The sequence below is a fragment of the Oryx dammah genome, unplaced genomic scaffold (genome assembly GCF_014754425.2).
Source record: "Oryx dammah isolate SB20612 unplaced genomic scaffold, SCBI_Odam_1.1 HiC_scaffold_16, whole genome shotgun sequence".
Lineage (NCBI taxonomy): Eukaryota > Metazoa > Chordata > Mammalia > Artiodactyla > Bovidae > Oryx > Oryx dammah.
In genome coordinates, this window is record NW_024070200.1 from 37595711 (window position 1) to 37738558 (window position 142848).

A 142848-nucleotide genomic window follows, 5' to 3' on the forward strand; every position below is an offset into this window, starting at 1 on the left:
TTCCTTCCGTCAATGTGTGAGGTTTCCTTCCGTCAATGTGTGAGGTTTCCAACTTCCCCACAACCTCATCAGCACTAGTTCTTATCTGTCTTTTTTATTATAGTCAATCTAGTGTGGTTGAAGTGGAATCTCATTGTTGTTTGGGTTTGCATTTCCTTGATGACCAATACTGAGTGTTTTTTCACGTGCTTATTGGCACTTGAAGACATTTGTATACATTCTTTGAGAAAAAGTTTATTCAGATCCTTTGCCTGTTTTAAAAATTGGGTTGCCTTTTTGAGTTGGAAGAATTCTTTATATATTCTGGGTCCAAATACTTTATCAGATATATGACTTGCAAATATTTCTCCCATTCTCTGGGATGTCTTTTCAGTTCCTTGGTGGTATCCTTTGAAGCACAAAACTTTTAAGTATTGATGAAGTCCAATTTATCAATGTTTTCTTTTGTTGCTTATGCTTTTGATGTCATATCTAAGAAAGCTTTACCTAACCCAGGATCATGAAGATTTATTTTTTATTTTTTTCCAAGAGTATCATTGTTTCAACTATTACATTTAGGTTGATGGTCCATTTCTTTAAAATTTTGAGCAAAATGAAATGATGAGATTAAAAAAAATTTTTATTGGAGTATAGTCATTCTACAATGTTGTGTTAGTTTCTGCCGTATGAATATAACAGGTTTTAATTTAATATAATACGTAATCATTTGCTGTTTTAAAAACCTCTTATCATATTGGGATAAGCAGTTGACCCAAAATAAAATTGCACATTATCTAGAAAAATACCAATATTAAAAACACATAAGAACCACTGGCAGACAACCAAAGCACAGTCAAAGTTTACATTAGGATATTAATTCTAATGTAATTTATTAACAAATAAAGTATTGATTTTAAATGTGTTCAAATTAAGCCTGTTTTTCACAAAATTAGAAAAATACCAAAGCAACTCCAAGAAAAGAAGGATTAATGTGGAAAAATGAAATATTAATTCTTAGGAAATACAAAAATGTTAGAGCTATTTTAATATTCAAAGAATTTATATTTTTTGTGAGTGGAATTAAAGACATAAAAGAGAGTTTGCTGAAATCCAAGAATATAAAGTAGAAAAATGGATGAAATGTTTATCTTTCAAGGATAATATAATTTAACAAAATAGGCTTTATAAGAGCTGACAATTAACAATAAGAATTGAAAATATTAGTGAAAGTCCCTTAAAATGCCTTACATTAATATGATGTCAGAGACCAATCCTCCAAAATGTTTGAGGAACTAATAAGTCAGGTACCATTTAAGTATTCCATGTATGGAGAAGAGAAGAAATGCTTGCATCTTGCCTCTAGTCCAGAGTAAAAATAAGATCTGAGATTCAACTAAATCTTTCCAAAATGGCTTACGAGATGGCTTTTGTACTCCTTACTCATATACTTAGAGGTGAATATCTTGCCATGCTGTTCATACGTTGGTGCTCCTTTGATTTATTTGTCATTGGTGTTGTTCAGTCTCTAAGTCTTGCCTGAGTCTTTGCGACCCCATGGACTGCAGCACACCAGGATTCCCTGTCCATCACCACCTCCTGAAGCCTGCTCAAACTCATGTCTGTTGAATCGGTGATGTTGTCCAACCATCTCATCCTCTGCCGCCCATTTTTCCTCCTGTCCTCAATCTCTCCCAGCATCAGCTTTTTTTCCAATAAGTCAGCTCTTCGCATCAGATGGCCAAAACTATTTGCGTTTCAGCTTCAGCATCAGTCCTTCCAAAGAATATTCAGGGTTGATTTCATTTAGGATTGACGGTTTGATTTGCTTGCTATCCAAGGGACTCTTGAGAGCTTTTAAAGCCTTTGATTTATAAGGGCTAACAAAAAAAAAAAGATGATGCTGCACTCAATATGCCAGCAAATTTGGAAAACTCAGCAGTGGCCACAGCACTGGAAAAGGTCAGTTTTCATTCCAATCCCAAAGAAAGGCAATGCCAAAGAATGCTCAAACTACCACATAGTTGCACTCATCACACACGCTAGTAAAGTAATGCTCAACATTATCCAAGCCAGGCATCAGCAATACGTGAACCATGAACTTCCAGATGTTCAAGCTGGTTTTAGAAAAGGCAGAGGAACCAGAAATCAAATTGCCCACATCCACTGGATCATGGAAAAAGCAATAGAGTTCTAGAAAAACATCTATTTCTGCTTTATTGACTATGCCAAAGCCTTTGACTATGTGGATCACAATAAACTGTGGAAAATTCTGCAAGAGATGGGCATACCAGACCACCTGACCTGCCTCTTGAGAAGCTTGTATGCAGGTCAGGAAGCAACAGTTAGAACTGGACATGGAACAACAGACTGGTTCCAAATAGGAAAAGGAGTACGTCAAGGCTGTATATTGTCACCCTGCTTATTTAACTTATATGCAGAGTACATCATGAGAAATGCTGGGCTGGAGGAAGCACAAGAAGGAATCAAGATTGTTGGGAGAAATATCATAACCTCAGATATGCAGATGACACCACCCTTATGGCAGAAAGTGAAGAACTAAAAAACCTCTTGATGAAGGTGAAAGAGGTGAGTGAAAAAGTTGGCTTAAAGCTCAACATTCAGAAAACGAAGATCATGGCATCCGGTCCCATCACTCCATGGCAAATAGATGGGGAAACAGTGGGAACAGTGAGTGACTTTGTTTTTCTGGGCTCCAAAATCACTGCAGATGGTGACTGCACACATGAAATTAAAAGACGCTTACTCCTTGGAAGGAAAGTTATGACCAACCTAGACAGCATATTCAAAATCAGAGACATTACTTTGCCAACAAAGGTCCGTCTAGTCAACGCTATGGTTTTTCCAGCGGTCATGTGTGGATATGAGAGTTGGACTATAAAGAAAGCTGAGCGCCAAAGAATTGATGCTTTTGAACTGTGGTGTTGGAGAAGACTATTGAGAGTTTCTTGGACTGCAAGGAAATCCAACCAGTCCATCCTGAAGGAGATCAGTCCTGGGTGTTCATTGGAAGGACCAATGCTGAAGCTGAAACTCCAATACTTTGGCCACCTGATGCAAAGAGCTGACTCATTTGAAAAGACCCTGATGCTGGGAAAGGTTGAGGGCAGGAGGAGAAGGGGACGAAAGAGGATGAGATGGTTGGATGGCATCACTGACTCGATAGACTTGGGTTTGGGTGGACTCTGGGAGTTGGTGATGGACCAGGAGGTCTGGTGTGCTGCGATTCATGGGATCACAAAGAGTCGGACACGACTGAGTGACTGAACTGAAAAAAAAAATCTGTCCAGTTGACAGCTATATCATCTAGCTAAAGACCACCTCACCCCAGTCACCGCTCCCTACAAACTACTCTAGGTGGACTGGCCACCGTTTGACTCTTCAGTTACAGGGCCTAGTCAGGGTCTTCCAGAAGCCCTAGGACCTTATTCACACCATCTCTCCATGGCCCATTTTGAGTTAATATTTGCATATGGTGTGAGGAAGGGCTCTAACTTCATTCTTTTGCATGTGGAAACCTCACAACAAGAAAGTTGCTTTTTCAAGGAGAAGCAAAAGAATGAACTTTTTGATGCCTGAAATTTCAGTATAACATTTAAAATTCAAATGATTTGGTTCTAACTTTCCCTGTCACCCCAAACTCCTTCCTTCCTTTTATCTCCTTGACTTTTTTCCTTTCCTTCTTCTTTCTCTCTATTTCATTAATTTTCTCCTTTCATGATGGCTGCCAACTTCTTGTTATTTCTTTAGACAATCAATGTGTATTTAATGAGCACCTGTTGCATGCCTAGCATTTCATCATAGGATAGAGGAGAAATGAATATGACAAAACTTGGAATCTACCTTAAAGGAGTATATAGTTCATGTGGGGTGGTGAGTGTCTCATGTATTACACACTAAACAATAACGTAAGGTCAATAACAACCTATGGCTCAAACTGGACCCAGGAGCATGGTGCAATTTTTCTATTGTGGCAACACAACAAAGGCCACAAATAATGGAATGTAACAGAGATGTGGAAATCAGAGTGCAATAACACACGGCTGCTGCTGCTGCTGCTAAGTCACGTCAGTTGTGTCCGACTGTGTGTGACCCCATAGACGGCAGCCCACTAGGCTCCCCTGTCCCTGGGATTCTCCAGGCTGGTGGGAACATAAAATGAGGTAGTCACTTTGGAAAATAGCCTGGCAGTTTCTTAAATGGATAAACAAAGTTACAAATTCGAATCCGAAGTATATACCAAGTCACAAAAGGCAGCAGATTTTATGATTACATTTATACAAAGTGTCCATAATAGGCAAGTTCTGTTCAGTTCAGTCATTTAGTCATGTCCGACTCTTTGTGACCCCATGAACCGCAGCACACCAGGCTTCCCTGTCCATCACCAACTCCCGAGTCCACCCAAGCCCATGTCCATTGAGTCAGTGATGCCATCCAACCATCTCATCCTCTTTCGTCCCCTTCTCCTCCTGCCCTCAACCTTTCCCAGCATCAGGGTCTTTTCAAATGAGTCAGCTCTTCGCATCAAGTGGCCAAAGTATTGGAGTTTCAGCTTCAGCATCGGTCCTTCCAATGAACACCCAAGACTGATCTCCTTTAGGATAGACTGGTTGGATTTCCTTGCAGTCCAAGGGACTCTCAATAGTCTCCAACACCACAGTTCAAAAGCATCAATTCTTTGGCACTCAGCTTTCTTTATAGTTCAACTCTCACATCCATATATGACCACTGGAAAAACCATAGCCTTGACTAGACGGACCTTTGTTGGCAAAGTAATGTCTCTGCTTTTGAATATGCTATCTAGGTTGGTCATAACTTTCCTTCCAAGGAGTAAGTGTCTTTTAATTTCATGTGTGCAGTCACCATCTGCAGTGATTTTGGAGCCCAGAAAAATAAAGTCACCCACTGTTTCCCCATCTATTTGCCATGAATTGATGGGACCAGATGCCATGATCTTAGTTTTCTGAATGTTGAGCTTTAAGCCAACTTTTTCACTCTCCTCTTTCACTTTCATCAAGAGGCTCTTTAGTTCTTCTTCACTTTCTGCCATAAGGGTGGTGTTATCTGCATATCTGAGGTTATTGATATTTCTCCTGGCAATCCTGATTCCAGCTTGTGCTTCATCCAGCCCAGCATTTCTCATGATGTACTCTGCATATAAGTTAAATAAGCAGGGTGACAATATACAGCCTTGATGTACTCCTTTTCCTATTTGGAACCAGTCTGTTGTTCCATGTCCAGTTCTAACTGTTGCTTCCTGACCTCCTGACCTGCATACAGGTTTCTCAAGAGGCAGGTCAGGTGGTCTGGTAGTCCCTTCTCTTTCAGAATTTTCCACAGTTTATTGTGATCCACATAGTCAAAGGCTTTGGCATAGTCAATAAAGCAGAAATAGATGTTTTTCTGGAACTCTCTTGCTTTTTCAATGCAAGACATTGAAATAATAGGCAAATTCATAGACAAAAAGTGGATCAGTCATTTCTCAGTGCTGGTGGTATGGGGTAATTAAGATTTGATAGCCTAAGAGTATGAGGTTTCTTTTGGAAGTGACGAAAATATTCTAAATTTAACTGTGGCTTGTACAACTCTGTGAATATGCTAAAAATTTTATATACATGAAATGGTATATAATTATATCTTAAGAAAGCTGTTGTTAAAATCAAACCAAAAGAGCAGCAATAAAGACCCAGCATAGACAAAATAAATAATTAAAATTATTTTTAAAAATATCCAAATCAAGCATTGACAATCATGTGCACCAGCTTGGTTATGTTAATCACTTTGATGTTTGTCTTCCACGTAAGTTAAGCAAAAAAAACCTTCTTGATGATGTTTCTGCATGCAGTTCTGTACTTAAACATAACAAAACATTCTGTTTTTAAAAACAAATTGTGATGGGTGATGAAAAGTAGATACTGCCCAGGAATGTGGAGCAGAAGGGTCATGGGGCAAGTGAAATGAACCACCATCAACTACACCAAGGCCAGTCTTCAGCCAAAGAATGTGATGTGGTATATATGGTGGGACTGGAAGGGAGTCCTCTGTTATGAGCTCCTTCTGGAAAACCAAAAGGTTACTTCCAACAAGTACTGCACCCTATTAAATCAGCTGAAGGCATCACTTGACAAAAAGTGCCCAAAATTAGTCAGCAGAAAATGCACAGTCTTCCCTTAGGATAAGCAAGACCGCATGTTTGATGACCAGGGAAAAACCGTTACAACTTGGCTGGGAAGTTCTGACTCATCAACCATATTCACCAGACATTGCCCCTTCAGATGTCCATTTATTTCAGTCTTTAAAAAATTCTCTTAATGGAAAAAATTCCAATTCCCTGAAAGACTGTTAAAGGCACAGAACAATTCTTTGCTCAAAAAGATAAAAAGCTTTGGGAAGATGGAATTATGAAGTTGCCTGAAAAATGACAGAGGACAGTGGAAAAAAGGGCTTCCCAGATGGCACAGTGGTGAAGCATCTTCAGGAGACATAACAGATGGAGGTTTGATCCCTGGGTTGGAAAGATCCCCTGGAGGAGGAAATGGCAACCCCACTTCAGTATTCTTGCCTGGAATACCATGGGCAGAGGCGCCTGGGCGTCTCCTCTGTCCATGGGGTCACAGAGAGCCAGACACAACTGAATGACTGAGCACACACATGCGGAGTAGAACAAAATGGTGAATATGTTGTTCAATAAAGTTCCTGATGACAATGAAAAACGTGTCTTTGACTTGTACTAAAAAACACAAAGGAACTTTTTGGCCAATCCAATAAATTGGAGAGCCAAGCAGACTCCAGATCAAGGAGGGCTCTGCAGAGCTTTGGAGTGTTTCCCCAGCATGATGGAAGCAATTGAACAGGGGTGATGAAATGTGCTTTATGTTTTAAGAGGATCACTGTTCTGAGAATTGCCTTTGAAGGCAAGGGCAGAGACCCAGAGACTAGTTAGGAGGCTGCTTCAGTAACCCCAGGATGAGATGACAGTGGCTTAGACTAGAGTGGAAGCAGAAGGCTAAAGCCTAAGAATTTACTGATGGATTGAATGTAGGTTGTAAGTCAGATTACAAAAAGAAATGTTACAATTTACATTGGCATCAACATCCTGATTGTAAATTGTATAAGCAGAGGGTTCAATCTGGTGACCTGCCGTATGTGTGATAGATGAATTTTAATCAGCTTTGTTGTTGTTTAGCCTCTGAGTCATGTCCAGATCTTTCCACTACCTCCTGGAGTTTGCTCAGGTTCATGTCGGCTGAGTCAGTGATGCCATCCAACCATCTTATCCTCTGCCACCCTCTTCTCCTCCTGCCTTCAATCTTTCCCAGCATCAGGGTCTTTTCTAATGAGTTGGTTCTTCACAGCAGGTGGCCAAAGTAATGGAACTTCAGCTTAAGCATCAGTCCTTTCAATGAATATCCAAGGTTGATCTCCTTTAGGATTGACTGGTTTGATCTCTTGCAGTACAAGAGACTCTCAAGAGTCTTCTCCAGCACCACAAATTGAAAGCATCAATTCTTTGGCATTCAACCTTCTTTATGGTCCAACTTGGAGAAGGCAATGGTAACCTGCTACAGTACTCTTGCCTGGAAAATCCCATGGACGGAGGAGCCTGGTGGGCTGCAGTCCATGGAGTCTCGAAGAGTGGGACACGACTGAGTGACTTCACTTTCACTGTTCACTTTCATGCATTGGAGAAGGAAATGGCAACCCACTCCAGTGTTCTTGCCTGGAGAATCCCAGGGACGGGGGAGCCTGGTGGGCTGCCGTCTATGGGGTCACACAGAGTCAGAAATGACTGCAGCGATTTAGCAGCAGCAGCAGCATGGTCCAACTCTCACATCCATACGTGACTACTGGAAGAACCATAGGTTTCATTATATGGACCTTTGTTGGCAAAGCTATGTCTCTGCTTTTTAGCATGCTGTCTAGGTTTGTCATAATTTATCTTCCAAGAAGCAAGCATTTTCAAATTTCATGGCTTCTGTCACCATGCACAGTGATTTCAGAGCCCAAGAAAATAAAATCTGTCACCGCTTCCACTTTTTCTCCTACTTGCCATGAAGTGATGGGACTGGTTGCTATGATCATGGTTTTGAATGTTGAGTTTTAAGTCAAATTTTTTCACTGTCCTCTTTCACTTTGAAGAAAGCAGGGAAAACCATTAGACCATTCAGGTATGACCTAAATCAAATCCCTTATGATTATACAGTGGAAGTGAGAAATAGATTTAAGGGACTAGATCTGATAGACAGAGTGCCTGATGAACTATGGACAGAGGTTTGTGACATTGTACAGGAGACAGGGATCAAGACCATCCCCATGGAAAAGAAATGCAAAAAAGCAAAATGGCTGTCTGAGGAGCCCTTACAAATAGCTGTGAAAAGAAGCGAAGCGAAAAGCAAAGGAGAAAAGGAAAGATATTCCCATTTGAATGCAGGGTTCCAAAGAATAGCAAGAAGAGATAAGAAAGCCTTCCTCAGCGATCAATGCAAAGAAATAGAGGAAAAGAACAGAATGGGAAAGACTAGAGATCTCTTCAAGAAAATTAGAGATACCAAGGGAACATTTCATCCAAAGATGGGCTTGATAAAGGACAGAAATGCTATCGACATAACAGAAGCAGAAGATATTAAGAAGAGGTGGCAAAAATACACAGAAGAACTGTACAAAATAGAGTTTCATGATCCAGATAATCACGATGGTGTGATCACTCACCTAGAGCCAGACATCCTGGAATGTGAAGTCAAGTGGGCCTTAGAAAGAATCACTACGAACAAAGCTAGTGGAAGTGATGGAATTCCAGTTGAGCTGTTTCAAATCCTGAAAGGTGATGCTGTGAAAATGCTGCACTCAATATGCCAGCAAGTTTGGAAAACTCAGCAGTGGCCACAGGACTGGAAAAGGTCAGTTTTCATTCCAATCCCAAAGAAAGGCAATGCAAAGAATGCTCAAACTACCACACAAATGCACTCATCTCACACGCCAGTAAAGCAATGCTCAACATTCTTGAAGCCAGGCTTCAGCAATACGTGAACTGTGAACTTTCAGATGTTCAAGCTGGTTTTAGAAAAGGCAGAGGAACCAGAGATCAAATTGCCCACATCCACTGGATCATGGAAAAAGCAAGAGAGTTCTAGAAAAACATCTATTTCTGCTTTATTGACTATGCCAAAGCCTTTGACTGCGTGGATTACAGTAAGCTGTGGAAAATTCTGCAAGAGATGGGCATACCAGACCACCTGATCTGCCTCTTGAGAAACCTGTATGCAGGTCAGGAAGCAACCGTTAGAACTGGACATGGAACAACAGACAGATTCCAAATAGGAAAAGGAGTACGTCAAGGCTGTATATTGTCACCCTGCTTATTTCACTTATATGCAGAGTGCATCATGACAAATGCTGGGCTGGAAGAAGCACAAGCTGGAATCAAGATTGCTGGGAGAAATATCAATAACCTCATATATGCAGATGACACCACCCTTATGGCAGAAAGTGAAGAGGAACTAAAGAGCCTCTTGATGAAAGTGAAAGAGGAGACTGAAAAAGTTGGCTTAAAGCTCAACATTCAGAAAACGAAGATCATGGCATCTGGTCCCATCACTTCATGGGAATTAGATGGGGAAACAGTGGAAACAGTGTCAGACTTTATTTTTCTGGGCTCCAAAATCACTGCAGATGGTGACTGCAGCCATGAAATTAAAAAACACTAACTCCTTGGAAGGAAAGTTATGACCAACCTAGATAGCATATTCAAAAGGAGAGACATTACTTTGCCAACAAATTCTGTCTAGTTAAGGCTATGGTTTTTCCAGTGGTCATGTATGAATGTGAGAGTTGGACTGTGAAGAAAGCTGAGCGCCGAAGAATTGATGCTTTTAAACTGTGGTGTTGGAAAAGACTCTTGAGAGTCCCTCAGACTGCAAGGAAATCCAACCAGTCTATCCTAAAGGAGATCAGTCCTGGGTGTTCTTTGGAAGGACTGATGCTGAAGGTGAAACTCCAAATACTTTGGCCACCTCATGCAAGAGGTTTCCAAAGAGTTGACTCATTGGAAAAGACTCTGATGCTGGGAGGAATTGGGGGCATGAGGTGAAGGGGACGACAGAGGATGAGATGGCTGGATCTCATCACCGACCTGATGGACATGAGTTTGAATGAGCTCCGGGAGTTGGTGATGGATAGGGAGCCCTGGCTGCTGCAATTCATGGGGTTGCAAAGAGTCGGACACGACTGTGCGACTGAACTGAACTGAACTGATGGGACCGGTTGCTATGATCCTGGTTTTTTGAATGTTGAGTTTTAAGTCAAATTTTTTCACTGTCCTCTTTCACTTTCATCATGAGACTCTAGTTCCTCTTTCCTTTCTGCCATTGTTGTTGTTGTTCAGTAGCCCAGTCGTTTCCAACTCTTTGCAAACTCATGGACTGTAGCACACCAGGCCTCTCTGTCCCTCAGCAACTTCTGAAGTTTGCCCAAGTTCACGTCTATTGCATCAGTGATGCCATCCAGGCATCTCATCCTCTGCCACCCTCTTCTCCTTCTGCCCTCAGTCTTTCCCAGCATCAGGGAATTTTCCCTTGTGTCAGCTATTCACATCAGATGACCAGAATACTGGAGTTTCAGCTTCAGCCTCAGTCCTGCCATTAGAGTGGTGTCATCTGCATATCTGAGATTGTTGATATATCTCCTGGCAAACTAGATTCCAGCCTGTGAGTCATCCAGCCTGGCATTTCACATAATATACTCTGCATATAAGTTAAATGAACAGGGTGACAATATATACTGTCTTGTCCTACTCCTTTCTCTTTGGAACCAGTCCGTTGTTCCATGTTCAGTTCTAACAGTTGCTTCTTGACCTGAATACAGGTTTCTCAGGAGACTGGAAGATAGTCTAATATTCCCATCTTTTGAAGAATTTTCGGTTTGTCGTGATCTACAGTCACAGTCAAAGGATTTCTTGTAGTCAGTGAAGCAGAAGTAGATGTTTTTCTAGAATTCTTTTGTTTTCTCTATGATCCAACAAATGTTGGCAATTTGCTTGCTGGTCCCTCTGCCTTTTCTAAATCCAGCTTGTAAATCTGGAAGTTCTTAGTTCATGTACTGCTGAAGCCTAGCTTGAAGGATTTTGAGCATAACCTTGCTAGCATGGGAAATGAGCACAAATGTCCAGTAGTTTGAGCATTCTTTTGCACTGCCCTTCTTTGGGATTGGAATGAAAACTGACCTTTTCCAGTCCTGTGGCCACTGCTGAGTTTTCCAGATTTGCTGACATATTGAGTGCAACACTTTAACAGAATCATCTTTTAGTATTTTAAATAGCTCAGCTGGAATTCCATCACCTCCATCAGCTTTGTTAGCAATAATGCTTCCTAAGGTCCACTTGACTTCACACTCCAGGATGTCTGACTCTAAATGAGTGACCATACCACCGTGGTTGTAAATTGTATGAGCAGAGGATTCAATCTGGTGACCTGCTTGTATGTGTGTGTGGATGGGTTTTAATCAGCTTTATTGAGGTGAAATTAACATACAATGAATTCACCAATTTGAAATGTTCTGTTTTTTGAGTTTTGATAAATGTAGACAGACATTATATATAGACAGATACTATATATACACCACAGTCAAAATACAGATCACTTTCATCTCACTGATAAGTTCCCTCATGCCCATTTGCCTTTAGTCTCCACCCTCTATTCCAGCTCTTGGAAACCACTTATCTGCTTTTTGTCCCTTTAGTTTTGCCTTTTACAGACTGCCATATAAATGGAATCATATGTCTTTTGTGTCTGACTTTTGTCACTTAGCGTAATGTTTTTGATATTCACTCATGTTGCTGTGTGTGTCAATAGTATGTCTTTTTTATTGTGTTACAACGGAATCTAATAGATCATACTTAGCTTGAGTTCGGAGAAGGCAATGGCACCCACTGCAGTACTCTTGCCTGGAAAATCCCATGGACGGAGGAGCCTGGTGGGCTGCAGTCCATGGGGTCGCTGAGTCGGACACGACTGAGCGACTTCACCTTCACTTTTCACTTTCATGCACTGGAGAAGGAAATGGCAACCCACTCCAGTGTTCTTGCCTGGAGAATCCCACGGATGGGGGCGCCTGGTGGGCTGGCGTCTATGGGGTCGCACAGAGTCGGACACGACTGAAGCGACTTAGCAGCAGCAGCAGCAGCTTGGGTTACCATAAAACACCACAGACTAGGGGCTTAAACAATAGAAATATATTTTCTCACAGTTTTGGAAGCCCAAGATCAAGGTGCCATTGTGGTAGTGTTCTGCAAATCCTGGCTGGCAGACAGCTGCCTTCTCTCTCTGTCCTCAAATGGGGGAGAAAGGAGGGATGCAGTAATCTCACAACCAGTTCCCCACCTCCATGACCGCCTCTGATCCATATTATCTTTCAAAGGTCCTATCTTCAAATCTATCAAACTGGGCTTCAATATATAAATTTGGGGTGAACACAATTCAGTCCATAGCAGAGTGGAATACAATAGACCATGATTTGTTAATTTATTCACCAGTTAATAGGCATTTAACGGGTTATTTCCCATTTGGGGATGTGATAATAAGCTGTTATAAACATTTGAGTACAATTTCAATCTAGTTCCTGAGTTAAAAATCACAATAAATCCTTACCACTTCTAAACTGTCAAAATGCTATGTAGTACAACAAGTTGGAATATTCAGCTTCTATTTCAGACCAAAAAATTAAAAAATAAAAAAATTCACAGAACTGATGTTCCAGTGTCTCCAAGTTTATAATCTATGGGAACTTGAATAGAATTTGTATCCTACTGTTGTGTGAAAATTGTATAAATCTTAATTATGTTGAATTGGTTCATAGTGCTTTTCAGGTCTACTATATCCTCTTACTTTTCTAACTATTCATTCTATTAATTTTTGACAGCTGATATTGAAATGCCAACTAAAAACCTTAATTTATCTACTTAAAAATTGTAATATACAGTGGAACTAGATGCAACTTAGTTCTGTATTTTCCAAGTCTCCTGTAATTGTGTTATCACACTTACATAACTTAAAAAATAAAAAAAAAAGAATAAACAATCACAGAATTGATAAGAGTCCATGAGAGTGAATGAATTTCACCATTGACATGGAGACAATGACAAATGATAGATTCAAAATATTTTCAGTGAAATATCTGCTGACAAATAATACAGTGAATAACTACAGGAACACCTTATATTTTCATAAATTTTTAAATTTGTCTAAGCCTTTTTCTGCTTCACATGAGTTTTTGCCACCATAAGCTGTAACGCATCATAGCAGATTCCACTTCAGCTTGTTCTGATTTGTTTACTCAGCTTCTTAGGAACCAGTCTGTTCATTCAAATGATTCACAGAGGCCTTCGGCAGTCATTTCACACTTGGCTCTGACTCCTTGAATAAATAAGACAAACTGAACATTATCATTAATAATACCTGTTTACTCATCCAAAGCTAAGGAAGACTACTTGAAATAATTTACCTTGGTTTTTAATTGATTATTGAAGTTGTTTTTCATGCCCTCATTTCTTCTACCCCCAAATCTAACTGTAGTAAGCAAGCTAATTTTCTTAGGACACATTTTGTCAGCTGCTACAATCAAGCCAAATTTAATTAACTCAGTATCAGTAAAACAGTTTTCTGTGGTTGGTTAACAAATGAGCCACTCAGAAATTTACTTTGGTTGCAGGTTTGTTTTCATTCTTTACACTTGTGAAGAAATTCAGATGTAATGAGCTATTCAGTTTTAAATACTGCAGATGATGCATTCCGTTTTCAATTTTCTATTTTTTCTGATGATTGTTCTCCTGTGGGTTGACAGCAGTTAGTCTGTTAATGTTGATATATACTGTATTCTTTTAGCATGGCAATAGTGTTATTGCATAATAAACAATGCTTTACCATCTAATTCAATAACAGAATAATTCACATTCCACTGGATTGTTGTTCAGGTTGCATGTCTGCCCAGTTTTTCCCTCTGTCCCATTCTTTCTGGTTCATCCTTTACACAGATGTGGATCTTAAGGGCACCCCCTCCCAACAGTCGTCAGGTACTTAACTTGTCTCAGAGCCTGCTTCCAAAAGAAACAGGAATGTGTTTCTATTGCAAGTGGAGTGGTCTGAGAAAGCAGGAGATGAGATGCAGTTTTGGAGCTCTATTACTCTTTGCTAGACCAGTTCTGAGGCCCCTCTCACTGCCAGTAGCTGGGATGCAGATAACCCTTTGCATAAAGTAGTGGTGCAATTGTTACAGCTTTCACTGGTGGTGAATTGGGCTGCTTTGCTTGTGGAAGGGAATATGCTAGGCGCTTGAGAGAAACCGGGGAAATAGCTACTATGAGACAATGGCATTGGGTGGCAATTGCTAAGCTCTACTGATGCCCTAGAAAAAAATATAAAAAACTAGGAGTGATTAACAGGCAATTTAAAACCTGTGTAAAAGTTGGAGGGCTTCCTTGGCAGCATACAATGAAGCAACCTTTAAGACTCTAAAGGATTCTCATCATTTTTCCAATCAATTCATCAGTATTATCCCTGAAGACACCAGACTAAACCCAGCGGGTGACAGTGGACCACCCCAAACCCACCCGAGGAGTAGTCCTCCTGCAGCCACCACACCAGTTTGGGTATCTTAGCTGAAGCAAAAGAACATAGCCTCAGGTGCACTTTATGTGGACATTGCTTTGGTGAATAAGTTCTTTTCTATGCATCTGAGGAGAGTAGATCAGAAACGGTATGCATTCACATGGAACATCAATGTTATACATTTATAACTTTACTCCAGAGCTATGTTAATTTTCAGCTTCTATAGTAAGACAGCCTAAGAAATCAAGACCATTTAGACACCCTGCAAAACATCACACTGCTCTGTTACATCAATGACATCTCACTAACTCAGTCAGATGGACAAAAGGTGGCTAGCTCAGGGAAGAAACAGACTTTATATCAGATCCAGGCTGTAGTCCCAGCAGTGCTGCTATTTGGCCCTTTATGCTTCCATAGCTGGTATTCATGTTGCACCTGCATCTTGAATCACAGACCTTTATATGGTGCTGTGCCCCCTGTAAGAAGAACATGTAAGTCCAGGAAACGAGGGGTGGAAGCAGGAGGGACCTACTTTACCATCGCTCTTATGAGCTCTTGAGGAGCTTCAGCTTCCAGGCCTCACAGCCCAGAGTATTTATTTATTTCCCGGAGTATTTACTTCCATTGAAGTATTTAGCTACAGACGCCACTTGGGCATTCTGAGCACTTGTATGCAAGGACCAGCAGGCTAGAAGCCAAGAGTGACCCATGTGGGTGCTTCTCAGTACTCTCTTGCCCAGTCGTTATAATAAATGGACAAATGCAACTACCCTGGGCTAAGAAGGGCCAGTGGTCAGGGGCTTGGATCAGCAGGCAGACCACTGAGCCCAGAGGAGGTGCCAGCTGAGGGTAGAGGAACTTCACATGGCTGATGAGGAAGGAGACAGTGAGTACCAGGTGTGGCCCCCAGAGAGCTCCATGAGCAGCTCTGGTCAGTCATCACAGACCTGGGCAGTTTTCTGCCTTTTCCCTGGTTTTGGTTCTGCTCTGCCAGGAACCACCTTGTCCCCGTGGACATTGCGCGCCTCTGCTGGGCACAGCTGCTGCTGATTCACTGGAGCCTGGGTGGTGCCAAAACTGCCCCAGCAAGGGTGGAGGTGGGATGGGGGTGGGGAAGCCTCTCTTCTCTTTTGTGTTTTGCTTTGTCATGGGTGTGAAGGCAGGGAAGGAGGTTGGTTTGTGTACCAATTTTTCCACATCATTTTTAGTAAAATACTCCTTTCAGTTTTTACTTAAAGCACCCTGCCCTCTTCTTTCCATTTCCACAGGACTGTCCGATTGTGAAACTGAGTTGGGAGGCAATGCAGTGATACAAGGAGTACTAAACGGCAGCTCCTACATGTGGACTCCCAGAGGGAGTCCACAGCTCCAGCCCACCATGTGAGTGCAGACGTGTTCTAAGTAGATGTAACTGATGTTCAAGTTATGGTCATAGAACCAGGAGAGTAAAGAAGAGGAAAGGGTTCATTCACCCTGGAGGGTTAGGGAAGGCTTTACAGAAGAAATGCCTATTTAAGGTGGCATAGGAATCTGCCAGTTGGAGAAGTCTTGCCAGGTCTAGACAGAGGCAAGAACAAGCAAAGTATAGGGCCTGAGAATGTTTGTTGGCTCAAAGTTCTTGCTCCAGGGAATTATATTCCCATGCAAGGAGATTAGCAAGAAACACAAAATAATAGAAAGGTGTATGCTGTTAGGCGGTGATAAATGCCAACAAGGAAAGAAAAGGAGATGGCAGAGAGTGCAGAGGGAGGGGGACTGTTTTCTGTAGGGTGGCCAAGGTCAATCTTTTGGAAAATGTGGCTGTTGAACAGAGACCTGAATGAAGTGAGAAACAGAGCCACGTGAGGAGCATTTCAGTCAGAGAGAACAATGTGAGTGCAAAGGCCAGAGATGGGAGCTGCTTGGGGTGTTCAAGGAGCAGCAGAGTGTGGGGGGCGGTGGGCATAGTGACAGGGGGCAGTGGAGAGGAGGGCTTTGAGCAGAGGACATGGAGAGGAGACTTCAGGAGGCATAGGTATAAACAGAAACACCAGTCAGGGGGTTCCTGCCATGATCCAGGGGAGAGATGATAGGCGCCTGAGGGAAGGCAGCCATGGTGGAGGAATGAAGACATGTTGGTGGAACTTGTTGGAATTTGTACATCTTTTGAAGGTAGAGCCAGTGGGATTTGTTGGTAGTCTTGACAAGGCTGGAAAGGCAGTTTATTACAAAACTGGGGACTAAGAATTTCTGAATGTATCACTCACCTGCTTAAAGTTTAGACTCTTTAGCAAGCCACTCATTGATTTGCTGATTCATCCAACAAATAGTGATTGAATACCTCCTATAAGACAGGCTCTGTGCAATGTGTGAAGACACATTAATAAAAACAAGTAGGACAGACTCTGCCTTTACAAGTCTTACAGACAGATGGGTGAGACAGACAGGTAACCAGGCTGTTACAACCCTTGTGACAACTGCCTCCATATACAGGGGAAGTAGTATGGGTGAAAATAGGGGCACATGGAAGAGACATTTAATTCAGAGTTACTCGTGGTGTTGGGCGGGGGGAGAGGAAAGTCCAAGTTGAAATATCAAGAATGAATAGGTATTAATATTAAACAGTTGAAGGAATAAATGGGAGAAGAAGGAGGAAGAGAGTAGGGAGGTGAAGGAAATAGGGTATTGGAGGATGTAAAGGAAGTTCTGTATGGCCATGCAAGATGGAAAGGGGGTAAAGAAGAAGGGATCAGCTCACACAAGGCTTATACCTCACATTTAAGGGGGTTGCATTTTATTCTAAAAGCAATGGGGAGCCACTGAAGTGTATTCAGCAGGGGAATCCAACACCTGTTTATCCTTTTGAAAGAGCCCTTTGATTGCTGTGTGAGATGGACTGAAAGGTGGAGAAGCCTGGAAACAGGGAGAACAGTAAAGAAGCAACTGAAACAGTGTAAACACAGACTGGGGTAGAAGAGAGTCCTGGGTGGATTTGGGAGCTGTTTGGGGAGTGGAATCGCTAGAATTTAGTGACTGATAGGATAGAAAACGAAGGAAGGAACAATCAAGTGTGATCCTCAGGTTCTGGCGTGAGCCGTTGGGTGGAGATGGAAAGCTTTGCCTGAGAAACAGAATACAGGCAGACAATGAAGTCTGGATGGGAATGCCCAGTCAGTTGTGAATGTGTGGGTCTGAGGTGTTGAGAAACATGCTGAGGAGCTGCCCAGTAGCCAAGTGGATAAATGGATCCAAAGGTCAGGAGAGATTTAGTAGTCATGGGCACTGAAGCCAAGGTGTGGTTGGGCCTGACTAGGGAGAGAAGAGGGCTTGGGTGGGGACGCATGTTACACCCCAATCCAAGACATTTCCCAATCTGCCTCCTTCTATAGGCAGCACACAGCAGCCTGCCCTTTGTTCTGGGATCTTCCTGTCCTGCTCCTTCCTCGTTTGGGCTCCCTGTTTGTTCTCCTTCTAGAATCCAGCTCAAACATCACCAATTCCAGGAATCATTCCTTCCGTAATAGTAATGATACGTTTTCCTTCAGAGTCTGGTGAAGTCAACCTTTCACGCATCCTTTTATTATATTGCCCTGACCTGAAAACTGTGTTTAGCATACTGCAGGTCTTCGCACTAATATCTGTAAAGAAATGAACAGGCAGACGAATAATTGGAGCTTGAGCGGAGGACTTAGTCGAGAGGACCGGGAAGCCAGGACAGTGACGTCATCAGTCCAGTGTAACTGGACACTGCACCCTGAGACCGGCAGGCAGTCTGAGCTACTGCCGCCCGTTCTTCCCCAGCTTTGCCCCAGCCTTTCCTTATTTTACGCACCTCCACTTTTGTCCTACTCCCAAGGCCAGCCCCTAACTTTCCGCCCTCCCCATTGGTTGCGCGACCGCCCAATCGGCGGGCAGAAACCTTAAGCTCGCGCTCTCTCCGCTCGCCTTGGGGGTGGGGTGGGGTGCCTGCTCTCGTTCCCGCGTCTCGCGAGCGTTACAGTGACTCGCGGAGGGTTTGCAGTTCGGTCTGCTCTCGGCTGCCGTGAGGCGAACTGGTGCAGGGACTATGTTCCGAGCCGCGGCTCCTGGGCAGCTACGGCGGGCGGTGAGTCCGGGCGGGGAGGGCCGAGCCCGGTGACGGCCCGGCCTTAATCTGCTGTTCCTGTGAAGATCTGGGCGAAGGTCACCGCCATCCCCAGACCTAGCTGGCCCTCGCGCTGGCAGGCCCAGGTTGAACTGGGGCTCGGGTTCAGTTTTGAGGCCTGCCCTTGGCTCCTTCCGGGCCGCCAGCTGGGGGTCGAGGTCAGAGCTCAGAGTACCGAACCTACCTCCCGCTGCCCCTCCGCGTCCTCTTCGCAGCCCTTCTCCAGCCCTCCAGCTTTCCTCTTTGCACTGCTGGGCCGCCAGGTTTTCCACCTTTGGCGGAGAGCGAGCATTTGCGTCCCCAGCGAATCTTTACCCGAGGGAGGAAAATGTCGCCGCTGGGATGCCTTCTTGTAAAAAATAAAAAACTTGAGTTCAATTTCGAAGGTGTCGTTTCTGAAAGAATTAAACATTTTCCCTGGGCGCATTATGGCTGCTCGAATCCACTCACTGTCAAGTACCGTGGGCGAGGGGCGATGTGGTTTTGGAAACTTGGTCTGCTCTCTGGTGAATGGGACAGTGGTGAGTTTAGGTGATTGCATTGACAACTTTGGCCAATTTGCTTTTTTTTTTAATCCAGCAGATTGTTGGTTAAGTAGCTGGGGAACTATTGGTAGCGCTAAGTTTTTGATGCTTTTATGAGTTACAACTCATGAGTTTACCACATTTTCTATTATGAGAAAGACTGATAGAAAATATGTTTTTGTCTAACGCTCTGGGACACTAGTATTTGGAAATTGACCAGTTACAAGTCAAGTAACAATTTATATTGTAGATTCTGAAGGTTTTCTAATTTACAGTTAGGTTAACTGACAAGATTGCTAAACTTGGGTCAGAAACTTTCCGGTCGTTTTGTACTTTTTCTACACTTTTTCTTGTGCACGCATATTTTCTTATATCCTGCTGGGACTTTCTCCATAGTTAGCAATCTTTCTAGATATCTGTAGGTCCTTTTCTTGTGTATTCTTTGTTTCATTAAAAAAAAAAAAAACAACTACCAATCCTCTGTTCCCCCTCCCCCTCATACACACAGAGTTCAAACCCATATCCTTCAGATCAGCCTTCAGTCTTTCTTCCAGACATTTTCCTCAGCTGATCCAGACATAAACAAGTTAAAGTCATCGATTTGGAAAAAGTTCCAGGTATCAGAGTGCATCTCTTATTGTATACAGTAATGAGAAGGTAGTTTTGTGGACAGGTTAGAAGTCTGGCCTAAGAGAAATAGTTGTGAAGGGGGCATTTGGGAGTCAGTTATTTTATAGTTATTGACTCAGTTATTTGACTTCCCTGGTAGTTCAGATGGTAAGGAGTCTGCCTGGAATGCAGGAGACCTGGGTTCTATCCCTGGATCAGTGAGATCCCCTGGAGAAGGAAATGGCAACCCACTCCAGTATTCTTGCCTGGAGGATCTCATGGAGGGAGCTGGCGGGCTACAGTCCACAGGGTCACAAAGAGCCGGACATGACTGAGCAACTTCACTTCAACAGAAAAAATGGAACGACTAAGTAATCACTATAAACACAGTTTGCCAATATACATGGACAGTATTTTCAAATCTTTACTGTGGTTTGCCAAAGACTTTGACCTTTATGATTTATTTTCAGAATTTGAAGTCATGCTAAGTAAAGTAACTCCTCGAAAGTCATTGGAAACACCTGAGAGATTTGAATTTCAAGGATATAGGAAAATAGCGGGAACACTTCTAGAATGAATACATAAATACACATACATATTTAGCTTTAAAAATTTAGAAATTTCAGAAAAGTTTCAAGAACAGCACAAAGAAATCTCAAAACCCTTTGTTGAATTTCACCAGCTGTTAACAGTTTGGCACATTGGCTTTATTTTTCTTCATATATACAGCCTGTTATTTTTCTGAACCATTTGAGATTATATTGCAGACATGCCCTTTACTCCTAAAACTTTTAGTGTATTTTCTATGAACAAGGAATATGCACCTTTCATAACCACAGTTCAGTTCAGTTCAGTTGCTCAGTGGTGTCCCACTCTTTGCAACCCCATGGACTGCAGCACACCAGGCCTCCCTCTCAACTCCCAGAGTTTACTCAAACTCATGTCGGATGCCATTCAACCATCTCATCCTCTGTCGTCCTCTTCTCCTCACGCCTTCAATCTTTCCCAGCATCAGGGTCTTTTCCAGTGAGTCAGTTCTTTGGATCAGGTGGCCAAATTGGAGTTTCAGCTTCAGCATCAGTCCTTCCAATGAATATTCAGGACTGATTTCCTTTAGGATGGACTGGTGAGATCTCCTTGCTGTTCAAAGGATTCTCAAAAGAGTCTTCTCCAACACCACAGTTCAAAAGCATCAATTCTTTGGCACAGTATAATTGGCAAAATCAGCAAGTTTAACAATGATAACAGTACTATGCATTATCTGGTCTACAGATATTATTCACATATTACCAGTTGTCTTGTTAATCATTTGTAGCAGTATTTTTTGTATTGTTTTTTAAATTGAAGTATAATTGATTTACAGTGTTAATTTCTGCTATATAGCAAAGTGATTCAGTTATACATACATATACATTCTTTTTTATATTATTTTCCATTATGGTTTATCTTAGGATATTAACTATAGTTCCCTGATGCTCAGCAGTGGGACCTTGGGGTTTACTCATTTCTGTATGTACCAGTTTGCTTCTGTAGCGTATTTCTTACTCTGGTCTAGGATCGTCCAGGATCAGGCCTTGCATTTAGTTCTCATGTCTCTTCAGTCTTTGTTAGAAAGCTCCTCAGCCTTTCTTTGGCTTTGACGACAATGGCATTTTTGAAGGCTCCAGGCCTTCTATTTTGTTGACTGGCCCCCATTTACGTTTGTCTGATGTTTCCTCTGATCAGTTTCACGTTATGTATTTTTGGCAGGAGTTTTACAGAAGTGGTATTGTGTTCTCAGTGGATCATACTGGGAGGCTCATAATGTTGGTTTATTCCATTGGTGGTGGTGTTAATTACTTGGCTAAAGTGTTATTCAGCAGCTGTCAAATTACTACTCCTCCCTTTGTGATTTTTAACTAATTTATGGGGATATACATTGAGACTATAACTCTTCGGTTTCTCATCCACCTTTCACTCACTAGTCTTATCTGGTGATGCTTCTTGCCTGAGAAATGATTACTGTGATGTAAAATGGTGATTTTTCTAATTCTGTCGTTCCTTCTACATTTGTTAGCCTTGTATTATTACTTATGAACTCATGGAACCATGCTTCATTCAGTAAGTTATAATCCATTCAGTTCAGTTCAGTCGTTCAGTCGTGTCCAACTCTTTGCGACCCCGTGAATTGCAGCACGCCAGGCCTCCCTGTCCATTACCATCTCCCAGAGTTCACTCAGACTCACGTCCATCGAGTCCGTGATGCCATCCAGTCATCTCATCCTCTGTCGTCCCCTTCTCCTCCTGGCCTCAATCTTTCCCAGCATCAGGGTCTTTTCCAATGAGTCAACTCTTTGCATGAGGTGGCCAAAATACTGGAGTTTCAGCTTTAGCATCATTCCTTCCAAAGAACACCCAGGACTGATCTCCTTTAGAATGGACTGGGTGGATCTCCTTGCACTCCAAGGGACTCTAAAGAGTCTTTTCCAACACCACAGTTCAAAAGCATCAATTCTTCAGCGCTCAGCCTTCTTCTCAGTCCATCTCTCGCATCCATACATGACCACTGGCAAAACCATAGCCTTGACTAGACGGACCTTTGTTGACAAAGTAATGTCTCTGCTTTTAAATATGCTATGGTCATAACTTTCCTTCCAAGGAGTAAGCGTCTTTTAATTTCATGGCTGCAATCACCATCTGCAGTGATTTTGGAGCCCCCAAAATAAAGCCTGACACTGTTTCCACTGTTTCCCCATCTATTTCCCATAATCCGTTACCACTGTTAAATGTTTTGGTGGTCAAGTTGTGCCAGATTTCTGAAGTGCAAGTCCCTTCAGTCTGACTTGTTTACTGTCACTTATGATACTCTAAAGTCAAAATGGCTTTTCTGACTCTGTACTCTAGAAATTTAAAAAATTGTCTTTAGTTAACTGAATAAATTTAGAAAGATACATTTCTACAAAGTCTTATTTTTAATAATGGATTAATCTACTAAAAGATTTAAAAGATTAAGCTGTTAACATGACAAGGTGAACATAGCTAACACTACTAAACTATATATTTAAAATTGGCTGAGATGGTAAATTTTATATTTGTTTTTCATTGCAGTCAGTGAAAAAAGAAAAGAGATACCTTAAGCTGTTAGAATGTAAGTTAAATGACTCACATTTGGTATCTAAGTTACATTTCCATTTTGGCTTATCTGTGGCCTTGAGCAAAATCCTTCATCTTTGGAGGGGGCTCCTCAGTGTTACCTGTTAATGAAAGTGTTTTCCAGCCAAAACAAAGAGCTGAGGAGCACACTAAGAGGAAAATAGGTAGTTAATATTCTTGCAAGAATATTAATCTGAATTATTAGTATTATTTTATTCGTTTGCATATAAGATTGATTTGTTGACTAGTAAGATACCAAAGGGACTGCCCTGGTGGCTCATTTGGTAAAGAATCTGCCCACAGTGCAGATCTGGGTTCCATCCCTGGGTTGGAAAGATTCCCCTGGAGAAAGGAATGGCTACCTGCTCCAGTATTCTTGTCTGGGAAACTCCATGAACAGAGGAGCCTGGTGGGCTATAGTCCATAGGGGTTGCAAAGAGTTGGACATGACTGAACGGGTTATACTTTCAAGATACCAAAGAGATATTTTACACAGAGAGTACAGCAACACTTTCAAGTTTATTTGAATCTGCCTATTACTATATTCATTCCCAGACAGGGAGGCATATCTATTATGATTCAGAAGCTATGAAACTGGTATGAAGGAACAAGACAATTTTCAGAGTCCATGGTTTATCATTGATGAATGAGCTTGAACTCTGTAATTCACATGCAGATTTTAATTTCTTTTGAAAGAAGAGAGAAAGCCAACTTTGATGTACTGAAAGATTTATTGCATGAGGTGAATTAAATAAAATTATGCTGCTGCCAATGTGTCTACTTTAAGCGTCTTGTCTGTTTTTAAAGAGAAGTAAATTGACTGTGTTTTTAATAATATAGTCAATGTCATATGACATTTCTAGTCATGATTAAAAGCTACTGTATTTTATTACTAAAGAGGTTAAAGTAATTTAAAGTTCAGAAATGTAATATACATGTTTAAATTACAAAAGTTACATTAAAATAGGGATGAGTAACTAATTATATATTATTTGTCTTTTTCAGTAGAAGTTGAAAGATTTTATAGTTTGTACCTGCTTTTTAATTTTTGAGTTAAACAAAAAGACCTCTGCCCATTTACCATAACCCCATTTAGTTTTCAAAGGTGGTGGGGGAGGTAGATTATGTTTATTCTTACTACTTTATGTTTTGAGTAGGTTTGTAAGGGTAAAATAGGGAGTTAGGGTCCCAACTTTTTTCCTTCCAACTCCTGTTGTAGTTCACTACAAGAACATACAGTTAAAGGGGCTTCCCAGGCTCAACAGTAAAAAATCTGGCCGAAATGCGGGAGACGTGAGTTTGATCCCTGGGTCGGGAAAATTCCCTGGAGAAGGAAATGGCAACCCACTCCAGCATTCTTGCTGGGATAATCACGTGGACAGAGGAGCCTGGCAGGTTAGAGTCCATGGGCTTGCAAAAGAGTTGTATATGACTTTTTGTCAGCAACAGCAATCCTTGGTTGCTCTTGAAAGAACAGAAAAACAAGCAGGATCAAAACTGTTAAGGCTGAATAAGAGGACAGAAATGTGTTGATTGAACTTTAGCTATTCAGGGTTGATGGTGACGTTGAAGAGATTGGATTCAGTGTTGAGTGGAAGTGAAAGCCAGTTTGCTGTGAGTAAAGGTTGAGAAGGAGTGAGGTGAGGCAGCAGAGTTTGTGTGTAAGGACTTTGTTTTCGAGAAGTCTAGCCTTGAAAGGGTGGGGAGATGATAACCTCTTTAAGCCCTATCCTTGAAAAGAATACTGTCTCATAAAGGCCAGTCAACTTAATAAGGGAATGCAGCTGGTATGTAAAAGAAAACTTCACTTTACTACTTGGAACTAAGTCTAGTCAGTAAGTTCAGATAAGTTCCCTAAAAATATGATGGAGTGGGAAGACTTCCCTGGTGGTTCAGTGGCTAACAGTCCACCTGCCAATGCAAGGGACCCTGGTTTGGTCCCTGGTCTGGGAGGATCCCATATGCCTTAGGGCAGCTGAGCCTGTACACTCTAGAGCCTGTGCTGCTGGAGAGAAGCCACTGCAATGAGAAGCCTGCACACTGCAACAAACTTTCCCCTGCTGTTGGAGAAAGCTGGCCGCAGCAGTGAAGACCCAGCGCAGCCAAAAATCAGTGGGAAAAAAAAGTATGATAGGGTATCTCTAGTGATTTAGCACCTTTGCGTACTGTTCTTGGTAGACACACATATTAAAGTACTTAGATAATTAAGTTATCAATGACAAGAAAATGGTTGCTTTTTAGGTTTTGATCATTTTAGGGGAAACCTCTCTTAGTTACTAACATTCACAGAATGCCCACTATGTATCAAACTCAAAGATAGATACTGAGTTTACAATGGAGAGTGAGACAGACCTGCTGCTGCTGCTGCTGCTAAGTCACTTCAGTCGTGTCCGACTCTCTGCGACCCCATAGACGGCAGCCCACCAGGCTCCCCCGTCCTTGGGATTCTCCAGGCAAGAACACTGGAGTGGGTTGCCATTTCCTTCTCCAGTGCGTGAAAGTGAAAGTAAAGTTGTTTAGTCGTGTCCGACTCATTGACACCCCATGGACTGCAGCCCACCAGGCTCCTCCATCCATGGGATTTTCTAGGCAAGAGTACTGGAGTGGGTCGCCATTGCCTTCTCCTGAGACAGACCTAGTCCCTGCCCAGTGCCTTGCAAACAGACTGGGGAAGACAGACATTTACACATTATCTTAAGCGTGATCATGAAAGGTATATAGGGTCTTCGGGGAATATGTATTGGGGGAGAGAATTAACCTAGTTAGGGAGCTGGAGAAACCTGTGAAAGTACTTTGTGAACTAAGGTGAACTACAACTGTTAGTGGGTAATGAAGTAATAGTAAGGGTAAGGATTTTCTTTGGGTAACAAGGTCACTTCATTTTTTAGTTTTGTCTGTCTTAACTCACCTGTTTACCTTTGTCTTAATTTACTACGTACTGTATGTGCTCTTTTTTTTTTTAAGAAAAATTTAAAAGTATTTTAAAGTCTTTATTGAATTTGTTACAATACTGCTTCTGTTTTATGTTATGTGTTTTGGCCTCAATGCATGTGGAATCTTAGTCCTCTACCAGGGATCCAGTCTGCACCCGCTGAATCTTAACCACTGAACCACCAGGGAGCTCTCTTATATGATACATATATTGCCTTTTAAACATGGTATTGTTTCCAGGATTGAATTTGAAACAGAAATAAAAGTGCATTAGTCATGTTAGTTTGATTATTTTTTTAAAAAGCCCCAAATAAAAGCGCCTCTAAAGTCTGCTGCCCCCTTGCTTCAATTCTGGGCAAGTTTGATGGGCCATCCCAGTTCCAGGGTTCGCTTGTGAGATCAGCTGAGAGCTTTTTAGTGGCTGCATTGCAGTATTGCAGTTCAGCTTCTTCCACTGCCCGGTTGTGTTTCCTTGATGCCTCATGGGGAGCCAAGAGTGCTCCCCAGTAAACTTCTTTCACACACACACACACACACACACACAAAGGTTGATGACCAAGAGTGCTCCCCAGTAAACTTCCTTCACACACACACACACACACAGTGGTTGATGACCAAAAATGGATGGTGGCACCAGTCTGCATTAATTAATTTAAGTAGCAGTGTTTTGAAGAGATTGAGATTCTTTTCTGAGCAGCTACCTTATTGCGTATTTCAACAGTTATCTTTAAATGTTGAAGATTTGGCTTCTTTTTTTTTCCTCATTAAAAAAGAGGGCCCTAACGTCTACAGATGCAGTGGATCACAGGGTAATACAACAACTTGCATTTAAAAACCTTTCAGTAATGGGACCTGTACTTTTGGAATCTTTTTGTGATATGCTACACCACTTGTATTTAAAATAGAATTTTAGCGTTGTAGGATTTTTACAGCTGGAAAAGAGGCCTTTGAAGTCATCTTTTTGACCAGTTCTATTATTTTTAGCAGGAGAATATTTGCTAGGTGAAATATTACAGGAATGACCCATATATAAAACAGCTAAAAATGGTAATGCTTTGCAAACTGTTAATTACAAACCTCAGATCTGAGTCCAGCTACCTGGACTTTAACCTGGTTCTTTTCTTAGGTCTGTAGCCATTAAGTTCCAGTTCCTCCATATGTAAACTCAAGGTAGTAATAGTACCACATCATAAAGGATTTTTGAGTTTTAAATACAATTTAATCTTAGTAGAGGGCTTTGATCCCTGAGTTGGGAAGATCCCCTGGAGAAGGGAACAGCTACCCACTCTGGTATTCTTGCCTGGAGAATTCTTTGGACAGAGAAGCCTGGCTGGCTGTATCCCACGGGGTTGCAGAGTCAGACACACTGAGCAACTTTCGCTTTCCTTTCTTTTTCAGGGGGCTCAATAATATTAGTTTGGTTAATTTGGTTAAAGAGAAGTGAGGGACCATTCTGGCAGCCCTGCTTGCCTGGTGCTCACTTTATTCTATGTGTTGGTTCCAGCGGTGCCTTCCTGGATGGAGTATAGCTTGAAAACCTTTGGTTTAGTTTGTCTCCCTCAATTTGAAGATGAAGAAACTGGGCTCTGGTTTAAGGAATAACATTTTAAAGGCCACAGACCAATTTCTTCTGCTGCAGGCTACACACAGCTTATTATTGCTGAATTAAGCTACATAACCATGTTTAGGTTCTACGGCTTCTCTTGAGGTGGTATGTGAGAATAGAAGGTAGAATATTGAATTAGAAAAAACAGTGAATTAAAGAAACCTTAATATTAAACTATAAAGGAGTCAGTTGGTAAAATAGTGTGAAGTGTCTTAGGATATATGTAGTGTTCAATCAAGACTGGTCAGATAGATGGACTGAGTAGTTTCTTATATATTCTTTTGTTGTTGTTTATTCTTTAAAATTTTTTTGAATAGCCTTTTAAGAAGAATATGCAGTGTTCCCTTGGAAGTTCTGAAAAGCTTGACAATTCCATAGGAAACTACCCAATTTATCTTATTATAGAACTATAATTTATAGCAAATATGGGCCTTCTGCCACCAAATCCTGGATTTATTCTTTAAATGGTGATGAAAAGCTCATAAATTTTATGGTAAATGATATGTGAAGCATAATCAAAAATATGGTGTCTAATATATATTGGTAATAAATAGTTTGTTACTGGCAATTCTTGTTAAATGTGATTTGAAGCATAAATTATGCCATTGGATCCTAATTACACAGTTCTTTACTATGTGCCCTTCTGATTAAAATAGAAGTACCGCATAATTCTACAGGTGTATATCGGAAAAAACATTGTTCTAGACAACAGGGATACAAAAATGAACAGGCATGGTTTTTGCCTTCTAAGAACTTTCATGCCATCGCAGGAATTGTGAATTGCTACAACTTTTCTGGAAAACATTTTGCATCAGTCAGTGTTAAAAGCCCTTGAAAGCGTGTCTATCTCTTGATCTAACATTCCTGGATTTTGTCATAAGAAGTGAATCTTAAGATGTGCATAAAGATTTCTAACCTTAACCATAAAAATTCTCACCTCCTGTGAGTTTTTTTTTTAATTATAAAAACGTAAAAGCTATACGAACAAAGACTTGATTCAGCAAAAACAGAAGTCTCCTTTTCTCCCCCTTTGAATCCCAGGGACGGGGGAGTCTGGTGGGCTTCCGTCTATGGGGTCGCACAGAGTCGGACATGACTGAAGCGACTTAGCAGCAGCAGCAGCAGCAGCAGCTTGCTCCCTTTAAGGAAAAAGATAAATGTCATTCACTAATAAACAATGTAGCAATTATGTCCTCTGGCAAATTCTTCCCATCCTCATCTTGTGGCTTTGGAAGCATTTCTACCGCTGAATGCTTGCCCTGGAATCTATGGCCCTCAGCTCTGGGATTGGTTCATCAAGGATCGAGGAGGCTTAGAGGGCTGAGGAGAAGGAATGGGTTGCAGTTGTAGAGGTAGGAAGCTTAGGGGAAAAGGGGCCCCTATCTTGTTGAAGGTTGTACAGAATCTGGCTTAGTCATCTATGAAAGCAGAGCAGCTGAAGTAACCTGGCCAAGTTCCAATCTGAACTTTTAGTCTTACTGGACTAAAAGGGTATCTCATCTGTTGAGGAAGATTGCAGAGAGCTATGAGAAGGGTCATCTCTGCATTGTTTATAATCATAAAAAATGTCTCGTAACCTAAATGATTATGGAAACTGGTTGAACTGGTATGCCTAAGTATTAATAAAAAGATAAAAGTGAAGGTGTTAGTTGCTCAGTAGTGCCCAACTCTTTATGATCCCATGGTCCATGGAATTCTCCAGGCAAGAATACTAGAGTGGGTTGCCATTCCCTTCTCAAGGGGATTTTCCTGACCCAGGAATTGAACCCAGGTCTCCTGCATTGCAGGCATATTCTTTACCATCTGAGCTACCAGGATATGTGCAAAATAGTAAACAAAAAATATGTATTCTGTTGATTTAGTTGCATGACCAGCATTGTAGTCCTGTGCCTGGCTTCCCTTCATTTATAACCTCCTTATAAAATTCAAGCTCTGGGTACATTTTATATTAGGCTTTCTTCATTCCCACTCCAGATCAGAAGATTATTGCTGAATTCAAACCACTGAACCATGACATGTGATCATCAGTGCCTCTTTTTCTCATTGCCATTTTCCACAAGGACAGTTCTCAGATTTTCTCCTTTCCTCAGGCCTGTAGTGTGCTTCCTTATTCTTTCACATGTCAGAACACCTAAGCTTCCTTCCATTCTTCCTCTTGATCATCTATGTTCTGCAGCTGCCAACATTTTGGCTTGGAAACTATCATGAATTGGAAACTATTCTGTCTTGTAATTGTGTGTGAACAAGTCTTATTTCCCTTGAAAACTCTGAGTGCAGGGACCATTCTTGTTCATCTTTGTGTTTCTGGTGTTCGAAATTATTTCACATGACCATGAACTACATGTTGGTTTCTCGATAGCCCATAGTACCTCTGGGAGGATTTTAACTGGTTCCAGGATACAGCCCCAAAGCTTTTTTTGAATTTGAAAGCATATTTAAACAATTGAAACTTTAGAAAAATTGCTGTAGTGTTGTATTGTAAAGACAGATTTCCGTTATCAGTTATTTTGGTATTAAATTCATTTTACCTGAAGCGATAGAACTTTAGTAGTTGATTACATTATCGTTATTCCTGGATATACTCTGCTCTTTAGTAGTATTGACTGCAAGTGAATGTAACTGGTAGTTGATACCTAGTTTGAGACTGTGTTCTAAGGATTTTAAATTCAGATACATATATCAGTTTCTTGTTGAACATAGATTAGTGGGAAAGTTGTTTGGAAATAATAAAAAGATTTTTTTCTAACAGTAGAATACTAATTTGTATTTTCTATCTTTATTAGGCAGGAGTATCAGTAATAGAGTGATAGATAAAAATAGCCCAATTTTGCTATTGAGCAAGTATTTATAAATACATTTATAGAACTGAGTATTGCATACACTTCTCTTTAAACCACACCTGCTTACCAATTAGAGCAAAACAAAAATTATACCGCAACATTATTTTCCTTTTTTTTTTCTCTTTTTAGACCTCATTGCTACGATTTCAGAGTACCCTGGTGATAGCTGAGCATGCAAATGATACCCTTGCACCCATTACATTAAATACCATCACTGCAGCCAAACATCTTGGAGGTGAAGTGTCCTGTTTAGTAGCTGGAACCAAATGTGACAAGGTGAGACATCTTTAAGGTCAACCATAGCAAATAAAATTGCCATTAAGAGACAGGGAATGATGGCAACAGAGTTGTAATGAGGACTGTAACCCAAACTGGGCCCTAAACCTCATTAAATGGTCAGTTTCACAACCATTACTGTATGTGAAAAGGAAACTAAAAGGTTTGCTCACTAGGTGTTTTTATCTTATGAAATGAGGTGGAATACTTGACTTAGTTTCACCGGCACCGTCTTGTGCCATCAGGTGCCAAGCAGAGAGGTAATATTTGAGTCCCCTTAGAGGTTAATTGGAAAAGGTGATGGCACCCCACTCCAGTACTCTAGCCTGGAAAATCCTATGGACGGAGGAGCCTGGTGGACTGCAGTCCATGGGGTCGCGAAGAGTCGGACATGACTGAGTGACTTCACTTTCACTGTTCACTTTCATGCATTGGAGAAGGAAATGGCAACCCACTCCAGTGTTCTTGCCTGGAGAATCCCAGGGACGGGGGAGCCTGGTGGGCTGCTGTCTATGGGGTCGCACAGAGTTGGATACGACTGATGCGACTTAGCAGCAGCAGCAGCAGCAGCAGAGGTTAATAGCCAATCCCTTTTTAGTATTGATGAATATACTTGCTGCTACTGCTACTGCTAAGTCAGTTCAGTCGTGTCTGACTCTGTGCGACCCCATAGACGGCATCCCAGCAGGCTCCCCCGTCCCTGGGATTCTCCAGGCAAGAACACTGGAGTGGGTTGCCATTTCCTTCTCCAATGTATGAAAATGAAAAGTGAAAGTGAAGTCTCTCAGTTGTGTCTGACTCTTAGTGACCCCATGGATTGCAGCCTACCAGGCTCCTCCATCCATGGGATTTTCCAGGCAAGAGCACTGGAGTGGGGTGCCATTGCCTTCTCTGGAATATACTTGCTGATTGCTTTTAATTCCTGAAAGTGGTAAATCTGGAAAAAGTATCATGGGTGTTCATTTTTACTTGGTGTAAGAATTCAAATGCAAGGACTTTCCCAAAACTACAACTGGTACTAGAAGATGTTCTTTGTTTGGTTGTTGACATAAGACAATGACAGCTTTGTAAACTAACCCCCTGAAAAGGAACTCTAATGAGGTTTGCAGAGTCTGTACTTTGGACTTTAGTGTAGTTGAAATCGTGCTGTCATTAAGCTTAACCTTGAGCCACCAGTTGCCTCTCTCACCATACAGGATCTGCCAGTTGTATAGTTGGGAGCTTGGACCTCAGAGGAAAAAACCCAGAAGAGAGCTTGTTACTTTTTAGACAATTTAATTTATTTTTTACTACATGGCATTGATGCAGAGCATGTGATATAACGCAGGTTCAGTTAGTGTTGTTTTGGCCAATTTCTTACATGAAATTGGTATCTTAAAATAATGTATTCAGCCAGGTGTATGCTTATGTGGATTTCTTTACCTAAATCCTGCTAACAACTGTTGACTCTTGCATAGTTATAAAAGATAGCTAAGCCATCTTTTTGGTTGCCCTACTTTCAGCTATACAAGTTCTGGATTTGATTTTTTTTACTGTGATTTTAATTAATCTAATATAACTTGGAAGATTATCATAGACAGCAAGTAACTTTTCTGTGTAGTGCCTGAAATAAGAGATGAATTTGATAGTACAATATCCCCTGCCAGTGAATACCTGATTCAGAAGAGTTGCTTTTGCACCGCCTTCTTTCTTGAGTGAATATTGTTGGAACCTTGCCCTCCTTTGAGGGAGGGCAGAAGACATGGCCTTTTATGCTTACTCATCAGTGAATCAGCAAGAGGTAAAGAAGAAGATGGTAGACCAGAATATGATTGCCATGTTTCTGCTACGACAGAAACCGGTCATGCTGTACTTAGAGATTTAAAAGAAGGAGTTCTAATGGCTTTCTGTATACAGAAAATCTGACTGGTCAAAGAGCTTTCCCAGAACCCCATCCTGATTCTAAACAAGAGAAAAGAGGAATTAAGATAGAAAATATTTTGCTTCATTATAGATAAATCCATGGGGATGAGCAGGAACTCAGGGGTTGACTGTGGACTGTTTTCTCTATAGTTTTCTAAGGTTCTCTATGGTTTTCTCTATGGCCCAGAATCACTGATTTTAATATCAGCAGAAATCATTATTGTCAGATAAAGTGCAGTGGCTTGCATACCAGAGTGGTTAAGTCTTGCTCTTTAGTTCTCGGAACCTTAAGTCTGAAATGTCTGAAAGGTATTGGTTGTGTCATTATTATGAGCAGAAGAACCTAACTGTTTCTAAAATGATGGACTTACATTTGTATTGAGCAAAAGGGAAGAGCACGATATACAATTACATTTGAGTGGAGAGCTAAGTTGATTTTGATTTATCAATTTGTACTTTTTTCAAGGCAAGAATTTTTGCTTAGGGTCAGTAAACCGTAAGATCAATTGGCTTAAGATTTTCTTTGTTAAATAATTTTCTTTTATTCCTAAGAAGCCCTTTTTCTCATAAGAACAGTTCTTACAGTGGCCACTAAGATTTTATAGTCTGTTGAATCTGTAATGGTGGCTCTATTAGTATTTTTCTGTTAGATGGATAATTAAAAACTTTTATTCATAGGTGGCACAAGATCTCTGCAAAGTAGCAGGTGTAGCGAAAGTTCTGGTGGCTCAGCATGACGCGTACAAAGGCCTCCTTCCAGGTGAGCTTTTCCACTGGAAAAAATTAATGCCTAAATTATGCTTGAAAACTGAATATGTGGAGAAGGAAATGGCAACCCCTCCAGTATCCTTGCCTGGAAAATCCCATGGATAGAAGAGTCTGGTGGGCTACAGTCCATGGGGTCGTAAAGAATCAGACATAACTGAGTATCTGAGCATGTTAGGTGAGGACCCCTAAACTTCCCTCTCTCATTACTGGGTGGGTGTTCACCTGTTTCTGCACATTTCAGCATGAACCTGGCACAAGAGAGATTGCTTCAGACTGAGAGTGCCCGTCTGCTCCCCTGCAGGTGTGTGGGAGCCTGGGGCTTCTTGGTGGGGGGTGTGATGCTCTTGGTTATGGGAGTTGGACTCCTTTGGTGCTGCCTTGAGCCAAGGATGGTTAGAGAGGGGAAGTACAGCATCAAATTAAGGGTGCAGTGGCTGGCTAATAGCTTTCTTATAGATCAGTAATCAATTAGAATTAAAAACCGAGAAACAAAAAGAAGAAAAAATAATAATAACATTAAAAACCCAGTACCATTTACATTAGCACCAAGAAAGAAGAAGAAAGGAAACAAAATATTTAGGTATAAATCTAACAAAATATGTACAAGATCTCTGAGGGAAAACTACAAAGCTCTAGGTCTGCACATACAATGGAACATTATTTAGCCTTAAAAAAAAATTCTGAAACATGCTACAATGTAAGTGAATCTTGAAGACACTAGTTCAGTTCAGTCGCTCAGTCGTGTCCAACTCTTTGGGACCCCATGATTCGCAGCACGCCAGGCCTCCCTGTCCATCACCATCTCCCGGAGTTCATTCAGACTCACGTCCATCGAGTCCGTGATGCCATCCAGCCATCTCATCCTCGGTTGTCCCCTTCTCCTCCTGCCCCCAACCCCTCCCAGCATTAGAGTCTTTTCCAATGAGTCAACTCTTCGCATGAGGTGGCCAAAGTACTGGAGCTCTTCAGCTTTAGCATCATTCCTTCCAAAGAAATCCCAGGGTTGATCTCCTTTAGAATGGACTGGTTGGATCTCCTTGCAGTCCAAGGGACTCTCAAGAGTCTTCTCCAACACCACAGTTCAAAAGCATCAATTCTTCGGCACTCAGCCTTCTTCACAGTCCAACTCTCACATCCATACATGACCACTGGAAAAACCACAGCCTTGACTAGACAGACCTTTGTTGGCAAAGTAATATCTCTGCTTTTGAATATGCTATCTAGGTTGGTCATAACTTTTCTTCCAAGGAGTAAGTGTCTTTTAATTTCATGGCTGCAGTCACCATCTGCAGTGATTTTGGAGCCCAGAAAAATAAAGTCTGACACTGTTTCCACTGCTTCCCCATCTATTTCCCATGAAGTGATGGGACCAGATGCCATGATCTTCGTTTTCTGAATGTTGAGCTTTAAGCCAACTTTTTCACTCTCCTCTTTCACTTTCATCAAGAGGCTTTTTAGCTCCTCTTCACTTTCTGCCGTAAGGATGGTGTCATCTGCATATCTAAGGTTATTGATATTTCTCCCGGCAATCTTGATTCCAGCTTGTGCTTCTTCCAGCCCAGCGTTTCTCATGATGTACTCTGCACAGAAGTGAAATAAGCAGGGTGACAATATACAGCCTTGACGTACTCCTTTTCCTATTTGGAACCAGTCTGTTGTTCCATGTCCAGTTCTAACTGTTGCTTCCTGACCTGCATACAGATTTCTCAAGAGGCAGGTCGGGTGGTCTGGTATGCCCATCTCTTTCAGAATTTTCCACAGTTTATTGTGATCCACACAGTCAAAGGCTTTGGCATAGTCAATAAAGCAGAAATAGATGTTTTTCTGGAACTCTCTTGCTTTTTCCATGATCCAGCGGATGTTGGCAATTTGATCTCTGGTTCCTCTGCCTTTTCTAAAACCAGCTTGAACATCAGGGAGTTCATGGTTCACGTATTGCTGAAGTCTGGCTTGGAGAATTTTGAGCATTAATTTACTAGCATGTGAGATGAGTGCAATTGTGCGATAGTTTGAGCATTCTTTGGCATTGCCTTTCTTTGGAACTGGAATGAAAACTGACCTTTTCCAGTCCTGTGGCCACTGCTGAGTTTTCCAAACTTGCTGGCATATTGAGTGCAGCATTTTCACAGCATCACCTTTCAGGATTTGAAACAGCTCAACTGGAATTCCATCACTTCCACTAGCTTTGTTCGTAGTGATGCTTTCTAAGGCCCACTTGACTTCACATTCCAAGATGCCTGGCTCTAGATTAGTGATCACGCCATCATGATTATCTGGGTCGTGAAGCTCTTTTTTGTATAGTTCTTCTGTGTATTCTTGCCACCTCTTCTTAATATCTTCTGCTTCTTTTAGGTCCAGACCATTTCTTTCCTTTATCGAGCCCATCTTTGCATGAAATATTCCCTTGGTATCTCTAATTTTCTTGAAGAGATCTCTAGTCTTTCCCATTCTGTTCTTTTCCTCTATTTCTTTGCATTGATCGCTGAAGAAGGCTTTCTTATCTCTTCTTGCTATTCTTTGGAACTCTGCATTTAGATGCTTATATCTTTCCTTTTCTCCTTTGCTTTTCACCTCTCTTCTTTTCACAGCTATTTGTAAGGCCTCCCCAGACAGCCATTTTTGTTTTTTTTGCATTTCTTTTCCATGGGGATGGTCTTGATCCCTGTCTCCTGTACAATGTCACAAACCTCCGTCCATAGTTCATCAGGCACTCTATCTATCAGATCTAGACCCTTAAATCTATTTCTCACTTCCACTGTATGATCATAAGGGATTTGATTTAGGTCATACCTGAATGGTCTAGTGGTTTTCCCTACTTTCTTCAATTTAAGTCTCAATTTGGTAATAAGGAGTTCATGATCTGAGCCACAGTCAGCTCCTGGTCTTGTTTTTGTTGACTGTATAGAGCTTCTCCATCTTTGGCTGCAAAGAATATAGTCGATCTGATTTCAGTGTTGACCATCTGGTGATGTCCATGTGTAGAGTCTTCTCTTGTGTTGTTGGAAGAGGGTGTTTGCTATGACCAGTGCATTTTCTTGGCAAAACTCTATTAGTCTTTGCCCTGCTTCATTCCGCATTGCAAGGCCAAATTTGTCTGTTACTCCAGGTGTTTCTTGACTTCCTACTTTTGCATTCCAGTCCCCTATAATGAAAAGGACATCTTTTTTGGGTGTTAGTTCTAAAAGGTCTTGTACGTCTTCATAAAACCGTTCAACTTCAGTTTCTTCAGCGTTATTGGTTGGGGCATAGACTTGGATAACTGTGATATTGAATGGTTTGCCTTGGAGACGAACAGAAATCATTCTGTCGTTTTTGAGATTGCATCCAAGTACTGCATTTCGAACTCTTTTGTTGACCATGATGGCTACTCCATTTCTTCTGAGGGATTCCTGCCCGCAGTAGTAGATGTAATGGTCATCTGAGTTAAATTCACCCATTCCAGTCCATTTCAGTTCTCTGATTCCTAGAATGTTGACGTTCACCCTTGCCATCTCTTGTTTGACCACATCCAATTTGCCTTGATTCATGGACCTGACATTCCAGGTTCCTATGCAATATTGCTCTTTACAGCATCGGACCTTGCTTCTATCACCAGTCACATCCACAGCTGGGTATTGTTTTTGCTTTGGCTCCATCCCTTCATTCTTTCTGGAGTTATTTCTCCATTGATCTCCAGTAGCATATTGGGCACCTACTGACCTGGGGAGTTCCTCTTTTGGTATCCTATCATTTTGCCTTTTCCTACTGTTCATGGGGTTCTCAAGGCAAGAATACTGAAGTGGTTTGCTATTCCCTTCTCCAGTGGACCACATTCTGTCAGGCCTCTCCACCATGACCTGCCCATCTTGGGTTGCCCCCCAGGCATGGCTTAGTTTCATTGAGTTAGACAAGGCTGTGGTCCTAGTGTGATTAGATTTAGTTTTCTGTGAGTATGGTTTCAGTGTGTCTGCCCTCTGATGCCCTCTTGCAACACTCACCATCTTACTTGGGTTTCTCTTACCTTGGCGTGGGGTATCTCTTCACGGCTGCTCCAGCAAAGCACAGCCGCTGTTCCTTACCTTGGACGAGGGGTATCTCCTTACCGCCATCGTTCCTGACCTTCAACGTGGGATGGCTCCTCTAAGCTATCTGCAATAATCCAGGGGCAAAGGACAAAAATTGCTGTAGGATTCCATGTATATGAGATACCAAGAGTAGACAGATTCACAGAGACAGAAGGAAGAATGGTTATTGCCAAGGATGTGAGGGAGGGAATGGAAAGTTACTGTCTAATGGGTTGCGAGTTCAGTTTGAGAAGTTGAAATTCTGGACATGAATGGTGGTGTTGGTACAACGTGCATGTCTGTAATGCTACTGAACTGTATATTTGAAAACATTAAATTTCATCTTATGTATATTTTCTCACAATAAAAACAGAAGGACCAAAAAAACCCAACTGAATATGAAAATATTATGAAATGTGTTTATCAAATGTGTTTAATTCTCAGAGGAACTGACACCATTGATTTTGGCAACTCAGAAACAGTTTAATCACACACACATCTGTGCTGGAGCATCTGCCTTTGGAAAGGTAAGAAGATTGAGAACGTGGAATCTGATGTCACTAGTTGGAAGGGTTAGCTTTCATGGTGCTGAAAATGTACAACAGACTTTGTTTAGATAGCTAATTCTGGCTTTCAGAATTAATGTAATAGTTTTGATAAAATTTATTCTTTCAAGATTTTGATATAATTTCTGTTAAAATGCTATCTCCAGGCTTTCAGCTATGGTCATAGAGACAACTTTGTTCTTTTGAGACTTTGTCATAATTTTTTACAATGCCACTTCCAGATTTTCAGATTTTGTCATGGGGAAAGCTCTATTTTTAAACGTATTTTTCTTAAATAACAATGTGGAACTGTCTCATTGTCTGAACGCCATTTGAATTAGTAACCCATTCTAAGAAATGGATTTGCTTTGGTGACTGGTGGATATTTAGAAAGCCCAAGTTTATCTATTTGAGAGATTTGGCAAGGGCTGTGTTGTGGTTGAAGACATCCTTAGGGGAGAGAGAAGTGTGATCTGATCACATGCATTGTGATATGTGTGAATGTGCTGTGAGATGGGTAGTGGCCTGCATGAGTTATTTTCCATCCTGAAGTTTGTTTTCTGATACGTAACATGATGCAGTTTGGCCAGGTGATGTCTACAGTCTACCAGTTAGAACTATTGAAAGATGGAATGGGTTTTCTCTGTAGCAGTTTTCACTTTCCTTGGAAATGGTTACGTCAGAGGCTTGCCATCCAGCTACTATATTTTGGGATGTTGCAGACCAGCATTGACTAAAAGATCACTGGGGACCATTTCATCTATGAGGGTTTTGTTTCTGTGTTAGATGATTCAAACAATTTCGTAAGTCTCGAGTTTCTGTGATGGCATTTCACCTAAAAAATTGTTAAACCAAGAAAGGGTATTTGTTGTAGCTGATTCCCTAGATTTTAATACTCTGGCTTTGATTGCTCTATGGGTGTTTTGAGAACAAAGGTCACATAACAGTATTATAGCTGGGACTGCAGCTTCTGAATGGATTTGGAATGAGGAAGAGTCCATCAGGTGAAGCTAAACAATTTGCTCTATAGTAGTTCTTCACCGATTGTCTTTTTAAGATACCACAGCTTTATACTGGTAATCTAGAATTTTAAACTTGTCATCTTTTTGTACATCAAAAGAACACTGTTAGTTATTACCTGTCCTTCCGTGAAACCGTGTGGTGTAGCCTGTTGGGCAGTGTCGAGAGGTATCTGTTTCCCATCCATCCTTTCAGGACATTGAGACGTGTGCCTTGAAGTGCTGGGCTAACTTTCGTTTTCAAGATGCGCTAGAGTGAAACAAGGAAGAGCAGAAGTACAAAAAGTATTAAATTTCAAGGAATTAAAAAAACCCTCTAAAGCTTTAGAAAGAAATACAGTCTGAACATCATAAAATTTGTGTGAGAATCTGCTCAGCCAGGTACTAATATTCCAGTCGTATTTCCTGAACAGTTAAAGAAGGTGCCTCAAGGAAAGAGTTACTTACTGAAGCAGGCTTTAAATGCTGACAAATTTGGTTTGTTTTAAAAGCAGGTATCTTCTAAACCTCTTATTTACCAAGTCAGAACTATGTTTAATGGCATTTTAATTATTTTCCCAAGTGCTTTATTTCCTATAAAATCTTAATTTTTTTTTTCTGATTGTGGATTTATAAACTATGGTACTTTTCAGTAGCTCTGTTATTATGGTTGAAAGGAAATTGCTATATAATATAGGTAACAATAGACTGAATATTAGAAAATCTTTACAGTTGGAGGATGTAGCAGGAAGAAATTTGACTCCAGCTTTCAGTACTTGTTGGCATCAATTTATATAGAACTGCTTATTAGATACAGGGTAGAGAGATGAGAAGTGGAGACACACAGCCTCTGCTCTCAGGGTGCTTATAAACTTAGTTGAAGGTTATATAACATGTCTATTAAAACTTTTAAAACAAAATACATGTTAGTGCCAATAATTGTACACGCATGTGAGAGGATGCGGAATAAAGGAGTGATTAGAGGATGGTCCTGAGAGAATTCTTAGAGGAACAGAGAGGATTTGGGGATGGAATGAGGAGAGGAATTTGAGTGCTGTTACAATGAAAGTTCACCTGCTGGAGTTGGTTTCATGCACTGAGTTTAGGGGATGCCATAGAGTAAGCTCTGTGTAGAAAGCAGTGGGGAATTTACCCTTTCTATTTGTGTGATGAAAGCAACACTTCACTTTTTAAGTCACACTTAGATGATGTCATCATCTAAGAGAACCTTTGCACCTAGAAAGTACGTATAGTCATTCTTCACTAACTGATTCTGTTTTAGAGCCCAAGAAATTTAGAAGAAAAGCACAGAGATTCTCTTCCTCTTACTGTGAGGTGAAGTGACTAAGCCCTAGGGTTATTGAGGCTTGCCCAGTGATCCCTGCTAGTGGGAGCAAAGTTACCACATACATGTATCTATTCCGGAGATTTATATGCATATACAGAAAAAGCATATACACGTGTGTGTGTGTGTGTGTATATATATATATATATATATATATATATATATATATAGAGAGAGAGAGAGAGAGAGAGGCTGTGCTTTACTTTTCTCATTTTTTAAATTATATGGATTTACTATAATTTGTAAACCTATGCCCTATTGATGGACACTTCGGTTAGTTTTTATTTTTTTAAATGCAACATCACTTTTTAAAAAGGTGAACATGTGTGATTTGGAATTTTTTCTTTCATGTACATTAAGTAAACATATAAGGATGTTCTTTTTTAGTATTTGAGAGTTTTACTACTCTAATTATTTTTCTATCTTATCTAAATTCAGTAATCTATAACTGTCACACTTTGTAAATGATGATCATTAAAGCAAATATCATATCTCATAATTCAGCATACTGAGTTAAGGTAGTTTATTGCTATAAACTCATAAAACTCTTAATGTAGTTAGAGTAATGATCGACTCGTACTTATGTTCAAAGACTATCCAAAAAGTTGTGCGTGAAGTTGTCATGTGTCTAAAGATGCATGTGAAATATAAAATATTCAAAATAAAGTTTCTATAGAATTTGCTTTTAGAGAATGTTATTGCTAATATTTTATAGCCACCTATCAGCATGTATGTATGTAACTCACTACTTATTTTGCTTTTAGAACCTTTTGCCCAGAATAGCAGCCAAACTTGATGTTGCCCCTATTTCTGACATCATTGCAATCAAATCACCTGACACATTTGTGAGAACCATTTATGCAGGTGAGTACCCAAGGAAAACAGTTAATCAGTATGTTAAATTTTTGAAAATTCTAAAAGCAGAAATTAATCTTGAAGATAAGATTTTGAAGCATGGATCATCCTAAAGCTTCCAGAAGAAAATCTTAAGTGTTAGATCTATCTCAGTGTTAGAATTGCTGCTGGACCGTGATATGACATTATCTCTGATAGATTTAAAACACACTTTTTCCCTTCCTGGTCATTCTATGTACAGAGTGAGATTTTTCCAGTGATCAATAAAAATTAGGTTTCTTTTTAGTATATTTTGTAAGTGGCTCTTGGAAAAGAAGACTTTCTGTTTTTTTAAAAATAATTTCAGTCTTCTTTGCTGCTTCTATTTCATTTCTATCTGCATTAAGAAATTCAGTGAAGTAAGCCAGAAAGAAAAACACCAATACAGTATACTAACACATATATATGGAATTTAGAAAGATGGTAATGATAACCCTGTATTCAAGACAGCAAAAGGGACACGGATATATAGAACAGGCTTTTGGACTCTGTGGGAGAGGGAGAGGGTGGGATGATTTGGGAGAATGGCATTGAAACATGTATAATATCATATATAAAACGAGTCACCAGCCCAGGTTCAGTGCAGGATACTGGATGCTTGGGGCTGGTGCACTGGGACGACCCAGAGGGATGGTATGGGGAGGGAGGTGGGAGGGGGGTTCGGGATGGGGAACACGTGTATACCTGTGGTGGATTCATGTTGATGTATGGCAAAACCAATACAATATTGTAAAGTAATTAACCTCCAATTAAAATTAAAAAAAAAAAAAGAAATTCAGTTCAGTGTCTTTTTAGTCAATTGATCTTTTGCTAAGCACACTGGTCTCTGGTGGGGCTGGAGAAGGCAATGAACTCTTTGATCTTTCTGATTGAACTCAAATCAAACCTCTCATCTTTAGTAGTGTTTAAAGGGAAGTATTTGGTTATAGTTTAGGTCACTCTTAATGTAATTGCTAATCCATAAAAAATGTCTCAAATCCTTTAAAAATCTGGGTGCACACACTTCCCGTCCTTTATGCCCCTACCGTGTTTTCACTTATTTTCTTCCCTTAGCAGGCATAGTAGATTTGTCTTTATTAAGTTATTGCAGCTCATGTTGTTAAGTTACTGATCATGTTGTTTTGGAGAAGAAAGCTTTTGTTTATATTCCTTTTAGGAACAATGTACCTGATTAGTGTGACAGCCTTTTCCAGTTTGTCTCTTCCATGCAGGTCAGCACTTGTTCTATTTTTAAAGACATCCAAAGTTACATAGAGTGCCACTGATACGTTTCTTCAATGTTATAGTCCTTTTCCTATATTTAGTAAAGGTAGAAAAAAACTAACTGGTCTACGGTTATTTTTTCCTTATCTTTGTGGAATAAATTCTGAACCTCAAAGGAATACTTGGGGGATTTTTTTGCCTTTCATGGTTGTTTTTAAAAATAAATGTGTATTTCAGGAAATGCTATATGTACAGTGAAGTGTGATGAGAAAGTGAAGGTATTTTCTGTCCGAGGAACGTCTTTTGAAGCTGCAGCAACAAGTGGAGGTAGTGCCAGTTCAGAAAAGGGTGAGTGTTCATTTGTATTTGTTTTAGTTTCTTATTTTTGGTTCAGACATTATATTAGAATAAGAGATTGCTTCTAGTTAAATCTCTAATGCAGGGTGTTTGAGAGCTCCATCTAAATAAATGATATTCCCAAGTTTATCCAAAAGTAAGAAATATTTATATTATTTTTTTGTACTGTGATAGTTTGGTATATATCAAAGGGGTAGGGGTGGGGTGTATTAAGATTAATTTGTTATATTGATGTAAGGATTTTTTACTCTCCTCTCATTGTTTATTATAAAAGAGCTTCAATATAATGAAAGACTGTAATAATAGTAAACTTATGGAAGGTGTTAACACTTTAATATATATAGTATCTTATTAAACCCCATAAAGAAAGAGTTATTCAGTCTTATAGGTAGACTCAGAGAATTAAATGACTTCTCAAAAGTCATATAGCTAATACGGTGAAGGCTGGAATCCAGTCCCTTTAAGTCTTTCCAAAAATCAGAGAGAATGAAATTAGTAGCGAAAAATAAGAAATCACACTAACAAAATTAAATTTCCTGTGATTAATTCTTTGTGTATTTCTCTTAAAAAATTATTTTCACTATAGTACTTGAATTCATAGTTTGTTTTGTTATATATCAATATACACAGCATCAAGTACTTCCCCAGTGGGAATATCAGAATGGCTTGACCAGAAATTAACAAAAAGCGATCGACCAGAGCTCACAGGTGCCAAAGTGGTGGTGTCTGGTGGTAAGTCAAATATTGTAATTTTAAAAAATGATGTAAACTTAAAATACTTTGCTTTTATTAATACTTAATTTTAATGGAGCACAGATGTTTTTTCAAATGTAAGAACTAAGTTGTGAGTATTAGTCCCATTTTACCTATTAGGAAAATGAAATCTTTAGTTTAATAGTTTGGATTTCTGTTGCAAATCTGTTTTATTGGCACCAGGGGGAGCATGGTACAAATCTCAACTCCATAGCTTTGCAACTTGGTATCTGTCATTTTGACTGACTCCTGTGTTATTCTGAAGAGTATGGTTAACTTCTGAAGCAAAGAAAGGACTGGTTGGAATCTCAAGGCTGTGTTGTGTGACCCTTTGCTCTGTTTTAAAAGTCTTGCAGCACAGTCCAAGTCTCTATGGATAATTCTTTCGAAGTTTTTTTCACATTTAATATGAAAACTGTTAATATTGCATAGGACTTGCTTCTTTTTGTATATCATCCTTCTTATTTAAAAACAAAACAAACAAAAAACCCCAAGAAACAAACAAAAAGACCCATATTTCATAGCCTGCTGACTTTTTAAAACAGTGACTGCTATGATTGAAAAATCTTTCCAAACTAAACATCAGATGAAATAATTAAGCTTCCAAACAACCTCTTATTGCAAGTGGCATTGAGAGGAAATAATTTATGTTTCAGAAAGGCATATCTGACTAGTTTATTCACTTATTTTTTTCAATAAATGTTTATTAGGTATATGTTCTCTGCCAGGCCCATTGCAAAGTGCTGGAGAAATAAAGAGGAAAAAATGGATTATTCTTGCTCTTAAGGAGTTTAGACTAGTGGAATATCTTCTTTCAGTTGTTCAGTTAAGTATTGCTAAATATAGCAGTGACCAAGATAGGTATGAATCTTGTATTTAAAGAGTTTTTGTTCTAGTGGGGAAGACTGATTTTAAAGACTAATTGTACTAGTAGTTAACCAGTTAGTTAATTACAGAATTATACTAGTGTTGAATGTTTTATTGGAAAAGTACAAGAGTATCACTGGAGAACTTAGGAAAGGCTTTATAGAGAGGATGGCAGTTGTATAATATGAAGATTCACTCATGTATATGAATTTCATAATTTTTACAGAATGGAGTTTATATTTGGTTAATTCTTTTTTTTTTTTTTTTTAATCTTCTTAAATGAGGTCGGGGTTTGAAGAGTGGAGAGAACTTTAAGTTGTTGTATGATCTGGCAGATCAACTACATGCTGCAGGTAAGTTTATTTTCCTTACTAGAAAAATATTCCCATTTCATTGGAAATATTTTTGTTTCATTATTTCATTTGTATATAAGTCACTCAAAGCTGCAGATTCTTTGCTTTCTCTGGTTTTCAACTTTTCTGTCTGAAACAGTTTTTCTTAATCTCCATGTAAATGGTGTTGCCTTCAGTGAGGAAAAGTTGTCCTTGTTTTTTATTATTTATATGGTACTCTTACCATTTGCCAAATTTTAGTAGTTTTTTCCATTATAAAAAAATTAAATGTCCACTTCATTGCCTACTTCAGATTCAGGAATGCCCTTGTTTTTCTCTTTATTGCTGGTCCAACGTAAATCTCTCATACAAATAGAAATTAACATTTAAAAAATTTATAGGAAAGATAGATCTTGTTATTAAAAGTATATTAAGAATGGAATGATGGTTTTTGAAAAAAATCGGAACATTAAAAATATTTTAGTTTTTAATTATACAGCTATTAATGAGTGTATTTTTAATGTCTAGTTTGTTCTCCCCTTTTTGAGAGTTTCATGTATAACTTTCTGGCTTTTATGCTTTATATTACCTAATATATGTACCCATAGAAATAGTTATGGCTTTGTCTGAATAAAGACGTAATCTTGACTCTTTATAATCAGATGATGGTATTTGACTGAGGATATTTCATTTATTCATTCACTGAATAAATATTTATTGAGTGTCTGCTATATGGCAGGCACTATTTAAAGGAGCTAGGCAAAAAACGATGAATAAAATGAGCAAAATGATTCAAAGTTCTAGAGGCCAGAAGCACGTTGAAATCAAGGTGTTGGCAGAGCCACGCTCCTACTGGGGAGTGAATACGTTTCCAGTTACCAGAGGCTGCCTTGGCATTCCTGGGCTTGCAGCCACGTCACTCCAGGTTCTGCCACTGTCTTCGTATCACCTTCTCCTCTTTATCTGTATCATGTCTTCCTCTACATCCCTCTTATCAGGGATATATGTGATGACATTTAAAAATCACCTAGATAATCCAGGATAAGTGCCTTCTCCCAAGATCCTTAACTTTATATCATATCTGCTGCCACACAGGTAATATTCACAAGTTCTGGGAACTAGGACGTGAATATATCTTTGGAGGGGCCATTTTGCTGCTTACCACAGACAGTAAACATAGTAAATTACTAAATAATAAAATAGTATGTTAGGGGCTTCCCAGGTGACTCAGTGGTAGAAGAGTCCACCTGCCAGTGCAGGAGATGCAGATGTGGGTTTGTTCCCTGGGTCAGGAAGATCCCCTGAGGAGATAATGGCAACCCACTCCAGTACTCTTGCCTGGAGAATCCCATGGACAGAGGAGCCTGGCAGGCTATAGTCCATGGGGTCGCAAAAAGAGTCAGACATGACTTAGTGACTAAACAACAATGAATGCACTGGGAAACCAAAAAATAATCCACATAACTTGCTTTATTGTGGTGGTTTGAAACTGAACCACCAGTATCTCTGAGGTATGCCTGCACACAGAAGGGTGTGTGTAGGTTGTATGCAAATACTGTTCCATTTTATGAGGGATTTGAGCATCCTTGGATTTTGGTGTCCTTGGAAGGGTTCTGAAACTAATCCCTTGTGGATAGCAAGGAATGATACTAAGTTTTGAGATGTCTAATAACAGACACTGTAATAGAGTTGTCAGTTAAGCAGTTGGTATAGGAATGTGGAGTTTGAAAGTTTGGACTGGAGATAGAAATTTGGGAATCAATTGCAAATTTAGATGGTATTTGACACTGTGAGACTGGATGAATTCACCAAGAGTGTAGATGTAAAAGAAGTCTCCTAGGACTAAGCCCTTAGATGCTGCAAGATTAAGAAGTAGGGGAGAAGAGGAGAATGAAGACCAAAGACAAACGGAAAAGTAAGGCAGGAAAACCAGGATGGAGAGTGTGGTGTTCTGGAATCTAAGTGAAGTGGCTCAGTAAGGGAAAGCATGATCACCTGTGTCAAATGCTGCCCATGGGTCAGGGAAGATGAGGACTGAAAAGTGCCTCATTGATCAGCCACGTAAAGGTCATTAGTGACTTTGAGCAGTTTTAGTAGTGGTGCTAGTGGGGGCAAAAACCTGATTGGAGTGTTTAAAAGTAGTTACATGGTTGTAGTCACTGCATGATCAGCCCTCGAAGCTGATCATGAGCTGAGTTCAATTGTGATTTGTGTGCATTTCTTGTATGCGTGTCATATTTTAATTAAAAAGTTTTTAGAAGTAGAATGGGAGGCCTGGCAATGGAGACATGAATGCAAATGACTCTTTAGAGGCTTCTAACCATATGGTAGAGCAGAGAAATAGACAGTAGCTAGAGGGGAAGCAGGACCAATAGAGAAACTTTTTAAAGATTAGAAGATAATAGCATGCTTTATATGCCGATGGGAATGCTCCAGTTAAGAGGGAAAGGTTAATCATACATGAGAGGAGAGTTATTGGAGTGATGTTCTTGAGTCGGTGGGAGAGAATATGAACACAATTGATGAGTGAACATGTTAGTTGGAGCAGGTTTCAGTTTTATAGTGAAATTGGAAGCGGAATATTAAAAGAATATTGAAAGTTTGAAGAGAGAGGAAAGATACAAAATTACAATGTAGGACAGTCTGAGAGAAGTAAGGCCTATTTATTTAAAGTACAAAACAGTTAACATGGCTGAATATTGGGGTTTTTCTCCAGTCATGCTGAACAGGACAGGTATGCAAAGGGGAGAAAGATTGCTTAGTCAGTAACCAGAGATGGAGGTTTTCCACCATCTGGAAATCAGATGATATAAGAGGAGGGCAAGGAAATTGAAGGCATATGCAAAGGAGTGCTTAGAGCCATTGATAATAGAAACTGAACTGGGTAAAGAAAGAAGAGAGAACATAAGGGGAAGAGAGGGACAGTGGAAAGAATTACAGACCTCAGGGGGGTCAGAGGGTTGTTGGAGTAAGGGACTAAAAGGGTCAGCTGGAATGGGGAAGTCACAGAGAGATTTTGGAAATCGAGATTGTTGATGATATTGGCAGTGGACAGATTGAGGATATGACCATGGGTGTGGCTGAGGTAGCATGAAAGGTAAGATGACTGAAGAATTGCTCAAAGAATTGAGTAGACAGGATGTCAAAGTCTTCAAGAATTAAGATAAGACTAGTATTGGAGAGAGTAACAAAGACCTAGAAGCTAAAAATCCTAGAGAGATGAAGGGAATTGACCTGCTGGTTAATAGATGACACAAGCAATATACGAGTGACATTATCTGATGACATGAGATTCAAAATTGAAGGCTTTAAGGAGAAAAGAGGGAAAACTTTTTGAGAGTGGCAGTGAGGGCCGAGTACCACCTTGAGGCCCCAGTGGTATGCGGATGGTGGCAAACAAAGCAGCATCTGCTGGAGAGGATTGGAGAGGGTAAAAAAAATGTCTTTTTTTTTTTAATTTTTAAAAACCATTAAAAAGAATACATTTGAATCAGTTCTAATGAGGCGGATGAAACTAGAGCCGATTATACAGAGTGAAGTAAGCCAGAAAGAAAAACACCAATACAGTATACTAACACATATATATGGAATTTAGAAAGATGGTAATGATGACCCCGTATGCGAGACAGCAAAAGAGACACAGATATGTAGAGCGGACTTTTGGACTCTGAGGGAGAGGGAGAGGGTGGGATGATTTGGGAGAATGGCATTGAAACATGTATACTAGCATGTAAGAAACGAATCGCCAGTCTGTGTTTGATGCAGGATACAGGATGCTTGGGCCTGGTGCACGGGGATGATCCAGAGAGATGATATGGGGTGGGAGGTGGGAGGGGGTGGGAACTCATGTACACCCATGGTGGATTCATGTCAATGTATGGCAAAACCAATACAGTATTGTAAAGTATAATAAAGCAAAAATAAAAATTAAAAAAAAAACCATTAGCAGTGAATGCCTCCAACAAATTGAATAATAGAGCTTTAAAAATGACAATTATTTTTTTTCTTAGTTGGTGCTTCTCGTGCTGCTGTTGATGCTGGCTTTGTTCCCAATGACTTGCAAGTTGGACAGACAGGAAAAATAGTGGCACCAGTAAGTATTGCAGTAAAATATGCCATGCAAAATTCTGTGGTGATAAGAACTATATATATTTGTGGAACAATCATCTCATTGAAGTGATGACCTATTCAGTGTACCTAAGCAGTTATCCTTTATCCTGGTGAATGTGTCCTCACAGGCCTATGGATTTCTTGGCCTCAGTAAAAAGTATAGCAGGTATTAAATCCAGCAGTGTTTTTCAAAGTTTTTAAAGCAATAGAATACTTTGTCAAATTTATGTCACAACACTAAATATGAAATTGAGAGAAGCATCATTTTATTATATAGATTTTATAAGTTCATCTTAGCATTTATTTACCATAGTGCGTATGTATTATAAAATCTGTACATAAAACTGATGAATCTCTATTAATGAACACAGACTTTCAAAATCAGGAGCTGTGAATTGACAGCTGTAGTCTGACATCTTCCTGAACACCTAGTTTACTTCTATATTATGTCTAGTTGCATGAAATTCAGTAAATTCTGTAAATTCAGGAATTCTGATTCCATTCTGATCCATATTAGATTATTCTTCAATTAAAACTATTCAAAACTTAGGAATATATTGGTTTCAAAGTTGAAGTACTAACAATATCGAATGATTGTTCACGTTTCTTAGATGATACAAGTTTTCAGTGGGTAGAATTCTTAGCCAGCTTAAATCTTTATTGTGTGGAGGAAAATGAGTTTTTAAATATATTTCAAAATGTACTTTTAATGTATTTCAAAACAAGATATTAAGTCATATCTATTAAAAAATCTCATATCTCATCAGATGTTTGTTTAAAATTTCAAAATAATAAAAAAATTTAAGTCTTGTCTTTGAAGTTTGTTTTGAAGAGAGTTCAATCTTTTGCCCATTTTAAAATTGGGTTCTTTGTCTTTTTATTGCTTCTTTATTCATTTTCTTTTGAAGAGCAGAAATTTTTATTTTTATAAGATCTAATTATTGATGGTTGTTAATGCTTTTTGTGTTATTCAGCTTATTTGAACTCAGATAAGATCTCAGAATCTAAAATGTGTACTAGAACTGTAAACAAAGTTAGAAAAACCATGTGACCTGTTTGCTTGTGATTCCACATTTGTCAGGCTGTGAGAACATTTATTGAGCAGATAAATTCAAACCTTCCCTGACGTTTAATGAGGAATGGCAAATAGGTATTTTTTGGAAATCTTGTTTGTCCTAGTTTACATGAATAAACATCTTTAGATTTGAATTTATTTACCAAAGATGAAGCCCACAACCTTTCTAATCAATAATCTTCTACAGCAAAGTATGGTGGGAGACAGGCTTTCATTTACATTGACTTTTCAGGAACAATACACTTGTTATTAAGCAGCATGGCAGAATGAAAGAAAAGGACAGTGGCATCCTTCCTTGTATTGCAGATGAATGTCATGCAGTCAGCTTTCTTCAACATCACTGTCATGACTGTAGGATTACTAAAAGTTTTTCATAAGGCATTTAAAACATATTAAAGTCTTTAATATGCAGATATGAAGTCTCAGATATGCAGATGACACCACCCTTGTGGCAGAAAAGTGAAGAGGAACTAAAAAGCCTCTTGATGAAAGTGAAAGAGGAGAGTGAAAAAGTTGGCTTAAAGCTCAACATTCAGAAAACGAAGATCATGGCATCCGGTCTCATCACTTCATGGGAAATAGATGGGGAAACAGTGGAAACAGTGTCAGACTTTATTTTGGGGGGCTCCAAAATCACTGCAGATGGTGACTGCAGCCATGAAATTAAAAGACGCTTACTCCTTGAAGAAAAGTTATGACCAACCTAGATAGCATATTCAAAATCAGAGACATTACTTTGCCAACAAAGGTCCGTCTAGTTAAGGCTGTGGTTTTCCCAGTGGTCATGTATGGATGTGAGAGTTGGACTGTGAAGAAGGCTGAGCGCCGAAGAATTGATGCTTTTGAACTGTAGTGTTGGAGAAGACTCTTGAGAGTCCCTTGGACTGCAAGGAGATCCAACCAGTCCATTCTGAAGGAGATCAACCCTGGGATTTCTTTGGAAGGAATGATGCTAAAGCTGAAACTCCAGTACTTTGGCCACCTCATGTGAAGAGTTGACTCATTGGAAAAGATTCTGATGCTGGGAGGGATTGGGGGCAGGAAGAGAAGGGGATGACAGAGGATGAGATGGCTGGATGGCATCACTGACTCGATGGACATGAATCTGAGTGAACTCCGGGAGATGGTGATGGACAGGGAGGCCTGGTGTGCTGTGATTCATGGGGTCGCAAAGAGTCAGACACGACTGAGCAACTGAACTGAACTGAACTGAAAGTCTTTGATGGGCTTCCCTGGTGGCTCAGATGGCAAAGCATCTGCCTGCAATGTGGGAGACCTGGGTTCTATCCCTGGGTCAGGAAGATCCCCTGGAGAAAGAAATGGCAACCCACTCTAGTACTCTTGCCTGGAAAAGTCCATGGATGGAGGAGCCTGGTAGGCTACAGCCCATGGGGTCGCAAAGAGTCGGACATGACTGAACAACTTCACTTCACTTCACTTCAAAGTCTTTGAAGACTTTCTTTAACATGAATCCTGTATTCCCTGGAGATTCTGGCTCATTAACTCTGAGTTAGACTTCAGTGTGTGTGTGTGTGTGTGTCTGTCTCTGTGTGTATTATTTGTCTGTGTGTATTTGTGTATATTTTTCTTTTAAGACTCTAAATCTTTTCTGAGCTGATTTCAAGTTTACAGAAAACTTTCAAGTACAAAGTAAAAACCTTTATTTTTGTGGACTGTTTGAGAGTAAGTTGCTGATATGATTCTCCATCATTTCCAAATATGTGGGACATTCTCCTATAAAACCACAATACAACTTTTAAAATCAGGACATTGGCACCCGTACATTAACACCCGGTGATCATCAGGCCCTGTTCAGGTTTTGCCTGGTGTCCCACTAATGTCCTATATGTATAGCAAAGGGTTGTAATTTGCAATCAAATGTTGCATATGGTTGTCGTGTGTCCTTCCATCTCAAACAGTTCCTGTCTTATTTTGACTTTCATAAACCTTGACGCTTTTGAAAATTATAGGACAGCTATTTTGTAGAGTAGAATGTCCCTTATTTTGGGTTTGTCTGTTGTCTCCTCACCGTTCAGTTTAGATTATATATGCGTCTTTGACAGGAACATCCCAAAAGTAATATTTCATCCTATCAAGTGGTACACAGTTTCATTGTGTCTTATTAGGTTTTCACTTTGACTGTTTGATTAAGGTGATATTTGTCAAACTTCTCCATTGTAAAGCTGTTTTTCCCTTTGTAATGAATAAATCTTTTATAAGGAGGCACTTTGAAATGATGTGAATATTCCAGTTCTCAAACTTTGAATTTATTCATTTACATTTATTTTCTTATAAGCGAACATTGAATATTTATTTATAATAGGACTTATTGTCCCTATTATGTTCAATGGGTGAAAATCTGTTGTTATTATTTTTGTTGATGTACAAATTGTTCCGCATTTGGCCAGTGAGAAGCCCTTCTGGGGGCTTTTGTGTCTTAACATGTTCCCATCATTCTTTGGGGCCTTACTTACTGATAGAATAAGATGTTCTAGGCTTTTTGTACCTTTGCTATCCCAGCCCTGGCATCAACCTTTTCTCCAGGGAGTCCTGGTTCCTTTTAGTGAAAGAATAGTATGAAGCTGACATCTGAATATTAATTGTGCCTGTTGCTGTTCGGATATTGCTGTTCTCAGGACACCTCAGTGAAAAAAGTTAGGGAGTGTGTGTAGGTATGTATGTGTAGGCAGATACACAGACTTACGTATTCATAATAATACATTGCTTTGTTTTTAAATGTTAAACCACCTTGAGTTGTTGTGATAAATCCTACTTGATCATGATATACAACCCTTTTAATATATTGCTGGCTTTCATTGACTGATGCTTTGTTAAGGAGTCTGGGGTCTGTCTTTATCAAAATAATCTGTAATTTTCCTCCTCATCCCCAATATCTTTGTCTAATTTTGGTATTGGCATTATGCTGCCTTCATGAAATAAGTTTAAAGATATTCTCTTCTGGTGTATTTTTTGAATGAGTTTGTGTAAGATTGGTTTGTGTTTATGTCTTTCTTAAATGTTTGATAGAACTCACCGCTGAAGCCATCTGAGCTTTGAGTTTTCTTTGTTGGAGCATTTGACAGTTAACTCAGTTACTTTAATAGATTTAGGGCTATTCAGATTTTCTATTTTGTTTCGGGTCTGTTTTGCTAAGTGATATATTTAAAGGAATTGGTTCAGTTCTCTTAAGTTATCAAATATATTGGATAAAGTTGTTTATAATCTTGCCCTGTTTCCTTTCATTGTTTGTAAAATCTGGTGTGACAGCTCCTTCTAAATTTTGCTGTTTGTGTCTTCTGTTTTTTTTTTTTTTTTGTTTCCCTTTCCTACATCAGTCCAGTGAGGAATTTATAATATTAAACATTTCTAATGATTTATCTTTCTAAAATAACAAGTTTATTGAGTTACAACTCATTTACCATACAGTTTATCTAGTTAACTATTTAATTCAGTGACTTTTAGTTTATTTACAGAATTGTATAAACATCACCTGTCAGTTTTACTACATTTTCATCACCTCCAGAAGAGACTGCACACCTATTTTCTTTCCAGCTCCCCAATCCTAGGCAATCGATTGTGTTTGATTCTTTGTGACTCTGTGGACTGTAGCCCACCAGGCTCCTCTGTTCATGGGATTTCCCAGGCAAGAATACTGGAGTGGGTTGCCATTTCCCTCTCCAGGGGATCTGCCCAACTCAGGGATAGAACCTGGGTCTCCTGCGGTGCAGGTGGATTCTTTACCTGTCTGAGCCACCAGGGAAGCTCTTTCTGTCTATATAGATTTACCTATTCTGGACATTTATGTAAGGGGAATCATAAAATATATGGTCTTTTATGGCTTAAAAAAATAGCATAATGTTTTCATTTATTCATATTATAATATTCCTTTTTATTGCCATATAGTATTCCATTATATGGATATGCCACATTTTATGTATTCATTCATCATCTGATAGAAATTTGGGCTGTTTACTTTTTGGCTGTTATGAATAATCCAGATAGAGATATTCATATACAGGTTTTTGTGTGGATATATGCTTTCATTTCTCTTGTGTGGCCGTATGCTTTCATTTCTCTTTGATACACAGGAGTAGACTTGCTGGTTCATATGATAACTTTATGTTTAACCTTTTGAGGAACTGTTTTCTGGAGCAGCTACACCAAAAATGAACCAATTCTTAACTTTGTTAATTTTTCTCATTGTTTTCTTTTTATTGATTTTTGTTCTTAATTTCCTTCCTTCTGCTTACTTTGGATTTACCTTGCATTTAAGATAGAACTTTACTTCATTAATTTTGTATTTTGCTTTATAAAATGTAAATGTTAAAGATATAAATTTTTCAGTATTAAAATTCATTGAATCTTATTTCATGACCTGACAGATGCTGTGTTGTGGTGAATATACCTTGTACACCTGAAGAGAATGTATATCCTGCTATTAGACACTGCAGGAATACTTAAAAATATGGCAGCAGAGATATGTCCCAGATGAAACAGAAAAGTTTGAAAACAGGAAAAAATGGACAAAGCTTTGATGAACTGTGGGACAACTTTAGGAGGTCTATTGTGTGTGTAATTGGAGGAGAAAAACTCAGATCTCAGATGCTCAGCAAACACCAAGAATAGGAAACAGGAAGAAAATTACAGGGCATGTTACAGTCAGATTGCTTAAAGAATGATTAAAAGAAAAAATCTTTTTTTTTTTTCAAAAAAGAAGTCATTTTATTTTTAGGACATTTGCTTTGGAGGGAGAGCCAATTAATTGGAAAGAGTGCATAATTTAACCAACATCAGATCTCTCTGCTGCATTCCCTGTTGAAACTTTTCTTTTTCAAAGTCTTTTCTTATTAAGGTTCTTACAGAGTATTGAGCAGAGTTCCCTGTGCTTTACAGTAGATCCCTGGGTAATCTGTTTTAAATATATCAGTGTATATATGTCACTTCTAATCTGTCCCTCCCCACCACCCTCTCCCCCTGATAACAATAAGTTTGCTCCCTTAAGTCCATGAGTCTTTCTGTTTTATAAATAAGTACATTTGTACCTTTTTTTTTCTAAGGTTCTGAATGTATGTAACATCCTATGATATTTGTCTTTCTCTGTCTGCCTTACTTTACTCTTTCATATTCTTTTGCATCATAGGTTATCACAGGATGTTGAGTATAGTTGCCTGTGCTATAGAACAGGCCTTTGTTGCTTATCCATCCTATGACAGTTTGCATCTGCTAACCCCGGACTCTCAGTCTTTCCCTCCCTCGGACCCCTTGTCCCTTGGCACCACGAATCTGTTCTCTATGTCTGTGAGTCCATTTTTGTTTCATAGATATGTTCATTTGTATGATTTTTCAGATTCCACATATAAGAAATATCACACCATAATTGTCTTTCTCTTTCTGACTTAACTTTGCTTAGTATGATAATCTATCCACGTTGCAAATGGTATTGTTTCATTCCTTTTAATGACCTGAGTAATACTCCACTGTAGGGCTTCCCAGGTGGTCAGTGAGAGATGCAGGAGACCCGGGTCCAATCCTTGGATTGGGAAGATTCGCTGGAGTAGCAAATGCCAACCCACTGCAGTATTCTTGCCTGGAAAATTTCACGGATAGAGGCCTGGCGGGCTACAGTCTGTGGGGTTCCAAGGGTATTGGACATGACTGAGCATGCACGCAATATTCCATTCCTTATGTGTACCACATCTTCTTTATCCGTTCCTCTGCTGTTGGACGTTAGGTTGCTCCCATGTCTTGACTATTATAAATAGGGCTGCAGTGAACATTGGGAGGCCTGTATCTTTCAGAATATTGGTTTCCTCCAGATATATGCTCAGGAGTGTGCTTGCTGGATCATGTGGTAGATCTAGTTTTATTTTTTAAAGAATGTGTAGTGGCTGTTCCAATTTATATTCCCATCAATAGTGTAGGAGGGTTCCCTTTTTTTTATACCCTCTCCACCATTTATTGTTTGTAGAATTTTTAATGATGGCTATTCTGACTGGTGTGAGGTGATACCTCATTATAGTTTCGATATGCATTTCCCTAATAATTAATGATGTTGAGCATTTTTTCCTGTGCCTCTTGGCCTTCTTTGTGTCATAAATTTTAGTTTCCAGATTCACTGACTTTATAGCTTTTTCCAGTTAATGATCAGCAAGCACCTTTTATTACTTTAAGTGAAGACAAAATGAAGACCTGAAATCTTATAATCAAGAATTGTTTTCTGGCAGACAAGCCAAGTTGTTTCATCTGTGTTTATGGTTGATATAATTATATTCAAAACCCATAAATAAGGTATATCCACTTCAGTACTGATAAAAAGAAATTCTTAAAAGCAGTGAGAGAAAAGTATAAATGAACTCAATATTCCAGTCAAAAAGCAGAGATCGCCAGATGTATAAAAAGCAAGACTCAACTGTATGCTGCCCATAAGAAATACATTTAGACAGAAAAAGATACCCCATACCAATAGTAAACATAAGGAATCTGAGGTGTCTTTATTAATATCAGATAAAGCAAACTTCAAGACAGTGAGTACTGCCAAACATAAAGAGAGCCATAAATTGAAGAAAGAATCAATTTTATCAGTAAGACAGAACAGTCATGAATGTGTAAGTACCCAGTAACAGAAATTCAAAATACATCAAGCAAAATCTGACAACTAAAGTGAAGAATAAACAAATTTATTATCCTAGTTGGAGGTTTTGGTACTATGCCTAATATATGCCAAATACTATAGTATTTGGTACTATACCAATAATTGATGGAGTACTAGACCAAAAAATCCAGTTAGGATATAAAAGATCTACATCAGGAAGAACAAGCTGTCTGTCAATCACACAGCAAGTATTTTTGGTTTTTTTGGCCATAGCGTGTCTGTCATAACTACTTACCTCTGCTGTTGCAGGGCAGGAGCAGCCATAGACTTGTAAATAAACTAATGAGTTGTATTCCATTAAAACTTTATATGCAGAAACAGGTGGCAGTCTAGGTTTGGCCTATTGACTTAGCATTTATAGAACACTGAGCCACCTTTTTTTCCTCTACTTTTATTCTAGGACTCCGGTTGCTCATATTTTAGATATCTTTATATTCTTCTGTAGATTGTTTAAGTTTTGTTCATTCCTTTTCATCTTTTTTTCCCTCTGTTCTTGAGACTGAATAATTTTCATTGACTTACCTTCAAGATTACTGCTGCTGCTACTAAGTCACTTCAGTCACGTCCGACTCTGTGCGACCCCATAGACAGCAGCCCACCACGCTACCCTGTCCCTGGGCTCTTCTATAATTTCTAATATGCTATTAAACCTAGCTAGGAAATTTCTTATTTTGTATTTTTTTAGTTCTAGATTTTCATTTGGGTCTTTTTATAGTTTCATTTCTCTGCTGAGGTTTCTTATCTGTTCAAACATTATAGGTATCTTTCTTTACATCTTTGACCATACTTGTGATAGCTGTTTTTAAATCCTTGTGTACTAATTCCAAGTTCTTGGTTATTTCAGGGTTGATATCCTTTGATTGTAGTTTTCACATTTTCCTGTTTCATTATGTGTGTAGTACAATGGTTCTCAACTTTTTTTGTCTTGGGACTCCTTTTAAAATTTGTTGAGGGCCCTCAAAGAGCTTTTGTTTATTTGGTTTATAGACAGTGATGTTTATTGTATTAGAGATACAAACTTAGAAATTTTTAAAATGTTTATTCATTTGAGAAATTTTTTAAATGTTTATTCATTTGAAATTAAGTTATTTTATTAATTAATTAATTATTAATTTTTATTAGAGTGTAGTTACTTTGCAGTGTTGTATTAATTTCTACTGGACAGCAAAGTGAATCAGCAATATGCACACATATTCCCCTCCTTTTTGGGTTTCTTTCCCATTTTGGTAACCACAGAGCATCAAGTAGAGTTCCCCATGCTATATATGGTAGGTTCTCATTAGTCATTTATTTTAGACGTACTTTCAATAGTGTATATATGTCAATATCAGTCTCCCAACCCCTCCCACTACCACCACTTTCCTGCCTGATATCCGTATATTTATTTTCCACGTCTGTGTCTCTACTTCTGCTTTGCAAATGTGGTCATCTATATTTTTCTAGATTCCACATATATGTGTTAATATATGATACTTTTTTTTCTTTCCAACTTACTTCACTGTGTGTGACAGTCGTTAAGTCCATCCACATTTCTACAAATGACCCAAGTTCATTCCTTTTTATGGCTGAGTAACATTCCATCGTATATATGTATGACATCTTCTGTATCTATTCCTCTGTTGATGGGCATATAGGTTGCTACCATGTCCTGGTTATTGGAAATAGTACTGCAGAGAACATCAGAGTGCATGTGTGTTGAATTTTGGTTTACTCTGGATATATGCCCAGTAATGAGATTGCAGGTCATATGGTAGGTCTATTTTTATTATTAAAAAATTTTTTTTCTATTTAATTGTATATCTACATGAGATGATAGATGTTCACTAAAGTATTGTGATAATCATTTCATGGTGTATGTAAGTCAAATCATTATACTGTACAACTTAAACTTATATAGTCAATTATATTTGGATATAACTTAATGCAAACGCCAGTAAAGTAATGATAAAAATTCTCCAAGCCAGGCTTCAGCAATATGTGAACTGCGAACTTCCAGATGTTCAAGCTGGTTTTGGAAAAGGCAGAGGAACCAGAGATCAAATTGCCAACATCTGCTGGATCATGGAAAAAACAAGAGAGTTCCAGAAAAACATCTATTTCTGCTTTATTGACTATGCCAAAGCCTTTGACTGTGTGGATCACAATAAACTGTGGAAAATTCTGAAAGATATAGGCATACCAGACCACCTGACCTGCCTCTTGAGAAACCTGTATGCAGGTCAGGAAGCAACAGTTAGAACTGAACATGGAACAACAGACTGGTTCCAAATAGAAAAAGGAGTATGTCAAGGCTGTATATTGTCACCCTGCTTATTTCACTTCTGTGCAGAGTACATCATGAGAAACGCTGGGCTGGAAGAAGCACAAGCTGGAATCAAGATTGCCGGGAGAAATATCAATAACCTCAGATATGCAGATGACACCACCCTTATGGCAGAAAGTGAAGAGGAACTAAAGCCCCTTGATGAAAGAGAAAGAGGAGAGTGAAGAAGTTGGCTGAAAGCTCAACATTCAGAAAACGAAGATCATGGCATCTGGCCCCATCACTTCATGGGAAATAGTTGGGGAAACAGTGGAAACAGTGTCAGACTTTATTTTTGGGGGCTCCAAAATCACTGCAGATGGTGATTGTAGCTATGAAATTAAAAGACACTTACTCCTTGGAAGGAAAGTTATGACCAACCTAGACAGCATATTCAAAATCAGAGACATTACTTTGCCAACAAATGTCTGTCTAGTCAAGGCTATGGTTTTTCCAGTGGTCATGTATGGATGTGAGAGTTGGACTGTGAAGAAGGCTGAGCACCGAAGAATTGATGCTTTTGAACTGTGGTGTTGGAGAAGACTCTTGAGAGTCCCTTGGACTGCAAGGAGATCCAACCAGTCCGTTCTGAAGAAGATCAGTCCTGGGTGTTCTTTGGAAAGAATGATGCTAAAGCTAAAGCTCCAGTACTTTGGCCACCTCATGTGAAGAGTTGACTCATTGGAAAAGATGCTGATGTTGGGACGGATTGGGGGCAGGAGGAGAAGGGGATGACAGAGGATGAGATGGCTGGATGGCATCACAGACTCGATGGACGTGAGTCTGAATGAACTCCAGGAGTTGGTGATGGACAGGGAGGCCTGGCGTGCTGCAATTCATGGGGTCGCAAAGAGTTGGACATGACTGAGCGACTGAACTGTACTAAACTGAATCAAAACAAAGACAGCTAGATTTAAGAAAAAAATTAATATAGTTACTAAATGACCCAGATAACCAAGATGGTGTGGTCACTCATCTAGGGCCAGATATCCTGGAGTGTGAAGTCAAGTGTATCTTAGGAAGTATTACTATGAACAAAGCTAGCACAGGTAATAGAATTCCAGTTGAACTATTTCAGATCCTAAAAGGTGATGCTGTGAAAGTGCTGTACTGAATATGTCAGCAAATTTGGAAAACTCAGCAGTGAGCACAGGATTAGAAAAGGTCAGTTTTCATTCTATTCCCAAAGAAGGGCAATGCTAGAGACCATTCAGTTGTGCTCATTTCACATCATAGTAAAAAAATAAAAAGTGTGTGCTCAGTTGCGTCCAACTTTTGCAACCCCAGGGACTGTAGCCCACTGAGCTTCTCTGTCCATAGGATTTTCCAGGCAAGAATACTGGAGTGGGTTGCCATTTCCTTCTCCTTACTTGCTAGTAAGGTTATGCTTAAAATCTTTAAGCTAGGCTTCAGCAGCTCGTGAACTGAGAACTTCCAGATGTACAACCTGGGTTTAGAAAAGGCAGAGAAACCAGAGATCAAATTACCAACATTCACTGGACCATGGAGAAAAGTAAACAAGTTCCAGAAAAACATCTACTTCTCTTTCATTGGCTATGCTAAAGCCTTTGACTGTGTGGATCACAACAAACTGTGGAAAATTCTTAAAGAGATGGGAGTACCAGACTGCCTTATCCATCTCCTGAGAAACCTGTATGCAGGTGAAAAAGCAACAGGTAGAACTGGACTGGTTCAAAATTGGCAAAGGAGTACATCAAGGCTATATATTGTCACCCTGTTTATTTAACTTTAAGCAGAGTACATCATGCGAAATATCAGGCTGGATGAATCACAGGCTGGAATCAAGATTGCTGGGGAAAATATCAACCACCTCAGATATGCCAATGATACCTCTGTGATGGCATAAAGTGAAGAGGAACTAAAGAGCCTTGTAATAAGGGTGAAAGAGAAGAGTGAAAAGGCTGGTTTGAAACTCAACATTCAAAAAACTAAGATCATAGCATCTGGTCCCATCACTTCGTGGCAAATAGGATGGAAAAAAGTGGAAGCAGTTACAAATTTTATTTTCTTGGACTTCAAAATCCCTGTGGATGGGAAGTGCAGCCATGAAATTAGAAGACCCTTGCTCCTTTTTGCTTTTTGAAGAAAAGCCATGACAGGCCTAGACAGCATGTTAAAAAACAGAAACATCACTTTTCCAGCAAAGGTCTGTATAGTCAAAGCTATGGTTTTTCCAGTAGTCATGTACAGATGTGAGAGTTGGACCATAAAGTCTGAGCGCCAAAGAAATGATGCTTTCAAACTGTGGTGCTGGAGAAGACTCTTGAGAGTTCCTTGGACTGCAAGAAGAGCAAACCAGTGAATCCTAAAGAAAATCAACCCGCAATGTTCATTGGAAGGACTGATGCTGAAGCTGAAGCTCAAGATCCAATACTTTGGCCACCTGATGTGAAGAGCCGACTCGTAGGAAAAGTCCCTACTGCTGGGAAAGATGGAAGGCAGGAGGAGAAGGGGATGACAGAGGTTGAGGTGATGACATCGCCAACTCAATGGACATGAAATTGAGTAAACTCCAGGACATAGTGGAGGATTGAGGATCCTGGAGTGCTGTAGTCCATGGGGTCTCAAAGAGTTGGACACAGCTCAGTGACAGAACAACAGCAAGTCCAGTCTTCCACGCACCATTTATTGAAGAGATTGTCCTTTCCATGTTGTATATTCTTGGCTCCTTTGTCATATATTAATGGACCATGTGTGAATGGGTATGTTTCTTGGTTCTCTTGTATTTTTATGTCAGTACCATACTATTTTGATTACTGTAGCTTTGTTCAGTCCAATCTCTCAGTCGTGTCCGACTCTTTGTGACCCCATGAATTGCAGCATGCCAGGCCTCCCTGTCCATCACCATCTCCCGGAGTTCACTCAGACTCATATCCATCGAGTCTGTGATGCCATCCAGCCATCTCATCCTCGGTCGTCCCCTTCTCCTCCTGCCCCCAATCCCTCCCAGCATCAGAGTCTTTTCCAATGAGTCAACTCTTCGCATGAAGTAGCCAGAGTACTGGAGCTTCAGCTTTAGCATCATTCCTTCCAAAGAAATCCCAGGGTTGATCTCCTTCAGAATGGACTGGTTGGATCTCCTTGCAGTCCAAGGGACTCTCAAGAGTCTTCTCCAACACCATAGTTCAAAAGCATCAATTCTTCAGCACTCAGCCTTCTTCACAGTCCAACTCTCACATCCATATATGACCACTGGAAAAACCATAGCCTTGACTAGACAGACCTTTGTTGGCAAAGTAATATCTCTGCTTTTGAATATGCTATCTAGGTTGGTCATAACTTTCCTTCCAAGGAGTAAGCACCTTTTAATTTCATGGCTGCAGTCACCATCTGCAGTGATTTTGGAGCCCCCAAAAATAAATTCTGACACTGTTTCCACTGTTTCCCCATCTATTTCTCATGAAGTGATGGGGCCAGATGCCATGATCTTAGTTTTCTGAATGTTGAGCCTTAAGCCAACTTTTTCACTCTCCTCTTTGACTTTCATCAAGAGGCTTTTTAGTTCCTCTTCACTTTCTGCCATAAGAGTGGTATCATCTGCATATCTGAAGTTATTGATATTTCTCCTGGCAATCTTGATTCCAGCCTGTGCTTCTTCCAGCCCAGCGTTTCTCACGATGTACTCTGCATATAAGTTAAATAAGTAGGGTGACAATAAGTAGCCTTGACGTACTCCTTTTCCTATTTGGAACCAGTCTGTTCCGTGTCCAGTTCTAACGGTTGCTCCCTGACCTGCATACAGGTTTCTCAAGAGGCAGGTCAGGTGGTCTGGTATGCCCATCTCTTTCAGAATTTTCCAGTTTATTGTGATCCACACAGTCAAAGGCTTTGGCATAGTCAATAAAGCAGAAATAGATGTTTTTCTGGAACTCTCTTGCTTTTTCCATGATCCAGCGGATGTTGGCAATTTGATCTCTGGTTCCTCTGCCTTTTCTAAAACCAGCTTGAACATCTGGAAGTTCGCGCTTCATATTGCTGAAGACTGGCTTTGAGAATCTTGCGCATTACTTTACTAGCGTGTGAGATGAGTGCAATTGTGCAGTAGTTTGAGCATTCTTTGGCATTGCCTTTCTTTGGGATTGGAATGAAAACTGACCTTTTCCAGTCCTGTGGCCACTGCTGAGTTTTCCAAATTTGCTGGCATATTGAGTGCAACACTTTCACAGCATTATCTCTCAGGATTTGAAATAGCTCAACTGGAATTCCATCACTTCCACCAGCTTTGTTCGTAGTGATGCTTTCTAAGGCCCACTTGACTTCACATTCCAGGGTGTCTGGCTCTAGGTGAGTGATCACACCATCGTGATTATCTGGGTCGTGAAGCTCTTTTTTGTACAGTTCTTCTGTGTATTCTTGCCACCTCTTCTTAATATCTTCTGCTTCTGTTAGGTCCATACCATTTCTGTCCTTTATCAAGCCCATCTTTGCATGAAATGTTCTCTTGGTATCTCTAATTTTCTTGAAGAGATTTCTAGTCTTTCCCATTCTGTTCTTTTCCTCTATTTCTTTGCATTGATCACTGAGGAAGGCTTTCTTATCTCTCCTTGCTATTCTTTGGAACTCTGCATTCACATGCTTATATCTCTCCTTTTCTCCTTTGCTTTTCGCTTCTCTTCTTTGCACAGCTATTTGTAAGGCCTCCTCAGACAGCCATTTTGCTTTTTTGCATTTCTTTTCCATGGGGATGGTCTTGATCCCTGTCTCCTGTGCAATGTCATGAACCTTCATCCATAGTTCATCAGGCACTCTGTCTATCAGATCTAGTCCCTTAAATCTATTTCTCACTTCTACTGTATGATCATAAGGGATTTGATTTAGGTCATACCTGAATGGTCTAGTGGTTTTCCCCACTTTCTTCAATTTAAGTCTCAATTTGGCAATAAGGCGTTCATGATCTGAGCCATAGTCAGCTCCTGGTCTTGTTTTTCCTGACTGTATAGAGCTTTTCCATCTTTGGCTGCAAAAAATATAATCAGTCTGATTTCGGTGTTGACCATCTGGTGATGTCCATGTGTAGAGTCTTCTCTCGTGTTGTTGGAAGAGGGTGTTTGCTATGACCAGTACGTTTTCTTGGCAAAACTCTATTAGCTTTTGCCCTGCTTCATTCCGTATTCCAAGGCCAAATTTACCTGTTACTCTAGGTGTTTCTTGACTTCCTACTTTTGCATTCCAGTCCCCTATAATGAACAGGACATCTTTTTTGGGTGTTAGTTCTAAAAGGTCTTGTAGGTCTTCAGAGAACAGTTTAACTTCAGCTTCTTCAGTGTTACTGGTTGGGGCATAGGCTTGGATTACCATGATATTGAATGGTTTGCCTTGGAAATGAACAGAGATCATTCTGTCGTTTTTGAGATTGCATCCAAGTACTGCATTTTGGACTCTGTTGTTGACCATGATGGCTACCCCATTTCTTCTAAGGGATTCCTGCACACAGTAGTAGATATAATGGTCATCTGAGTTATATTCACCCATTCCAGTCCGTTTTAGTTCGCTAGAATGTCGACGTTCACTCTTGCCATCTCCTGTTTGACCACTTCCAATTTGCTTTGATTCATGGACCTGACATTCCAGGTTCCTATGCAATATTGCTCTTTACAGCATCAGACCTTGCTTCTATCACCAGTCACATCCACAACTGGGTATTGTTTTTGCTTTGGCTCCATCCCTTCATTCTTTCTGGAGTTATTCCTCCACTGATCTCCAGTAGCATATTGGGCACCTACCAACCCGGGGAATTCCCTTTGAGTATCCTATCATTTTGCCTTTTCATACTGTTCATGGGGTTCTCAAGGCAAGAATATTGAAGTGGTTTGCCATTCCCTTTTCCAGTGGACCACATTCTGTCAGGCCTCTCCACCATGACCTGTCCATCTTGGGTGGCCCCACATGGCATGGCTTAGTCATTGAGTTAGACAAGGCTGTGGTCCTTGTGATCAGATTGGCTAGTTTTCTCTGATTATGGTTTCAGTATGTCTGCCCTCTGATTCACTCTCACAACACCTACGTTCTTACTTGGCTTTCTCTTACCTTGGACATGGGGTATCTCTTCACAGCTGCTCCAGCAAAGCGCAGCTGGTGCTCCTTACCTTGGATGAGGAGTATCTCCTTCGGCCACCCCTCCTGATCTTGAGCGTGGAGTAGCTCCTCTCAGCCCTCCTGCCCCTGCGCAGCTGCAGCTCCTTGGAGGTGGGGTTGCTCCTCTCGGCCCCCTCTCCTGACCTCGGGCGCTCCTCTCGGCCACCGCCCTGATCTTGGGCCTGTGGTAGGTCGTCTTAGCCACTGCCCCTGACCTCGGATGTGGGGTAGCTCCTCTCGGCCACTGCCCCTGACCTCGGACGTGGGGTAGCCCGTCTCAGCCACTGCCCTTGACCTCGGACGTGGGGTAGCCCGTCTCAGCCACCGCCCTTGACCTCAGACGTGGGGTAGCTCTTCTTGGCCACTGCCTCTGATCTCGGACTTGGGGTTCAGTTCCGTTTAGTTGTGTTGAACTCTTTGCGACCCCGTGAACTGCAGCACACCAGGCCTCCCTGTCCATCACCAACCTCTGGAGTCCACTCAAACTCACGTCCATCGAGTCAGTGATGCCATCCAGCCATCTCATCCTCTGTCGCCCCCTTCTCCTTCTGCCCCCAGTCCCTCCCAGCATCAGAGTCTTTTCCAATGAGTCAGCTCTTTGCATGAGGTGGCCGAAGTACTGGAATTTCAGCTTTAGCATCATTCCTTCCAAAGAAATCCCAGGGCTGATCTCGTTTAGAATGGACTGGTTGGATCTCCTTGCAGTCCAACGGACTCTCAAAATGAGTCTTCTCCAACACCACAGTTCAAAAGCATCAATTCTTCAGCACTCAGCCTTCTTCACAGTCCAACTCTCACATCCATACATGACCACTGTAGCTCCTCTTTAAATTCTATTATGTATTTCTGATATGGTGCCTCCAGGTTTTTTAATCTTTCAAGAAAACCTTAATTATTCAAGGTCTTTTTTGATTCCATATACATTTTAGGATTGTTTGCTTTATTTCTGTGAAAAATGCTGTTGGAGTTTTGTTAGGAATTGCATTGTATGTGTACATTGCTTTGGGCAGTATGGATGTTTTAACAATATTAATTCTTTTAATCCATGAGCACAGAGTATCTTTCCATTTATTTGTATCTTCATCATTTTCTTTCATCAGTGTCATAGATTTCCATGTACAAGTCTTTTACTTCCTTATGTTAAATACATCCCTAGGTATTTTATTCTTTTTGATGCAATTGTAAATGAGGTAGTTTTCTTAATTTTACTTTCTGATAGTTTGTTGTTGTGTATAGAAACACAATGTTTGTGTGTGTTGATTTTGTATCTTGGAACTTTACTGAATTCACTTATTAGTACTAACAATTTTTTGGTGGTATTTTTATGGTTTTCTCTATATAATACCATATTGCTTGCAATTAGAGACAGTTTTCCTTCTTCCATTCCAAGGAATGCCTTTGGATGCCTTTTATTTCTTTTTCTTGCCTAATTGCTCTGGTGTGGACTTTTAATACTATGTCAAATGAGAGTGATGAGAGTGTACATCCTTGTCTTGTCCCTAATCTTAGAAGAAAAACTTTCAACTTTTCATGGTTGAGTATGACGTTACCTGTGGGGTTGTCATATGTAACCTTTATTATAAAGGTGAAGTGAAGTGAAAGTCACTCAGTCGTGTCTGACTGTTTGCAACCCCATGGACTTTACAGTCTGTGGAATTCTGGAAGGAGTGGATTGCCTATCCCTTCTCCAGGGGATCTTCCCAATCCAGGGATCAAACCCAGGTCTTCCTCATTGCAGGCGGATTCTTTATGAGCTGAGCCACAGGGGAGGCCCTATTATAAAGGTATATTCCCTCTATATCCACTTTGTTGACTGTGTGTTCTTTATTCTATTTTTAGTCAATTTTGTTTGTGAGATTCATTCATTTAATGAAGGTAGCAGTTTTCATTTGTGTTTCATTAATGTATGGCATTCTATTTTATAAATATATCATACTTCCACCACTTTTCCATTAATGGATGTTTATTTAGGTGGTCTATAATTTCTTGCTATTACAAGTAGTGTTGCTGTGAAAATTCTTTAAAAATGTTTCCTTGTATGTTCGTGTTTCCCTACAGAAGTATGCATAAGAGTGAAATTGCTTAATTACATATAGTAAATGTCTAGCTTTATCAGATACTGACATACTGTTTTCCAAAGTGGTTATTTACACTTATCAGCTGTTTATAAAATTTACCTTTGTTCTCATCCTTGCTATATTTTGGTATTTTCAAATTTTGTTTTTAACATCTTTTGCAGTTGTAGAGGTAGATGATAGCTCCAAAGATAGGTAATGGTGGTGATTACACAACAAGGCAAACATACTTAATGCCGCAGAACACTTACCAATGATTAAAGTGGTGAATTTTATGTTGATATATTTTACTACAACTTTTTAAAAGTTCTGCTAGTCTGATGGGCATGAAATCTCACTGTGCTTTTTAATTTGCTTTTCCCTGATTACGAGTAAGGAATCTTTCATTCATGTTTCCCCTCCCCCCCCCCCCGAATTTCTTGTTCATATCTTTTTGGCCTATTTTTTGCCTATCTTGTTAACAATTTTGGAAGTTCTTTTATATATTCTGAATATGAATCTTTTGTTGGTTATGTGTATTACATATATTCTCTCTCAGTTATGACTGTCTTCTTCATTTTTTGAATCTTTTTTTTTTAAATAAACAGAAGCTTTTAATTTTAATGTGGTTGAACATTTTTTCCTTTTTGATAAATACTTTTTTTGGTCTTTTATTTAAAAGGATCTCTGCTAAGAGAGGGTCTTAACAATATTAACCTGTATTTTTTTTCTTAAAAGTTTTATTAAAGTTTTGCTTTTCATATTTCACACTCAGTTAATCTACTTGATTTAATTGTTTGTTTGGTATGAAGTAACTATTTAATTTTTCCTCATGTAGCTAATCATTTATTACTCATTTTCTTCTGCCCCAGACCTTTTACATATCAAGTTTATATATATGCAGAAGTCTCTTTCTGGATTCTGTGTTTTGTCTGTCAGTTGTTTATGATTGTACCAAAACTGCTCCTTGAGCTTTGTAATAAAATTACCTACTTAGGCAATACCCATCTCCCCCATTCTTCTCCAGAATTGTCTCAGCTATTCTTGACTCTCTGTCATTTCCCACAATTTTAGAATTAATTTGTCAAGCTCCATATTTGGAATGTTGATTGATAAACGTCCCTGTCTCTTATTTTCAAGGGAATGCTAGTGTTTCACCACTAAGAAATGCTGCTAAAGCAGTTTCCTACAATAGACAGTGTCATATCGTGGTTAAGAATGGTTAGCAGTCCAGACTTTGTAGCCAGGTTGCCTTGCCGCTGGCTTGCTGCGTGACCTTGGACAGGTCATTTAGCTTCTCTGTACCCCCGTGGTTTCAGCTGTGTAATGGCCGTGGTAACAGTCTGTACTTCATATGGTAGTTCTGAAGATCTAACGCATTAGTCTGTGTCAAACACTTAAAACTGTGCCTGGCATATAGTGTGAGTACTGTGAATTAGTACACTATTTATAATCGCGAATTAGTATTATAAATCTAGTTTGTTAGAGGTTTTTTTTTGTTTTGAAATCATGAACAGGTATTGAATTCTTTAACTGTTATCTGATAATTTCATTGGATTTTGTTAGGGCATTAATTAACATGTGTTGAGCTTAATAGAGTGTCAGATTTATGCTATGACTAGAATTTAATAAATACAGCTTTTTTAGCCTTGACATAGTTGGTAGTAGTTCCCATTTAACTTTTTTTTTTTCTGGATTACCTTTTAGAAGCCCCATTGCTGAGTTTACCTACTTCACCATTCAAACGTATAAACATATTGCAGTCATTAAAGAGTTTCTGTTATGTCCTGCCAGAGAAATTTGTTTTTTCACTTAGTGTAAGTAGATTACTTTGTCTGTATTTTGGTATTTTACTAACAGATTAGTGGTTCATTTATAATTCTAAGACTTGATGAATACTTACTAGATAAAGCAGTTTGGGGGAGAATTTACTAAGACAAGAAATTTTTCCTGAGTTCTTTTGAAGAAAATTCACTAATGTTGAAAAGTCTGCGTATGAACAAACTTTATGGGAGTTATTTGTACACAGCTGGGACTGAATTTATGGACTGCTTTTCTGACTTGCTAAAAAGCTAAAGAGTGACAGCCCCTTTCATACTGCATTATCCAGCTTGGCTTTTAACTCTAAGAAAATGGTGTTCACAAATTGATGCTCTATTCCTTTGGGGTTGGTATAGAAGCATTAGATTGTACTAAAATATTCATATGTGAGTGCATTTAGCTGAAAGCAATTGATGTTCTGTTCCCAAGAGGACAAAGAGAAATGCTGTATGGATGTGTAGTACAGAAAACACCCTAAGCATGCTCCTTAAAGGTAATTACATGGCCTGGATGATCAAAGCCCTTGCAGTGGAGCTTAAAGTGACAAAGGAGAAATTGAACTAACAAACTGTGGTTTGGATGTATAGATAGTTCGGTTGTACAATAGCTAAAAACTTATTTGCTAAAAGTTAGTTGTAATTGTGTCTTTGAGTTCTAATTGTGTCTTTGCTTCATTTTCTTAACTAATTTTTATTAGACTGTTTTCTCTAAATATTTATTCCAAGAGGACCAGTGTCAGTCAAGTTTTCTTATCCATTACCATTTAGTATGTAAAATTAATTTTTTAAGTTTTGGAGAGTCTGTTGAATTTTTTATGTATATATTAGAACTCTTATAAAAGATTCCACTGATAGAAATTGATGTGCCTTGTAGATGATCAATCTAATTTAACAGCTGGTATGAAAATCAGTAAGAGTAGACAGCAAATCTTTGTTGTAGCCATCTTGGTGTGGCAATTTGAATAAAAAACTGTTCTAAATTTCTATTCTTATTCTAACTGTATTTTTGGTTCTTTCATATAAAAGCTAATGTTTTTCCTCATGTGTCGCTTCAGATAAGATAATCATGCACATTAATGTCAGAGAAAATAAGACACTGTACTAGAAGGAAATGTTTATTCAGTGCTAGTTGATCATTTAGCATATGTAATTCCATCCTCATGTTTATTTTAGAGCCAAAGATATGAGTACTAAGATCTTATATAAAAGAACATTTTAGTAATTTAATTTAATATATTTATGTATTAATATTAACTAAAGTTAGTCTGAGAAGGAATTTGGGAAATGGATTAGGGGCAGGGGAATGTTTTCCATTTCCTTAAAGTGAAGTTACTTAGATGGTCTCTAGTAAGGTTGGATGAATAGTAAATTTACTCTTCTCTTATAAGCATTTCCCTTTTCTACATTATTAGCTCTGCTCAGATTCTTATTAGAGCTTTAAAAGGTGGCTCAAGGAGTTTTTGTGTAATTTGGGCTGAACTCATAGAGAACTCAAGTTGCATTTTTTTCAGAACAGTTTTAGATTTACAGAAAAATGGCAAAAACAGTACAGAGAATTCCCATAAGTCTTTTACCTGGTTTCCCGTATTGTTATTTTCTAATGTTGTTGGAACTGTTTATGGGCTTCCCTGATGGCTCAGCTGGTTACGAATCCACCAGCAATGCGGGAGACCTGGATTCGATCCCTGGGTTGGGAAGATCTGCTGGAGAAGGAAAAGGCTACCCACTCCAGTATTCTGGCCTGGAGAATTTTGATAGTTATTAAAAGACAGGATTCTAGAATTAAGTGTTTTGAAGATGAAGAATGGTATAAAGGATTCTGTCAAGGAAATTACTTCCTGACGACTTTATTGTGGTAAAAATCTAATGAAATTTGCAACCATATTTAAGTGTATAATTCAGAAACATCAATTATATTCAGACTTGTACAACTATGCTTCACTTTCATGCATTGGAGAAGGAAATGGCAACCCACTCCAATATTCTTGCCTAGAGAATCCCAGGGATGGGGGACCCTGGTGGGCTGCTGTCTATGGGGTTGCACAGAGTCGGACACGACTAAAGTGACTTAGCAGCAGCAGCAGCATTGTACAACCATAACCTCTGTTTATACTCCAAATTTTTCATCACCCCAAAAAAGAAACTCTGTAACCATTAAGCAGTAGTTCTCCATTCCTTCCAACCTCAGTCTCTGGTAATCCCTAATCTACTTTATGTCTCTATGAGTTCACTATGCTGGATATTTTAAGAGTGAATCATATACAATATTTGTCCTTTTGTGAGTGTCTTCTTTTAGCATATTTTCAGGTTTAATCCTTATTGTAGCATATGTCAGAATGTCATTCCTTTTTATGGCTGAAAATATTTTAATAATATTCCGTGAATATTTTGTTCATTTGTTTATTTGTTGATAGATACTTTGGTTGTTTTTGTTTTTACCTTTTGGCTATTGTGAATAATGCTGCTTTGAACATTCACATATAATTATTTGTTAAGTTCCTGCTTTAAATTCTTTTGGGTAGTAAAGTTAGGCCTGGGATTGCTGGGCCACATGATAAGTCTTTGTTTAGCTTTTTGAAGAGCCTCCAAACTGTTTTTCTCTAGTTACTATATAGCTTTCATGAGCTTCTTGGCATAGAAACTATCTTTATTATTTTAGATTAAATAATCATCAAGAAAGGCTATGCACAAACAATAACCTTCTTAGTAATTTTGCAAATGAGGTAACTTGGTGAGTGAAAAGAACAGTACTTTGAAGTCAGGTTCTATTGCCAGCTTGGTTCTTCAGGCCTCTATTTTTTTATCAATGACATAGATATTATGCATAGAATTAGATATTGTTCATTGAATTGTGGTGCTGGAGAAGACTCTTGAGAGTCCCTTGGACAGCAAGGAGATCAAACCAGTCAATCCTAAAGGAAATCAGCCCTGAATATTCATTGGAAGGACCGATGTTGAAGCTGAAGCTTCGGCACTTCGGCCGTCTGATACAAATAGCTGACTCAATGGAAAAGAACCCAATGCTAGGAAAGATTGAGGGCAGGAGGAGAAGGGAGCGACAGAGGATGAAATGGTTGGATGGCATCACCGACTCATTGGACGTGAATTTGAGGAAACTCTGGGCGATGGCAAAGGACAAGGAAGCCTGGTGTGCTACAGTCCATGGGGTCACAAAGAGCTGGAAATGAAATAACGGCTGAACAATAACAACAAATGCATAGATAACCTTCAGTTCAGTCACTCAGTCGTGCCCAACTCTTTGTGACTTCATGAATTGCAGCACGCCAGGCCTCCCTGTCCATCACCAACTCCCGGAGTTCACTCAAACTCATGTCCGTCGAGTCTGTGATACCATCCAGCCATCTCATCCTCTGTCGTCCCCTTCTCCTCCTGCCACCAATGCCTCCCAGCATCAGAGTCTTTTCCAATGAGTCAAGTCTTGGCATGAGGTGGCCAAAGTACTGGAGTTTCAGCTTTAGCATCATTCCTTCCAAAGAAATCCCGGGGTTGATCTCCTTCAGAATGGACTGGTTGGATCTCCTTGCAGTCCAAGGGACTCTCAAGAGTCTTCTCCAACACTACAGTTCAAGAGCATCAATTCTTCGGCACTCAGCTTTCTATCCTTACTGTTACAAAATTCTGTATACGTATATATAATTTAGCCATTAGATCAATTAAACCTTACTGATAAAAAATTTTATACTTAAACTTTTTATTTGATTGCTAAAATTGAAAGGCTTTATAATATACTAATTATATATCTAAGTAATTTGATGTTGTACACCCAAATATTTCAGTGTAATTTAATCATCTGAGTAATTTTATATTATACCTAGGAATTCCCTGGTCATTCAGTGATGAGTACTCTGCACTTCCGCTACAGGGGGCACAAGTTCAATCTCTGGTTGGGGAACTAATCTCACAAGCTGTGGGGCATGGCCTACACACATATACACACACACACAGACACACACACACAGAGACACACACACAGAGACACACACACACAGACACACACTTGACTGCTTCCTGTCATTCTAGGTGTCCTTGAAGAAAGTCTTCCTGCAATAGAAAATCTTTGCATTTAGTATAGAAGCTAATTACCTAAATGCTAAACCTTTACGTGCAAAATAGTTAAGTTTAAAAGTTATATTTTATTATAAAAATACTTTCTTAAGAAAAACTTATGTCAGATTCTGTGCATCAAGAAATCACATCCTACATTTAAAAATAGTATTTAAAGACCAAGAGCTGAAATTTCACCTTTCTTGGTTTACATTTAAACTTTTGAATTCTAAATCACAATATAGTTAGTTACTATCCTTTAAAAAAATTCTTTTAACTTTGTATTTGAGAAACTGAGTTACTAAACTTACACTTTGAACAAAAATAATAAGGTATGTAATGAAGCAGTATGGGCTTTCCAGGCGGCTCAGTGGTAAAGAATCTACCTGCCAGTGTGGGAGATGCAGGTTTGATCCCTAGGTCAGGTAGATCCCCTGGAGGAGGAAACCCCCTGCAGCATTCTTGCCTGGAAAATCCCACGGACAGAGGTGCCTGCTGGGCCATAGTCCAGAGTCCCAAAGAGCTAGACATGACTGAGTGACTGAGTGTACAAACACAATGAAACCTATGCTAGAAGTATAAATTACCACTTGCTTTGGTCATATTGTAACTAGACTGGTCGTGAAGATGACATTTAATTGGGTTCTCCGGGGGGAAAGCTGGGCCAATAAAAAGAATATAGAGGAACTCCTATCTGTGGATGAATTTAGGATTTTAAAACACCTTGGACAAAAAACCCAAGCTATGTATTCTCTGCCTAGTAAGCACCAAGTCCATCTACTGAGCCATGGAATGTCTGTTCATATGAGAAACCTACAGAGGTTTCTTTTAAATGAGTTTTCTGATTTTGTTTCTAGACATTTTCCATTGAAGTTATTGGAACCAGATATTGACTTCATCTAAAGCCAGGTGAAAGTTTTTATCCAAAGTGTTAGTTTTCTGTATAGGTTACATAAGCTAAACATCAAAGACATCAGCAAACAAGAAATGGTTTCCAAGTCTTGCCTCTTCCATGAGTCCGTCTTCTTGATGGCCTTTTAGCCAGTGCATTTGTGTGAAACATTTGTATTAGAGGCATTTCAGTTGATGTGCAACTAACTGGTCATTAGATAAATCAAAGGCTATAGTTTATGTCCTAATTCAGGATGAGGAACTCAGAAATAAGCTATCAACTGATACATCTAGTAACATGGGGGTAAAAACTAATGTTAGCTAAAGTTGATACTTTTTTTTACATATAACCTTATGTTAGCTGTTCATCTCATCTTGTTTTAGTGATTTTTCCCCATGCTAAATATATTTACTGGAGTTTTAATAAACTAGTGACTTCAGTTAAAGGGTATTAATAGTACTGTCACAATACTGAGTTATTTGTGATGTAGTAGAGGTACTGAACTTAAAATCAAAGGTTAAGAAGCCTGCCTTTTACTAGGTGTGTGTAACTTTGAATGACTCAGGAAGCCTCCTTGAGCCTATGCTTTCTGTTATATAAAATGAGAAAAATTTCCAGCCCTTAGAGTTATTGTCATAGTTAAGTGAGATAATGTATATAAAGTAGAGTATGGTCACTGGCATATTATAGACAATTCATGTAGTTGTGATTAACATGCCATCTCAAATACTGATACAACCTGAGTTAGTCCTAGTATGGGACCGTTATCTGATGGTTGAGACATACCTTCAGCTTCATAGCAGGAGTATGCATAAAGTTCTGTATTCATATGAAACTCAGTTGAGGCGTAAACCTGTCTGAGAATTTCATAATACAGGCAGAGAGCTGTTTGAGAGAAGAGCCACAGTTGTGCTTTGCATTTTGGGGCCTCTTCCAAAAAGAGAAGAGACTTAAAAACAATTTGGCAAACGGAGGAAATAGTTTGGCCTTTTAAATGAGTAGCAGGATGAAATATAGCAATATTAATGCACAAGAGACTTGCAGTAATTAGAAAATATAGTTCGGTTAATCTACTTCTCAAAGAGACATTCATTATTTCCTATGATGAATTACATTTAACTCCTAACCTGGCATTTGTCCTGGGTATTTGTGTTGTGTTTTAGCTGTTGTAACAGTTGCTGTTTAAGGTTATGCCTCTGTAGTCTTCTGAGTAAACAATGTAGAGAGAGCGTGTGCCATTCTGTAAAATTTGTTTCATCCGAGGCAGTCTTAGGGTATTGTTTTTAAGCACATACATAGGATTGCTGAATTCTAGTTTTTAATAGAACTACTTATATGATGTCTTTAAACTTTTTATCTTCAAATAAATGTAGCTTTTTACATTCCTTCCCCAATCTGGAAAGCGAGACTTGGTAGAAAATGAATTTTAAACCTGATTTTTAAAGAGGCAAAGAAATACTGGCTTGGTTTTTCTGCTTTGAAAGCTCCAGATTTAACCACTCTTCTCATAGTCATATTTTTATATAAACATAAAAGTAAACATTTAAATCTTTCGTTTCTACTTTGTTTAAGCAGTACTGAAGTTGCTGCAGGCAGAATACTGTTCCAACTGTAGGAAAAAAGATGTAATTTCAACTTGATATATTATTTTTGTATGGCAAATTTGATACGTCTTGGTAGCTGTCTCTGGGCTGTGTATCCCTGTATGAAGATTATGTTAGAATTTTGTGAAGAAACTCACCTCAACTTCCTAGGCCAGCCAGCACTGTCTAGAAAGTTAGGCTGAATTCAAACTTTACAGCTAGTACTAAGTGCCCCTCTCCCCCAAAATCACTAAGAATATTGCCATGGGCGGAGTTCCTCATGCTGGCCCCCGTGAGGAGCTCCACCCATGGCAGAATATCAGTAAAAAAATTTTCTCAATACATTATCCCAGAATTGTATCAAGTTAAATAGCAACTTCTCTTGAGATAGTGATAGTTACTATCACAATAGTAAACTACCCAAGTAGTTTAAAGCGGGATTTATGTGGCAGTTGGTTGTCTAATGCCTTCTGGTTTAAAGATTTAGTGATCATTCAGTAATAATAATAGCATTAATGGTAATGGCTCATATTTTGAGGACTTCACATGCATTGTGTTATTTAATAATCCCAACAATCCTATTAGCTGCAGGTATTTAATTTAAAAATAACATTTTTAAAATGTAGGTAGATATGTTGTTTCTTTAGACATAGTGCTGTGGCACACTTAATAGGCTACAGTGTAGTGTAAACATAACTTTTATATACACTAGGAAACCAAAAGCTTCTTGTGACTTGTTTTTTGCACTGCTCGCTTTATTGCAGTAGTCTGGAATGCGCAAAATCTTCAGGGTGTGCCCATATGCTTTTTTGAGAAGTGTGAGCCTTTCGGGATAGAGTCTTCAGGTTTTTCTAAAATTTTAGGAAAGAGTATCTTACTAGAGAACAAAATTTGATAATCAGTTTCAGAGTATAAATTTACTGTTTTAAACCAGCCATTTTCATCTGCTTTGGGTTTTCTTATAATGGTCTACCATACCTGAAAATTGGTGGATTTGAGTCATCTATGTGTTTCTCTATTGACTGCTCCCTTATTTAATCTTCGGCCTCGTCATTCTGCTGACTTCCCTTTTATGATCTTCTGAGCCAATAAAAGCAAAGCTAACACAAGATACTAGTGTCATTCTGTCTTGAGGTCTTACTGTCATGCTCTGCAGTACCTCATAGAGCTTGCAAGAAGGCTCTTCTTTACTTTGGTTTTTTGTTTGTTTGTGTACCTCATGGATTGTGGAATCTTAGTTCCCTGACCAGGGACTGAATCTGGTCTCTCGACTGTGAAAGTACTATCCTAACCACTGGACCTCCAGGAAATTCCCTTCTTTAGCTTGTTCTTAAATTACCTTGGATCTTTGGCTGTCTAGCACGGTGGTAACCATGAAGTTACATGTGGATATTGGGCACTTGAAATGTGGCTAGATTTAATGAGATTATATTATTAAAATTGATTTCACCTATTTCATTTCACTTTAATGAGGCTAATAGAAAATTTTTTAAAGTATGTGGCTTACAATATTTTTATATTATATATCTCTTTTGGATTTAATAATGTTAGGCAAAAATCACAACATGCAAGTAAGAAACACTTTTCTCCTTAGCATCTGCACCAGGATCTTCTGGAGAGCAGGACTCAGAAATGTATGCTCTTGGAATTCCAGATTTCCTGCCCAAGATCTGAGTGAAGCAGAAGAGTGATGTTAGCAAATACTTTTAGAAGAAAGCAGCCAAAACCCAAATCATGCATCAGAGAATACTCTGATCATGCGGCTTCCCCAGGTTGGTTAGATTTCTGTAAAAGTGTTAAGATTTCATTTCAGTCTTTCAATTCTCGGACATACAGATTTGTCATCATGCTCGAACTAGTAAAACCTCTTTTAAAAGCGTGTTTTGTTTGAAGGACTAAGGAGCAGGAACAGATGGGTTAGGCTGTAAAAGTAGACTCCGGTTTGGCAGAGGACAGAAATTACTCCAGAGAACCATCATCCCCCAAACTGCTTCCTGCTGCTAAAGGCCATTCCGCTTCTTGTTGGCAGGAACAGAAAGTAAGGGGTTGCATAAGAGACCAGAGCTCTGTCACACCCGGATTTTTACGATCTTACCTTAACCTATGTCGTTTGACTGTGAGCTTCTTGAGTGTGTACCACAGGGGATTCTTGCTGTCCTGTACTTCTGCTAGGCCATACAACTCTTGTATGAATAAGGGAAAAAATACTCCTTTCTCAAGTTACTTTACCGCCATCTGTTGGAAAATTATTGTAATAAAAATGCAGATCTGTGATGACTATGATATGCAGAATGCCTCCCTCCAGAGTTGTTCGGTATACAGCCTGCTCAGCTGCATATGGTAGCCCTGGGATCACCCCAGGAGTCCACTAGTCACTGAGTGGGCTGAGGAAATCAGTGTTTGAATAAATCTCAGTTCTTGAGTGGCACACCAGTGGCTTGGGAAACCAGAGACTGTGCTAAGGATTGAAGCCTTACAATCCCAGTTATTCAGAAGAGCAAGCTGAGGCAAAGAGAGGTTAAAACAGTTGGCTCACGGTCAAAGGTCTGTTAGGTGGCTGAGCTGGCATTTCTTTCAGCATCGGCAGTGAGATTCCAGAGCCTAGGTTCTAAACTTCTAAATGACAGTGATAAACTCCTCTTGCAAACCTCTGTTAACCACACTGGGTGCAGCAGTCTCCAAGCCCTATTCCTGTGTTTATCTGAGCACACTCTGAGGTAGTGTAGACATCTGCTCCTGAGTTCTTTGGATGAGGCTACAGCTGTAGTCTTTTTTAGGTCTTGGCAAAGAAAGAAAGATTTGTCTGAACTTGTTTGAAGTAGGTGCTGTCCCTTCTTTACCAACCCTGTGGCTTTACTTCCCACCCATCCTCTCTGTCCTTGAATTGCAGGATGATTAACCCAGACTGCTACCAGCTGTGTCCTTCATCCTAGTTTCTTACTGTTGTAGGTTTCTTTCCCTTTGTGAAGGCTACTAGAACTTTATCTCCAGGACTACCCCTCCTTCCTTTTCTGTCTGTTCCTTTCTTTAATCCCACCTCTTTTTGAACCCTTAATTGTGTTCCCCCCTCCAACATCACCTCTCATTTTCTCTCCAAAGTTTTTTACCTACCATCAGATTTAGAAAGAAAGTGCCTCAGGGCAAGGATTGCCTTGTTATATTGTGAAGCAGTGTCTAAGTGCTCCATAAATTAGCATCTGTGGAGGGTTTTGCACATACTAATTATTATTATTGAAATACAGAAATGCTTTCTGAACCATGAGGAAGCATCCTATGACTGTAGTCTAATTGCCTGTACACGTTTTCTGAAAAAGAAGAAAAAAAGCCTCAAGCCTCTCTTCCTGTCTTAAAGAGCCATCAGATCTCAGAACAGCAGCCAAAATCTCAGGACTCAGTCAGGGCTGTTGTTTCAAAGCTTTTTTTATTTATTCAGAGAACCATGTTTGCACGATAGTAAAATAAGTTCTTATGGGTCAGGAACAGGTCAGAATTTACCTGTTTGGACAATTTATGCTTTTTAGAAAGGTGGGAATGATCCTGGAACCACCTTTGGTTTCCTTTGGCCCAGAATCTGTTATTTCTTTGCTGACATTTATGGTTAAAGCCAGCAGTAGTCATTTCTCAGGAGGTTTAATGTAAATTTCATTTATATCATATTTATGTTGATGTTTAGTGCCAGAGTGAATCAGCATTTTTATTAGCATTTTATAATGCAAATGGAGAGGCTTTTAAGTCTTGCTGAATTTTAATGTAGACATGTATGTCAGAAAGACCCCTTTATATAGAACTATTGATCCTTTCCAATATATGGTTTGAGAACATACTTCGAAACGTGGTTAGCGAGACAGTGTCTATCTAAATAACTTACTTTAAAAATCTTTACATTTTACAAATGTAAAAAGCTTTACATTTTGGCCTGGTTTTCCTGAATGTAGGATTTAGTAAGTATACTGTGATTAATAATTTAGTGAATGTTCTCTCTTAGAAGAAATGCTGGTCAGAATAAATTGAATGATGTTAAAATTATCAATTGAAATAACCTGTAAAGTCTTCAGTGGAAAATACTGGTGCTTTTTCAAAATAGTAGTGCTTGTTTATTAGTCACGTAAATGTCATTGTCTGATAAGAGTCTAATAACAAGGCCTTACAGTATTACCCAAAGGTGTATGGCCGTAATTGATGCATTGGATTATGTTTAAGATACAATCATGGGATTGCTTTTTATCCTCACCCCATACATTTTGCTTTCTGCATTAGTGTACTCCCCACCCTAAGACACAGTCTCTTTAGGCCTAAGTGCTCTTTCCTATTTTCAGGCTTTTGATGATTAACTAATGAGCAGGTTGAATTGAAAAGCAAACCCAGCTCACTGTAGATTTTCAGATGATTAACTCACATTGGGGGCTAGGTTGTGTCCTTTCCAGAGTACTTAAGGGTATCCTACTGCTCTAGAAGCGGTGGACACTTTATGTCTTTAAAGATAAGACCCAGAGAGACACGCTGTCCATGTGCTGGGTCAAGTTACAGGCGTCAAGCTGCTCGCGAGCTGAGGATCATCTGTTGTGCTGGTCCTCAGCTCTGTGTATGTTAGAGCACTCTGAGGAGCCTTTTTAGAAAGGTCCTCTGTTGAAGAGCTTTTTAAAGAAAAGCTCCAGTGCTCATGAATTAGATTACGGGCCATGCAGAAGACAAAGTGGGACCACCTGACATTGTCATTGACTTTGAAGTATTTGCCCTGTAATAAAACTGTGTGACAGAGCCACCTTCAGTACCTTCCACATTACTCATATTGAGGAGAGACGATACTGTCAGTCGTGACAGAACTGTAGTGTCAGTCTGGTTACATGGTAAGGGAGACCCGCTACCCAAGCCAGGGCTTGTTCAGTTTATGTGTGGGGAAAGCTTTTCAGCTGAAGTTTTAATTATCCCTAATAGAGCAACTAAGCATTTTTAATTAAGCACTTATTAAATCGGTTTTCCATGATGATAGTGAGTTTTAATTTTTAGATAAAGGTACAGAGAGCAGTCATCATTCCCTTTATAATTAGTTGAAGCAGAGGGGTAGGAAGAGGTGCAACTATCATCCACATTTACTGGGAAACTGCAGTGCAGGGACCCGTTTATTAGGCGTTAGAAATACAAAGGTTCATTCTGTGCCTGTGAGAAATCTGTTATTTTTTAATTAAGGAGATTGTGTGTGTGTGTGTGTGTGACCCTTGAGACTGATTTGTATATTTGGTTTTTCTAAATGTGAAGCTTAATAAATATACTCTGATTACCACTTCAACAAATATCCGTGAGAAGCAAATAGCTGAGTCAAAGTATACTATAATATGTATTTATATATTAATATGAAATGTGTGTATATTGTGAATGGCTCCATGCAGGGTGGTGAGTTGAAGAGCTGTATCCAAATGAGTAGCACAGACAGAAAGTACAGCCTCACAGCAGATTGTGAGATTAAGTGAAACAGTTGATATGAAATGCTTAGCACAGTGGTCGACACACAGTTAATGCTCAAAAACTCTTATTATCCAATATTATTGTTCCACCACTACTTTATGAATTCAGAGGTAAGTGTGGACTATGGGTTAGGGAGATCAGGGAAGGAGGAAGGCATAATTTAAGTAATACATATTGCATCTGTTTTATTTAAAATATTTCTTGCATAAGACTTGGGTTGGTTATAGCAAGTACTTTGGAAGGTGTAATATATGAATGCATATTAATGATATGGTCCCTTTTGTTTCAGGAACTTTATATTGCTGTAGGAATATCTGGAGCCATCCAACATTTAGCTGGGATGAAAGACAGCAAGGTAACTGCACAACAGTGATGACACTAAGAGGAAAAGTTTTCATATTTTAAAATTTAGGTTTCACTGAAATGCTTCCATGTAGTTACAGTGTGTGTAGTGGAACCGTTCACATGAACACAAACCTAGGAATTGAAAGGTATCTACACTACTGTGCCCTGCCTGAGGAGGTAGCACTGGTGGGAGAGGCAGTGTGTATCATGGAAAGAGATGTGAATCTGAATCCCAGCTCCCCTGCAGACTTACCGCCTGACATGCCTTGTTTGTGCCTCAGCTCTTTGTCTGCCAAATGCATGTGTTGGAAGATCTCTTTCAGCTCTGACAGTCCGTGGATAGAAAGTATGGGGTGAAAACAACTTGATGAGGTTCTGACCATCTAGTTCATGATGTACTGATACCTGGTTCTGTGTTTCACCCTAGTCCCCTAATGGTCCCACTGTCATACGTCAGCAACGCCCGTCTTGGGTCGTTACTAAATTGTGACTGACGCATTTGGGGTTGGAGCATCTCAGAACCTTAGTAATTGTCAAAAATGCAGCATATAGAGGAACCACTTGATTTTACCTTGCTGCTTGGACTCTGTCTAGAAGTCCTATGTGATGACTCTGTGAACATACATTTCAGAATATGACACGTTAATTCATGCATAACAATGCACAGTTTGAATTATGAACTTAGTCTTCGATGAAGTCAGAGATGCCTCTGACACTCCTGCTTTTATTCATTCAGATGGAAGTTTGATAGAAAAGGTAATAAAACTTTTAATAGGTTTAACTTCTAACTTGAAAAGATGCATGCACTACCTCCTTGTAACCTCTAAATGAGTTGGCCCAAAACCAGTCAGATTTCACAGTTGGATGGCAGGTTTCTTCACTGAGCTCTGAAAGCAGCAGAGCCAATGGGGAAAATGTTATTGCTGCATTAGAGGGAAAAAAAAAACAAACAATAAACACCAGCAACCTGCAAAAATATTTTTAGCTGGGCCTGTTCAGACATATCTAGAATTTTGCTTCTCTCTCTGCCTGCCTAAAGATCTTGGTGAAAGTTCTTGTTCATGCCAGCAGGGCCGGACTGGAGGAGAAATGGACCAGATGGTATATGTCAAAGCAAAAAGGGAATAATTGAATTAAGGAGACCCATGTTGGGGAATAATCTGTAAGAATAAACTTGAGCCAATAATTTGTCTGTCTATACAGTCAACAAATATTTACTAAGTCTGTGTACTTTGTACAGATGTTGGAGTTGCTTCAATGAAAACGACATAGTCCCTGTCATAACTCTCTTTTGTGGGAGACGTACCAATCTTAGATTGTAATTTTGGCTAAGTTTTAAAAGAGGATTGGGACTTCCCTGGTGGTCCAGTAGTTAAGAATTTGCTTTCCAATGCAGGGGATGTGGGTTTGAGCCCTAGACAGGGAACTAAGATCCCACATGCTGCAGGGCTTCTAAGCCCACGTGCCACAACTACAGAGCCCAGGTGCCGCAACCAAGACCTGACGCAGCCATAGGTAAGGTGATTGGTTTAAGTCTGATAGTTCAGTTCAGTCGCTCAGTTGAGTCAGACTCTTTGCAGCCCCATAGACTGCAGCACATCAGGCTCCCCTATCCATCACCAACTCCCGGAGTCTGCTCTGCATATAAACTGTATACATATATAGAGTTGAATACAGTCTGTGCTTTAAAATGTCCATAAGGAAGAAGAGTATTAATTTATAAGGACATATTAAAAGAGCCCTAGAGTACAAGCAAGATTTTATCATAATTATTTACAGTTGATATTTCAGGAATATTCTTTCAGTAACCTGAGAATTCTGTAACTGGCCGAAATCTTTTTTCTTAAATACTATGGTGGTTCTTTGCCCACAATTACAGGCTCTTTCTTTAAAAATAACTTTTATATAGTGGGATGAAAAAGCTTTCAGATGATTAAACTGTCAGATGTTTGACTAGGTGGCCTCCAGGAAATCATTAACCATCGTTAATTAAATAAATCTCTGCTAGTAGCTGTGAAGCAGGCTACTTATTCCCAGAAGAGAAAGACCACGATGCAAATCAATGCCTATGATTCAAAATGTTTGTCCCTGTGACTAGATTTGAGGTGTATATTGAAACCGTGCTATATTATAGTCTTGGACCACACTTTAATATATATGGCATGTTTCTCTGCATCAGTAGTTACCTGGACTGCAGTGTGTGCCAATTTCAGATATTCTGGAATATTCAGGCCTCGGGGCCCTTTTAGAGGATTTTACACATATATCATATAGACTATATTTTAAGTTAGATTGTATCAAAATACTTGAAAAGGGTGTTCTGTCTGTTTTCATGAGATGGAGTAATAGGCATGGAAGTACTTAATTTTACTTCCAAAGATTCAAAACTTATCAGTTTTTAATTAAAATAACACCATGTTAGAGTCAAAAGTCTAATCTGACTTTAATTGGGATGATGTTAGAAGCATCTGTGGGAATAACCAAACTATTTGTAGTATATAAAGAAATCTGTTATTAATAGAATAATTGTGTAAACATAACACGTTTTTTAGTGACAGTTTCTCCGTAATCTGTTACTGATCTGTCATTATAATCCTTTACATTTAAAGATTTTATGGGAGTTAAGAGGAACTTGTGGTAGTTTTTGTAGGAGAGGTAGTACTTTGTTACATTTATTTGCTGCATACATAAGGACTTAAACTTTTTGGTTTTAAATATTCATCTTTACTTAATAGGCCACTAGATAGTTAACTTTTATTCTCACAGTAGACCCAGGGTAGTAATTTAAAAATGCTAAATGGAATGCAGTATATACAGAATAAATAGTTTGAGCTGTAAAGCCTATGAATTAGGATATGGCTTTGTTACTTTTTAAAGTTGAAATCTAACATTTATAATCACAAGTTTAAAACATATATTGTTAATAGGTGGGAAAATACTGATCACCTTATAAGTGAAATAAGCTGAGAATTGACTCTAATAATATGTATCTCATGATTTGACAAAGTTGACTTCTGTCTTGTTGAATAAAGCACACCAAATATAAAATGGATGAATGAACTTTTTATCTGTGGTTTATATTCAGTATATCTAAAATTTTTCAATGACCTACAAAAATTTCCTGTTATATTTGGTTTGGTTTAAGTCAGATTATTAATGTATATACATAAAATTCACATTTTTAGTATACTGCATTAAAACATCCTTCTGCATGGTAAAATATACGTAACATAAAGTTTACCATCTTAATCATTTTTAAGTGTAAAATTAGCTGTGTACACACTGACAGTGGTATTAAATGCATTCATAATGTTGTGCACCCATCATCACTATCCAACTCTACAACTCTTTTCATCTTTTAAAACTGAAACTCTATACACATTAAATGGTATTTTCCCAGTGTCCCACCTCATAGTCCATATACTGACAACCACAATTCTACTTTTTGTTTCTATGATTTTGACTATTCTAAGTACAATTTAAGTGGAATCATCATTTGGTATTTGTCTTTTTGTGACTGGTTTATTTCACTTAGCATAATGTCCTCAAGATTCATCCATGCTGTAGCATATGTCGGAATATTCTTCCTGTTTAGGCTAATAATATTCCATTATGTGTGTGTGTGTGTGTGTGTGTATACATACACACCACATTTTGCTTATCCATTGATGGACTCTTGAGTTGCTTCCAAGTTTTAGCATTTGTGAATACTTTGCTATGAACACAGGTGTACAAATATGTTTTCAAGGCCCTGTTTTCAGTCCTTTTGGGTATATATCCAGAATTGGAATTGCTGGGTCACATGGTAATTCTATCTTTAATATTTTGAGGGACTACTATAATGTTTTCCACAGCAGTTGTACCATTTTACATTCCCACCAGCAATGCACAGGGGTTTCAGTTTTCCACACCCTTTTCAGCACTAGTATGGTTTTTTTGGACAGTAGCCATCCTATGAGATCTGAGGTGGTATCTCATTGTAGTTTTGATTTGCATTTCCTCAGTGATCAGTGATTGAGCGTTTTTTCATGTGCTTACTGGCCATTTGTATATCTTCTTTGGAGAAGTGGCTCTTAAAGCCATTTGCCCAATTTTTGAATTGGTACTTTGGTTTTTTGTTGTTGAGTTGAGAAGTAATTTAGTATTTTTAAAAAATATATTCCATCTATTAATTCTTTATCAGATATACAATTTGCAAGTATTTTCTCTCATTCTCTAGGTTACCTTCTTACTCTGTTGATAGTACCTTCAGAGCCACAAGATTTTTAAATTTCCATGAAGTTCAATTTGTCTGTTTTTTTTTGTTGTTGCCTATACCTTTCATGTCATATTCAAGAAATCATTGCCAAAACCATCATCATGAAGCTTTTGCTCTATGTTTTTCATATGAGCGTTTTGTAATGTTAGGTCTAATGTTTAAGTCTTTGATCTGTTACGGGTTAGTTTTTGTAAATGGTGTTAGGTAAGAGGCCAACTTCATTCATTTGTACGTAGATACCTGGTTTTCCCAATACCGTTTGTTGAAAAGGCTATCTTTTCTCCACTGTATGATCTTGACACCCTTGTCAAAAATCATTTGACCATATATGTGAGGGTTTATTTCTGGGCTTCCTGTTCTGTTTCATTGGCCTATAAGTCCCACTTGAGGTTTCTTGAGAGTCCATATGAATTTTAGGATGAGTTTTCCAGTTTCTGCAAAAGTCACTATAGGAACAGTTCTGATGGATATAGGATTGTCGGTCAACAGTTTTACCACTTTGAATGTATCAGCTCACCACCTTCTCGCTGCCAAAGTTGGTAAAAATGTAAAATCTGCTGACGGTCTTGAGGATCCCTTATGTGTAGCAAATCAATTCTCTCTGTTTTCAAGATTCTCTGTTTATCTTCAGCTTTTGAAACTTTGATTATGTGTCTTAGCGTGGAGTCTCTTTGAATTCATCTTACTTGAAGTTTGTTGAACTTCTTGGATGTTTCTATTCATGTCTGTCATCAAATTTGGGGAGTTGTCAGTCATCGTCTCTTTAAATATTCTCTCTGCCCTCTTCTCTGCCTTCTCCTTCTGGGACCACCATAAGATATTTTGGTCCTCCTAATGGTGGTCCACAGGTCCCTTAGGCTATGGTCACTTTTCTTAAATCTTTTTTCTTTCTGTTATTCAAGCTTGACAAGTTCCATTGTCCTATCTTCCAATTGGCTGATTCATTCTCCTGCTTGATCGAATCTGCCTTTGGATCTGTCTAGTGAATTTTTCATTCACACTTTGTACTTCTCACCTTCAGAATTTCTCTGTGGTTTCTTTTTGCGTTTTCTCTTTATCACTCTTTCCATTGCATTCACACATTGTTTTCTTGACCTTCTCCTCATCTCCTTTTAGTTTTTTTTTCCAAACATCTCTAAGATGATCATGTTAAAGTCTTTGTCTAATAGACATGCCAGTTTCTGTTTATATATTTTTTGAGTGGGCCATACTTTTTTCTTTTTTTGCCTTGTGATTTTTTTTGTTGTTGTTGAAAACTGGACATTTGAATCAATAACATAGTAGATTCTTCTATTTCCCCAGAGTATGCTGGGTTTTTTTGTTTTTGTTACTGTTTTGTGTATTGTTCTTTTTGATTGTTGTACACTGTCTCTGTGCCAAGTGTTAACCTGAGGTATATAAACTTATGGGCTTCCGGAGTCTTTTCAGAGTCTGTGCCTTTCCCTAGGCATGTATGGCCACTTTGTAGTTTTCCTCTGATATGCATTTGCTTTTGAATGTCCTAGTCATTAATATCTGGCTCCCACAGGGGGAAAATGAGAAAAATGAAGAGCACTGATCTTTTAAATCCCCTGGGAATAACTTTGACAGGTGGGGGAAAACAATGGTTGAGGTACAACAGCAATAGCCACCCTCTTCTTTGTTTGCACCTTTGTGATCAGATGCAACACTCTGTGATCAAAGCACAGATCACCAATATTTAGAGGACAAGGTTTCTTTTACCCACTCTGACTGCTATAAGCTGTATGCAGGCTGTTCCAGGAATATGTACACAGCTGCCTGCCACCAGGAGTGAGAGATGGGGGTTTAGTAGCAACTATTCTGCTAAGAGCTACAGTTTACTGTTCAAGTCTTCCCCTGGAAGTTGCAAACCTTTAATAGATTCCAAAATTCCAAACTGGTTACATGAAAGATTCTGCCAGTTCAGTTGTTGTGTAGGTGGGAGACAGTTTCTCAGTGTTTCCTATTTGGCCATCTTCCCAGAATCCTCTCGGATTTGTTACTTATCTACAACATTTTTTCGTAAGTTAAAAAAGAACTTTTAAAAATAATGATATAGAACCTTTTTTTAAATATTGCTGTTGGCCTGTGGTAGGGTTGGGAGATAATTTTTTGTTATGTTCCTACCCAGAAACTTCTAAATTTACAATACCAGCACAAATTAAACTAATCTTATTTGGCAGACATTTTTAAGAATACAAATTTGTTGTTAAGGAAGTTAGAAGAGAACCATCAGTCTGTGTGGTATGTTTTCTTAAAAAACTCTTTGCTTTTATTTCACAGACAATTGTGGCTATCAACAAAGACCCAGAAGCTCCAATTTTTCAAGTGGCAGATTATGGAATAGTTGCAGATCTATTTAAGGTAAGTTGGCCTTGAGAGTGATAGCTGTTATCCAGGTTGTCCAAGAACCTGCAGGAGTTGGTCAGAGAGGAAGCTGTCATAGGAAGACATTGTGTGAGTGTGTATCTGTGTCTGTGTGTGTGTGTATATATTAATATATTTACACAATTTTGACCTACTTAAAGTGAAGAATTGTTCTGCTTAGTATATGATGTTTTTATGGAGCATTATATTAACTTTCCCTTTAAGAAGTCCATATGATTCTTGGCATATCATGTACTAAGTTAGTACACAATGTGAAATGACTCAAATAATTATAACCTAGAACCATATTTACCAGATGCCTTAAAGAAATTCCCGTCATAACCCCTCATTCAGAGATTTACTAGTGATGCTATATGGGATGAGTGGGCTTTCAAGTCCACTTTATCGACTCAACAGGTATATGCTCTGCTTGCTGTGTTTGAGAGTCAAAGGCCTTCCTAATAGTGACAGCTGTAGGAAAGAACACTTATCTCTAATTCCTCACACTCTTTAATTTTTTTGTATTCTTTCTGCCCTCCTACCACCCTTATGTTTGCCCTCTCAGTGAAAGAATTACTTCAGTGATATAGTTGAGCACCTGATACCCATTTGGCCACATTTAGAGGTCCTAGCTTATGCATGGGCTGGCCTCTTTTTGTCCCTCAGGGCCTGTCTACAAGTTTCTAGGTTACCTTGTATAGAAATCACTTAGGCAGTGATTGAGGCTCTGAAAGTAGCATCCAATGCTAGGTTTACTAACCCGTCACATAGAACTATAATGAGCTGCTGTGGGCCTTTATGGAGAGGCTGCACCCTGAGAATAGAACCAGGGGTGGTCTCCCCAGCAAGAGGGATTGGCCCATTGCCATGGCTTCTCTAGTACTTGGATGATCCAGATGAACTCACGAGTGTACTTTGAGAGCATATCTGTTTTTTGAAGTGTATGTTCATGCTCAGTGAATAATGGGCCCTTCAGATGCTCAGCAGTTCCTTGGTAGTGGCCCAGCCTGCCTGCCGAGACTGGAGTGGGGCTATTGCCCTGGGTCAGCAAAGGGCATTTTTCCCTGTGGAAATCCTCCCCGCCCCACACGCAACCCAGAAGAGCCTCTATCTTGCATGGGGAAAATACAGCCCATCTTCTGTGGCCCTAGGGTTCTGTATCTGAAATGTAGGGTTTAGGTAGGTTAGCTGCTCCTGTGACCTGGCCCAGCTGTATAAGAACTGTGACTGTAGCTGCAGTCATTTAACCAAGATATTCCAGTGGGAGGAAAAGTTACTATGAAAAAAATAAATATTTTTGTGTTTCTGTGTAATAATACCTTTGTTCAAGTAGAAAGCGTTTAGTTCCAGTTAGATACAGATAAAGGGATAAAGACTAAATTTAAAAGTGAAATTAATACTTGCTGAACCCCAGCCATGTCTCCTGTTGACATGTTTGCAAACAGACATCGAATGTAGTTGCCTTTTATTTTTCTTCAAGAGACTGTTTTAATAAATTTGTAAGTGATTTTGTTTCAGGCATATTTTTTCTGTCTGCTTGTGTGCTGTATTTTGCTGCCCACATACTTGATAAAAAAAAATGAGGAACAGTCAGACATTTGTGATGTTCATACTGTGGACACCCGCCTTGGGGCAGGAGCATCTCTGCAGCAATGTTGGATGCAGTGGTGTCCCACAAGTTGTGCCTCTTGCATCAAGGGCAGCTCCTAGGTTTAACATGAGAGCGTATGTGTGTGTCTGTTATGTGTGTCTATGCACACATGTGTGTGCATGCTCAAAGAGATATTGAGAGTTCTAGGACACTGAAAGTGGAAAAGGACCTCAAAAATCATCCAGAAAGCTGATTTCCAGCTTGAGATTCTCAAGCTATTTTTGGTGTGTTAAGAAGCACACATTTTCTGAATTTCTTATTCAGATAACGTAGCTTTATAACATTACATAAGTTTCATGTGTACAACATAATTCTACTTCTGTATACCCTACAGTGTGCTGACCACCAAAAGTTTAGTCTTCCCCATCATCATATAGTCAACCACCTTTAGTCGCTGTGCTCTCCCCCCAGCCCTTTCTGCTCTGGTAGCCACTACTCTGTTCTCTCATTCAGTGTGTTTATTTTTACTTGGTGTGTTCATTTACTGTGTTTTGGGAGGGGGTGTCTTTTATATTCCACAGGAGTGAGATTGTCTTTCTCCATCTGATTTATTTCACTTAGCATAATCCCATCAGTGTCCATCCATGTTGTCACACGTGGCAAAATACTATTCCATTGTATACATATAGACCACATCTTTATCCATTCATCCATTGATGGCCACTTAAGTTGCTTCCATATTTTGGCTCTTGTAAATATGCTGCAACGGACCTACATTGTATGTTTTCAAGTTAGTATTTTTGTATTCTGTGGATTAAAAACCCAGGAGTGGGGTAGCCGGTTCATGTGGTAGTTCTATTCTTAATTTTTTGAGGAATCTCCATACTGATTTCCAAAGTGGCTGGGGCAATTTACATTCCCACCAGCAGTGCACCAGTGGTCCCTTTTCTCCACATCCTCACCACCAACACTTGTTGTTTCTTGCCTTTATGATAACAGCCATTCTAACAGAAATGAGGTGACACCACATGGTGGTTTTCACTTGCAAGTCCCTGATAATTAATGATGGTGAACATCTTCTCATGTGCCAGTCGCCTTTATGTCTTCTTTGGAAAAATGTCTGTTCACCTTCTCTGCCCCATTGTTTAATTGGAGTCTTTGTTTTGTTGTTGAGGTGTATGAGTTCTTTACCTATTTTGGATATTAAGCCCTTGTATATATGATTTGCAGGCATCTTCTCTTGTTTCATAGGGCATCTTTCCATTTTGTTGATGATTTCCTTTGTCATGCAGAAGCCTTTTAACTTGTCATATGTTTATTTTTGCTTTTGTTTGCCTGAGGAGACATATCTAGAAAGATGTTGCTAAGATTAATGTCAGAGAGCAAACTATGTGTGTTTTCTTCTAGGAGTTCTGTGGTTTCAGGTCTTACATTCAAGTTTTTGATCCATTTTGAATTGATTTTGTGTGTCAAGTTTCATTTTTTTGCCTGTGACTGTCCGGTTTCCTCAGCACCATTTATTGAAGAAATTGTTCTTTCTCCAGTGTATGTTCTTTGTCTTTCATTGTAAATTAATTTTATTTCTGGGTTCTCTATTCTCTTCCATTTATTTGTGTATTTGTTTTCCTGCCAGTACCATGCTATTTTGACTACTATGACTTTGTAATATAGTTTGAAATCAGAGAGTGTGCTACCTTCAGCTTTGTTCTTTTTCCTCAGGATTGCTTTGGCTTTGTGTAGGGGGATGGGGGCCCTTTTATGGTTCCATGCAAATTATAGAATTTTTTGTTCTATTTCTGTGAAAAACATCCTTGGGATTTTGATAGAGATTGCACTGAATCTGTAGATTGTTTTGGTCAGTATCAACATTTTTAAAACATTAGTTTTTCCCATCTATGAGCATGGAATACCTTCACTTATTTATGTCTTCAGTTTCTGTCAACAGTTCAGTTCAGTTCAGTCGCTCAGTCGTGTCCGACTCTTTGCGACCCCATGAATCGCAGCACGCCAGGCCTCCCTGTTCATCACCATCTCCCGGAGTTCACTCAGACTCACGTCCATCGAGTCCGTGATGCCATCCAGCCATCTCATCCTCGGTCGTCCCTTTCTCCTCCTGCCCCCAATCCCTCTCAGCATCAGAGTCTTTTCCAATGAGTCAACTCTTCTCATGAGGTGGCCAAAGTACTGGAGTTTCAGCTTCAGCATTATTCCTTCCAAAGAAATCCCAGGGTTGATCTCCTTCAGAATGGACTGGTTGGATCTCCTTGCAGTCCAAGGGACTCTCAAGAGTCTTCTTGAGAACCACAGTTCAAAAGCATCAATTCTTCAGCGCTCAGCCTTCTTCACAGTCCAACTCTCACATCTGTACATGACCACAGGAAAAACCATAGCCTTGACTAGACAGACCTTTGTTGGCAAAGTAATGTCTCTGCTTTTGAATATGCTATCTATGTTGGTCATAACTTTTCTTCCAAGGAGTAAGTGTCTTTTAATTTCATGGCTGCAGTCACCATCTGCAGTGATTTTGGAGCCCCAAAAAATAAAGTCTGACACTGTTTCCACTGTTTCCCCATCTGTTTCCCATGAAGTGATGGGACCGGATGCCATGATCTTCGTTTTCTGAATGTTGAGCTTTAAGCCAACTTTTTCACTCTCCTCTTTGACTTTCATCAAGAGGCTTTTTAGCTCCTCTTCACAGTGTCTTACAAAACAAAACAATGTCTTAAGGGTTTAGTGTACAGGTCTTTCACTTCCTTGGTTAAATATATTCTTGGGCATTTTATTCTTTTTGTTGTGATTGTAAACAGAATGGTTTTTTAAATTTCTCTCTCTGCTCATTCATTGGTAACATATAGAAATGCAACAGATTTTTGTATGTTGATTTTGTGCCCTGCAACTTTGCTGTATTCATTTATTATTTCTAATAGTTTTTTGGTGGCATCTTTAGAGTTTTCCATATATCAAATTATGTCATCCACAAGTTTTTAGTGACATTTTTACTTCTTCCTTTCCGATTTGGATGCCTCTGATGTCTTTTTCTTGCCTAATTGTTCTGGCTAGGACTTCCAATACTATTTTGAATAAGAGTGGTAAGAACAGGCATCCTTGTCTTGTTCCTGATTTTAGAAGGATAACTTTCACTAAGCTTTTCACCATGAAGGGTGATGTTAATGGGTTTGATATGTATGACCTTTATCATGTTGAAGCACATTCTTTCCATATCCACTTTATTGAGAATTTTTATCTGCATCTACAGAGATGATCATATGGTTTTTATCCTTCAATGGTTTTTATCCTTCATTTTGTTAATGTTGTGCGTCATATTAACTGATTTGCGGATGTTGAACCACTCTTGCATTCATGGAATAAGTCCTACTTCATCATGGTGTGTGATCTTTCTAATGTATTGTTTGATTTGTTTTGCTGATAATTTTGTTGATAATTTTTTTCATCTATATTCATCAGAGATATTGACCTCCAATTCTCTCTTTTTTTTTTTGTACATTGTCTTTGTCTGGTTTTGGTATCAGGATGATGTTGGCCCCATAAAATGAGTTTGGAAATGTTCCCTCTTCAATTTTTTGAACTAGTTTGAGAAGGGTGGATATTAAATCTTCTTTGAATGTTTAGTAGAATTCACTTGTGAGGCTGTCTGGTTCTGAACTTTTGTTTTCTAGGGAGCTTTTTGATTACTTTGAGCTTTTTGATTCAATTGCTGTACTACTGATTGGTCTATTCTTATTCTCTATGTTTTTATGAGTTAGTCTTAAAAAGTCTGATTCTAAGAATTTGCCCATTTCTTCTAGGTTGTCCTATTTGTTGGTATATAGCTATTCATAATATTCTCCTATAAGCCTTTGTATTTCTATGGTACCCATTGTTATTTATCCTCTTTTGTTTTATTTGTCAGAGCCTTCTTTCTTTTTTAGGTGAGTCTAGCTAAAAGTTTGCCAGTTTCGTTTATCTTTTCAAAGCACTAGCTCTTAGTTTTGCTGATCTTCTCTATCATCTTTTTAGTCTCTATTTCATTCATTTCTGCTCTGATCTTAATTATTTCCTTCTTCTGCTGATTTTGGGCTTTGTTCTTTTATTTCTCCTTTGATTTTTTTCCATTGACTCAATAGTTGTTCAGTGACATGTTGTTCATTCTCCATTTTTGTGTGTGTGTGTGATTTTTCCAGCTTTCTCTTAGTTGATTTCTAGATTTTTATCATCATTATCAGTCTTGAGACTTGTTTTGTGTCCCAGCATACAGTCTATCCTTGAGAAAAGTTCCATGTTCACTTGAGAAGAATGTGTATTCTGCTGCATTTGGATGGCATGTTCTGTACACATCTATCATATCGGGTCTAATGTTTCACTTAAGCCTGCTCTTTCCTTACTGACTGTAGATTATCTATTGACTGATGTAAGTGGACTCTCTTATTGTTACTGTACTGTTGCCGTTTTTTCTGTATAGGTCTGTTAATGGTTGTTTTCTGTATTTTGATGCCCTTGTGTCAGGTGTATATATATTAGTAAGTTGTATCTCCTTATGAATTGTCCCCTTTTCATTATGTATTGTCCATTTTTGTCTTTTGTTAACTTTTCTGTCTTGCAGTCTTTTTGTCTGATATGAGTGTAGCCCTGCTTGCTTTCTTTTGGCTGCCATTTGCTTGGAGTATCATCTTCCAATCTTCGCTCCCTTAAGAAGCCCACGTTTGACTATTGGGAGACTATCTGGAGTAAGACATAACTTTTACTTGCCTTTGGCAAGAATTAAGGCATTGTCTATCTCATGCTGCTCAGGAGTTCTGGAGCACAGTTATATATGCCTTTGATTAATACAAAGTGGTGAGAAAGTTGATCAGTTCTTAAAAATGCAGTCTTGGGGAAAACTAGTTAAGAAAATATGAAAAATTTTACTTGAGGTACAGCCTCTCATTTATTACTGTATGAGTAACAAGCAGGATGTGTTCTTCTTAAGTTGTCTGTGTCTCAGAGAGATGTGATTTAGGGAAGTTGCTGAGCAAGTTGTTGGCACAACTAAGCCAGGTTCCTGCTCTGTTCTTTTTCTCATTACTGTCTTTCTAGCTCATCAGGTACCACAGCTGGTTGGTTCACCACTACTCCTGTACCTTAGATGAATTGCAGTAAATAGGACCACGTGTTTTACAGACTCTGGCAACCAAGGCAGAACTAAACAGAAATCAAATTGTTTTCTCAGTTGAAATCAGAATTAAGTGTAATACAGATGAGTATTATAGTATTAGATTGGTACAGAAGTAATTGCGCTTTTGCATTGTTGAACTTTGCCCTTTGATATTGGAACACATTCTCGATGTGGTTACGTTATACATCATTTTGATGCATATTTCTCACTTTATGTTTTTTGCTAATGACTTATCACTTGCTGTGTATTTTATATTTATTTTAGACTAGGGAAATGATGTTAGATAAAAAGCAAATTTGAGCAGTTTTCTTATTCAAGTTCAAAATGGGTCATAAAGCAATGGAGACAACTTGGCAACATCAACGATACATTTGGCCCAGGAACTGCTAATGAACGTACAGTGCAGTGGTGGTTCAAGACATTTTGCAAAGGAAATGGGAGCCTTGAAGGTGAGGAACACAGTGGCCCAGCCATCAGAAGTTGACAATGACCAACTGAGAGCAATTACCAAAGCTGATCCTCTTACAACTACACGAGAAGTTGCTGAAGGATTCAGTGTTGACCATTCTGTGGTCATTTGGCATTTGAAGCAAATTGCAAAGGTGAAGAAACTTGATAAGAGGGTGCCAAAGTGTTGTCTTCTCTTCTCCTATGCAACAGCAGTGAACTATCTCAATTAGATTGTGACATGCAATCAAAAGTGGATTTTATACAAAAACTGGTGATGGCTGGTTGAACAGAGAAGAAGATCCAAAGCACTGCTCAGAGCCAGACTTGCACCGAGGAAAGGTCATGGTCACGGTGGTCTGCTGCTGGTCTGATCCACTACAGCTTTCTGAATCCTGGCGAAAACGCTACATCAGAGAAGTATGCTCAGCAAATCGATGAGACGCGCCGGAAACTGCAACACCTGCCGCTGGCATTGATCAACAGAAAGGGCCCAGTTCTCCATGACAGCACCTGAACAAATGTCGCACGATCAATGCCTCGGACATTGAACAAATTGGGCTATGAAATTTCGCCTCATCTGCCATCTTCACCTGACATCTTGCCAACTGACTACCACTTCTTCAAGCATCTTGACAACTTTTTGCAGGGAAAATGTTTCAACAACCAGCAGGAGGCAGAAAATGCTTTCCAAGAGTTTGTCAAATCCCAAAGCAGGTATTTTTATGCTACAGGAGCAAACAAACTTATTTCTCATTGGCAAAAATGTATTGATTGAATGGTTCCTATTTTGATTAATAAAGATGTGTTTGAGCCTAGTTCTAACTTATAATTCATGGTCGAAAACTGCAGTTACTTTTGCTCCAACCTAATAATTCTGACAGAAGAGCAGACAAGGTGGCACAGTGAATACACTTCTCACTGGAGCTACCTTCTATCTTTAAAAATAAAAATTTTAAGGTATAACAGCTTAAAAAATATAATTATGCAAATTATGAATGAAAATTAGTTATCTATTTGGGATTAAGATCTTAAAATAACATCATAAATCAAATCATAGCTATGTAAAAAGGACTTTTTTAGACCAAATTTTTGTTTAAAAATTTCAAACTGTATCACATATAACAAATATAGAAATAGCTACTGAACTAATAATTCCCTAAGGTATATTGCATCAACCAAATCTCATCATGTCTAGAGTAAAACTGTATATGCATAACATTTTATTTTCTTTTATTTATTTTTTCACTTGGCCCTTCAACAGTCTTATGAGTTAGGACAAATTTATTTTTTCTTCATATGACAGAAGTAATATGGTACAGTAATTACAAGCTTCATTTCATATTCTGTCTTGGGCATATACTAATTAAATTATCTTAGCAAACTTACTTAATCTCTCTAAATATAAGCATTCTCATAAGTAATATAAATATTACCTTGTAATGAGATTTAAGTGAGATTTATTGCACTTAGTTTAGTCTGCATTAAATATTAGCCTACCTGTTTGTATTTTGTTCCATGCAAGTACATAGTAGGTGCTTAATAAATGGTGAATATCATAATCAGAGTTAGAGTTATAGGACAGAGGGAACCACCTGACTGGTAGTTTTGTTAATTTTTAAAGATATAATAACTTTACTGAGCTATAGTTCATATATCATAAAATGTATGCTTTTAAAAGGTACAGTTCAGTATCATTGTTTTTAGTATATTCACAGAGTTATGCATCCATCACTGCTAGCCTAGGTCTAATTGTGTCTACTTGTGGAACATTTTCCTCACACTGAGCAGAACCCCCATACCTGTTAGCAGTTACTGCCTATTCACATTCTCCCCAGCCGCTGGCAACAGCTCATCTCCTTTGTGTCTCTGTAGATTTGCCAGTCCTGGGTATAGAATCATGTAATACATGGTCTTTTGTGGGTGGCTTCTTAACATAATGTTTTAAAGGTTCATTGTTATAGCAGCACTTTATTCCTTTTTATTGCCAAGTAATAGCTATTGTATATATATGCCACAACTTGTTTATGCATTTATCAATTGATGACCTTTTGAGCTGTTTCCACTTTTGGACTGTTATAATTAATGCTGCCGTGCACATTCATGTATGAGTTTTTGTGCACTGTTTCATCTTTTTTGGATACATATCTAGGAATGGAATTGCTTGTACACTTTTATAACTTTGTGTTTTACATTTTGAAGAACTGCCTACTATTTTACAAAGTGATTGACTCATTTTACATTCCTACCAAATAATATACAAGGGCCCCAATTTCTCCATACAGTTGCTAGCACTTGTTATTATCTTTTATTATACCCATCCTAATGGTTGTAAAGTGGTATCTCATTGTTATTTTGACTTTTTTTTTTTTGATGACAAATCATATTGAGCATTTTTTGTGTGTACTCTTTGGCCATTTGTATGTCTTCTTTAGAGAAATGTTTATCCATGTTCTTTGTCGATTTTTTAATTGAATCGTTTGTTTTTTTGTTGTTGAGTTGTAAGATTTCTTCATATTTTCTGGATGTTAAACCGTTATGAGACCCTTAGTGTGTTTTCTAAATACTTTCTCCCATTTTGTCGGTTGTCTTTTCGCTTTCTTAATAATATCCTTTGATGACAAAAGTTTTAAATTTTGATGAAGTCCAGTTCGTTTATTTTTTGTTGCTTATGTTTTAGATATCATATCCAGGAATCTGTTGTCATAACTAAAGGTCCTGATGATTTACCCCTATGTTTTCTTCTAAGAGTTTTATGTTAACTAGGTTTTTGATCCATCTTAAATTAGTATTTGTGTATGGTGTGAGGTGAGGGCCCAACATCATTCTTTTGCACGTGGATATCCAGTTGTCTGTCTCTGTTGGAGAGACTGTTGTGTCCCCATTGATTAGACTTGGCATAACTCCTATCTGTTTAAACCTTTTTCACCTCTCTCCAACATAGCCATTCACTACAGTCATTCTAGTCCCTTTACTGTCTCTGGAACCTACAGTGTTTATCTGTTTGCCTCCTCATTTTTTGCCCAGAATCTTTTTTTCTCCATGTTAAATGTTCTGAGTTTTCCTAGTCCGTACCAGACTCGACTTACCTCAGAATGCTTGAATTCGGAGCTTTTAATGCCATTCTCATCCTCTTACAGTACAGTATAAGACGAGCAAATTTCTAATCAAGTGGTTCTTAGGCTTCTGTCTCTTCCCTCCTTGTGGCTAGGAATCAGGCGTAATCTTCTCTATTTCCCATAGTGCTTATCCTGAGGAAATGCTAAATAAATGAGTGAAATATAGATGTGCTGTGACTTATATCAGTAGATTGTCCTTTTTGAGACATAAATTCACTCTCATCTGGTCTTACCGAGTAGGGAGCTGCCTCTGCAGTGTCTAAAGTAGAAAAGAATAAGAATTCAGATCTTTCAGTGTGCTGAGGCTGTTAGATACTCAGTAAACTGAGTTGGCATGTTTTTTCCCCTAACCAAGGCATTGTTTGGTATGCTTGGGAATTCTGAGATTGATCTAACAAAAATGATATGGAGCATGGAGAGAGAAAGACCCCTCAACCCTTTTGGGGGGAGTGTGGCAGGGGGACTTTCTGTAAGGTTTTTAAAAACTATGTTCTAAACCAAATTGATGTTTTATTTAAAAGAAGTTGGGCCCTAGCCCATTTTTCATGAAACACGTAGGCCCCGCATGAGGCTCGTTTAGCATGTCGTCTGTGTGACTGGCATAAGCTCATGGTCTCTCCACCGAGGAAACTGGGGGAAGTGGTGCCAGGACTTAATGCTGCCCCTGAGCTAATGCCTGCTGGCTCCATGGTAAACACGGGCCTTTTAATAGGCTGGAGACAAAGTGACATTCGGAAGAAACAACATGTCGACAATTTCCTTAATAAATTTTGTACGAACACATTATTTCCACCTAATGGAAATGTAGCTCTCTTAAATAATTGAGAGGCTATATTCATCAGTGGCGAGTTCAGCCGGGATCTTTGTGAGCTAGGGCAGTCGACAACCCCTTGGAAGCTGAGTAACTGATATTTTACACGAGTGGCTAGGCTAGTTTTCAGGCAGGCCCTGTGTGACATTCTCCTGCAGTCCCCACATGCAGCCCTCCTCTGTGATCCAGGCTGTCACAAAGCGGCTCCACACCGAAAGCTCCAGTTGCAGCCACTGAACTGCCCAGGCCAAGGGTTAGTAATGAATCCTTTCTAAAGTGGGAGCCAACCTGGTCAGTTTCCTTCACTGTGGTTTCTTGCTGTGTCTGCTGACCAGCCACTGCGTTAGCACAAGGCCTTGATTTTAGTAAAGAGCGATGATAGGTGACGTCCAGCATGCAGCTCATTTTGACGTGCCAGAAGGTGGTAACGTGTGCTGAGGAACAACAACTACAGTGTTTGTTAAATGAATGATGAATGAATGAATAAACAATGAGAAAACAAGTACTAGAGGAGGTTGGCAGGAGTCGTGACTAAGCAGGAGACTTTGAAGGTAAGGCAGGACTGCAGTGAGGTAGGGAAGAGTGCCAGGAAACACAAAGGCCAAAAATACACACTGTTCTCAACACAGACAGGAGAAACTGGACTTCCTGTTCTCAGGGGTGCCTTTCTGAGGTCTGGGGTTGTGTCACCAAGGCTTCCAGGCCGTGAGTGGGCTTTTGGCTCTGCCAGCCACATGTCCAGGGTGGGTATAGTTTCCCCATGGATGGGAGGAGAGACTGGGGGAAGACAGGGGGTTCCTCGGTAAGGCAGAGGGAGGGGGCACTTTGTACCTCCTGTACCTCCCTGGCGATTCACGTTGTTACTCTCGGCCTGTTTGTGCTCCTTAAGGAGCTGCGACCTTATCACAATGAAGACTCAAATTGTTTACTTAATTATTATTATTTTTTTTAATTTGTAGGTTGTTCCTGAAATGACTGAGCTATTGAAGAAGAAATGAGTCATGACCATGTCTTAAGAAGGAAAATTGTATCAAAGTATATACAGCTGAAATCATAGAAATTCATAGCTAATATAACAATCATTGGAAAGTGTGGAGAGCTACATTTCATAATTTGAGGAAAATTTCTAACAGACACCAAATGCTTTTTTTTATGGGGTTATTATTATTTCTTAATTATTTGTGGTTCTAAACAGTTATTTTTTGAAATTTGATAGCTCTGTAATACATAATAAAGCCTTTCCATAACTTTAAAACTATTACCAGAAATATGCCTATCTTTGTAAAGGAAGAGAGAAAATTGAAAAAACGGGAGTGAAAATTATTATTTATTCTTTGCCTGTGTTGTTCATGGATGGCTCTGTATTTTAATAAAATTATAAACATGAATGTTCCCACCAGTCTAATCAACACAATCCAGTTGTTGAGACACAGGAACTAGAGTGGTGAATTTAGAGTTACAAAAGCATGGCCACAAAGCATGAATATTATCTTAAATATATTCCACTCTCTAGAAAATCATAGCTAATGGGACAAAAGCGGACCAGCCTTAAACCTGAACCTGCTGAATGTATTTAGTTGACTTAAGTTGATTTAATTTTCCATTTCATTTTAAGATCTTGGTAGTTTACAGTTCTTGGTGTCTATAGAGAAGAGGCAAGTGGAGAAGGGGCTGCGCTGAGACAGTATGGCCTCTTACGCTAACAGATAGCTCGATACTGTTGTAAATGGTAAAAGTCTGGCTCAGAGATGGCTCTGGCTTTTCTTCCACCCTCCTAGGGGCTTCCTTTGGACTGTCTTAGAAAGCAGCCAGGCATGCACCTTGGCCACGTGTGTGGTGAGCTCTAGCACTCTGCCATGCTGCCCTAGGGCACGGGCTGAGGTTGAGAGTGTCACAGCAGCCAGGCGCTTGTGCAAGTGCAGCCCCAGGAACAGAGGCAGGTGAGGTCTTGGCCAAGACTGCAAGAAGGCGTGGGCAGGGATCTGAGGAGTCCGCAGGCGAGTTGAGTGAAGAGCACTGCCACGCTGAAGCCGAGCACAGAAGGTATAGTTGATGACAAGACAGATGGCAGGGAAGAGACAGGAAGTGACTAGTGATACACAAAGGGAGGGAGCAGAGGGCCCAGTCTGGCGTTAGTGTGGCCAGCCTGGGGCTGATTAGTTGAACCCTTTTTTGATGCATTATAATCACTTGCTGTGAAACACCCTTTGAAGTTAAATGTCACTGACACTTCTGCTTCTTGTAACAAAGTGAGAGGAGTAGCCAAGTAGTGCTCAGTGTTAGAACTGTAGGACCCTAGGATGCAGAGCTGAGGGGCCATCTGGCTCAGCCCCCTTGTACAGAGAGGGATACTGTGGCACAGAGAAACGTGAAGGAGCTGAAGTGACTTGTCCAAGGCCATGTAATTTGAATTTCTCTTGCAGAAGTAATGCCTGTATCTTGTTGCTGTCTTTGGGGCTCTCCCAAGGAAGCTAACCTTACTTGGAGCCTTTTCCATTTACTCTTCATCCCTGTGGGATACCATAACTGGGGGGACAGGAGAGAAGCAGAAGTGGTGGCTGCAGAGGTACGCCCACTGTATACAGGGTGTGCCAGCTCAAGGAGGTCCATCCCAAGGGGTATCTTGGTGTGGTTCTTAGCCTTGGGGTTGAACTGTTTGGTCTTTCTCCCTTTTCTCTCCCTCCTGTCACAACTGTCCTGCTCCAGCTTCAAGCAGCTGTTTAGTTAATTTACTGGATACAATTCATCATCATCATAATAGCATTAAGTAGCGGCTTCCCAGGTAGCTCTGTGGTAAAGAATCCACCTGCCAATGCAGGAGACCCGGGTTTGATCCCTGGGTCGGGAAGAACCCCCAGAGAAAGAAATGGCAACCCACTCCAGTATTCTTGCCTGGAGAATCCCACGGACAGAGGAGCCTAGCGGGCTACAGTCCATAGAGTCTCAAAGAGTCAGACACGACAGAGCAACTGAGCACATACATGGCACTATATGTCACATACTAAACCCCTTCAGTCCTCACAACACCCATAAGATAGATGCTATTCTTATCCCTGTTTTACAGATGAGGAAGCTGAGGCAAAAAGAGGGTATGTAACTCGCCCAATTTCAGACAGCTTACTAACGAGAGCCGTGATTTGGAACCAGGAAGTTTGGCTTCAGAGCAGTGGCTTCACCAGTGTGTGCTTTTGCCTCACCTCGGCTGGAAGAACAGGGAGTGGCTGCATGGTACCCTCAGGTAAAGGGCACTCGGTGCCTGGTCCCAGGTGGGCGGGGCACCACTCAGGATCCTAGTGGAGGAAGAGAATTGGTGTCCTGGGCTTGTCTTTCCAGCAGGAATTTGTTCAACTTAGCCCCTTCTAAGTGCCCACTCAAAGTTTACCTTCCAAAGGGAGTTGTGTGAGACTGGGGCAAACTGTTAAAAGCTACCATCTGTGCCAGAAGGTACAATTTGACATGCCCCCCCTTTTTTTTTTACTTACTTAATGTTCTGTAGGAAACCAAGCTGTCAGTTCCAAATGACGGCCCTACATCTTGGCTTGAGGATTGAGCTGTAGCTCTGGGAGCAGTCTGGGCAAAAGTGTTAGGAATAGCTTTCTTTGGGGTTTGTGTGTATGCTTCCTGCCTTTCTCCCCTAAGACCTTTGAGGTCTTAGGTTAATGTCATACAGCCCCTAGGAATTTGGCTAATTTGTCAGAACACGAAGACCCTGAGAGGGCAGGAGTATGCGTGTAGGAAGGCAGCCATGTGGGGGCAGAGCTGATAGGTTCTTGAGGTCGTTTAGGTCAAGCAGACACTGGGAAAGACTGAAGGCAAAAGGAGAAGGGGGCGGCAGAGGATGAGATGGTTGGACAGCATCACTAACTCATTGGACATGAATTTGAGCCAACTCTGGGAAAAAGTGAAGGACAGAGGAGCCTGGCATGCTACAGTCCAGGGGTTTGCAAAGAGTCAGATGCCACCTAGCAACTGAACAATAAACAATCTCCTTACTATGGACAGTGAGGGCCCTGGTCTCATCTCTCTGGCAGTTGAGGGGAAGACCAGCACTTACCCTGGTCTCTCAGCAGTACATCGGGGCATATTCCCTTCTGGCCTCCCTGGCGCACCCAGCAGCTAGCTGTGCTGTGTGGGACTCTGGAGCAAACACCTGGATGTCTGGTCTGGCCACTGCACTGTCGTAGCTTGTGGTCCTGATGGGGAGAGCAGCTTGCTGCTGGGCTCTGAGAATACAGGCTGTTAGAGGCACAAGCCCCTGCCCTCAAGATCTGCAGCTAGCAGGGAAGATGAGATGAGATCCAAGTGATTAGAAAAGCAGATAGCATGCAGTCAGCATGAACTGCACATACAGGGAGGGCTCCTTCAGGGGGCCAGCTGCGGTTATTCCTCAGGGCGTGGAGGTGTTAACGTGAACACGAGAGGCAGAAGTAGAACAGATGAGAGCTCGCATGCTTGAGGCAGTGACGGGCGGAAACAGAGTGTCAGGAGAGGGGTTGAGGGCGGTAGGTAGTTAAGGCCAGATTGTGGAGGACATTGGCTGGTAGGCTGAGGAGTTTGTTGTTTTTCCTCATGGGTCAGGGTTCTCAAACTTTGCCCTCAAGGAATATTGCTGTTTCAGGAGCTGGGCCAGAGATGGTACTGTGAGAGCTCCTGATTTGCAGGAAAAATTAATAGAATTTCCCAATCTAAGTCTTTCTTGCATCCTTTTTTCTAAAACTCCAATTGCTGCTATATCTGATCCTACTATAATCAGGTTCCAAAGTGAATGAACTGGTAACAAATGGATATTTAACTAAGAAGGTCAGCAGCCACTGGCCCTCCACAGCTTTTGTTTAGTGAACAGATGTTGGATACTTAAAAATGCTCTCTACTGGTTGTTACTATTCCTTGTTTATGTGTTAAAATTAACCATGTCAGTATATCCAGAATGTTCCACAAAGAGCAGCATGACGTCCTGAGGCCCTGCCACCCGAACAGGTCTTTGGGAGCACCCTTCTGGCAACAGGGAGATAGATACTATACTAGCCTGTGTTGAGGAAGGCCTGTTACTTGATCTAGAGGAATAACATAGGCTGGTGAAGTATTCAGGACAGACAGAGAGAGGAAGAAAAGATGGAAGTGATTAGGAGGCTGTTGCAGGAATCCTCTGGCATTATGCCCTGAATAGGTTTGACTGAAAGCTCTTTGGGTACAGAATGGGTCCCCTGAGACTATGGAAATGGGTCCGGTGCTGTGGGCGAGGCTGGCAGAGAGTGGGGCTCGTCCTCCCAGGATAGTGCGGAAGCCATGCTGCCGGCAGAGCCTGGGCGTGTCTGAACTGGGCTGGGAGGCTTTGAATGAAACCCCAACCATAAGTGCTGTGTGAAAGGGGGAGTCAGTTTGGTTGCATTTCACACTGTCTCTCATGGGGGTGAGAGGGGGGTTTTGTTTTTGGTCCGTGTAAAAGTGTGCTTAAGAGGCTGGGAAACCCGGAGAATAGTATTGATTATAACAGATGGATTTGGTTAGCTGTTGCTGAACGAAAGGATACTTGACTGATAACCTTGTTAAAAGCCCATTTAGGGTGATATATTGCTCCAACTTGTATAGCCCTAGGGTTTTAAAAATATTTTGTGGGGCACTCACATGGAGAAGAGTTGCTGATAGTCCTTGTTTATAATAGCACTCTCATGCAAGCTACCCGCTCAGAGGTGGGAAGGATAGGAAACTGTGAAGTCAGGCTCTCAGGAGAGGTGACCTGCCCCAGGCACAAAGCAGGGGGCAGAGCTGGACACAAACCAGAATCCTGGCAAACATTACTTGTTAAGAACCTACTAGGTGCATTATCTATCCTTCTCTAATACAACAGTCCCCAAAGTGGGTATCATCACCCCTACTTTCTGGAAGAAGAAATGGGCTGAGCAGAGGCCGTCGGTGAGATATGAAACCTGAGCTGACTCCAGGCCTGAAGAGCTTGGCCTTTGCACCGGGCTGCCCCTCAATATCTTCCAGCTTCTCTAGGACTCTCTCCTCTGGTTTGCATTGCCTCAAAACAGCAAACTTGTCACAGAAGCATGGAAGAGTGAGGGGTGATAGAAATAGGAATTTATTGGGATGGAAGCTGGCATTTACTTTCTTTGGTGCCCGGATTGGTGAGTAGTCAGGCCATGGTGAGGTTTTCTCTGTCTGGGCTTCCCCATATTTGCCTCCCACAACTGGTCACATGGTTTTGGGCACTCAAGTCTGGCTTGGAGGGCTGTTTCCCTTCCCAGTGTGGGGGCTGCATGGGGAACTGTGAGGTCTGGGACCTGGGCTGAGCACTGTGTGGGCTGCTCACCAGGACACTGGGGTTCTCATCCTGGTTCTAATATGGTCTCAGGTGTGCCCTGGTCACATTCCTTCTCTCCTTTTAGGCTTCATTTTCCTCATCTGTAAAATGGCAAATTGCACTTGATAATCTTCAAAGATACCTTCAAGCTTCAACCTGTGTGAATGTGTTGGCAGATATCAAACAGCTTAGGAAAATGGAGACAAGAACCACTTTGGAGAGCTGTGCTGAATGCTTTACAGACATTATTTCATTTAAGCTTCATAACCCCACGAGGTATTGTAGTATTCTCCACTCTCCAAATAAGAAAACTGAAGCTTACAGAGCTTAAAACGCTTGCCAAAGGATTCACAGCTAGTGAGTGGTGACCTTAGGCTGAAGTGTACCCTCAACCACATGCCGTAACCTGAGTTCCTCTCTGGGAACACAGTGTGCGTGCATGCTAAGTCACTTCAGTTGTGTCTGACTCTGTGACCCTGTGGGCTACAGCCTGCCAGGCTCCTCTGTCCACAGGATTCTCCAGGCAGGAATACTGGAGTGGGTTGCCATGCCCTCCCCCAGGGGATCTTCCCAACCCAGGGATCGAACCTATGTTTCTTCTGTCTCCTGCATTGGCAGGTGGGTTCTTTACCACTGGCGTCACCTGGGAAGCCCCTGGGAACACAGAGGACGTACCTAATCCAGCCTGACTGGGACCGGCTGCAGTGAAGGGGAGGAAGATGAGACAGCTGAGCTGAGTTCAGTCAGAATCAACCAATAACGAAGCATATCCCAGGTGAAAGGCCCAGCGTGGCCAAGGCACAGAAGCACCAAGAACATGACACAGTCTGGACTCCAATCTCTCAGTCCCCTTTTAGCCTGATTCCTCCATTCTAAAACATTCTTTGCTGAGGGAAGCAGGGGGCTTTGTACTGGATCTGGTCTGCACACTGGCTTACTTTTGTGGCATTTAGCAATCCCAGGTCCAAGAATACCACTCCTCTTCTTTATGCAGCGGAGGTGGAGGTGAGCCTACCTAGTTATGAGGCCTAATTGATGTTGGGGAGGCTCCTAGAGCGCTTGGTGAAAGGTGCCCTGTAAATCTCAGACACTGAAGAGTTCTGCCACATTCATCACAGTGTTTAATGTCCTGATTGATCTCCAGGGTAGTCAATTTCATTTGCTTGTTTCAGGATGAATGGGCAGCCTGCTCCCCTATGCTATAGCCTGGGGCTCTGCATAAAATTATGCCAGCACTGTCTCTTTGGTAGTTTGCAATAAATTTAGCAGCAAATGTTCCATCATTTTCTTTGGATAATTAAATTAACTATTCACCAAGAGACAATACTAAACTTTTCAGTGCTGAAGCAAAGGAAAAAAAAAAAAATCCAGAGTAGTTATGAATTCATCATTCAGTTTATGCCATGGAAATGTAGGTTTGGGGTTTATACTGGGAAAAGGAGAGGAAGGCAAATAAGGTGCCTCCTGGAACAACAGTGCTTTAACTCAGGGTGACTCTGGGGCATTATTTATGGGGGAACCAGTGGGGATATATGAGCAAGGTGAGCTCAGGAGGAGCAGACAGTGCTTGGGCTGGGTATTGGGAGTGGGGGTGGGGCCCATGTCCTCTCAGCTCCTATCTACCACCCTCTTCTCGCACCAAACTATCAGCAGCAGCAAGTGAAATAACTGAGCTTGTCCCGGGCAGCCTTCCCCAGAATTGCTGAACGTGGGTAGGCAGCACAACACCCAGGCATCCATTATTAATAAGGATAGTGTCTGTTTGTGTCTCCCTTGAAACATTCTCAAAGGGCTTTCCCTTCCATTATGTCGTTAGCTATCCCAGCAGCCCTCACAGGGGTGGGTGGGGGTGGAGGGAATGAGAGTCGTTATTCCTGCTGTACAGGGCAAGGATGCAGACCCAGGGATTCGCTGGGAGCCATACAGCAAAACAGAAGCAGGGTTGAGCTGAGAATCCGGGGCTTTGGCACATACCCTGTGTGCACCACAGCAACTGTGGGGGAGGGCGGAGGTGGAGTATCCAGACTCCTCTTTAGCCCTGAGATGTCCTATCAAGCCCCCAGAGAGGTTGGGTTTCCTTGCTAAGCAACTCTGTGCAGGTGTCCTGTTGATTCGATAGTAAGATGTGCTAAGTCACCTCAGTCGTGTCTGACCCTTTGCAACCCTGTGGACTGTAGCCCGCCAGGCTCCTCTGTCCATGGGATTCTCCAGGCAAGAATGCTGGAGTGGGTCGCCATGCCCTCCTCCAGGGGATCTTCCCGACCCAGGGATCGAACCCACGTCCCTTACGTCTCCTGCACTGGCAGGCGGGTCCTTTACCACTAGCGCCACCTGGGAAGCTTCTTTCTAAGATGGCTTCCTTGGACCTCATCTCATTTGAGGCTCTCCTCAGCTCACGGAGAGTACAGCCCCACTCTTAGTCTCTTTAGAGATGAGGAAATCACACCAGAGAGGAATGTGGGGGCAGTACCAGGGCAGGAGCTTCAGTTAAGAGCTTGGCGTGAGAAAGGTGTTGCTGAGCTGAGAGTCACGGACGGAGTGGACAGCCACCATGCTAAAGGGAATCCCAGGCCACTGGCCTCTAATTAATTGTACAGGGTTTGTGAAAAACCCCAGTCTGTGTGACCTGATCTGAACAACCAAGGTTTGGGTTGGAGGGCCGACTGGAGAGGGGCTGGTCGTGTCACTCAGGGAAGGCCTTACAGCTCCCCAGTCCCGGGTGGACTGTGAGCCAGGCCTGCAGGGCTCTGGCCATGCTGCCCTGCGGGCCGGCCACCAGCACTGCTGACTCTGAGCCTTGTCTTGGCTGCCAGGTTTGGCATTCAGGGCGCCAGCCAGGCCACGGGACTGGCTTCTCTCCAGCTTCAGTGGCAAGGCCGAGCCAGGAGGCTGGCCCTGCAGGAAGGGCCACAGGGCTCTGCAGGGAGGGTGGGCAGGTCCCTCCAGCCAGAGGAGCCATGCAGGCTGGCTGCTCCCTCTCTGGCTCTCCCCTTGACACCTGGTTTAATCCCACGAAGTTCGGCTCACCACATCCAGCATGGCATCTAATCCCGACAGACCTGGGTTTGAATTCTGCTGCTAGTTCAGCTGTATGCCCTTGGACAAGTCATTTCATAAATCATCCTCTGTCTTTGTAAAGCAGGGAAGGCAGCACCCACTTTGCAAGACTGTGATAGAGAGGGAAGACTGCAAAGAGCCCCCAGCACAACAGCAAGTAAGTGGGAGCCATCGTTGTGGCCGCCCTCTTGTTGGCTTACAGGAGGCAGTAGCTGCTGCTAGGACCGCCTCCCTGAGAGAGCCCCAGAGTGCGCTCCCTGAGCGAGTCGCGAGCAAAGAGGGGGTCTTTCCCAGAGCGGCAAACCTCCCAGGGAGGGCCTGGGTTCCATCTCCACTGGCACCCAGCTGCCCACTTGCCACAACTCTGGGCTATGGCACCTGGGGGAACCGTGAAAGCCAAAGCTTTTGCTCTCCACCTCCTGCACTCCAGGCTGTGAGGCTCCACCTGCGCCTGTCCTCAGGCAGGTGAGTGGCTTCCTCTGTCTTGCGCGCCCTCTACCTCACGACTGTGGACTCTGTCCTCAGAGAGGTCAGACCACATCTAGTCTCCATCTGCTTGTGCAGCAGCTCTGACACTGTTACTGCCTGGGCAGGCAGGAAGGCAACCGCGAGTGCTCAGGCACAGTTTCACCTCACAGCAGTTTGTAAATGCCCTAAGAAACCAGCTCTTCAAAGGGGAGCTCTGCTAGGTGGGGAAACTGAGGGAGAGAGTAGGGCCACTTGCCTACCATCTCACCCCACTGCTCTCCTCCCAGCCCTTTTCTCTGGAGTAGAAGTCCAAGCAGAGGTGACTGCCAGCTAGCCACGGGGGTCTCACCTCCAGCACAGGACAGGCTCATTCACTTGACTGGGTGGCCGGCACTAGCCCATGAGCTGGGGTGACGAGAGCTCAGCCAAGAGAGCATCACAGCTCAGCAGGCTGATCCTGGCCAGGAGGGTAGCTGTTTCTAGTCTAGCAGATGCAGACTGCTAAGAACGGATCCCACAGCTCCTGCCCTAGAGATTATAGATCATGTAATGCCCTCCAGCCCATATGTGACAAACCCAAGAGTGACCACTTGGCTTTCAAAAGCTCTACAACTTGGGAGCCCCAGCACCTAGCACACTGCCAGGCAGATCTGAGCTCGTTTCAGTGTCTCTCTTGTTAGTGTGTAACTTCAGGGAAGTTTCTTAAATCTCTGAGCCTTGGGTCCTACACCTGTAAAATGGGCCCAGTGATACCACCTCACAGGGCCACTGGAAGGGTTAAAGGAGCCCAAGGGTGTAGAGGCCTTACAGAGCGCTCAGTCATGGCAGCTGTGCATAACTCTGCTGCTGGTGATGGAATGCCTCAGATTACACCCCAAAACAAGCTCCATTTGACACTGTTCCCTTTAACATCTTTTCTGACAAATGCTGATCTCCCCATAAATAAGGAGAATGTTCTTTGTGGCCTGGGGGCAGGCAACCAGCCCATTTAGCAGCAGTGACCTCACCAAGAAATTTATTTGAGGCAACGGGAGCCCTTGAACTGAAAAAAAATTCTCTTCCCCTTTTCTTCTGGACATTGAAAACAAAACACAGTCATAAACAAAACCCCTAGGAAGCTCTTCAGCAAGGGACACACTGATCAGGCTCAACAGCTCGGGCCAGAGCTTGGGGAGCTGACACCCTGATGAGAGGAGGGGGGAGTCAGAGGCTGGGCCTGGGCCTTAGCAAGGCTGTGAGGGGTCTGGGGCAGATGGCCAGCATCCCTGACTGCTCGTGGGGAACGAGAAGGGGGCCAACATTCATGTGCGCGGCCGGGTGGATGGTGGTGTCCCAGGTGGGAACCTGGGAGGAGCAGCAGGCTGCGAGCAAGACATCTCGCTCAGCTTTGGACATCTTAAGTTTGAGATCCCTGAGGAACGGAGCCCTGGGTCAGGGAGCTGTGTCTGGGAGTTGTTGGCAAGGAAGACAGAATTCTGAGCTCCTCTGTGGTGGGGAGATGAGTGAAGAGAAGGTACTGGTCAAGAGTCACACAGCCAGGCAGTGTGAGCACCTCCTTCCTGGGGTCTAGGGCTCGTCTACAAAGCCCTCAGGGATACCGGAGAGGAGCTGGGGGGCTCCCTTGGTGGATTTTCAAGGCCAAACCAAGCCCAGAGGAGCCACTCTGGGGTCCTCACCTGGACTAGCAGCCAAAGGAACACCTCTGCCAAATGGAAGTCTCAGTGCAGGCGGTTTTTATTATTAAAGCCAAGATTGGAAAATGGCTGTCACCCCCACCCCACAACCCTCCCACCCTCCTCCAGACCCTCCCTTTATGTCCCAAGAAGGTGGAAACTAGATTTGTCTCGAAAAGACTCAGAAACGCTCATGCCTAAATGAGAGAATGAAGACAAATGAGATAGGCTCAGATGGTGTTTGTGATTGTGTGGGCTCCACCCGGGATTCCTGGAAAAGACGGCTTGGGGGTGGGGCTGGACAGCCCCTGCTCACAGTGCTGTTCCCTAGGGTCCAGGGTGGGCGTCGGGAACAAAGGCAACGGAAGAGGCTGAGCTGGCCCCCACGCTCTACCCTGCTGAAGCTGGGCCACAGGCTGGTTTTTGTAAAAGTGGTTTAAAAAAAAACCCCAGCCACGAGCACCACCCTCCCCTGAGCAGGGTGAGAGGAGGCGCCAGCTCTGGGCTCTGAGGTCTGAGGCGTGTGGCCTCCTGGCCTGGCGTCACCTCCCTGGAGGCAGGCAGCACCCTGAGGGAAGCCAGGAGGGCTCCTGGGCCCCTCATGTGACCTTGGTGGCCACCGGGGCCCCGGGGGAGCATCGAGATGGCTGTCTCCCCGCCTCCCTCTCAGCCTGCTTGGAGGCTCTAGGCTTCAGGGACCCTGTGCAACTTCTGCTCTTTGGATTCCAAAGATCTGAACTTTTCCTCCAGTGCAGGCGCAGCCGGCTGGAAATGGATGACAGGCTTGATCTGAAAGACAGTGAAGCCCTCCCGGTTCTTCTGGTTAAACAGACTCACCCTGTGCTCCAGCTCAGGGCTGGGCTGGGCTGAGCCCTCTGGGCTTGGCTGGGCAAGGGGGGCGGAGTCCGAGGCCCTCCGGGAGGGGCAGGGGTCCTCCGACAGCGGAGACAACAGGTCCTGGACTGTGGCCTCCGCCGTTTGCTGCTGAGATGGCGGTGGGGGCAGCGGCAGGGCGGAGGGGCTGGGCCTGGGGGACAGCTCCTCTCGGGCGGCGCTGCAGTCCGTGGAGGAGCCCAGCGTCTGACTGCTGTCACTCTGGGCCCGGGTGCCCGAGCTGCGCGTGGAGCGGGTGGCGCTCTCGGAGCTGGCGCTGGCACCGGTGCCATCGCTGCCGAGCTTCAGGGGCACGTCAACGGAAAAGAGGTCAGACGAGACGTTGGGCTGGTGGATGTCGATGGCGGCTGTGGTGACCACGCACACAGCTGGCTCTGGGACACCGCTGTCTGCAAGAAAGGAGGGGTGCGGGTCACATTCCACCCCGGCCGCACCTCTGCGCCCTGATGGGGGTCGGGCTAGATGGTGGAGGTGAGATGAGTGTGAATGGCTTTGCTGGGAGAGGCCTTGGCAGATGGCCCAGGTTTCCAATATTTGCCATCTGCCCTGAGGGAGAATTATGCCTCCCCGGCAAGTGCAGACATGTGACTGGCCTCAGCCAGTCACCTGCAAGAAGTGGCCGGTGGCGCTTCCTGGAGAAGCTACTTAAGCCAGCTGTGCTCTGCCCGGGCGGTCAACACTGTTCTAGAAGGCATGCCAACTGTTCTGTCTGCTGGGAGATGACAGGGTAAAGATAACAGCCTGGGCAAAGAGCCCCTGGCCAGTGTGCCCTGGCCCTTTGTTGGTTTATTTAAACCACTCAGACATGGGGTTATTGTCACTGGGCACAGCATAACTGAGCCCATTCTGACTAACTCAGCACAGTGTGCTATGACAAGGAATCTGAATGTCATGGTCCGCAGGACTCAAAGTTTTAAATGGGTCCAGTGTGAGACTCATGACCAGAGCTGTGCCCTCAGAAAACTGATGGCTTTCTACAGGATGCATTGTAAGCGGAGGGTGGAGGACATCCCAGAATGTCTTGGCTCTAAGTGAGAAGTATCAAGGGCCTGAATTACAGTAGGCATAGTGTGGGCAAGGTTTCTCTCTAAAGTGGTAGGGAGAGTGGGCTGGGACAGAGGTTCAGGCTAGAGATGGTGGTCTTTGAGATCAGCAGGTTGGATGAGGCTTTGGAAGAGGAGAAAGAGAGGGAAAGAGGCCTTAAAGGGGCTAAATTGCAGAAAAGACAAAATTCAGATGTATTCAGCATGGTCCACACTATAACCTAGCCTTAGAATGGAGTTTACAAGGATTTAAGGGCTCAGCAGTAAAGAATCTGCCTGTAATGCAGGAGGCTGGGTTCGATCTCTGGGTCAGGAAGATCTCCTGGAAAAGGGAATGGCAACCTACTCCAGTATTCTTGCCTGGAAAATTCCATGGACAGAGAAGCCTGGTGGGCTGCAGTCCATGGGGTTGCAAAGAGTTGGACACTACTGAGCAACTAACACTTCACTGTTCAAGGGCTGTGAAACCCAAACCTTACAAGACTCAAGACACTGGCTAAAGAGAAATAAGACCCTGAAGGACCGAGTATTATTTTAAAACTCAACCTTTCTCATAAGTGAAAACCACTAGGTGTCCTGAGACTTTCTGAAGTGCAAGAATGAAACAAACAAGGACATGCCCAGTGCCTGTTGCTTCTCACACCCAATTATGCATTATCTCACCCCCCTCACGCTCATCCTGCAAGGTTCTCAGGTTGGGAAGCGCTAAGGTCATTAGATTCCTAGATTCCAGCCCCTCTCCACCCCAGGGTCCCCCACGCACATCTTGGAGCACTCCCATCCCAGCACTTGAGCTCAGGTGCCAGAGTTTGCTGGGAACTCTGCTGCGGTTACGGTTCACAGGGACCAGGAGATGGACAGCCTGGTCGAGCTGTCCCTGGCCTGGATGTTAGGGGCTGCCAGGGTCACCTCTGGTGTGGGGCCACACAGAGGCTCTGGTACACATGGGATAGCACCGACACGGACTCACCACTGCTGGGCCCATTGTAGTACTGGCTGATGTAGCTGTTCATGTCATCTTTCACCGTGGCTTCTGTGGAGGTGAGGACAGAGAAGGCTGAGTGTGAGGGCGAGCTGGACAGTCCAGGAGCAGGGGCTGTGGCCAGCTCGTGCTCCTCCCCCCAGTGCCTCTACCCCCATCACCACGAGGAGGTGCTGGTCTCCCACAAGCTCCCTGCCACAGGGTTCCTCCAGGGGGACCACATGGCTCATCTGCCCCAGTGCTGGGCCAGGTATCGGACCCAGGTTCTGATGAAGCATCCAGCTTGCTGTGTGATATGAAGAAGCCCTTTCCTTCTCTGCCTTCAGTTTCCCCTTCTCTGAGACAAGGGCATGGAAATAGTCCTTTGGGGCTTTCCCTGCCTGGATAGCCTGAGTCTCTGAATCCACCTGAGTTTCTCACAATCACCAGGAAAGTTCTCCTCAGTGCAAAAGCCTCAGAGTGCCATTTCAGCCACACACAGCCAGCTGCGGAGGCTGATCATGGACGACAGCCCCCTCGGTCTTCCACACCGCCCAGGAATGGACACAGGCACTGGGCACCCCCAGCCCTGCTCCCAGCACCCTGCTCCCAGCACATGGTGGATGCTCAGTGAAGAGGTGCTGAATGAATAACCAGTGAGGTGTAAAGCTGTCCTGGCCTTGGGAGATGGCATGGGAATAGGGTCTCAGAATTGGTTCATTGTTCTGATGAGGTGGGAAGGGATGAGAGAGGAGAGGTGAGAACTTCAGAGAGGCCTGAGCATGGTGAGGGGTGGGGCGGTGGGGAATGGACAGAAGATAACAGGAGATGCCAAAGCCATCCTAAGGAGCTCAGCCTTGCCCCAAGCACAGTGAGGAACCACAGGAAAGTGTGAACAGGCTCAAGTGTGAGGCACTCCCAAGGGTGTGCTGAGAGTAGTTGGGAAAGTGTCAGGCTGGACGGGAGAACAGAGACAGCAATGCCCAGGGGAGGGAAGACAGGTCCCGATGAGGCTGAAGGCGAGGATGGGGGTCTACACCCCCAAGAAGCCTCGGTGTGCAGGTGATGGAAGCTGCTGCTCTCCATGGCTGCCTTCCTGACACACCTGAGATCGCTGCAGAAGCATGTCTGCCCTGACATGGGGAGGCCAGTGGCAGCACACACAGCAACCTGACTCTTAAAAGCTTTTTTGGCCTCTTTTGATCTTTAAATGCCTGCGGCCAGAGGTGTATTCTGCATTAATGCCTGAGCTGAGGGAGGGGCCCCAGGCTGGCTCCAGGCCCTGCTTCAGGATCAACCAGCAACGCTCCTCAGAATCAGACAGCAACACTCTTCTCCGTGGCTCTTCATAATTTATGTTGTAAATGCTGTCTAGCCCTGCAGGCTGCCCCGGGAAGTGGGAGGAGGCTGGTGTGACTGCTCCTGGCAAGCAGTGCAACAGCCACCAGGTCCACCAGGCCAGACAGGTCTGGTCACTGATCTTGGTGTTATCCTGAGGCCGTGGCAGGAGGGACCTGCGGTGTGGCTGTAGAGGGCCATGTCACGAAGGCAGGACAATAAACTCAGCTAGCGGGTCCACAGGCCTGTGCGTCCCACAGGGGCTCACGTGCAGGAGGTGAATGAGAAACACCTAGAAACACCTAGAGCCTGGGTTCCTGTGCTGCTACTGCCACTGGCCCACCCTGGGAACCTGGGCAGGTCACATCCCCTCTCCAGGGCTCAGTTTTTCCATCTGTACCATGGGGGAATGGGTGGGGCTCTTAGAGACTGTGACAGCCAGGCTAGCTGGCTCCGGGGCCCTCAGCCAGCCCTGAAGTTCAAGGGGTGAGAGAGCAGAGTGGGAAAGGACCGGAGCCAGAGCAGAGTGGGAAAGGACCGGAGCCATCAAGGAACCACACTCCCCCAACCCCGACCTGTGTGAGCATCCTCTCAACCCCTACCTGGGCTCTGCCCACCACAGCCTGTGCCCTTCACAGAAGGGGCCTCCTGCCTCTCTGTTGAGCAGCTCTAATAATCAGATTCCTCTGTGCTCAGCAGGGGTGGCGTGCCTGGCCCTCCACCTCCAAGGAGCACAGGGCCTCCTGGGGACCTCCACTCCGTGGTCAGGCAGCCAATCTCCGTTTCCTTAGGAAGGGCCCACTATGGGAGGCCTTGCAGATCTGGGTATCTGGGTCCTGTCCCCACACGCCCCAAGGCCCCACCCCACTTCTACTTACTACATGACAGACTTTGCAGCACTTACAAAGCCCTCACATCCCTCCCAAAATGTCTCTTCTCCTGAGAAACGCCTGTCCATTCTCAGCCCTCCCTGGTTTTCCAGCCTCTGAAGTCACTATGGGCTCCAGATGTGACCGAAACAGGGGCGAGGGAGGCAGGAGGGAGCTGACTGTCACTGTGTCCTTCAGAGCTCCAGGCTGCGGATCGGGCACTTCACACAGCGACCTCCTTTCATCTTGCTTAACAGGTGGGTCCTCCTGGAGATCTGTGGAGCTTTCCCCTCACACAGCCTAACATCCTCCGGTCGGGTTCAGCAACCACCCTACTCTGCTGACTCATGAGTCTGTGGCCAACACGGATGCCCAGGCCAGGCCTCCTCTGCAGGCGCTGGGGCCAAGCCAGCCAGGCCTTCACCACACCGTGGCCCTGTCGGCTCCATAGAGGACTTCATGTTTATCACCTCAGGCAAGTGTCAGCTTGTTGGTCTCAACCCAGAGGCTGCTGAAAGCATTCTGAATCTTGATTCCGTCTACTAAGGTATTCTCTCTTGTACCTCAGTGTTGCCTATTCAATTGAGGATGTTCCATCTTCATCAAAGCCATGGATAAAAGTAACCTGAGCCAGGTGACCTTCATCCCAGACGTCTCTCAGCTTCTGACTGGTCTGGCCAACCAGACAGCTTCTCCTGGATGACCTCCAGCCACCTCTGACTCAACGTGTCCAAGAGAACTCAGTTTCTCCCCCAACCTCCACCTTGGTGAATGGTACCCTGGGACCCTGGTCACTTCTCCATGCTGCTTCTCCATTCTTACCAGCAATTCAGCTCCTGCCGAACCTGTGGCCAACCAAGGGACCTCCAGATGCCCTCTGCCATCCAGCCTTGGGTCCGACCTCACGCTTTTCCCTTTGGCCTCTCATCATGTCTGCAGGGATTAATAAATGGGATTGCTCACTCCACGGATGTGCCTGACACAGAGCCTAGATCTCCAGGTGGCCACTGCAGGCCTGTCCAGTCTGCATTTGTTCCCTCTGCTCCAAACCTGTACCCACCCAGGGGCCTCAGAGTGAGTTTCAAGACAGTCAGAGCAAGGCCTTGCCCAGGCTTTTCCAGCAGTGTTGATCGCCACCCACACCCCCTACTCTCTGCTTCAGGCAGGCCTCTTTCTCCACACTGACCACTTGGGCTGAGGCTTTGTCCCCTCCCACCCAGAGGCCACATTTTACTCAGAGTCTCGCCAGCACTTAGCATGGGGCTTGGCATATACTACCCACCGATAAATAGGATGACTGGACAGTGACTGAGGCTGGGTCCAGGGCCTGCAAGACCTCCCTGGACCATTTCTCTTAGCCTCTGAGACACCATTGGCACCATGCAGCACGCAGCCTTGCTCTTGGTCCCTGGTACTTCCTGCCCAGAGACTAATGACTACTGGTGTCTGGGAGCCTGCAGGGAGGGAATGCAGGCAGGCACGGATGCATGTGGCCAGGAAGACGCCATCAGTGAGCCCCAACGTGGGGCTGCCCACCCTCCATCTAAGAGAACCCCTGCCCCAAGGTTTGCTTTGATTTGGCACTATGGAGCCCTAAGGCCAGGTAGGAACTGCCCCACAGGAGGACTGGGTTGGCTGACCTTGGAAGGGTGAGAAAGAAGGGCTGGTACAAACTCAGGCTCCAGGACAAAACAGCCCAGGTGCCAACCCCAGCTCTGCAGACATCTGCTGTGTATCCTTAGGCAAATCTCTGGCCACTCTGAGCCTCAGCTTCCTCAGTAAAATGGGAATAAGAAATACCTACTTGCTGGTGAGCTATACGTTTTGCCGGGATGATGAAGGTCAAGTCTAACCTGGGTCTGTCCATCACCTCCCTGAAAGCCTGGCCTGCGGTGCTCCCTGCCAGCCCCTAAGTCTCAGCTCATTTCTGTGGCAGCTGCCGCAGCTGATCTCAACCACCCAGCACCTTTTTTCCTAGGGCGTGAGCACTCCATGCAGCCATCCTGACTGATCCTCCTAAAGCTGGTCGAGTGCTGTGGCGGCAGTGCTTGTTATATGGGTGTGCTCCTTGGGCAGAGCCCCAACCTGCCCAGCGAGGTGGAGCAAGAGGGTGGTGAGTCAGGTGGGCCTCCCTGGGTGGTAGGACTGGCCAAGCTGTGGGGTGGGAGTCGGGAGTCAGGACCGCACACCCACACGTCCTGTGCAGATCCGAGCCCAGAGGGAGGCCCTGATTCCTGGCCAGGGCTCCTACTGCCACACTCCAAGCTGCTGCTCCACAGCTCAGCAGCCCTCATCAAGAAAGGACACTGTGTGCTGAGGCTGAGTGTTCAGTCCTTCTCAGTGGGGTGTGCTTCTGCTTCTAGTTGGGACAATTAGAGTTCAGACCCAGGACCAGCTGCATAATATGTGGGGCCCTTTGTTTAAAAAGCATTAAGGCCCAGAAATAAACTCACCCATATATGGTCAATTAATTTACAGCAAAGGAGCTAAGAATATACCAGGAGGAAAGGAAAGTCTCTTCAGTAAGTGGTCCTGGGAAAACCGGACCCCTAACTTACACCATACACAAAAATTTACTCAATGAGTTAAGACTCAAATATAAAACCTGAAACCATGAAAGTCCTAGAAGAAAACATAGGCGGCAGGTAAGCTCCTTGACATTGGTCTTGGCAATAATTTTTTATATTTGACACTGAAACAAAAGCAATGAAAGCAAAAAATAAACAAGTAAGACTATACTAAACTACAAAGCTTCTGCACAGCAACAGAAACCATCAGCAAAATGAATGGCAACCTACTGAATGGAAGAGAATATTTGCAAATCATACCTGATAAGGATTTATATCCAAAATGCACAAAGAACTCATACAACTCAATAGCAAAAAATAATCCAATTTAAAAATTGGATCTGGATAGACATTTTCCTGAAGAAAACACAGAGTAGGCCAGAGGTACACGAAAAGGAGCTCATCGTCACTCAGCTTTAGGAGTGCAACCAAGTGCAAACCAGAACCACAGGGAGACACCACCTCGCACTCGTTATAATGGCTAGCATCACAAGGACAGAGATAATAAGTGGTGGTGAGACGGCAGAGAAAAGAGAACCCCAGTACACTGTTGGTGGGAATATAAATTGGTGTGGCCACTCTGGAACACAGTATGGAGGTTCCTCAAAAAAAAAAAAAAAAAAAAAATAGAACTACCATATGACCCAGCAGTTCTACTTCTGAGCATATATCTGAAGAAAACAAAAACACTCATTTGAAAAGATGCATGCATCCCAATGTACACAGCAGCGTTATTTATAATAGCCCAGATATGGAAATAACCTAAGTGTCCAAGTGGTACACACACACACACACACACATACAACGGAATGTTACTCAGCCATAAGAATGAATGAGATCTTGACATCTGAAACAACCTGGATGGACCAGAGGGCATGTGCTTAAGTGAAGTAAGTCAAAGACACGCTATGATCTTATTTATATGTAGAATCGAAAAACAAAACCTGAAACAAGCAAATGCTCTGAGCTCAGAGATACAGAGAACAGATTGGTGGTTCTCAGAGGCAGGGGTTGGGCAAGCAAGGGAGGGGGTGTGAAATGGCTGAGTGTGAAATGGGTGGGTGAAGGGGCTCAAAAGGTACAAACTGCCAGTTATACAGTAAATGTCAAGGGGATATGCTACAATATGGTCACTATAGTTAGTTCTGTATGGTATATTTGAAAATTGCTAAGAGAATAAATCTCAAAAGTTCTCATCACAATAAATAAAATTCAGTAACTATGCATGGTGATGGATGCTATCTAGACTTACTGTGATTCTCCAATATATACGAGTATTTTCAGGTATACCTGAAATTAACGTATCAATCACTGAAAGAAAAAACATTAAGAATTTTAAGAGAGTGACACCAGAGCAATGAACCAAGTGTGACACCCTCGGTGACTGAATGGGTCACCCCACCGTGAAGCCAGTCCAGGGAGGTCAAGTAACTTGTTCAAGGCCAAGTTGAGACTCAAACCCAGCCCTGAGTCTGAAGCCCACATCTTTCTTTCAGAACCACCCACACCTCCCTACGCTGGTATCTGCCTCTCTGCTTATGTGAGGTGCCCCAGTTCTACTGCTACGGCTCTGGGGGCTCTCCTGAGTCTCCAGTGGCCCCCATCAGGAGCCCAGTGATGGTAGAAAGCCCGACTTGCCCCATCAGCACACAGGCCTCTCCTCTCCAAGGTGAGGCCCAGTGCGCCTCCGTGGAGGTTTCTCTGAGCGCTGGTGCAGTGCGGGGGCGGCGGGGTGGACGCCGAGGCTCACTGTGATATATGGTAAGAGCTGTGGCACTCCCACCAGGGGCTGTAACTCATAAGTTATGGGCGAGCTTCAAGACTAATAAATTTGGGAGGGAAGTATTAATGACGGCACAGGGGCACTGTGAACTTGGCAGGCCCCAAAGCCTGGAACTTTGCAGTCCGGGTTTTAAAAATGATTTGTGCTGGAGCAAGTTTAAACAGAAGCTGGTTGGCGTTAGTCTGACAGTGACCCGCTGGCAACTGTGGGGACTGCAGGAGCTGCTTCTCCTGCCATGGCTGAGGCTGGCACTCCCACCCCCGCTGCTGCCTCCTTCCCCACCCCCCGTACCCCGAGAGAGGCCGGCCCTCCCCTGAGGCTCCAGAGACTTATTGCTGATGTCTGCAGGTTAATCCCCGGATTGTCTGTGTACTAGTGTGACACGCTGAGCCTTGGGGCCCTCGCTGGCCTGAAGGTCATGGTGAGCAACAAACGCTGCCCTTTCTCCCTCTCCAGCGTGGCCCAGACCGCCCCTAGCTTGTCTAGCCATGATTTCTAACTTCATGGAAATCCCTCTCTGGATACAAGTCCTGGTCAGAGAGAGATGAGCTGGGGTGCCCTGACTCCCCAGCTCATCCAAGGCCGTGAATCATGCATGCCACTTGCTAGCCCGGCAAGGCTTCTGCTCTCTGTCTCCAAGGAACTGCCTTTGCTATGCTCTGGGGGTTGGCAGTCAAGCGACAGGTTGGGAAATGTGCTAGTGCTCTGCTGAACTGGGCAGGGCCAGTGTGCCCCTAGAGAGCTGGGAGGCAGGGATGCCACGGAGGAGACAGAGAGCAAGGCTGGGGCTCCAGGGCTAGATGGGAGGGGCACTGGCAATGGCTCCCAGGGGTGCACGTTTGCCAGCTCTGTGGGAGATGAGGGCCCTATTCAGACATGCCTCTAGTTTCCAGGAGGGTTGGCACAGAACCCGTGATCCCCCTGGCTGGCATATGTAGCCGATCACTTTCTCCCTTCTTCTTCTGCCTCCCTCCACTTCCTGCTGGAAGGTGCCCACCGTGGGGACTGCAGGGGGAGCTGGAACAGGGTGGAGAGGCAGGGACTCACAGCTTCACAGTACTAGAATGTGTGCAGTTACGTTAAATGCTTGGCTTGTTTGCAGACTCTGTGACCTCAGATCTTGACACCCTGTGAATCCAAGTGTGGCATCAGGTGTCCAGGATCTGGAGGTCATTGGCTGGTGGGGAGAGTAATGGCCAGGCTGTTATCTCAAGAGCTAAGGCTCCTGGTGAGAGAGGCAGAGAGGTGCTGCAGAATGACTGGCTGCTCAGGAGGTGCCCCCTGAGCTCAGGTGTTCAAAGGTGTGTGCTGCCGAAGACGGAACAGCGCTGAGTAGGCCCCAGCACCAGGCGAGCTGCAGTCTCAAAATGGGCTTGAGCAGCCACCATGGGCAGAGCAAGCAGGTGGCTCCTCCACCTCACTTTGCTCCATCAGCAGGAAGGTCCTGGGATGAGCCAGCTGTACGTGCTAAGTTGCTTCGGTTATGTCCAACTCTGTGCGACCCTATGGACTGTAGTCCACCAGGCTTCTCCCCATGGGCTTCTCCAGGCAAGAACACCAGAGTGGGTTGCCATGTCCTCCTCCAGGGCATCTTCCCGACCCAGGGATTGAACCTGTGTCTCTTTAAGTCTCCTGCGCTGGCAGCCAAGTTCTTTACCACTAGCACCACCTGGGAAGACCCTGGGATAGGCTGTAAACCTGCTCCTCTCATCCTTGGAAAACAGGACAAAGTGGGCAAAAGTTGCCACCAACTTCCAGAATTTTCAAAACGAAGATCTTATATTCTGGATTCCCCACGCCCCGGCATGGGGAGCTGCAAAGCACAAGTGGGGTTTCTGGAGTGGGCTACTGCCCCCTGAGTGCTGAGAGAAGACCCAGGGTTGCAGGACCCACAGTGAAACAAGTGACATCCACAGATCTGTTCTGTTCTTCAATCAGTTATGAGCTTGCAGACTATATTTCACGTAGATCACTCCATGGGGAGCCTGCCAAGGGCCAGGTGTGGCCCTGAAGACAAAATGCAGGGGCGAGCTGGCAAGCGGGAGTTCATATGAGGCCTCGAGGGAAGGACGTGGTGACCGGGAGCTGACTCGGAGACGGGTTTGAAGGATGAACAGAAGTTTGGCAGGCAGGCCTGTCCTGCCAGTGAACAGCATGTGGAAAGCCTCAGGGACTTACTACTACACAGAACACTTCTCCAAACGCAGAGATGTTTCACTCAGCCAGAGTGAAACGGAAGACGGAGTGCAGACTGGAAGGAGATGAGACGGCAGCGGGTGGGAAGGAGCAGCCTGGAACAAGACCGTCAGGGGCCTTGTATGCCACCTGTTACAAGCTGAGTCACCATGTCCTCCGCCTCCAAAGTCATATGTTGAAATCCTAACCCACAGAACCTCAGAATGTGATCTGATTTGGAAATGAGATTGTTGTAGACAGAATTAGTTAAGATGAGGTCATATATTGGAATAGGGTGGGCCCCAGACCCAACACGACTAGGGTCCTTGTAAAAAGGGAAATCCAGACACAGATGCAGACACAAGGAGGACACCATGTGAAGAGAAGGCAGAGGTCAGGGTGATGCTTCTACAAGCTAAGGGACGCCAAGGGTTGCCAGCAACGCGCCAGGAGCAGGGGGAGAGGCAGCAGCCGATGCTCCCTCACAACCTCAGAAGGAGTGGATCCTGCCAAGACCCTGATCCCAGACTTTCAGCCTCCAGAACTCAGAGACAGGAAACTTCTGTTGGTTAAGCCACCCAGTTTGCAGGACTTTGTTCCAGCAGCTCGAGCAAATAACCAGCCAAGGTATTAAGTCAGAGAGTGACACGAAAGATTTATGGAAGATCACCGAGCGTGTGTATGTGTGTGTGCGTGTGTGTGTTGGAGGGGGAAAGGAGTGAAGAGGGCACCCATGGGGGCAAAGTTGAGGTCAAGGAAGCAGATGAGGTCCAGAAAGAGGGAGGCTGAACAATGCAGACGAAAAGTTGGGAATGTTTCAAAATATATAGTAAAACCAGCAGGATTGGTGATGAGTTGTGAGCAGAACCTACAAAGCCCTGGAAACCCAGAGTAAAGGCAGGAATCAGGCTACAACTGAACACAAATGAATGTCAAACTCTGCCTGGGCATATAGAAAGTCAAGGATGGGCTGTGGGGAGGTTTCAGGGCTCAGCAGAGCCATGACCTGGCTCAACTGTGAGCTCAGGCCAGGCAGCCACCACAAGGCTCAGTCACAGAAGTCTTGGGTTCAGAACAAAAAAGCAGGGGTGACCGCTTAACACTGCCCTAGTCTTGCAGCTCCCTGAGAAGTGCGCTTAGTTCTAGATGTCACTCTGAGAAGGATGGAGACATTGGAATGCTCAGAGAGGGACTGTACAGCAAGAACGTGGAGGGCTTGTGTCCCCTGAGAAGTGGCTGTGGGAATGCAGGTGACAGTCCCTGGAGGAGAAGACACTCAGAGGCCAGTTTCCGAAAGGATGTCTCAGCTGGGAGACATAAAAGCTTCATTCAGGTGGGAGAGATGGGTGCTGGGGGCAGACCTTGGCTCAGTCTGAGGAAGTATTTTCTAACAGGCAGAGTTATGTGAAGTTGGGTTGGCCTGGGCTTCCTTGGGAGGTGCCCGGTACCTGCTCTTAGAGGCTGGTAAACCTCTTGGCAGGGGTTCTAGATGGGATTAGCACATCAGCTGAAGAGCTAGACTCAGAAGTCCTGAGCCCCCAACTTCTAAAGTTCTAAGGTTGGAAGGTCTCTCAAAAGATCATAATAGCAATCACCCTACTCCCCAAAACCTGTTCACAGCACCTTGTAGCCTACAGAGCTTTCTCACATCCACCAGCTCCCCAGACTTCCTGTGAGGCAGACAGAGCCGGAGTTATGAGCCCACTTTACAGAAGGGAGCACTAAGACCCCAAGTCACAGAGCTGGAGAGTGCCAGAGTCTGGAGCTCTGGCTTCCTGCCTCCCACCCTGCCCAGCCCTGCCTGGCTGTCACTGCCCTGGCGAGGGGAATAGAGCATGCCAAGGTGAAGAGGGCCCTGGATCAACCTGCAGTTAGCCGAGTCCAGCACCTCCATTTCCATGTGACCCCATGAAGTTCTCTTGATTCTTTGAGCCTGAGTTTCTCCCTCCATATGAGAGAAAAGAGGTGTGAGGATGGAATGACATACCACTGTAAAAAGCTTCTCTTGGAGGCATTTGGGTAGTTCCCTTACCTTTAGGTCAAAAATGTGGTCCTAGAAATGTATTCTGAATTATTAGGGGAAGTCAATATTTAAAAAAATATATATCTTGGTAAAGTGAAGAAATCCCTTACTCATCATTATAGCAACAGCATTTTCAGGTGCAAGTCAGGGCAGGGCAGAGTCAGACCGGAGCAGCAAGGGTGCCTGGGGAAGGGAACCTGCGTCCAGGCTCCCAGGACCCCCTGGGGGCTCTAACAAGGCTTCAGACCTCCCCTGCTGGCCCCTGTGCCAGGAGCCACGTCCTGGCCTGCGCCCGTCAGAACACAGCCTCCCCAAACCCCACTAAGGCCAAACCTGACAGCTGCATCACCACAGAGCGGTATTTCCACCCCAATCACAAAATAACACCACCTGACATTTGCAGGACTACTTTGCAATTCTGAAAGCCACTTACACCTGCTTCCTGGGGCCTCACATGAACTTGTAAGGAAAGCTCAGCATTGTTCCCATTTGACAGCTAGTGAAACCAAGACCCAGAAAGGTTAAGTCCCCACTGCAAGGCGACACAGTTGGTCTTCCCTAAAGAGAAGTCTGCCCTAGGGTACTGCCGAGGCCCCCATCGCCACCAACATCACCGGCCCATCAATTTACCACCATCCTCAAGGCTTAGGTTCTGGGCTATTCTGGCCCCAGGCCTGAACTGGAAACCCAGCTCTGCACCTTTGGACGACTTTTCTGGGGCTCAGTTCCTTCAGCCATAAAGTAGGAAAGTTGGCAAGCTGCCGCGAGGAATGGGGAGGTGATACACTCAAAGCAGGCAAGATGCCTACAGGCCACCGAGGTCATGTCGAAGTTGTGTCAAGGTAGCTTGACTGAACGCTATATCCAAGGCTGAGAAAGGCAGTCCCGGGGAGCACTTAACTAGGGTTTCCCCCATCACCACCACCAAAATCGTGGGCCGACATCGGGACACAGACCCATCAGGAGACGTGCTCCAGCTCCCGGACGCTGTGGCTGTGCGCAGAGCCCGGGGGCTGGCGCCGGCGGACTCACCTTGCGCAGGCTGCAGCTCCTCCACAACGCTCTCGGCCGCCGTCTCCTCGGCCCACGTGCCGGCCTCCACCACCTTGTAGCGGCTGCGCGGCTGGCTGAGCACATGCGGGGCCTGAAGCGCCGCCTCGCGCTCCGCCGCCAGGTCCAAGTCCTGCTGAGCCAGGTGCGCCCGCAGCTGCCGGATCTCAAACTGCAAGAAGGAGAGGGGCGGTGGGCGCTGGGCGGCACGGGGACCCGGGCCCTGCCAGACGTCTGGGCTCTTTCCTTTTGGGGGAGCGGGGAGGAAGGCGCTGAGCCTCCAAAGGCTGGAGAGGGCGTTCCTTTATAAATCTCCCAACAACACTAATGGCAAGAGTCCCTGACGTTTATGGAGCCTTTTCCAAGTAATAAAACATGTTCCTGTGTCCCACCTCTGATACTGTGTCGTCTGGCCCCATAGTGAGGACAAGATGGCCGTAAGGGGAACACAATGGTGGTTTGCAAAACAAACCAAAAACAAAAACAAAAACATCGCAGGAGTCGGGGAATATCGGACTTGAATCCTGTTCTAGTTACTTGTCTAAATGTGTGACCCCCCCCAAAATGAGACCCTTATTCAGGTGTCTTACACCGATGTTTAGCGGAGGACTGGAAACCCCACAATATCCAGGGCCAGTGGTAACCTGCCAGGGAAGCCCTTCATGGCATCGTGTACTCGCTGGGCGGTGCCTGACCCACTTGTCTCGCAGCAACGCCCACATCCTTCTTGGAGGTGTTCCGAGCGCTGGTCAGACAAGACTGTCTCTGGTCCCCACCCTGTGGCTTTACCGGCCATGTGGCCGTGGTTTCTTGTCTCTGTAAAATGGGGGTTATCACCCCACAGAGCTCTTCATAAAGGCTTTGTAAAAGGCGTCATACATTTTTTATTTTGGTTTAAATTCTTGTTGTTGGGGAAAGTTTCTTATAGAGGCTTTCAGATGCCTCTTGGGGTTGTGGCTGAGATAGCTGTTCACACTGGGGCCTTCCTGGGTCATCTGGGCGAAGGCAAAGTTTGGGCCTGACGCTGAATGGCCTGACTGCGGACTCGGGAGGAAGGAGAGTCTTCACTGCCACCTAGTGTTCCAAACACACATTGTATCGCTTTTCCACAACCCCACAACCTCCAGTCAAACCTCCAAAGACCTGAAGCTGGGGGTTAGCTCCCTACCTAGGAGATTACCTGCTTGCTCATGATTCCAGCCTCCAGCCTTGGCCCCTCCCTGCAATGTCAGGTCACACCTCCAGCGGCCTGCCTGACAGCAACCGAACTGGGTCACAGGTATCACAAACTCAACCTAAATAGGACTGTTCACTCTGTCCTCACAGCTGCTCCTCAGGCGCTTTCATCTCATTTTAGCTGGGTCCAAAAATGTAATCTCCCTTGTTTCCTCACTTTCCATTATCCTTGCCATACACGCTTCCCTCCAGGCCAGCTCCCGAAGGGCTACCCCAAGTCTACCCACCTCCCGCACCTCCACGGCCAGCTCTCACCTGGATGATTGCAGCCCCACATCCTCTACCATCCATCCTCCAACAGGGGCCAGAGGGGTTCTCATAAACCCAGATCAGATCATGTCACCCCCTTGTCATGGCTCCCCTCGGGTGGGAGAAAACCCAAGCTTTTTACTCTTGACTTACAGAGCAGGTGTGTGTTCTGGCTCTGTTTACTTGGCCCACTTCATCTCATTCTTTCTCCCTCTACCTCTCACTGGGACACACACCTTCTCAAAACTCCTTAAACACTTGAAGCCTGTGCTGGTCTCAGGATCACTTCCCCAGTGACCTCTGGTCCTGTGTCACATGGCTGCCCCTACCCCCTTGGAGGCTTTCTCGGACCCCTAACCCAGGCACTCCATCCCATTACCCTCTTTGAATTTTCTACATTGCACTTAGCACATTCTGATTGTTTTTTAAATTATTATTTTAATGTTTCACTATTTTTCCTTTGATGAAAGTGAAACACAGCTCAAGGAGTCACTAACACTAGGATGGCTGGGCAGCAAACTGACATTGGGACAGCTTCCCAGTGGCAGTGCTCACGGGTTTTGTCTCTAGGACCACTCAGGTCTGGGCAGACTCCCTCAGCCTCCTGCCTGAGGACACGCCTCGGGCCCACCTGTGCCCTGAGAGCAAAGCAGGGAAATGCGGCTGAGGGTCCAGCCACAAGACGAAAGGACATTTACCTAATTCCTGGGGTGTGCCTCTGGGTCAGTTTCTCCAGAGGCTGAAACGCTTGCCTCTTGTGTGATGGGGGGGCATGGTCTCCTGACTGTGCAGGATTTGCAAGGGGACCTGGAGGGTTCAGATAGCGTGTGTACAGACTTTGATAGCCCACCCCTCTCCTCTATGGTCAGCCTCACACTCACCCCTTCCTTCCAAACTCTCCAGGGTTCCGAGGAGGAATTAGCCCATTTCCTTCACTAGCCACTTCTTCACACACTCCCTTATAGATCCTCCTTTCTTCGAGATCAGTTACTGCTTTCTTGCTCACTCTCCACTTCCCGCAAATCCACAGAAATCTCTCTTTCCTCTCTGTCCTAATGGACAGAACTTAAAGGATTTCTTAATTCTTATCTGTTTATTCTTTTTTTCTTTACCACCATCTTAGTGGAATTTGGGGAAGGAGATCAGAGAAACACATGTGGTCACTCCACCATTTTCTTCAAAAACTGTCTGTGGGTTTTCCTCTCTCACCTGCGGTGGTGTGCAGGTCTCAAAAAAATAAAAAGAGGCCTGATTTACAGTGCATGCTAATCTCTGGTAAATCCACCATGGCCAGTTCCAAACTACCAACACGATGTTATGCGGAACAGAGAAGAAATGTGTGCAACTGGCCCTCAGGAGCCAGTGAGCACCCCAGCACCCCATTGCCACCCTGGCGCTCTGTTAGAGCAGGCATGCAGAATACAATCTACACAAGAGTAAAGTATAGAAGATAATCTCTACAAGAGCAGGGGTCTTGTGGGTCTTGTCCATCTTGTTGCCTGGAACACAGAAGGCCCTCAATAAATATTTCTGAGTGAATCAATACACGAATGTGTGAAACTAGTCAGTTTTGCCCAATTCTGTGGTTTCAAGCTGAGTCCTAACACTAGCCACAAACTGGGTCCTGATCCTGACCCAAAGCTGAGACAAAGCCTGAGCCCCAACACTGAGCACTGATCTTGCTCACAGAGTGAGCCCCAAGTCTGCTCACACACTGGGCCCTGACCCAAGTCACGAACTGAGAGCCCAACCTGATCACACACTGGGCTCTGCCTCTGGTCTCAGACTAGGCTCAGACCTGGATCTTAACAACCCAGTACTCAGATGGCGCCACTGGTCTCAGAAAGTGACGAAGCACGGCTGGTTTGTTACAGGGTAGTCTGCAGAGGAAGTGGACTGGAGCCACCCTTCTCGCAGCAGGCCTCAGATGTCACGGAGAACCCATTAGGCAACCCTCCTTAGCTCTGCTGGGGCTAGGAGCCTCTCTGGCCCCAAATGATCCGAACTTCCCATGGGCATACCCAGCCTGCTTTCTCCAAGGCCGCTCATCAGGGCCGGCAGTCCTAGCTAATGGCCTCCAAGGCCACTCTGAACAGATGCATTATTGATAACTTGTAATTGATACAGAGCTGCCCATGGGTGTCCCACTGGAATTCAGGCCAGACAGCCAGAGGCCAGAGCTTGCCCAGCCCCAAGCCCATATATGCAGACATAGGCATGCACAAGGAAGTAAGTTTTAAGCTAAAAATATGCACCTCAAGTGTATGGTAGTTCTAGCAATTCATTTATTCATTCATTCACTACGAAGTCAGGTAAAGCATGGTGAGGGGGATGTTAAAATTCTGTTATGTATACTAGAATGAAAATGCCTCTCCCAGTGAGTCCTGGCTGGTCCCACTGACAGGGGCTATCTGCTGCACAAGGAACAGATCTCTTAGGAGAGTCCTAAAAGCTCTGGGAGGCACCTGTGGTAGAGGTGGTGCATCCAGGGGGCAGAGACTGGGAGGACAGAGCGGTGAGAAGGTCTGCAGGGGCCACACTAGGCACACAGCCTTGGAGCCACGTAAGAGCTTCTAAGGACTTTGGCCCTTATTTAAAGAACCACTGAAATCTTTTAAACAGAAAAGTGGGGGTGGTGGGGTGGTGATTCAGCTGAGCATTTTGAAAGGACTGTGCTGAAAGCAGAGTGGAGAATGAACTGGACAGACATAAGCCAGGACAGACATGGGACCATGAGCTGGGAGACTACTGAAGCAGTCCAGGCCAGGGATGACCAGAATCTGGACTAATAGATACAGTGAGGAGATGAGAACGATTTAGGAGGTGACAGTGTCAGCATGGGCATGATTAGAATGCAGATGAGGGAGAGGGCCACCTGCTTTGGGGACCGGTTATTCAAGCTGCTTACCCCGAGAGTGTGGGCTGGATGCTCTGAGTGCTTGCCCAGAGGAGGAGTGCCTGACCCCCTCACAGAGGAGCCGCTGCAGATGGGCTGCAGGGCTCTCAGCTCTGGCCACGGCCGTGACAGCCCAGGGGGCTGTCCAGATGTTCTAGCTGGGACTCTCAGAGTCCGGCTCCTGATCCCCATTCCTGAACATGGCCACGTGTGCGTCCCCAGTTGATGAAGAGTTGCCAAGGGGTCCTAGGATGTCAGGGCCTCATTAGTCAGATGGGAGAGCTGAGGCCCTAAGATGGAATGAGGCTCCCATGTGGGGAAACAGCTAGAGCTGGAGGCAGGAGCCCGAGATGGTGGCCATCGCCCCTCCCTCCCTCTGTCATTGTTCTTGTTCAGCCGCTCAGTTGTGTCCAACTCTGCGACCCCATGGACTGCAGCACGCCAGGCCTCCCCATCCTTCACCATCCCCCAGAGCTTGCTCAGACTCATGTCCACTGAGTCGGTGATGCCATCCAACCATCTCGTCCTCTGTCGCCCCCTTCTCCTGCCTCACTCTGACTTTGGTTAAGCCTCTTTTCCTCTTTGGGCCTCATTTTCACTGTGTGTTCAATAAGGCTAACAGAGCAGCTGAATTCTGGACTATAATAAGCTCTGTGCTGCCTCTGGGATTCTAACCGGGAGGGGAAATTTGCAAGTGCCAGTCAACTGTGGGTGCATCTTCAGCACCATCCCGTGCTCCTGCTGCGTTCTGTGTGTGCTCAGTCATGTCTGACTCCTTGCGACCCTGTGGACTGTAGCCCACCAGGCTCCTCTGTTCATGGGATTTTCCAGGCAAGAATACTGGAGTGGGTTGCCATTCCCTTCTCCAGAGGATCTTGCAGGCCCAGGGTTTGAACCCATGTCCCTTGTGTCTCCTGCAGTGCAGGCGGGTTCTTTACCACTGAACCACCTGGGCAGCCCCCTGCTCTCATGCAAATGCCCAACTGCAGAGAGCCAACTCTTTACAGAGAAAGATAACATAATCCAGAACATCTAAAATGCATCAACAATGCATTTCACAGACAATAAGAATTACTATTCATGCAAACAAGTAGAAAAAAGTGATTGATTATCAAATCATAATCCAGTTAAGAAGCTGCTTAGAATCTGCACAGAAGCTGACCTATTTAAATATTTGAATTAACGGACAAAGGCTTTGAAACAACTGTGATTAATATGTTAGTGAGGGGAGGAGGAAAGATGGATAAAATGGATATAACATTTCAGTGGAGAAACAGACCCTATAAAAAGAATTAAATGAAAATTTTAGAACCTTAACATACAATATCTGAAATTCAGTCCTCAGTTGTGTGCGTTTAACAGCAAACTAGACACAGTAGACGACAGGGATGTTGAACCTGAGGGTAGACCCATAAAAAAAAATTGACTTACAGTCAGGAAAAGAAAAGAGAGAGAGAATGGGGGAAGACATTAGGGTATAAGAAAGAAGTATATGGTTTTTCCAGTGGTCATGTATGGATGTGAGAGTTGGACTGTGAAGAAAGCTGAGCGCCGAAGAATTGATGCTTTTGAACTGTGGTGTTGGAGAAGGCTCTTGGGAGTCCCTTGGACTGCAAGGAGATCCACCCAGTCCATTCTAAAGGAGATCAGCCCTGGGTGTTCTTTGGAAGGAATGATGCTAAAGCTGAAACTCCAGTACTTTGGCCATCTCAAGCGAAGAGTTGACTCATGGGAAAAGACTCTGATGGTGGGAGGGATTGGGGGCCAGAGAAGGGGACGACAGAGGATGAGATGGCTGGATGGCATCACCGACTCAATGGACGTCAGTTTGAGTGAACTCTGGGAGATGGTGATGGACAGGGAGGCCTGGTGTGCTGTGATTCATGGGGTCGCAAAGAGTCGGACACGACTGAGGGACTGAACTGAACTGAAGGCACAATCAGAAAGTCTAACATGCAATTAGAGTTCCAGAGGAGAAAAAGGATAGGATGAGGCCAAAGCAATAAATAAAGAGATCATGGAGGGACTTCCCTGGTGGTCCAGTGGCTAAGACTCCGCACTCCCGATGGAGGGGGCCTGGGTTCAATCTTTGGTCAGGGAACTAGAGCCCACATGCCGCAACTCAAAACCCCACGTGCTGCAATTAAGATCAGGCACAGTCAGATAAACAAAGATTCAAAAGGAGAAGAAATGAAAGGTTTGCCCAAACCTTTGCAAATCTAAGGAAAAACACCAACCCATAAATTCAAGGAACTCAGGAGAATCTCAAGGAGGATAAACACAAAAACCCCAATGCCCTTCAGTCAAACTGCAGGTAAGGAGAAACACCTGTAGCACGTAGGCCTGGGCCTCTGGGAGAGGAAGCACATGGCGGCTTTGAAGACAAAATGAAGCAAATTTCCCACTGGCAAGCTGGTCCAGTGGGGGAAAAAAGACCATTGTGTGACTTCGGAAGAATGAAAGTGCAGTCACCGCCCATCTTAATGCACATCATGAGCTAAGTATTTCTAATCAGAGAACCTGACCAAATCAGCTGGGATCCACAGGGAAGCCCTCAGCATGCATTACTGGAGTGAGTCAGGCCCCTTCCATTGGGCTGGGCTTTTAATGCATGCCCAGGCGGGGCCAGACCCCCGGGGCGGCAGGGCGGGCACACCCAGCGCATCTCTGCCTTTAATGGTCTGGTTTGTGGAGTACAACTGACATGGCCTTGGCCTGATCAATGCACACTTTGGCCAGAAGCTCGGTGGTATCTAATGCAATAGCAATAATTTTCTTCCATCCTATTAGGGCTGTCTGCACAGACTGCCCTGCCTTCAAACCCATCTGCTATTGGGATGGCATCCAATGTTTATTTCCATTAGTTTCACCATTGTTGGTAACAATAAAACTCAGGAGACAGTTGCAAACTAATGATTTAGGAGCAGGGTGACACTGAATCCGACCTTGGCCCCTTTCCATCCACTGTGAAGATGACTGGTAGTTGGCCATAAATTTAAATTATGGCAAAAGGATAACATAAGTTATTCCTCTGATGGCTAATTTTATCAGCTAAATAGGCTTGTCATTAAAGCTATCGGCTGTTTTACAAATCACTTCCCATGTTTGAAAAAAAAACAACTTTCCTTTTCACAGTTGGAGATCTTGAATAATCCAGGTAACAAAGACTATTGTGCTGAGCTGGGGGGCTTTGGCCACTATAAGAAAAGAGGGGGCTTCTCTAGAATGAGCCAGCCACAAATGCCACCCCAAGAATGAGGAGAGGACCCCTTTCCTGCTACTCTGAACCTGCTGGCCCTCGAAGGACAGGGGCGTGGCCTCTGCACCCTTCCCCTGCTTCCACCAGGAACGCCTGTCCTTTGGGGTCCAGATTATCACCCCGTTTCTTCAGGAGACAGGGGGCCTGCATCATCCAGGGAGGACTGATCACTGTGACTGCCCCTCCTGCTATTGGGAAGTGGGGAGCGGAGCTAGGGAACACTGTGGGCCTACTGGGCGGCTACGCAGGTGACTGTTTTCAGTAGGCGCACAGTCTACTGTTGTTGGCGCCTGGTGCCTTAGGTATGAATGTGTAACTGAGTCCACCATCAAACGGGGGCAGAAGCAACGTCACCAGGTCATCAGTACAAAGGTTACTGCTTTCAGGCCCAGGCAGTAAAAATCGTCTATGCACCGTTCACTACCCTCCCTTTCTTATCCCCTGGCTAAAGGGAGAAAACTCCAGACACTCAGAATAAGAAGGAGCCATGACGTGGAAGAGCCTGGAGGCCAGAGTGACTGTGACAGGGCGGCCCTGTACCCCCAGCCCCCTCAGTGTCACTGCACTGGGCTGCAGTGGGGCGGCGGGGGGGGGGGGGGGGGGCGGGACAGGTACACTCCTCCTTCGGCCACTGGATGTCTGGATCTATGTGATGGAGCAGATGGTGTCACTCATTCTAACAGACTTGTACAGACGCCCTGTTTGTGGTGTAGGAAAATGCACACGGAGCCCGGAGTTCCATCCCGGCCCTTCCTTCCATGACAACCAGTGAGACCCTGGGCGAGCCGCAGTCTCTCTCAGCCTCAGTCTTTCCATCTATAAAAGGATTAATAATACCAAGCCTGCCAACTCTGACCATCAAAGTCAAGATGAGCTAAAACACGTGGCAGTGCCTTTGTAAACAGTCACTATTATAAATGATTCAGGGCTGTGTTTATTCTCTCTCTCTCACATTTACTGAGAGACTTCAGTGGACCAGACTTTCTATATTATTTGAATTAATCTGAACTTCCCAGCATCCTTGTGATATAAGCCTCGTTTCCTCCATTTCTCCAGTGAGGATCCTGAGGTCCAGGGGTAAAGGGGGTGATCCATGTAGCTGAGGTCAGAATTCCTCTTGCTGACTCCCTGGGTGAGAGGATGGCCCCCTACCCCGCAAGCTGCCCTCACACAGGACTCTTCTTTCGGAGCCTGCCGCTTGCCCCAGGTCTGAGGCTGTCCTAAAGGGGCTCACCAGGTTCCACTGGCTGCCTTGCAGGCTGGGCTCCACGTCACCCTAGACTGAGCCCCACCTCCTTGGATCTCTTGCCAGTGATCTCAGGGTGGATGGTGCTGAGGAAGTAGAACTTAGCTCGGCCCACGGGGCCCAGCAGGGAAGAGAAACAAACTTCCACAGGGCTCTGAGCTGGATCCTATTATTGCCGGCCAAAAGTTGTTGCAAGGCTTAGAGCTCAAAGAGCAGGTACAATGGGGACTTCAAACTTTGTTTCGGAATTAGAGCAAGGGGCTGGGCAGAGATACACTAAAATCTCAGAGGTGGTTTCATATGACAAATAGGAAGAATATATCATTGCACTGATTTAACCCCTGCTTCGAAAATATCTTTGATTTCTGAAGCAGCCATTTACAGAGACGGACAAAAAGTGCACACCATCTCTCTGAAGGATGGTCGCTAGCACCCCTCCTCTGGAATCCATTGGTGTACAGATTGGTGTAACAAAGTTCTGGGTGGACGTACAGGCAGAGAGCAGAATCCACAGAGAGAGCGAAAGAAGAGCAAATGGGAATGACCTTCCAACCAAAGGACTGTTGAATGCAGGGGTCTGAGGGGACATGCTTCCATCACAGTAATGAGCCATCTGGAGGAAAACTGCAGAAGGCCAGCTGAGGCTGGAGAAAGGTGAGGCCGGCCAACAGAGTGCACCCCTGTCGCTCCCCGCCGCTCGGCCCCTCTGGGCTCCTTGTAGGAATCTGCTAAAGGTGAGGTAGCCCAGTGGCCTGGAGAGACGTGGGACTGAGGGCAGCTCTGAATCCTGTCTCCCTGAGAAGACCAGAGGGCCAGTGTGGTCCAGGGGGCAAGGACCGGAATGAGCCATTAGATGCCCCTCTTCCATCCTCATCCCCCACTGGCCTCAGATTCTCCCATCTGCCAAACCCAGGGGCCCCTCGTCTGTAACACAAGGAGGTTCCAGGCCACCTGGGGTGTGGCCACGTGGTAAGAAATCGGCTACCATGTGGCACAGAAGATAAAATGTACAAGCTGTACATGTAAGAAGCTGGCAAACCATGTCACCCAGAGTCTCCACAGGGTCCCCGGAAGAAGCAATTTAAGCTTTCTTAAAAAATGAAGATGAATTTTAAAAAGTCACTTGACCCGTGAGAGTCCTGACACACCCGACCTCAGCCAGGGGCTCAGGGTGAACACCCACGGTGACGTCAGAGTGACAGTGTTACCTTTGATATGACGGGATGAGAATGGCACAGGATCTCTGCGGTCTCCCTCCCAAACTCCCAGGACTCCAGTCGAATCATGAGCAAAACACGAGTCAAAACCCAACAGAGAGACATGCTATAAAATGCCTGACCAACGCTCCCAAACTGTCAAGGCCCCCACAGACAAGAGAGGTCTGAGGGACTTTCAGAGCCAAGGGGAGCCCCAGGAGACATGATGACTCATTGCCATATGGTATACTGGACGGGATCCTGGGACAGATCAAGGGCATTCGATAAAAACTGAATCTGAACGACGTGCGGACCTTGATAATAATGCATCAATGTTGGTGCATTAACCGTGAGACACGCATGATGTTGAGGTAAGATGTTAACAGGGGGAAATGGGGTACACCAAGCGCATGTGGGGACTCGGCTGCTATCACAGTTGTCCTGTAAGTCTAAAACTGTTCTGAAAAATAAGAGCTGGCAAACAGTTCTACAAATACATGCCAGGGAGAGAGCAAGGTGAACGCAAAGTGATGCCACACATTTCATTGGAACTCTGGATAAATTTCAGTTTCTTAGGTAGAACACACGAATTTAGTTTGGAAATTGCCTCATTGAACCCTAAGAATTCCAGCCGGGAGAGAGAGTTTGTGACCAAGATGAACCAGGATGGGGCGGGGTGGGGGTGGGGAGAGCAGCGAGAGACTTTTTGGACGCTGTTAAGGGAGCTGAGGGGAGCCAGGTCTGTGCCCACAAAAGAAGGGCTGTCCTCAGGCCATGATTTTAAATCACCCTGGTGCTCACTTGATCAAGGTTTTCACCAAGCCCTGAGAAGTGACCTGTAGAAAAATGTCATGGAACAAGACCCTAAGCAAGGTGGGCTGGGGAAGAAGGGCATTCAGTTAGGACGCCTGGGTCTACTCCTGGCTCTAAAAGCCCGCACTTAGCTGTGTGCTCTTGGGCAAGTCACCAGGCCTCAATTTTCTTACCTGTAAAATGGGTGTGTCAGGGGAAATAGGGGTTAGTTCTCATAGAGTCACTATTTATCAGGTGCTGGGCTTTAAGCTCAACAATCCCACAGCCATCCTTCCCAGATTTTATTACTAGCCCCATTTTTCAGATTAGGAAAACGAAGGTCCACAGAGGTTTTGGACACTGGTGCCCAAAACCACAAGTAGGCAAGCTGGCTTTGCACTCAGGTCTGTCCGTAACAACTTAACTATTCCAAGCACTTTCCTCTCAAAGGATCTGGCCACCCCTGACATCCCATGAGCCAGCACTCACATTTCTTTAAAGGCATTTGTTGCCCAGTCAAGTCTCAAGCCTGGTCTTACAGTCCAGTTGAAAATGAAGTGTCTGTCTGCTCCACCCTGTGGAGTGGGCAGGGCCGAGCTCTGCGAGAGTGGAGAACTCAGTCACGGCTCTAGCCAGCCCCTCCCGCCCTCCTGGCAGCCCCCTGGGATTCCAGCCCGTCTGGCCCTTTTTTGCTGTCTTAACTCAGATGACAGGCTTCAGGTGTTTTTTAAATTAAAACGGTTTGTTTCTGTTCATCTCTTTTCCAGATGTCACTACCTAGAGGGAATCTGTCTTTATTTATGGGGCTCTTTCCTGCATGGAGTCCAAGGGAGTCTCCCTCCGGCCCAGACCCCCAGGAAGGAGGCCACATGGAGCGGGTGATGTGAACCAGGACAGCAGGAACACGGGGTCCCCGGGGGCTCAGGACGGGGTCGTGGTGGAAAGCAGGGGAGGTGGGCTGCCGCCAGGGCTTCCCCTTGGCCACGCGGCACATGGGCTGTTAACGGGAGGCTCGTGGGGCCAGCTCGCTCTCTGCGGCCTGGGAGGCCATGCATTTATGAAGAGCAGATGCAGGGCTTTCATGAGGCCAAGTGTGGCTGAGCGGGGCATTTGTTTTCCTATCAGACAGCAGACTGGAAGCTGGCTGACCATGCTCTGGCCAGGTCCTGGATGAGGCTCAAGGTGTCATCTCCCCGACCCCAGACCCTGCTCCCCTTTGTGGTTCTTCAGCCTCTTCCAGGCTTCATTCCCATCTCCACTCCTGCCTCTCCCATCTGTCCTCCAATGGTGGCAAGAAAGATCCACCAAAAATTCAAATCTGGGGACTTCCCTGGTGATCCAGTGGTTAAGACTCTGCTCCCGGTGCAGGGTAGGTGGCTTCGATTCCCAGTCAGGGAACTAGATCCCGCATGCCACGACTAAGACCAGGCACAACCAAATTAAAAACTAAACTTCACACCTGCACAGATCCCCCCTGCCGCTGCTGCCAACACCCCAGGTTTCTTCCCTCTCATCAGGATGGAAGCCAAACTACCTCTGGTTAGCCGTGCAGAGGACAGGGGGTGGAGGGGAAGAGATGGGCCTTGAGTGAGGCCTAGAATCCTAGGCAGACCCTCTTCCGGGCCAGGCTGCCCATCCCCAGCCCACCTACCCCCGTCAGCACAGCCTCACAGGGCCCCTCCCTGTCTCTGAGTCTTTTTCTTGGTTCCCAGAGGGCAGAGGGCACTGCTGATGCCTCTCTGGTGGGTCTGGGGGTCCTGGGTGGCAGCTGGCCCACCGTGATGCCTGGCAAGCTCTGCACACAGAATCTGACTCCCCTCGCCTTTCAGAGACCGCGGTGTCCAGAAGACCCTGATAACTGAGAAGGTGACTCAGTTGGTTCAGGCTGGAGAGCTGACTCGTCACCACAGCAAGATGAAAAGAAGCCTGGCCTGGGAATTGGGGCTGAGTCCAGGCCTGGCTGGGCACAAGTGACCTTAGAGACACGTCTCCTGACTCTGGGCCTTGGGCTCCCCATGTGTCTATGAAGGGGCCGGAGGAGCTTGCTGACCACAGGGCCCCTGCAGCTCTGACACCCTGGGTGGGGGGGCTTTAGGCACCACTAGTGTTCTCTGCCCGGGATGGACCCGGGCAGAACTGAGAGTGGCCCCGCGTTACCCCTTGCTCCTGACAGATCTGCGTCAGTCTCTCCAGCTGCTCGTCTTGGATGGCCTTGGCCTTCTCATACTGCTGGATGACCATCTCCATCTCCACCTTCACCGGCAGGACGTAGGCTGCAAGACAGAGACAGCCCCATGAAGAGCTTGGCAGTGGCAGGGCTGGGAGGGGAAGGGGCAGTCCCAGCGACCAGCTAGCAGCAGGTTCAGGCCCCGGTGTGGTTCCCAGAAGACCCAGCAGTGCAACGGCAGGTGTGGTACCTAGGTACCAACAGCACCCAGAAAGTATAAGAGGGCTAGAACCCTAAGCCATTGTGACCGAGATACCCATTTTCCTCCTTCTCCATAGTGACATTCTGCATACGTGCTCAGTTGCTCAATTGTGTCTGACTCTTCACAACCCCATGGGCTGCAGCCTACCAGGCTCCTCTGTCCATGGGATTTTCTGTAATTCTGGCTGTGTACATGGCTGCCTGGTATGAGGACTATATTTTCCAGTCTCCTTTGCAGCTGTGACCAGCCATGAGACTACATCCTGGACAATGGGATATAAGCGCAGGTATCATGAAGCAGCTTCCAGAAGCCTTTCTTAAAAGGCAGCTGGGGTTGATGAGGAAGTGGAGATATTCAAACCTTTCCACACTGCCGGTGGGAATGTAAAATGGGGCAGCTGCTCTGGAAAACAGCAGTTCTTCAGAATATTCAACAAAGAGTGACCACATGGCCCAGTAATTCCATTCCTAGGAATCTAAGAAAAATGAAAACATATGTCCACACAAAATCTCGAACCTAAGTGTCCACAGCAGTCCAAAGTGGAAACAGCCTAAATGTCCATCAGCTGACAGATGGACAAATTAAATGTGGTACATCTATGCAATGGAGCACTTCAGCTCAGTTCAGTGGCTCAGCCGTGTCTGACTCTTTGTGACCGCATGGACTGCAGCACGCCAGGCTTCCGTGTCCATCACCAACTGCTGGAGCTTACTCAAACTCATGTCCATTGAGTCAGTGATGCCATCCAACCATCTCATCCTCTGTCGTCCCCTTCTCCTCTCACCTTCAATCTTCCCCAGCATCAGGGTCTTTTCAAATGAGTCAGTTCTTTGCATCAGGTAGCCAAAGTATTGGAGTTTTAGCTTCAGCATCAGTCCTTCCAAAGAATATTCAGGACTGATCTCCTTTAGGATGGACTCATTGGATCTCCTTGCAGTCAAGAGTCTTCTCCAACACCACAGTTCAAAAGCATCAATTCTTTGGTGCTCAGCTTTCTTTATAGTCCAATTCTCACATCTATACATGACTACCGGAAAAACAATAGCTTTGACTAGACGGACCTTTGTTAGCAAAGTAGTGTCTCTGCTTTTTAATATGCTGTCTAGGTTGGACATAGCTTTTCTTTCAAGGAGCAAGCATCTTTTAATTTCATGGCTGCAGTCACCATTTCACAAGAAAAAGGAATGAAGTCCTGATGCATGCTTGGGCTTCCCGAGTGGTGCTAGTGGTAAAGAACCCACCTGCCAATGCAGGAAACAAGAGAGATATGGGTTCGATCCCTGGGTCAGGAAGATCCCCTGGAGAAGGAAATGGCAACCCACTTCAGTATTCTTGTCTGGAGAATCCCATGGACAGAGGAGCCTGGCGGGCTACAGTCCATGGGGCCACAAAAGAGTCAGACATGACTGAAGCAACTTAGCACGCATGTACACACGCTACAACATGGATCATCTTGAAAACATTAAGCGAAAGAAGGCAGATACAATAGACCACATATCATATGATTTCATTTAAATGAAATGCTCAGAAGAAACAAATCTATAGAGATGGAAAGTAGATTAGTAATTGCTTAAGGCTGGAGGAGAATGGGGAGTGAGGCTAATGGGTTCTTTTTGAAGTGATTTTTTAAGTGCTCCAAACTTAAATTTTGGTGATGCTTGCACAATTCTATGAATGTACTAAAAACCATTGAGTTGTGCCTTTTAAATGGGTGAGTCTTATGGTATGTAACTGAATCTCAGTAAAGATGTATAAAAAGAAAAGGCAGCTGGGGCATTCCTTTTGACTCTTTATCTTATTCCTTTTGACTCTTTATCTTATTCCTTTCTTCCGTCTTTCTATTGGCTGGAATGAGGATGTGATAGCAGGCACGGATGCAGCCATCTTGGACCGTGGGGGTGACTTTGGAAATTAGGCTATGTGCAGCAAAGCAACAAAATAGGAGGAACCTATTTTGGATGCTCCTTATTGACCCTGGACTGCCTACCTGCAGCCTCTCATGTGAGAGGAATAGGCTTCTATTTTAAGTCACTGCTATTCTGAATCTAGTTACTCACAGTCAATCCTACTTATAAATGAAACACATTGAGACCCAGAGGAGAGCCCCTGGACTCTGGGTTGGAGAACCTGGAGCGTTCCCAGCCAGTGGCAGCCCCACAGACCCCTCCTCTGGCAGTTCTCTGGGCTCTTAGGAAGTCTCAGGATCAACTCTTGACCTGACCTTGGCCTCTGCCTTTCACACTCTTCCCACACCTCTCAGAACCCAGCCCTTCCAGACCCTTCAGAAACCTCAGTCACATGCCTCTTTTGCCACTACGTTCTAGAATTCTCCACGTCTCAATTCTCCAAGTTCCTTTCCACCCACAGTGTCCCAACCTCCAGATGTTCTCTGGCTGCTATAGGAATCATGCAGATGAGAGAAGTCAGAATTTTTCTGTTTGCTTCCAAACTTGAGGACAGCCCATGAGTCCGTGAGACCTGTCTCCAGGCCCAAGAGGCTGCCCCAAGTGGGCCCACTGTCCCCGGGGTCTCTGCCGAAGCCAGTTCACACCCAGAGCGAGAGTGGCAACCAGCCCCCATCCATTCACACAGCACATCCCTATCATGATGCTCCCAGTGACTCAGCAACGCCTGACATGTCAGGACAAAGGGGAACAGCTGGGAAGAGCATTCACAATGGGGGCTGTCAGGATGCATTGGTGTGAGGGTATCCAGCTGTCCACAGCTGGCAGAGAGGAGCCAGAAGGCGCTGTTCGTGCCCTGGAGGGAGCGGATGTTCTCAGGGACAGAGCTGAGAGCAGAGCCTGTGCGGATGGGGGAGGCTGAACGTCTAAGGGAGCACCGGTAGGCCTCGGGCGTCCTGCCTCCACTTGCGGCTCAAGGCTGCTTTGCTGTGTGACCCTCCTCCCTCGGGGCCTGAGCCTTCCCACCTGTGAAATGAGAGGATGGATGAGACGATCCACCAGCACCTTCCCAGAGTGGACCTTCCGAAGCTGGACCCGATCACATCCCAGTTTGATGAGAACACTGGATTAGGGGCTCCCTGAGCAGATGTCAAGCCCCACAGTATTCACAGGGTGGGACATGGGGGTGGGAACCGAGGAAAGGCTGCCCCGACAAGGGCGAGACCCCAGAAGCTGTGCCGCCCTTCCCGCCTCCAGCTCAGCCCCTTTGGGTCACTCACCATCAATCACCCTCTTCACCCGCCAGATCCGGAACATAATGATGAGGCTGATGGCATCCCAGGGGCTCCGGGGCCCATTGGCTACAGTGGACGCCACCATCGGGGCCAAGGACAAGATGATCACTGCCCCGTCAAACACCTGTGAGAGGAGGTGGATGTCAGCATCCTGGGCCACCTTCCTGAATGTCCTGGAACCAGTGACCAGATCAGGCAAGGCAGCTGGCATTGGCCAACAATGCCCTGCAGCCCCCTCTGAAGGTCACCGCCCATCCCTGGCTACCTCTCCTGACCCTCCCTAGTCTTTAGGGTCCTCTCCCTGCTGGACATGCTCCTGAGCACTGTCTCTCCTCCCAGTGACCTCAGTCCATTACCAGCCTTGGTTCAGGCTGCTTCAGGCTACTCCAAGCTTCTTTTTCAGCATCCGCGTCCAGCATCTTGTCTCTTCTTGCGACAGGCTTGCTTCCATGTTGCAGGGCTCCTGTGCTGGCCTCTCTGAACCTCTCAGTGGCAGCAGGGGCTGAAGGAAGGCCCCTTTCCCCTTGGGAAGCCCAGAGCCTGCATCTTCTTCATCCAGGGCTGGTGCTGAGTCTCTAACTCTGCCTGGAGGCAGAGTTCGGAGAGGAGGGGACCCCCGCCTAAGCTTCAGCTCTGGGCCCTGCCCTGCGATCAGCCTGTTCCACCGTGGCCTTGGTCTGAGACTTCCACAGGCCAGGCCTCACTGCTCCCAGCATTTGACCCAAAGAGGCTAAAAAGTGTGTGCTGGTGGGGGGTGAGGAAGGAACGGGCAGCAGACACTGACCTCCTTGCCTTGTCCTGTGCGCACCAAACTCGAAGGACAGCCAGCCTCCCCAGCACCCCATCTCCACCCATCACACCCCACCCCCTTTTCACATGAAACAGAGCAATTGGTTTGCTCTGCAGAAACCCAGGCTGAGAAGCACATCTAGGGTCCCCTTACTCTGCTCTCCGACCACAGGACCATTTTAAAGAGTACATTTGTTTTCAAACACATTTCAGAAGTTTTCCAAAATGATTCAAGCGTAACTTTTTAAATTTTGCAGAACTTCAAGGAGATATTTTAGACCATATTCTTTCACTGGACAACTTTCTCAGTCGTCGCCCCTCCCCACTTGCCCAACGGCACCGCTGGACAGACTCGTGTGTCCAGTGTGGGAGGCAGCTGGCCTTTGCTGATGGCTCCCACCCTGGACGGACAGGACAGTGACAGTTTCCAGCTTCCAGGATGGCTGGCTCGGGGGTGCGAGGGACACTCCAGCTTCCAGGATGGCTGGCTCGGGGGTGCGAGGGA

General features: G+C 43.1%; 2 protein-coding genes across 3 annotated transcripts in view; one reads left to right on the top strand and one right to left on the bottom strand.

Annotated features, from left to right (window-relative positions):
- Window positions 1-18489: 18489 nt before the first annotated feature.
- Window positions 18490-100174, top strand: ETFA (electron transfer flavoprotein subunit alpha). The gene is made up of 12 exons (XM_040257337.1): window positions 18490-18678; window positions 30489-30635; window positions 33216-33297; window positions 37793-37875; window positions 41001-41100; window positions 42571-42681; window positions 43321-43422; window positions 44595-44663; window positions 48653-48735; window positions 81044-81109; window positions 87641-87721; window positions 99804-100174. The coding sequence occupies exons 1-12, from the start codon at window positions 18640-18642 to the stop codon at window positions 99840-99842; spliced, it is 1002 nt and encodes a 333-aa protein (XP_040113271.1). The 5' UTR covers window positions 18490-18639; the 3' UTR covers window positions 99843-100174.
- A 10218-nt stretch (window positions 100175-110392) lies between these two features.
- TMEM266 (transmembrane protein 266) overlaps window positions 110393-142848 on the bottom strand; it is a 127194-nt gene continuing 94738 nt past the window's right edge. For both annotated transcript variants that reach the window (XM_040257323.1, XM_040257324.1), the window contains 5 exons: window positions 141540-141678; window positions 138084-138199; window positions 125035-125224; window positions 113257-113319; window positions 110393-111632 (listed from right to left, as the gene is read on the bottom strand). In XM_040257323.1, the coding sequence (XP_040113257.1) occupies window positions 111034-111632; window positions 113257-113319; window positions 125035-125224; window positions 138084-138199; window positions 141540-141678 (1107 nt within the window). In that variant the 3' untranslated portion in view covers window positions 110393-111033. The remainder of the gene's footprint in view (window positions 111633-113256; window positions 113320-125034; window positions 125225-138083; window positions 138200-141539; window positions 141679-142848) is intronic.

What these genes read in the sequence shown, in the direction of transcription:
- ETFA (XM_040257337.1), top strand. Translation starts at nt 18,640, where the DNA reads ATGTTCCGAGCCGCGGCTCCTGGGCAGCTACGGCGGGCG. An exon ending in CTGGGCAGCTACGGCGGGCG is followed by an intron (nt 18,679 to 30,488) that starts GTGAGTCCGGGC and finishes TTCTCTTTTTAG; the next exon opens with ACCTCATTGCTACGATTTCA. An exon ending in CTGGAACCAAATGTGACAAG is followed by an intron (nt 30,636 to 33,215) that starts GTGAGACATCTT and finishes TTTTATTCATAG; the next exon opens with GTGGCACAAGATCTCTGCAA.